We start from the raw sequence: 144,179 nt of genomic DNA, 5'->3' as shown, positions 1-144,179 counted from the left end.
TGATTTTGGTGAGTATACAGTGTATAATATTAACACTATTGACGATTTTTCACAATAAAATTCCCCAAAAATATGCAAACTTTTTTTCCCCCTGAAATCACTGTTGTAGTATGATTATCAGGTGACCATTGTTGTGTAGCATGATTTTGGTGAGTATACAGTGTATAATATTAACGCTATTGACGATTTTTCACAATAAAATTCCCCAAAAATATGCAAAAAGTTTTTTTTCCCCCTGAAATCACTGTTGTAGTATGATTATCACGTGACCCTTTTTTGTGTATCATGATTTTGGTCATCCTACAGTGTATAATATTAACGCTATTGATGATTTTTCACAATAAAATTCCCCAAAAATATGCAAAAAGATATTTTTTTCTGAAATCACTGTTGTAGTATGATTATCAGGTGACCATTGTTATGTAGCATGATTTTGGTCATCCTACAGTGTATAATATTAACGCTATTGACGATATTTCACAATAAAATTCCCCAAAAATATGCAAAAAGATATTTTTTCTGAAATGACTGTTGTAGTATGATTATCAGGTGACCATTGTTGTGTATCATGATTTTGGTCATCCTACAGTGTATAATATTAACGCTATTGACGATTTTTCACAATAAAATTCCCCAAAAATATGCAAACTTTTTTTCCCCCTGAAATCACTGTTGTAGTATGATTATCAGGTGACCATTGTTGTGTAGCATGATTTTGGTGAGTATACAGTGTATAATATTAACGCTATTGACGATTTTTCACAATAAAATTACCCAAAAATATGCAAAAAGTTTTTTTTCTGAAATGACTGTTGTAGTATGATTATCACGTGACCCTTTTTTGTGTATCATGATTTTGGTCATCCTACAGTGTATAATATTAACGCTATTGATGATTTTTCACAATAAAATTCCCCAAAAATATGCAAAAAGATATTTTTTTCTGAAATGACTGTTGTAGTATGATTATCAGGTGACCATTGTTATGTAGCATGATTTTGGTCATCCTACAGTGTATAATATTAACGCTATTGACGATATTTCACAATAAAATTCCCCAAAAATATGCAAAAAGATATTTTTTCTGAAAAGACTGTTGTAGTATGATTATCAGGTGACCATTGTTGTGTATCATGATTTTGGTCATCCTACAGTGTATAATATTAACGCTATTGACGATTTTTCACAATAAAATTCCCCAAAAATATGCAAAAAGATATTTTTTCTGAAATGACTGTTGTAGTATGATTATCAGGTGACCATTGTTGTGTATCATGATTTTGGTCATCCTACAGTGTATAATATTAACGCTATTGACGATTTTTCACAATAAAATTCCCCAAAAATATGCAAACTTTTTTTCCCCCTGAAATCACTGTTGTAGTATGATTATCAGGTGACCATTGTTGTGTAGCATGATTTTGGTGAGTATACAGTGTATAATATTAACGCTATTGACGATTTTTCACAATAAAATTACCCAAAAATATGCAAAAAGTTTTTTTTCTGAAATGACTGTTGTAGTATGATTATCACGTGACCCTTTTTTGTGTATCATGATTTTGGTCATCCTACAGTGTATAATATTAACGCTATTGATGATTTTTCACAATAAAATTCCCCAAAAATATGCAAAAAGATATTTTTTTCTGAAATGACTGTTGTAGTATGATTATCAGGTGACCATTGTTATGTAGCATGATTTTGGTCATCCTACAGTGTATAATATTAACGCTATTGACGATATTTCACAATAAAATTCCCCAAAAATATGCAAAAAGATATTTTTTCTGAAAAGACTGTTGTAGTATGATTATCAGGTGACCATTGTTGTGTATCATGATTTTGGTCATCCTACAGTGTATAATATTAACGCTATTGACGATTTTTCACAATAAAATTCCCCAAAAATATGCAAACTTTTTTTCCCCCTGAAATCACTGTTGTAGTATGATTATCAGGTGACCATTGTTGTGTAGCATGATTTTGGTGAGTATACAGTGTATAATATTAACGCTATTGACGATTTTTCACAATAATATTCCCCAAAAATATGCAAAAAGATTTTTTTTTTTTATGAAATGACTGTTGTAGTATGATTATCAGGTGACCATTGTTGTGTAGCATGATTTTGGTGAGTATACAGTGTATAATATTAACACTATTGATGATTTTTCACAATAAAATTCCCCAAAAATATGCAAAAAGGTTTTTTTCTGAAATGACTGTTGTAGTATGATTATCAGGTGACCCTTGTTGTGTATCATAATTTTGGTCATCCTACAGTGTATAATATTAACGCTATTGACGATATTTCAAAAAAAAATTCCCCAAAAATATACAAACTTTTTTCCCCCCTGAATTCACTGTTGTAGTATGATTATCAGGTGACCCTTGTTGTGTATCATGATTTTGGTCATCCTACAGTGTATAATATTAACGCTATTGATGATTTTTCACAATAAAATTCCCCAAAAATATGTAAACTTTTTTTCCCCCTGAAATCACTGTTGTAGTATGATTATCAGGTGACCATTGTTGTGTAGCATGATTTTGGTGAGTATACAGTGTATAATATTAACGCTATTGACGATTTTTCACAATAAAATTCCCCAAAAATATGCAAACTTTTTTTCCCCCTGAAATCACTGTTGTAGTATGATTATCAGGTGACCATTGTTGTGTAGCATGATTTTGGTGAGTATACAGTGTATAATATTAACGCTATTGACGATTTTTCACAATAATATTCCCCACTAATATGCAAAAAGATTTTTTTTTTTTATGAAATGACTGTTGTAGTATGATTATCAGGTGACCATTGTTGTGTAGCATGATTTTGGTGAGTATACAGTGTATAATATTAACACTATTGACGATTTTTCACAATAAAATTCCCCAAAAATATGCAAAAAGTTTTTTTTCTGAAATGACTGTTGTAGTATGATTATCAGGTGACCCTTGTTGTGTATCATAATTTTGGTCATCCTACAGTGTATAATATTAACGCTATTGACGATATTTCAAAAAGAAATTCCCCAAAAATATACAAACTTTTTTCCCCCCTGAATTCACTGTTGTAGTATGATTATCAGGTGACCCTTGTTGTGTATCATGATTTTGGTCATCCTACAGTGTATAATATTAACGCTATTGATGATTTTTCACAATAAAATTCCCCAAAAATATGTAAACTTTTTTTCCCCCTGAAATCACTGTTGTAGTATGATTATCAGGTGACCATTGTTGTGTAGCATGATTTTGGTGAGTATACAGTGTATAATATTAACGCTATTGACGATTTTTCACAATAAAATTCCCCAAAAATATGCAAACTTTTTTTCCCCCTGAAATGACTGTTGTAGTATGATTATCAGGTGACCATTGTTGTGTAGCATGATTTTGGTGAGTACAGTGTATAATATTAACGCTATTGATGATTTTTCACAATAATATTCCCCAAAAATATGCAAAAAGATTTATTTTTTTAATGAAATGACTGTTGTAGTATTATTATCGGGTGACCATTGTTGTGTAGCATGATTTTGGTGAGTATACAGTGTAATATATTAACACTATTGACGATTTTTCACAATAAAATTCCCCAAAAATATGCAAAAAGTTTTTATTCTGAAATGACTGTTGTAGTATGATTATCAGGTGACCCTTGTTGTGTATCATAATTTTGGTCATCCTACAGTGTATAATATTAACGCTATTGACGATATTTCAAAAAAAAATTCCCCAAAAATATACAAACTTTTTTCCCCCCTGAATTCACTGTTGTAGTATGATTATCAGGTGACCCTTGTTGTGTATCATGATTTTGGTCATCCTACAATGTATAATATTAACGCTATTGATGATTTTTCACAATAAAATTCCCCAAAAATATGCAAACTTTTTTTCCCCCTGAAATCACTGTTGTAGTATGATTATCAGGTGACCATTGTTGTGTAGCATGATTTTGGTGAGTATACAGTATATAATATTAACGCTATTGACGATTTTTCAAAATAAAATTCCCCAAAAATATGCAATTTCTTTTTATTCCTGAAATAACTGTTGTAGTATGATTATCAGGTGACCATTGTTGTGTAGCATGATTTTGGTGAGTATACAGTGTATAATATTAACGCTATTGACGATTTTTCACAATAAAATTCCCCAAAAATATGCAAAAAGATATTTTTTTTTTATGAAATGACTGTTGTAGTATGATTATCAGGTGACCTTTGTTGTGTATCATGATTTTGGTCATCCTACAGTGTATAATATTAACGCTATTAATGATTTTTCACAATAAAATTCCCAAAAATATGCAAACTTTTTTTCCCCCTGAAATCACTGTTGTAGTATGATTATCAGGTGACCATTGTTGTGTATCATGATTTTGGTCATCCTACAGTGTATAATATTAACGCTATTGACGATTTTTCACAATAAAATTCCCCAAAAATATGCAAAAAGATATTTTTTCTGAAATGACTGTTGTAGTATGATTATCAGGTGACCCTTGTTGTGTATCATGATTTTGGTCATCCTACAGTGTATAATATTAACGCTATTGATGATTTTTCACAATAAAATTCCCCAAAAATATGCAATTTTTTTTTCCTGAAATAACTGTTGTAGTATGATTATCAGGTGACCATTGTTGTGTAGCATGATTTTGGTGAGTATACAGTATATAATATTAACGCTATTGACGATTTTTCACAATAATATTCCCCACTAATATGCAAAGAGATTTATTTTTTTTTATGAAATGACTGTTGTCGTATGATTATCAGGTGACCATTGTTGTGTAGCATGATTTTGGTGAGTATGCAGTGTATAATATTAACGCTATTGGCGATTTTTCACAATAATATTCCCCAAAAATATGCAAAAAGATTTATTTTTTTTATGAAATGACTGTTGTAGTATGATTATCAGGTGACCATTGTTGTGTAGCATGATTTTGGTGAGTATACAGTGTATAATATTAACGCTATTGACGATTTTTCACAATAAAATTCCCCAAAAATATGCAAAAACTTTTTTTTTTTTTTAAATGACTGTTGTAGTATGATTATCACGTGACCCTTGTTGTGTATCATGATTTTGGTCATCCTACAGTGTATAATATTAACGCTATTGACGATTTTTCACAATAAAATTCCCCAAAAATATGCAAAAAGATTTTTTTTTCTGAAATGACTGTTGTAGTATGATTATCAGGTGACCCTTGTTGTGTATCATGATTTTGGTCATCCTACAGTGTATAATATTAACGCTATTGACAACTTTTCAAAATAAAATTCCCCAAAAATATGCAAACTTTTTTTCCCCCTGAAATCACTGTTGTAGTATGATTATCAGGTGACCATTGTTGTGTAGCATGATTTTGGTGAGTATACAGTGTATAATATTAACGCTATTGACGATTTTTCACAATAATATTCCCCACAAATATGCAAAGAGATTTTTTTTTTTTAATGAAATGACTGTTGTAGTATGATTATCAGGTGACCATTGTTGTGTAGCATGATTTTGGTGAGTATACAGTGTATAATATTAACGCTATTGGCGATTTTTCACAATAATATTCCCCAAAAATATGCAAAAAGATTTATTTTTTTTATGAAATGACTGTTGTAGTATGATTATCAGGTGACCATTGTTGTGTAGCATGATTTTGGTGAGTATACAGTGTATAATATTAACGCTATTGATGATTTTTCACAATAATATTCCCCAAAAATATGCAAAAAGATTTATTTTTTTAATGAAATGACTGTTGTAGTATGATTATCGGGTGACCATTGTTGTGTAGCATGATTTTGGTGAGTATACAGTGTATAATATTAACACTATTGACGATTTTTCACAATAAAATTCCCCAAAAATATGCAAAACGTTTTTATTCTGAAATGACTGTTGTAGTATGATTATCAGGTGACCCTTGTTGTGTATCATAATTTTGGTCATCCTACAGTGTATAATATTAACGCTATTGACGATATTTCAAAAAAAAATTCCCCAAAAATATACAAACTTTTTTCCCCCCTGAATTCACTGTTGTAGTATGATTATCAGGTGACCCTTGTTGTGTATCATGATTTTGGTCATCCTACAATGTATAATATTAACGCTATTGATGATTTTTCACAATAATATTCCCCAAAAATATGCAAACTTTTTTTCCCCCTGAAGTCACTGTTGTAGTATGATTATCAGGTGACCATTGTTGTGTAGCATGATTTTGGTGAGTATACAGTGTATAATATTAACGCTATTGATGATTTTTCACAATAACATTCCCCAAAAATATAAAAAAATATTTATTTTTTTTATGAAATGACTGTTGTAGTATGATTATCAGGTGACCATTGTTGTGTAGCATGATTTTGGTGAGTATACAGTGTATAATATTAACGCTATTGACGATTTTTCACAATAAAATTCCCCAAAAATATGCAAAAATATTATTTTTTCTGAAATGACTGTTGTAGTATGATTATCACGTGACCCTTGTTGTGTATCATGATTTTGGTCATCCTACAGTTTATAATATTAACGCTATTGACGATTTTTCACAATAAAATTCCCCAAAAATATGCAAAAATATTTTATTTTTCTGAAATGACTGTTGTAGTATGATTATCAGGTGACCCTTGTTGTGTATCATGATTTTGGTCATCCTACAGTGTATAATATTAACGCTATTGACAACTTTTCACAATAAAATTCCCCAAAAATATGTAAAAAGTTTTTTTTCTGAAATGACTGTTGTAGTATGATTATCAGGTGACCCTTGTTGTGTATCATAATTTCGGTCATCCTACAGTGTATAATATTAACGCTATTGACGATATTTCAAAATAAAATTCCCCAAAAATATACAAACTTTTTTTCCCCCTGAAATGACTGTTGTAGTATGATTATCAGGTGACCCTTGTTGTGTATCATGATTTTGGTCATCCTACAGTGTATAATATTAACGCTATTGATGATTTTTCACAATAAAATTCCCCAAAAATATGCAATTTTTTTTCCTGAAATAACTGTTGTAGTATGATTATCAGGTGACCATTGTTGTGTAGCATGATTTTGGTGAGTATACAGTGTATAATATTAACGCTATTGACGATTTTTCACAATAAAATTCCCCAAAAATATGCAAACTTTTTTTCCCCCTGAAATCACTGTTGTAGTATGATTATCAGGTGACCCTTGTTGTGTATCATAATTTTGGTCATCCTACAGTGCATAATATTAACGCTATTGACGATATTTCAAAATAAAATTCCCCAAAAATATACAAACTTTTTTTCCCCCTGAAATGACTGTTGTAGTATGATTATCAGGTGACCCTTGTTGTGTATCATGATTTTGGTCATCCTACAGTGTATAATATTAACGCTATTGATGATTTTTCACAATAAAATTCCCCAAAAATATGCAATTTTTTTTCCTGAAATAACTGTTGTAGTATGATTATCAGGTGACCATTGTTGTGTAGCATGATTTTGGTGAGTATACAGTGTATTATATTAACGCTATTTACGATTTTTCACAATAATATTCCCCACTAATATGCAAAGAGATTTATTTTTTTTTATGAAATGACTGTTGTAGTATGATTATCACGTGACCCTTGTTGTGTATCATGATTTTGGTCATCCTACAGTGTATAATATTAACGCTATTGACGATTTTTCACAATAAAATTCCCCAAAAATATGCAAAAATATTTTATTTTCTGAAATGACTGTTGTAGTATGATTATCGGGTGACCCTTGTTGTGTATCATGATTTTGGTCATCCTACAGTGTATAATATTAACGCTATTGACAACTTTTCACAATAAAATTCCCCAAAAATATGCAAACTATTTTTCCCCCTGAAATGACTGTTGTAGTATGATTATCAGGTGACCCTTGTTGTGTATCATAATTTTGGTCATCCTACAGTGTATAATATTAACGCTATTGACGATATTTCAAAATAAAATTCCCCAAAAATATACAAACTTTTTTTCCCCCTGAAATGACTGTTGTAGTATGATTATCAGGTGACCCTTGTTGTGTATCATGATTTTGGTCATCCTACAGTGTATAATATTAACGCTATTGATGATTTTTCACAATAAAATTCCCAAAAATATGCAAACTTTTTTTCCCCCTGAAATCACTGTTGTAGTATGATTATCAGGTGACCCTTGTTGTGTATCATGATTTTGGTCATCCTACAGTGTATAATATTAACGCTATTGACAACTTCTCACAATAAAATTCCCCAAAAATATGCAAACTTTTTTTCCCCCTGAAATCACTGTTGTAGTATGATTATCAGCTGACCATTGTTGTGTAGCATGATTTTGGTCATCCTACAGTGTATAATATTAACGCTATTGACGATTTTTCACAATAAAATTCCCCAAAAATATGCAAAAAGTTTTTTTTCTGAAATGACTGTTGTAGTATGATTATCAGGTGACCCTTGTTGTGTATCATAATTTTGGTCATCCTACAGTGTATAATATTAACGCTATTGACGATATTTCAAAATAAAATTCCCCAAAAATATACAAACTTTTTTTCTCCCTGAAATGACTGTTGTAGTATGATTATCAGGTGACCCTTGTTGTGTATCATGATTTTGGTCATCCTACAGTGTATAATATTAACGCTATTGATGATTTTTCACAATAAAATTCCCCAAAAATATGCAATTTTTTTTCCTGAAATAACTGTTGTAGTATGATTATCAGGTGACCATTGTTGTGTAGCATGATTTTGGTGAGTATACAGTGTATAATATTAACGCTATTGACGATTTTTCACAATAAAATTCCCCAAAAATATGCAAACTTTTTTTCCCCCTGAAATCACTGTTGTAGTATGATTATCAGGTGACCATTGTTGTGTAGCATGATTTTGGTGAGTATACAGTGTATAATATTAACGCTATTTACGATTTTTCACAATAATATTCCCCACTAATATGCAAAGAGATTTATTTTTTTTTATGAAATGACTGTTGTAGTATGATTATCAGGTGACCATTGTTGTGTAGCATGATTTTGGTGAGTATGCAGTGTATAATATTAACGCTATTGGCGATTTTTCACAATAATATTCCCCAAAAATATGCAAAAAGATTTATTTTTTTTATGAAATGACTGTTGTAGTATGATTATCAGGTAACCATTGTTGTGTAGCATGATTTTGGTGAGTATACAGTGTATAATATTAACACTATTGACGATTTTTCACAATAAAATTCCCCAAAAATATGCAAAAAGTTTTTTTTCTGAAATGACTGTTGTAGTATGATTATCAGGTGACCCTTGTTGTGTATCATAATTTTGGTCATCCTACAGTGTATAATATTAACGCTATTGACGATATTTCAAAAAAAAATTCCCCAAAAATATACAAACTTTTTTCCCCCCTGAATTCACTGTTGTAGTATGATTATCAGGTGACCATTGTTGTGTAGCATGATTTTGGTCATCCTACAGTGTATAATATTAACGCTATTGATGATTTTTCACAATAAAATTCCCCAAAAATATGCAAAAAGATATTTTTTTCTGAAATGACTGTTGTAGTATGATTATCAGGTGACCATTGTTGTGTATCATGATTTTGGTCATCCTACAGTGCATAATATTAACGCTATTGACGATTTTTCACAATAAAATTCCCCAAAAATATGCAAACTTTTTTTCCCCCCTGAAATCACTGTTGTAGTATGATTATCAGGTGACCATTGTTGTGTAGCATGATTTTGGTGAGTATACAGTGTATAATATTAACGCTATTGACGATTTTTCACAATAAAATTCCCCAAAAATATGCAAAAAGATATTTTTTTCTGAAATGACTGTTGTAGTATGATTATCAGGTGACCATTGTTGTGTATCATGATTTTGGTCATCCTACAGTGCATAATATTAACGCTATTGATGATTTTTCACAATAAAATTCCCCAAAAATATGCAAACTTTTTTTTCCCCCTGAAATCACTGTTGTAGTATGATTATCAGGTGACCATTGTTGTGTAGCATGATTTTGGTGAGTATACAGTGTATAATATTAACGCTATTGATGATTTTTCACAATAAAATTCCCCAAAAATATGCAAAAATATATTTTTTTTCTGAAATGACTGTTGTAGTATGATTATCACGTGACCCTTGTTGTGTATCATGATTTTGGTCATCCTACAGTGTATAATATTAACGCTATTTACGATTTTTCACAATAAAATTCCCCAAAAATATGCAAAAAGATTTTTTTTTCTGAAATGACTGTTGTAGTATGATTATCAGGTGACCCTTGTTGTGTATCATGATTTTGGTCATCCTACAGTGTATAATATTAACGCTATTGACAACTTTTCACAATAAAATTCCCCAAAAATATGCAAACTTTTTTTCCCCCTGAAATCACTGTTGTAGTATGATTATCAGGTGACCATTGTTGTGTAGCATGATTTTGGTGAGTATACAGTGTATAATATTAACGCTATTGATGATTTTTCACAATAATATTCCCCAAAAATATGCAAAAAGATTTATTTTTTTAATGAAATGACTGTTGTAGTATGATTATCGGGTGACCATTGTTGTGTAGCATGATTTTGGTGAGTATACAGTGTATAATATTAACACTATTGACGATTTTTCACAATAAAATTCCCCAAAAATATGCAAAAAGTTTTTATTCTGAAATGACTGTTGTAGTATGATTATCAGGTGACCCTTGTTGTGTAGCATGATTTTGGTGAGTATACAGTGTATAATATTAACGCTATTGATGATTTTTCACAATAATATTCCCCAAAAATATGAAAAAATATTTATTTTTTTAATGAAATGACTGTTGTAGTATGATTATCAGGTGACCATTGTTGTGTAGCATGATTTTGGTGAGTATACAGTGTATAATATTAACGCTATTGACGATTTTTCACAATAAAATTCCCCAAAAATATGCAAAAATATTATTTTTTCTGAAATGACTGTTGTAGTATGATTATCACGTGACCCTTGTTGTGTATCATGATTTTGGTCATCCTACAGTGTATAATATTAACGCTATTGACGATTTTTCACAATAAAATTCCCCAAAAATATGCAAAAAGATTTTATTTTCTGAAATGACTGTTGTAGTATGATTATCAGGTGACCCTTGTTGTGTATCATGATTTTGGTCATCCTACAGTGTATAATATTAACGCTATACACAACTTTTCACAATAAAATTCCCCAAAAATATGCAAACTTTTTTTCCCCCTGAAATGACTGTTGTAGTATGATTATCAGGTGACCCTTGTTGTGTATCATGATTTTGGTCATCCTACAGTGTATAATATTAACGCTATTGACGATATTTCAAAATAAAATTCCCCAAAAATATACAAACTTTTTTTCCCCCTGAAATGACTGTTGTAGTATGATTATCAGGTGACCTTTGTTGTGTATCATGATTTTGGTCATCCTACAGTGTATAATATTAACGCTATTGACGATTTTTCACAATAAAATTCCCCAAAAATATGCAAAAAGTTTTTTTTCTGAAATGACTGTTGTAGTATGATTATCAGGTGACCCTTGTTGTGTATCATAATTTTGGTCATCCTACAGTGTATAATATTAACGCTATTGACGATATTTCAAAATAAAATTCCCCAAAAATATACAAACTTTTTTTCCCCCTGAAATGACTGTTGTAGTATGATTATCAGGTGACCCTTGTTGTGTAGCATGATTTTGGTGAGTATACAGTGTATAATATTAACGCTATTGACGATTTTTCACAATAAAATTCCCCAAAAATATGCAAACTTTTTTTCCCCCTGAAATCACTGTTGTAGTATGATTATCAGGTGACCATTGTTGTGTAGCATGATTTTGGTGAGTATACAGTGTATAATATTAACGCTATTTACGATTTTTCACAATAATATTCCCCACTAATATGCAAAGAGATTTATTTTTTTTTATGAAATGACTGTTGTAGTATGATTATCAGGTGACCATTGTTGTGTAGCATGATTTTGGTGAGTATGCAGTGTATAATATTAACGCTATTGGCGATTTTTCACAATAATATTCCCCAAAAATATGCAAAAAGATTTATTTTTTTTATGAAATGACTGTTGTAGTATGATTATCAGGTAACCATTGTTGTGTAGCATGATTTTGGTGAGTATACAGTGTATAATATTAACACTATTGACGATTTTTCACAATAAAATTCCCCAAAAATATGCAAAAAGTTTTTTTTCTGAAATGACTGTTGTAGTATGATTATCAGGTGACCCTTGTTGTGTATCATAATTTTGGTCATCCTACAGTGTATAATATTAACGCTATTGACAACTTTTCACAATAAAATTCCCCAAAAATATGCAAACTTTTTTTCCCCCTGAAATCACTGTTGTAGTATGATTATCAGGTGACCATTGTTGTGTAGCATGATTTTGGTGAGTATACAGTGTATAATATTAACGCTATTGATGATTTTTCACAATAATATTCCCCAAAAATATGCAAAAAGATTTATTTTTTTAATGAAATGACTGTTGTAGTATGATTATCGGGTGACCATTGTTGTGTAGCATGATTTTGGTGAGTATACAGTGTATAATATTAACACTATTGACGATTTTTCACAATAAAATTCCCCAAAAATATGCAAAAAGTTTTTATTCTGAAATGACTGTTGTAGTATGATTATCAGGTGACCCTTGTTGTGTAGCATGATTTTGGTGAGTATACAGTGTATAATATTAACGCTATTGATGATTTTTCACAATAATATTCCCCAAAAATATGAAAAAATATTTATTTTTTTAATGAAATGACTGTTGTAGTATGATTATCAGGTGACCATTGTTGTGTAGCATGATTTTGGTGAGTATACAGTGTATAATATTAACGCTATTGACGATTTTTCACAATAAAATTCCCCAAAAATATGCAAAAATATTATTTTTTCTGAAATGACTGTTGTAGTATGATTATCACGTGACCCTTGTTGTGTATCATGATTTTGGTCATCCTACAGTGTATAATATTAACGCTATTGACGATTTTTCACAATAAAATTCCCCAAAAATATGCAAAAAGATTTTATTTTCTGAAATGACTGTTGTAGTATGATTATCAGGTGACCCTTGTTGTGTATCATGATTTTGGTCATCCTACAGTGTATAATATTAACGCTATACACAACTTTTCACAATAAAATTCCCCAAAAATATGCAAACTTTTTTTCCCCCTGAAATGACTGTTGTAGTATGATTATCAGGTGACCCTTGTTGTGTATCATGATTTTGGTCATCCTACAGTGTATAATATTAACGCTATTGACGATATTTCAAAATAAAATTCCCCAAAAATATACAAACTTTTTTTCCCCCTGAAATCACTGTTGTAGTATGATTATCAGGTGACCCTTGTTGTGTATCATGATTTTGGTCATCCTACAGTGTATAATATTAACGCTATTGACGATTTTTCACAATAAAATTCCCCAAAAATATGCAAAAAGTTTTTTTTCTGAAATGACTGTTGTAGTATGATTATCAGGTGACCCTTGTTGTGTATCATAATTTTGGTCATCCTACAGTGTATAATATTAACGCTATTGACGATATTTCAAAATAAAATTCCCCAAAAATATACAAACTTTTTTTCCCCCTGAAATGACTGTTGTAGTATGATTATCAGGTGACCCTTGTTGTGTAGCATGATTTTGGTGAGTATACAGTGTATAATATTAACGCTATTGACGATTTTTCACAATAAAATTCCCCAAAAATATGCAAACTTTTTTTCCCCCTGAAATCACTGTTGTAGTATGATTATCAGGTGACCATTGTTGTGTAGCATGATTTTGGTGAGTATACAGTGTATAATATTAACGCTATTTACGATTTTTCACAATAATATTCCCCACTAATATGCAAAGAGATTTATTTTTTTTTATGAAATGACTGTTGTAGTATGATTATCAGGTGACCATTGTTGTGTAGCATGATTTTGGTGAGTATGCAGTGTATAATATTAACGCTATTGGCGATTTTTCACAATAATATTCCCCAAAAATATGCAAAAAGATTTATTTTTTTTATGAAATGACTGTTGTAGTATGATTATCAGGTAACCATTGTTGTGTAGCATGATTTTGGTGAGTATACAGTGTATAATATTAACACTATTGACGATTTTTCACAATAAAATTCCCCAAAAATATGCAAAAAGTTTTTTTTCTGAAATGACTGTTGTAGTATGATTATCAGGTGACCCTTGTTGTGTATCATAATTTTGGTCATCCTACAGTGTATAATATTAACGCTATTGACGATATTTCAAAAAAAAATTCCCCAAAAATATACAAACTTTTTTCCCCCCTGAATTCACTGTTGTAGTATGATTATCAGGTGACCCTTGTTGTGTATCATGATTTTGGTCATCCTACAGTGTATAATATTAACGCTATTGATGATTTTTCACAATAAAATTCCCCAAAAATATGCAAACTTTTTTTCACCCTGAAATCACTGTTGTAGTATGATTATCAGGTGACCATTGTTGTGTAGCATGATTTTGGTGAGTATACAGTGTATAATATTAACGCTATTGACGATTTTTCACAATAAAATTCCCCAAAAATATGCAAACTTTTTTTCCCCCTGAAATCACTGTTGTAGTATGATTATCAGGTGACCCTTGTTGTGTATCATGATTTTGGTCATCCTACAGTGTATAATATTAACGCTATTGATGATTTTTCACAATAAAATTCCCAAAAATATGCAAACTTTTTTTCCCCCTGAAATCACTGTTGTAGTATGATTATCAGGTGACCCTTGTTGTGTATCATGATTTTGGTCATCCTACAGTGTATAATATTAACGCTATTGACAACTTTTCACAATAAAATTCCCCAAAAATATGCAAACTTTTTCCCCCCTGAAATCACTGTTGTAGTATGATTATCAGGTGACCATTGTTGTGTAGCATGATTTTGGTCATCCTACAGTGTATAATATTAACGCTATTGACGATTTTTCACAATAAAATTCCCCAAAAATATGCAAAAAGTTTTTTTTCTGAAATGACTGTTGTAGTATGATTATCAGGTGACCCTTGTTGTGTATCATAATTTCGGTCATCCTACAGTGTATAATATTAACGCTATTGACGATATTTCAAAATAAAATTCCCCAAAAATATACAAACTTTTTTTCCCCCTGAAATGACTGTTGTAGTATGATTATCAGGTGACCCTTGTTGTGTATCATGATTTTGGTCATCCTACAGTGTATAATATTAACGCTATTGATGATTTTTCACAATAAAATTCCCCAAAAATATGCAATTTTTTTTCCTGAAATAACTGTTGTAGTATGATTATCAGGTGACCATTGTTGTGTAGCATGATTTTGGTGAGTATACAGTGTATAATATTAACGCTATTGACGATTTTTCACAATAAAATTCCCCAAAAATATGCAAACTTTTTTTCCCCCTGAAATCACTGTTGTAGTATGATTATCAGGTGACCATTGTTGTGTAGCATGATTTTGGTGAGTATACAGTGTATAATATTAACGCTATTGACGATTTTTCACAATAATATTCCCCACTAATATGCAAAGAGATTTATTTTTTTTTATGAAATGACTGTTGTAGTATGATTATCAGGTGACCATTGTTGTGTAGCATGATTTTGGTGAGTATGCAGTGTATAATATTAACGCTATTGGCGATTTTTCACAATAATATTCCCCAAAAATATGCAAAAAGATTTATTTTTTTTATGAAATGACTGTTGTAGTATGATTATCAGGTAACCATTGTTGTGTAGCATGATTTTGGTGAGTATACAGTGTATAATATTAACACTATTGACGATTTTTCACAATAAAATTCCCCAAAAATATGCAAAAGGTTTTTTTTCTGAAATGACTGTTGTAGTATGATTATCAGGTGACCCTTGTTGTGTATCATAATTTTGGTCATCCTACAGTGTATAATATTAACGCTATTGACGATATTTCAAAAAAAATTCCCCAAAAATATACAAACGTTTTTCCCCCCTGAATTCACTGTTGTAGTATGATTATCAGGTGACCCTTGTTGTGTATCATGATTTTGGTCATCCTACAGTGTATAATATTAACGCTATTGATGATTTTTCACAATAAAATTCCCCAAAAATATGCAAACTTTTTTTCCCCCTGAAATCACTGTTGTAGTATGATTATCAGGTGACCATTGTTGTGTAGCATGATTTTGGTGAGTATACAGTGTATAATATTAACGCTATTGACGATTTTTCACAATAAAATTCCCCAAAAATATGCAAAAAGATATTTTTTTCTGAAATGACTGTTGTAGTATGATTATCAGGTGACCATTGTTGTGTATCATGATTTTGGTCATCCTACAGTGCACAATATTAACGCTATTGACGATTTTTCACAATAAAATTCCCCAAAAATATGCAAACTTTTTTTTCCCCCTGAAATCACTGTTGTAGTATGATTATCAGGTGACCATTGTTGTGTAGCATGATTTTGGTGAGTATACAGTGTGTAATATAAACCTTATTGACGATTTTTCACAATAAAATTCCCCAAAAATATGCAAAAATATATTTTTTTTCTGAAATGACTGTTGTAGTATGATTATCACGTGACCCTTGTTGTGTATCATGATTTTGGTCATCCTACAGTGTATAATATTAACGCTATTGACGATTTTTCACAATAAAATTCCCCAAAAATATGCAAAAAGATTTTTTTTTCTGAAATGACTGTTGTAGTATGATTATCAGGTGACCCTTGTTGTGTATCATGATTTTGGTCATCCTACAGTGTATAATATTAACGCTATTGACAACTTTTCACAATAAAATTCCCCAAAAATATGCAAACTTTTTTTCCCCCTGAAATCACTGTTGTAGTATGATTATCAGGTGACCATTGTTGTGTAGCATGATTTTGGTGAGTATACAGTGTATAATATTAACGCTATTGACGATTTTTCACATTAATATTCCCCACAAATATGCAAAGAGATTTATTTTTTTTAATGAAATGACTGTTGTAGTATGATTATCAGGTGACCATTGTTGTGTAGCATAATTTTGGTGAGTATACAGTGTATAATATTAACGCTATTGGCGATTTTTCACAATAATATTCCCCAAAAATATGCAAAAAGATTTATTTTTTTTATGAAATGACTGTTGTAGTATGATTATCAGGTGACCATTGTTGTGTAGCATGATTTTGGTGAGTATACAGTGTATAATATTAACGCTATTGATGATTTTTCACAATAATATTCCCCAAAAATATGCAAAAAGATTTATTTTTTTAATGAAATGACTGTTGTAGTATGATTATCGGGTGACCATTGTTGTGTAGCATGATTTTGGTGAGTATACAGTGTATAATATTAACACTATTGACGATTTTTCACAATAAAATTCCCCAAAAATATGCAAAAAGTTTTTATTCTGAAATGACTGTTGTAGTATGATTATCAGATGACCCTTGTTGTGTATCATAATTTTGGTCATCCTACAGTGTATAATATTAACGCTATTGACGATATTTAAAAAAAAAATTCCCCAAAAATATACAAACTTTTTTCCCCCCTGAATTCACTGTTGTAGTATGATTATCAGGTGACCCTTGTTGTGTATCATGATTTTGGTCATCCTACAATGTATAATATTAACGCTATTGATGATTTTTCACAATAAAATTCCCCAAAAATATGCAAACTTTTTTTCCCCCTGAAATCACTGTTGTAGTATGATTATCAGGTGACCATTGTTGTGTAGCATGATTTTGGTGAGTATACAGTGTATAATATTAACGCTATTGATGATTTTTCACAATAAAATTCCCCAAAAATATGCAAAAAGATATTTTTTTCTGAAATGACTGTTGTAGTATGATTATCAGGTGACCCTTGTTGTGTATCATGATTTTGGTCATCCTACAGTGCATAATATTAACGCTATTGACGATATTTCAAAATAAAATTCCCCAAAAATATACAAACTTTTTTTCCCCCTGAAATGACTGTTGTAGTATGATTATCAGGTGACCCTTGTTGTGTATCATGATTCTGGTCATCCTACAGTGTATAATATTAACGCTATTGATGATTTTTCACAATAAAATTCCACAAAAATATGCAAAAAGATATTTTTCTGAAATGACTGTTGTAGTATGATTATCAGGTGACCTTTGTTGTGTATCATGATTTTGGTCATCCTACAGTGTATAATATTAACGCTATTAATGATTTTTCACAATAAAATTCCCAAAAATATGCAAACTTTTTTTCCCCCTGAAATCACTGTTGTAGTATGATTATCAGGTGACCCTTGTTGTGTATCATGATTTTGGTCATCCTACAGTGTATAATATTAACGCTATTGACAACTTTTCACAATAAAATTCCCCAAAAATATGCAAACTTTTTTTCCCCCTGAAATCACTGTTGTAGTATGATTATCAGGTGACCATTGTTGTGTAGCATGATTTTGGTCATCCTACAGTGTATAATATTAAAACTATTGACGATTTTTCACAATAAAATTCCCCAAAAATATGCAAAAAGTTTTTTTTCTGAAATGACTGTTGTAGTATGATTATCAGGTGACCCTTGTTGTGTATCATAATTTTGGTCATCCTACAGTGTATAATATTAACGCTATTGACGATATTTCAAAATAAAATTCCCCAAAAATATACAAACTTTTTTTCCCCCTGAAATGACTGTTGTAGTATGATTATCAGGTGACCCTTGTTGTGTATCATGATTTTGGTCATCCTACATTGTATAATATTAACGCTATTGATGATTTTTCACAAGAAAATTCCCCAAAAATATGCAAAAAGATATTTTTCTGAAATGACTGTTGTAGTATGATTATCAGGTGACCTTTGTTGTGTATCATGATTTTGGTTATCCTACAGTGTATAATATTAACGCTATTAATGATTTTTCACAATAAAATTCCCAAATATATGCAAACTTTTTTTCCCCCTGAAATCACTGTTGTAGTATGATTATCAGGTGACCATTGTTGTGTAGCATGATTTTGGTGAGTATACAGTGTATAATATTAACGCTATTGACGATTTTTCACAATAAAATTCCCCAAAAATATGCAAAAAGTTTTTTTTCTGAAATGACTGTTGTAGTATGATTATCAGGTGACCCTTGTTGTGTATCATGATTTTGGTCATCCTACAGTGCATAATATTAACGCTATTGATGATTTTTCACAATAAAATTCCCCAAAAATATGCAATTTTTTTTTCCTGAAATAACTGTTGTAGTATGATTATCAGGTGACCATTGTTGTGTAGCATGATTTTGGTGAGTATACAGTGTATAATATTAACGCTATTGACGATTTTTCACAATAAAATTCCCCAAAAATATGCAAACTTTTTTTCCCCCTGAAATCACTGTTGTAGTATGATTATCAGGTGACCATTGTTGTGTAGCATGATTTTGGTGAGTATACAGTGTATAATATTAACGCTATTGATGATTTTTCACAATAAAATTCCCCAAAAATATGCAAAAAGATATTTTTTTCTTAAATGACTGTTGTAGTATGATTATCAGGTGACCCTTGTTGTGTAGCATGATTTTTGTGAGTATACAGTGTATAATATTAACGCTATTGACGATTTTTCACAATAATATTCCCCAAAAATATGAAAAATTTTTTTTTTTTTTAATGAAATGACTGTTGTAGTATGATTATCAGGTGACCATTGTTGTGTAGCATGATTTTGGTGAGTATACAGTGTATAATATTAACGCTATTGACGATTTTTCACAATAATATTCCCCAAAAATATGAAAAAATATTTATTTTTTTAAAGAAATTACTGTTGTAGTATGATTATCAGGTGACCATTGTTGTGTAGCATGATTTTGGTGAGTATACAGTGTATAATATTAACGCTATTGATGATTTTTCACAATAAAATTCCCCAAAAATATGCAAAAATATTTCTTTTTCTGAAATGACTGTTGTAGTATGATTATCAGGTGACCCTTGTTGTGTATCATGATTTTGGTCATCCTACAGTGTATAATATTAACGCTATTGATGATTTTTCACAATAAAATTCCCCAAAAATATGCAATTTTTTTTTCCTGAAATAACTGTTGTAGTATGATTATCAGGTGACCATTGTTGTGTAGCATGATTTTGGTGAGTATACAGTGTATAATATTAACGCTATTGATGATTTTTCACAATAAAATTCCCCAAAAATATGCAAAAAGATATTTTTTTCTTAAATGACTGTTGTAGTATGATTATCAGGTGACCCTTGTTGTGTAGCATGATTTTTGTGAGTATACAGTGTATAATATTAACGCTTTTGACGATTTTTCACAATAATATTCCCCAAAAATATGAAAAAATATTTATTTTTTTAATGAAATGACTGTTGTAGTATGATTATCAGGTGACCATTGTTGTGTAGCATGATTTTGGTGAGTATACAGTGTATAATATTAACGCTATTAACGATTTTTCACAATAAAATTCCCCAAAAATATGCAAAAAGATATTTTTTTCTGAAATGACTGTTGTAGTAAGATTATCGGGTGACCCTTGTTGTGTATCATGATTTTGGTCATCCTACAGTGCATAATATTAACGCTATTGACGATTTTTCACAATAAAATTCCCCAAAAATATGCAAACTTTTTTTCCCCCTGAAATCACTGTTGTAGTACGATTATCAGGTGACCATTGTTGTGTAGCATGATTTTGGTGAGTATACAGTGTATAATATTAACGCTATTGACGATTTTTCACAATAATATTCCCCAAAAATATGAAAAAATATTTATTTTTTTAAAGAAATGACTGTTGTAGTATGATTATCAGGTGACCCTTGTTGTGTAGCATGATTTTTGTGAGTATACAGTGTATAATATTAACGCTATTGATGATTTTTCACAATAAAATTCCCCAAAAATATGCAAAAATATTTCTTTTTCTGAAATGACTGTTGTAGTATGAATATCAGGTGACCCTTGTTGTGTATCATGATTTTGGTCATCCTACAGTGTATAATATTAACGCTATTGACGATTTTTCACAATAAAATTCCCCAAAAATATGCAAAAAGATTTTTTTTTCTGAAATGACTGTTGTAGTATGATTATCAGGTGACCCTTGTTGTGTATCATGATTTTGGTCATCCTACAGTGTATAATATTAACGCTATTGACGATTTTTCAAAATAAAATTCCCCAAAAATATGCAATTTCTTTTTTTTCCTGAAATAACTGTTGTAGTATGATTATCAGGTGACCATTGTTGTGTAGCATGATTTTGGTGAGTATACAGTGTATAATATTAACGCTATTGACGATTTTTCACAATAAAATTCCCCAAAAATGTGCAAAAAGATATTTTTTTCTGAAATGACTGTTGTAGTATGATTATCAGGTGACCCTTGTTGTGTATCATGATTTTGGTCATCCTACAGTGTATAATATTAACGCTATTGACGATTTTTCAAAATAAAATTCCCCAAAAATATGCAATTTCTTTTTTTTCCTGAAATAACTGTTGTAGTATGATTATCTGGTGACCATTGTTGTGTAGCATGATTTTGGTGAGTATACAGTGTATAATATTAACGCTATTGATGATTTTTCACAATAAAATTCCCCAAAAATATGCAAAAAGTTTTTTTTCTGAAATGACTGTTGTAGTATGATTATCAGGTGACCCTTGTTGTGTATCATGATTTTGGTCATCCTACAGTGTATAATATTAATGCTATTGACATTATTTCAAAATAAAATTCCCCAAAAATATACAAACTTTTTTTCCCGCTGAAATCACTGTTGTAGTATGATTATCAGGTGACCCTTGTTGTGTATCATGATTTTGGTCATCCTACAGTGTATAATATTAAGGCTATTGACGATTTTTCACAATAAAATTCCCCAAAAATATGCAAACTTTTTTTCCCCCTGAAATCACTGTTGTAGTATGATTATCAGGTGACCATTGTTGTGTAGCATGATTTTGGTGAGTATACAGTGTATAATATTAACGCTATTGACGATTTTTCACAATAAAATTCCCCAAAAATATGCAAAAAGATATTTTTTTCTGAAATGACTGTTGTAGTATGATTATCGGGTGACCCTTGTTGTGTATCATGATTTTGGTCATCCTACAGTGCATAATATTAACGCCATTGACGATTTTTCACAATAAAATTCCCCAAAAATATGCAAACTTTTTTTTCCCCCTGAAATCACTGTTGTAGTATGATTATCAGGTGACCATTGTTGTGTAGCATGATTTTGGTGAGTATACAGTGTATAATATTAACGCTATTGACGATTTTTCACAATAAAATTCCCCAAAAATATGCAAACTTTTTTTCCCCCTGAAATGACTGTTGTAGTATGATTATCAGGTGACCATTGTTGTGTAGCATGATTTTGGTGAGTATACAGTGTATAATATTAACGCTATTGACGATTTTTCACAATAATATTCCCCAAAAATATGAAAAAATATTTATTTTTTTAAAGAAATGACTGTTGTAGTATGATTATCAGGTGACCATTGTTGTGTAGCATGATTTTGGTGAGTATACAGTGCATAATATTAACGCTATTGACGATTTTTCACAATAAAATTCCCCAAAAATATGCAAACTTTTTTCCCCCCTGAAATCACTGTTGTAGTATGATTATCAGGTGACCATTGTTGTGTAGCATGATTTTGGTGAGTATACAGTGTATAATATTAACGCTATTGACGATTTTTCAAAATAAAATTCCCCAAAAATATGCAATTTCTTTTTATTCCTGAAATAACTGTTGTAGTATGATTATCAGGTGACCATTGTTGTGTAGCATGATTTTGGTGAGTATACAGTGTATAATATTAACGCTATTGACGATTTTTCACAAAAATATTCCCCAAAAATATGCAAAAAGATATTTTTTTCTGAAATCACTGTTGTAGTATGATTATCAGGTGACCCTTGTTGTGTATCATGATTTTGGTCATCCTATAGTGTATAATATTAACGCTATTGACGATTTTTCACAAAAATATTCCCCAAAAATATGCAAAAAGATTTATTTTTTTTATGAAATGACTGTTGTAGTATGATTATCAGGTGACCATTGTTGTGTAGCATGATTTTCGTGAGTATACAGTGTATAATATTAACGCTATTGACGATTTTTCACAATAAAATTCCCCAAAAATATGCAAAAAGTTTTTTTTCTGAAATGACTGTTGTAGTATGATTATCAGGTGACCCTTGTTGTGTATCATAATTTTGGTCATCCTACAGTGTATAATATTAATGCTATTGACATTATTTCAAAATAAAATTCCCCAAAAATATACAAACTTTTTTTCCCCCTGAAATCACTGTTGTAGTTTGATTATCAGGTGACCCTTGTTGTGTATCATGATTTTGGTCATCCTACAGTGCATAATATTAACGCTATTGACGATTTTTCACAATAAAATTCCCCAAAAATATGCAAACTTTTTTTCCCCCTGAAATCACTGTTGTAGTATGATTATCAGGTGACCATTGTTGTGTAGCATGATTTTGGTGAGTATACAGTGTATAATATTAACGCTATTGACGATTTTTCACAATAATATTCCCCAAAAATATGAAAAAATATTTATTTTTTTAAAGAAATGACTGTTGTAGTATGATTATCAGGTGACCATTGTTGTGTAGCATGATTTTGGTGAGTATACAGTGCATAATATTAACGCTATTGACGATTTTTCACAATAAAATTCCCCAAAAATATGCAAACTTTTTTCCCCCCTGAAATCACTGTTGTAGTATGATTATCAGGTGACCATTGTTGTGTAGCATGATTTTGGTGAGTATACAGTGTATAATATTAACGCTATTGACGATTTTTCAAAATAAAATTCCCCAAAAATATGCAATTTCTTTTTATTCCTGAAATAACTGTTGTAGTATGATTATCAGGTGACCATTGTTGTGTAGCATGATTTTGGTGAGTATACAGTGTATAATATTAACGCTATTGACGATTTTTCACAAAAATATTCCCCAAAAATATGCAAAAAGATATTTTTTTCTGAAATCACTGTTGTAGTATGATTATCAGGTGACCCTTGTTGTGTATCATGATTTTGGTCATCCTATAGTGTATAATATTAACGCTATTGACGATTTTTCACAAAAATATTCCCCAAAAATATGCAAAAAGATTTATTTTTTTTATGAAATGACTGTTGTAGTATGATTATCAGGTGACCATTGTTGTGTAGCATGATTTTCGTGAGTATACAGTGTATAATATTAACGCTATTGACGATTTTTCACAATAAAATTCCCCAAAAATATGCAAAAAGTTTTTTTTCTGAAATGACTGTTGTAGTATGATTATCAGGTGACCCTTGTTGTGTATCATAATTTTGGTCATCCTACAGTGTATAATATTAATGCTATTGACATTATTTCAAAATAAAATTCCCCAAAAATATGCAAACTTTTTTTCCCCCTGAAATCACTGTTGTAGTATGATTATCAGGTGACCATTGTTGTGTAGCATGATTTTGGTGAGTATACAGTGTATAATATTAACGCTATTGACGATTTTTCACAATAATATTCCCCAAAAATATGAAAAAATATTTATTTTTTTAAAGAAATGACTGTTGTAGTATGATTATCAGGTGACCATTGTTGTGTAGCATGATTTTGGTGAGTATACAGTGCATAATATTAACGCTATTGACGATTTTTCACAATAAAATTCCCCAAAAATATGCAAACTTTTTTCCCCCCTGAAATCACTGTTGTAGTATGATTATCAGGTGACCATTGTTGTGTAGCATGATTTTGGTGAGTATACAGTGTATAATATTAACGCTATTGACGATTTTTCAAAATAAAATTCCCCAAAAATATGCAATTTCTTTTTATTCCTGAAATAACTGTTGTAGTATGATTATCAGGTGACCATTGTTGTGTAGCATGATTTTGGTGAGTATACAGTGTATAATATTAACGCTATTGACGATTTTTCACAAAAATATTCCCCAAAAATATGCAAAAAGATATTTTTTTCTGAAATCACTGTTGTAGTATGATTATCAGGTGACCCTTGTTGTGTATCATGATTTTGGTCATCCTATAGTGTATAATATTAACGCTATTGACGATTTTTCACAAAAATATTCCCCAAAAATATGCAAAAAGATTTATTTTTTTTATGAAATGACTGTTGTAGTATGATTATCAGGTGACCATTGTTGTGTAGCATGATTTTCGTGAGTATACAGTGTATAATATTAACGCTATTGACGATTTTTCACAATAAAATTCCCCAAAAATATGCAAAAAGTTTTTTTTCTGAAATGACTGTTGTAGTATGATTATCAGGTGACCCTTGTTGTGTATCATAATTTTGGTCATCCTACAGTGTATAATATTAATGCTATTGACATTATTTCAAAATAAAATTCCCCAAAAATATACAAACTTTTTTTCCCCCTGAAATCACTGTTGTAGTTTGATTATCAGGTGACCCTTGTTGTGTATCATGATTTTGGTCATCCTACAGTGCATAATATTAACGCTATTGACGATTTTTCACAATAAAATTCCCCAAAAATATGCAAACTTTTTTTCCCCCTGAAATCACTGTTGTAGTATGATTATCAGGTGACCATTGTTGTGTAGCATGATTTTGGTGAGTATACAGTGTATAATATTAACGCTATTGACGATTTTTCACAATAAAATTCCCCAAAAATATGCAAAAAGATTTTTTTCTGAAATGACTGTTGTAGTATGATTATCAGGTGACCCTTGTTGTGTATCATAATTTTGGTCATCCTACAGTGTATAATATTAACGCTATTGACAATATTTCAAAATGAAATTCCCCAAAAATATACAAACTTTTTTTCCCCATGAAATCACTGTTGTAGTATGATTATCAGGTGACCCTTGTTGTGTATCATGATTTTGGTCATCCTACAGTGTATAATATTAACGCTATTGATGATTTTTCACAATAAAATTCCCCAAAAATATGCAAACTTTTTTTCCCTCTGAAATCACTGTTGTGGTATGATTATCAGGTGACCATTGTTGTGTAGCATGATTTTGGTGAGTATACAGTGTATAATATTAACGCTATTGATGATTTTTCACAATAAAATTCCCCAAAAATATGCAAAAAGATATTTATTTCTTAAATGACTGTTGTAGTATGATTATCAGGTGACCCTTGTTGTGTAGCATGATTTTTGTGAGTATACAGTGTATAATATTAACGCTATTGATGATTTTTCACAATAAAATTCCCCAAAAATATGCAAAAAGATATTTTTTTCTGAAATGACTGTTGTAGTATGATTATCAGGTGACCCTTGTTGTGTATCATAATTTTGGTCATCCTACAGTGTATAATATTAATGCTATTGACAATATTTCAAAATAAAATTCCCCAAAAATATACAAACTTTTTTTCCCCCTGAAATCACTGTTGTAGTATGATTATCAGGTGACCCTTGTTGTGTATCATGATTTTGGTCATCCTACAGTGTATAATATTAACGCTATTGACGATATTTCAATATAAAATTCCCCAAAAATATGCAATTTTTTTTTTCCTGAAATAACTGTTGTAGTATGATTATCAGGTGACCCTTGTTGTGTATCGTAATTTTGGTCATCCTACAGTGTATAATATTAACGGTATTGACGATTTTTCACAATAAAATTCCCCAAAAATATGCAAACTTTTTTTCCCCCTGAAATCACTGTTGTAGTATGATTATCAGGTGACCATTGTTGTGTAGCATGATTTTGGTGAGTATACAGTGTATAATATTAACGCTATTGACGATTTTTCACAATAATATTCCCCAAAAATATGAAAAAATATTTATTTTTTTAAAGAAATTACTGTTGTAGTATGATTATCAGGTGACCATTGTTGTGTAGCATGATTTTGGTGAGTATACAGTGTATAATATTAACGCTATTGATGATTTTTCACAATAAAATTCCCCAAAAATATGCAAAAATATTTCTTTTTCTGAAATGACTGTTGTAGTATGATTATCAGGTGACCCTTGTTGTGTATCATGATTTTGGTCATCCTACAGTGTATAATATTAACGCTATTGATGATTTTTCACAATAAAATTCCCCAAAAATATGCAATTTTTTTTTCCTGAAATAACTGTTGTAGTATGATTATCAGGTGACCATTGTTGTGTAGCATGATTTTGGTGAGTATACAGTGTATAATATTAACGCTATTGACGATTTTTCACAATAAAATTCCCCAAAAATATGCAAACTTTTTTTCCCCCTGAAATCACTGTTGTAGTATGATTATCAGGTGACCATTGTTGTGTAGCATGATTTTGGTGAGTATACAGTGTATAATATTAACGCTATTGATGATTTTTCACAATAAAATTCCCCAAAAATATGCAAAAAGATATTTTTTTCTTAAATGACTGTTGTAGTATGATTATCAGGTGACCCTTGTTGTGTAGCATGATTTTTGTGAGTATACAGTGTATAATATTAACGCTTTTGACGATTTTTCACAATAATATTCCCCAAAAATATGAAAAAATATTTATTTTTTTAATGAAATGACTGTTGTAGTATGATTATCAGGTGACCATTGTTGTGTAGCATGATTTTGGTGAGTATACAGTGTATAATATTAACGCTATTAACGATTTTTCACAATAAAATTCCCCAAAAATATGCAAAAAGATATTTTTTTCTGAAATGACTGTTGTAGTAAGATTATCGGGTGACCCTTGTTGTGTATCATGATTTTGGTCATCCTACAGTGCATAATATTAACGCTATTGACGATTTTTCACAATAAAATTCCCCAAAAATATGCAAACTTTTTTTCCCCCTGAAATCACTGTTGTAGTACGATTATCAGGTGACCATTGTTGTGTAGCATGATTTTGGTGAGTATACAGTGTATAATATTAACGCTATTGACGATTTTTCACAATAATATTCCCCAAAAATATGAAAAAATATTTATTTTTTTAAAGAAATGACTGTTGTAGTATGATTATCAGGTGACCCTTGTTGTGTAGCATGATTTTTGTGAGTATACAGTGTATAATATTAACGCTATTGATGATTTTTCACAATAAAATTCCCCAAAAATATGCAAAAATATTTCTTTTTCTGAAATGACTGTTGTAGTATGAATATCAGGTGACCCTTGTTGTGTATCATGATTTTGGTCATCCTACAGTGTATAATATTAACGCTATTGACGATTTTTCACAATAAAATTCCCCAAAAATATGCAAAAAGATTTTTTTTTCTGAAATGACTGTTGTAGTATGATTATCAGGTGACCCTTGTTGTGTATCATGATTTTGGTCATCCTACAGTGTATAATATTAACGCTATTGACGATTTTTCAAAATAAAATTCCCCAAAAATATGCAATTTCTTTTTTTTCCTGAAATAACTGTTGTAGTATGATTATCAGGTGACCATTGTTGTGTAGCATGATTTTGGTGAGTATACAGTGTATAATATTAACGCTATTGACGATTTTTCACAATAAAATTCCCCAAAAATGTGCAAAAAGATATTTTTTTCTGAAATGACTGTTGTAGTATGATTATCAGGTGACCCTTGTTGTGTATCATGATTTTGGTCATCCTACAGTGTATAATATTAACGCTATTGACGATTTTTCAAAATAAAATTCCCCAAAAATATGCAATTTCTTTTTTTTCCTGAAATAACTGTTGTAGTATGATTATCTGGTGACCATTGTTGTGTAGCATGATTTTGGTGAGTATACAGTGTATAATATTAACGCTATTGATGATTTTTCACAATAAAATTCCCCAAAAATATGCAAAAAGTTTTTTTTCTGAAATGACTGTTGTAGTATGATTATCAGGTGACCCTTGTTGTGTATCATGATTTTGGTCATCCTACAGTGTATAATATTAATGCTATTGACATTATTTCAAAATAAAATTCCCCAAAAATATACAAACTTTTTTTCCCGCTGAAATCACTGTTGTAGTATGATTATCAGGTGACCCTTGTTGTGTATCATGATTTTGGTCATCCTACAGTGTATAATATTAAGGCTATTGACGATTTTTCACAATAAAATTCCCCAAAAATATGCAAACTTTTTTTCCCCCTGAAATCACTGTTGTAGTATGATTATCAGGTGACCATTGTTGTGTAGCATGATTTTGGTGAGTATACAGTGTATAATATTAACGCTATTGACGATTTTTCACAATAAAATTCCCCAAAAATATGCAAAAAGATATTTTTTTCTGAAATGACTGTTGTAGTATGATTATCGGGTGACCCTTGTTGTGTATCATGATTTTGGTCATCCTACAGTGCATAATATTAACGCCATTGACGATTTTTCACAATAAAATTCCCCAAAAATATGCAAACTTTTTTTTCCCCCTGAAATCACTGTTGTAGTATGATTATCAGGTGACCATTGTTGTGTAGCATGATTTTGGTGAGTATACAGTGTATAATATTAACGCTATTGACGATTTTTCACAATAAAATTCCCCAAAAATATGCAAACTTTTTTTCCCCCTGAAATGACTGTTGTAGTATGATTATCAGGTGACCATTGTTGTGTAGCATGATTTTGGTGAGTATACAGTGTATAATATTAACGCTATTGACGATTTTTCACAATAATATTCCCCAAAAATATGAAAAAATATTTATTTTTTTAAAGAAATGACTGTTGTAGTATGATTATCAGGTGACCATTGTTGTGTAGCATGATTTTGGTGAGTATACAGTGCATAATATTAACGCTATTGACGATTTTTCACAATAAAATTCCCCAAAAATATGCAAACTTTTTTCCCCCCTGAAATCACTGTTGTAGTATGATTATCAGGTGACCATTGTTGTGTAGCATGATTTTGGTGAGTATACAGTGTATAATATTAACGCTATTGACGATTTTTCAAAATAAAATTCCCCAAAAATATGCAATTTCTTTTTATTCCTGAAATAACTGTTGTAGTATGATTATCAGGTGACCATTGTTGTGTAGCATGATTTTGGTGAGTATACAGTGTATAATATTAACGCTATTGACGATTTTTCACAAAAATATTCCCCAAAAATATGCAAAAAGATATTTTTTTCTGAAATCACTGTTGTAGTATGATTATCAGGTGACCCTTGTTGTGTATCATGATTTTGGTCATCCTATAGTGTATAATATTAACGCTATTGACGATTTTTCACAAAAATATTCCCCAAAAATATGCAAAAAGATTTATTTTTTTTATGAAATGACTGTTGTAGTATGATTATCAGGTGACCATTGTTGTGTAGCATGATTTTCGTGAGTATACAGTGTATAATATTAACGCTATTGACGATTTTTCACAATAAAATTCCCCAAAAATATGCAAAAAGTTTTTTTTCTGAAATGACTGTTGTAGTATGATTATCAGGTGACCCTTGTTGTGTATCATAATTTTGGTCATCCTACAGTGTATAATATTAATGCTATTGACATTATTTCAAAATAAAATTCCCCAAAAATATACAAACTTTTTTTCCCCCTGAAATCACTGTTGTAGTTTGATTATCAGGTGACCCTTGTTGTGTATCATGATTTTGGTCATCCTACAGTGCATAATATTAACGCTATTGACGATTTTTCACAATAAAATTCCCCAAAAATATGCAAACTTTTTTTCCCCCTGAAATCACTGTTGTAGTATGATTATCAGGTGACCATTGTTGTGTAGCATGATTTTGGTGAGTATACAGTGTATAATATTAACGCTATTGACGATTTTTCACAATAATATTCCCCAAAAATATGAAAAAATATTTATTTTTTTAAAGAAATGACTGTTGTAGTATGATTATCAGGTGACCATTGTTGTGTAGCATGATTTTGGTGAGTATACAGTGCATAATATTAACGCTATTGACGATTTTTCACAATAAAATTCCCCAAAAATATGCAAACTTTTTTCCCCCCTGAAATCACTGTTGTAGTATGATTATCAGGTGACCATTGTTGTGTAGCATGATTTTGGTGAGTATACAGTGTATAATATTAACGCTATTGACGATTTTTCAAAATAAAATTCCCCAAAAATATGCAATTTCTTTTTATTCCTGAAATAACTGTTGTAGTATGATTATCAGGTGACCATTGTTGTGTAGCATGATTTTGGTGAGTATACAGTGTATAATATTAACGCTATTGACGATTTTTCACAAAAATATTCCCCAAAAATATGCAAAAAGATATTTTTTTCTGAAATCACTGTTGTAGTATGATTATCAGGTGACCCTTGTTGTGTATCATGATTTTGGTCATCCTATAGTGTATAATATTAACGCTATTGACGATTTTTCACAAAAATATTCCCCAAAAATATGCAAAAAGATTTATTTTTTTTATGAAATGACTGTTGTAGTATGATTATCAGGTGACCATTGTTGTGTAGCATGATTTTCGTGAGTATACAGTGTATAATATTAACGCTATTGACGATTTTTCACAATAAAATTCCCCAAAAATATGCAAAAAGTTTTTTTTCTGAAATGACTGTTGTAGTATGATTATCAGGTGACCCTTGTTGTGTATCATAATTTTGGTCATCCTACAGTGTATAATATTAATGCTATTGACATTATTTCAAAATAAAATTCCCCAAAAATATGCAAACTTTTTTTCCCCCTGAAATCACTGTTGTAGTATGATTATCAGGTGACCATTGTTGTGTAGCATGATTTTGGTGAGTATACAGTGTATAATATTAACGCTATTGACGATTTTTCACAATAATATTCCCCAAAAATATGAAAAAATATTTATTTTTTTAAAGAAATGACTGTTGTAGTATGATTATCAGGTGACCATTGTTGTGTAGCATGATTTTGGTGAGTATACAGTGCATAATATTAACGCTATTGACGATTTTTCACAATAAAATTCCCCAAAAATATGCAAACTTTTTTCCCCCCTGAAATCACTGTTGTAGTATGATTATCAGGTGACCATTGTTGTGTAGCATGATTTTGGTGAGTATACAGTGTATAATATTAACGCTATTGACGATTTTTCAAAATAAAATTCCCCAAAAATATGCAATTTCTTTTTATTCCTGAAATAACTGTTGTAGTATGATTATCAGGTGACCATTGTTGTGTAGCATGATTTTGGTGAGTATACAGTGTATAATATTAACGCTATTGACGATTTTTCACAAAAATATTCCCCAAAAATATGCAAAAAGATATTTTTTTCTGAAATCACTGTTGTAGTATGATTATCAGGTGACCCTTGTTGTGTATCATGATTTTGGTCATCCTATAGTGTATAATATTAACGCTATTGACGATTTTTCACAAAAATATTCCCCAAAAATATGCAAAAAGATTTATTTTTTTTATGAAATGACTGTTGTAGTATGATTATCAGGTGACCATTGTTGTGTAGCATGATTTTCGTGAGTATACAGTGTATAATATTAACGCTATTGACGATTTTTCACAATAAAATTCCCCAAAAATATGCAAAAAGTTTTTTTTCTGAAATGACTGTTGTAGTATGATTATCAGGTGACCCTTGTTGTGTATCATAATTTTGGTCATCCTACAGTGTATAATATTAATGCTATTGACATTATTTCAAAATAAAATTCCCCAAAAATATACAAACTTTTTTTCCCCCTGAAATCACTGTTGTAGTTTGATTATCAGGTGACCCTTGTTGTGTATCATGATTTTGGTCATCCTACAGTGCATAATATTAACGCTATTGACGATTTTTCACAATAAAATTCCCCAAAAATATGCAAACTTTTTTTCCCCCTGAAATCACTGTTGTAGTATGATTATCAGGTGACCATTGTTGTGTAGCATGATTTTGGTGAGTATACAGTGTATAATATTAACGCTATTGACGATTTTTCACAATAAAATTCCCCAAAAATATGCAAAAAGATTTTTTTCTGAAATGACTGTTGTAGTATGATTATCAGGTGACCCTTGTTGTGTATCATAATTTTGGTCATCCTACAGTGTATAATATTAACGCTATTGACAATATTTCAAAATGAAATTCCCCAAAAATATACAAACTTTTTTTCCCCATGAAATCACTGTTGTAGTATGATTATCAGGTGACCCTTGTTGTGTATCATGATTTTGGTCATCCTACAGTGTATAATATTAACGCTATTGATGATTTTTCACAATAAAATTCCCCAAAAATATGCAAACTTTTTTTCCCTCTGAAATCACTGTTGTGGTATGATTATCAGGTGACCATTGTTGTGTAGCATGATTTTGGTGAGTATACAGTGTATAATATTAACGCTATTGATGATTTTTCACAATAAAATTCCCCAAAAATATGCAAAAAGATATTTATTTCTTAAATGACTGTTGTAGTATGATTATCAGGTGACCCTTGTTGTGTAGCATGATTTTTGTGAGTATACAGTGTATAATATTAACGCTATTGATGATTTTTCACAATAAAATTCCCCAAAAATATGCAAAAAGATATTTTTTTCTGAAATGACTGTTGTAGTATGATTATCAGGTGACCCTTGTTGTGTATCATAATTTTGGTCATCCTACAGTGTATAATATTAATGCTATTGACAATATTTCAAAATAAAATTCCCCAAAAATATACAAACTTTTTTTCCCCCTGAAATCACTGTTGTAGTATGATTATCAGGTGACCCTTGTTGTGTATCATGATTTTGGTCATCCTACAGTGTATAATATTAACGCTATTGACGATATTTCAATATAAAATTCCCCAAAAATATGCAATTTTTTTTTTCCTGAAATAACTGTTGTAGTATGATTATCAGGTGACCCTTGTTGTGTATCGTAATTTTGGTCATCCTACAGTGTATAATATTAACGGTATTGACGATTTTTCACAATAAAATTCCCCAAAAATATGCAAAAAGATTTTTTTTTCTGAAATGACTGTGATACTATGATTATCAGGTGACCCTTGTTGTGTATCATGATTTTGGTCATCCTACAGTGTATAATATTAACGCTATTGACGATTTATCACAATAAAATTCCCCAAAAATATGCAAAAAGATTTTTTTTCTGAAATGACTGTTGTAGTATGATTATCAGGTGACCCTTGTTGTGTATCATGATTTTGGTCATCCTACAGTGTATAATATTAACGATATTGACGACTTTTCACAATAAAATTCCCCCAAAAATATGCAAACTTTTTTCCCCCCTGAAATCACTTTTGTAGTATGATTATCAGGTGACCATTGTTGTGTAGCATGATTTTGGTGAGTATACAGTAAATATGCGAACTTTTTTTCTTTTTTGGTCATCCTACAGTGTATAATATTAACGCTATTGACGATTTTTCACAATAATATTCCCCAAAAATATGCAAAAAGATTTATTTTTTTATGAAATGACTGTTGTAGTATGATTATCAGGTGACCATTGTTGTGTAGCATGATTTTGGTGAGTATACAGTGTCTAATATTAACGCTATTTACGATTTTTCACAATAAAATTCCCCAAAAAAATGCAAAAAGTTTTTTTTTCTGAAATGACTGTTGTAGTATGATTATCAGGTGACCATTGTTGTGTAGCATGATTTTGGTGAGTATACAGTGTATAATATTAACACTATTGACGATTTTTCACAATAAAATTCCCCAAAAATATGCAAAAACACATTTTTCTGAAATAACTCATGTAGTACGATTATCAGGTGACCCTTGTTGTGTAGCATGATTTTGGTCATCCTACAGTGTATAATATTAACGCTATTGATGATTTTTCACAATAAAATTCCCCAAAAATATGCAAACTTTTTTTCCCCCTGAAATCACTGTTGTAGTATGATTATCAGGTGACCATTGTTGTGTAGCATGATTTTGGTGAGTATACAGTGTATAATATTAACGCTATTGACGATTTTTCACAATAAAATTCCCCAAAAATATGCAAAAAGATATTTTTTTCTGAAAACACTGTTGTAGTATGATTATCGGGTGACCCTTGTTGTGTATCATGATTTTGGTCATCCTACAGTGCATAATATTAACGCCATTGACGATTTTTCACAATAAAATTCCCCAAAAATATGCAAACTTTTTTCCCCCCTGAAATCACTGTTGTAGTATGATTATCAGGTGACCATTGTTGTGTAGCATGATTTTGGTGAGTATACAGTGTATAATATTAACGCTATTGACGATTTTTCACAATAAAATTCCCCAAAAATATGCAAAAAGTTTTTTTTCTGAAATGACTGTTGTAGTATGATTATCAGGTGACCCTTGTTGTGTATCATAATTTTGGTCATCCTACAGTGTATAATATTAACGCTATTGACAATATTTCAAAATGAAATTCCCCAAAAATATACAAACTTTTTTTCCCCCTGAAATCACTGTTGTAGTATGATTATCAGGTGACCCTTGTTGTGTATCATGATTTTGGTCATCCTACAGTGTATAATATTAACGCTATTGATGATTTTTCACAATAAAATTCCCCAAAAATATGCAAACTTTTTTTCCCCCTGAAATCACTGTTGTAGTATGATTATCAGGTGACCCTTGTTGTGTAGCATGATTTTGGTGAGTATACAGTGTATAATATTAACGCTATTGATGATTTTTCACAATAAAATTCCCCAAAAATATGCAAAAAGATATTTTTTTCTGAAATGACTGTTGTAGTATGATTATCAGGTGACCATTGTTGTGTATCATAATTTTGGTCATCCTACAGTGTATAATATTAATGCTATTGACAATATTTCAAAATAAAATTCCCCAAAAATATACAAACTTTTTTTCCCCCTGAAATGACTGTTGTAGTATGATTATCAGGTGACCCTTGTTGTGTATCATAATTTTGGTCATCCTACAGTGTATAATATTAATGCTATTGACAATATTTCAAAATAAAATTCCCCAAAAATATACAAACTTTTTTTCCCCCTGAAATAACTGTTGTAGTATGATTATCAGGTGACCCTTGTTGTGTATCGTAATTTTGGTCATCCTACAGTGTATAATATTAACGCTATTGACGATTTTTCACAATAAAATTCCCCAAAAATATGCAAAAAGATTTTTTTTTCTGAAATGACTGTTGTAGTATGATTATCAGGTGACCCTTGTTGTGTATCATGATTTTGGTCATCCTACAGTGTATAATATTAACGCTATTGATGATTTTTCACAATAAAATTCCCCAAAAATATGCAAAAAGATTTTTTTTCTGAAATGACTGTTGTAGTATGATTATCAGGTGACCCTTGTTGTGTATCATGATTTTGGTCATCCTACAGTGTATAATATTAACGATATTGACGATTTTTCACAATAAAATTCCCAAAAATATGCAAACTTTTTTTCCCCCTGAAATCACTGTTGTAGTATGATTATCAGGTGACCATTGTTGTGTAGCATGATTTTGGTGAGTATACAGTGTATAATATTAACGCTATTGACGATTTTTCACAATAAAATTCCCCAAAAATATGCAAAAAGATTTTTTTTTCTGAAATGACTGTTGTAGTATGATTATCAGGTGACCCTTGTTGTGTATCATGATTTTGGTCATCCTACAGTGTATAATATTAACGATATTGACGACTTTTCACAATAAAATTCCCTAAAAATATGCAAACTTTTTTTCCCCCTGAAATCACTTTTGTAGTATGATTATCAGGTGACCATTGTTGTGTAGCATGATTTTGGTGAGTATACAGTAAATATGCGAACTTTTTTTCTTTTTTGGTCATCCTACAGTGTATAATATTAACGCTATTGACGATTTTTCACAATAATATTCCCCAAAAATATGCAAAAAGATTTATTTTTTTATGAAATGACTGTTGTAGTATGATTATCAGGTGACCATTGTTGTGTAGCATGATTTTGGTGAGTATACAGTGTCTAATATTAACGCTATTTACGATTTTTCACAATAAAATTCCCCAAAAAAATGCAAAAAGTTTTTTTTTCTGAAATGACTGTTGTAGTATGATTATCAGGTGACCATTGTTGTGTAGCATGATTTTGGTGAGTATACAGTGTATAATATTAACACTATTGACGATTTTTCACAATAAAATTCCCCAAAAATATGCAAAAACACATTTTTCTGAAATAACTCATGTAGTACGATTATCAGGTGACCCTTGTTGTGTAGCATGATTTTGGTCATCCTACAGTGTATAATATTAACGCTATTGATGATTTTTCACAATAAAATTCCCCAAAAATATGCAAACTTTTTTTCCCCCTGAAATCACTGTTGTAGTATGATTATCAGGTGACCATTGTTGTGTAGCATGATTTTGGTGAGTATACAGTGTATAATATTAACGCTATTGACGATTTTTCACAATAAAATTCCCCAAAAATATGCAAAAAGATATTTTTTTCTGAAAACACTGTTGTAGTATGATTATCGGGTGACCCTTGTTGTGTATCATGATTTTGGTCATCCTACAGTGCATAATATTAACGCCATTGACGATTTTTCACAATAAAATTCCCCAAAAATATGCAAACTTTTTTCCCCCCTGAAATCACTGTTGTAGTATGATTATCAGGTGACCATTGTTGTGTAGCATGATTTTGGTGAGTATACAGTGTATAATATTAACGCTATTGACGATTTTTCACAATAAAATTCCCCAAAAATATGCAAAAAGTTTTTTTTCTGAAATGACTGTTGTAGTATGATTATCAGGTGACCCTTGTTGTGTATCATAATTTTGGTCATCCTACAGTGTATAATATTAACGCTATTGACAATATTTCAAAATGAAATTCCCCAAAAATATACAAACTTTTTTTCCCCCTGAAATCACTGTTGTAGTATGATTATCAGGTGACCCTTGTTGTGTATCATGATTTTGGTCATCCTACAGTGTATAATATTAACGCTATTGATGATTTTTCACAATAAAATTCCCCAAAAATATGCAAACTTTTTTTCCCCCTGAAATCACTGTTGTAGTATGATTATCAGGTGACCCTTGTTGTGTAGCATGATTTTGGTGAGTATACAGTGTATAATATTAACGCTATTGATGATTTTTCACAATAAAATTCCCCAAAAATATGCAAAAAGATATTTTTTTCTGAAATGACTGTTGTAGTATGATTATCAGGTGACCCTTGTTGTGTATCATAATTTTGGTCATCCTACAGTGTATAATATTAATGCTATTGACAATATTTCAAAATAAAATTCCCCAAAAATATACAAACTTTTTTTCCCCCTGAAATGACTGTTGTAGTATGATTATCAGGTGACCCTTGTTGTGTATCATAATTTTGGTCATCCTACAGTGTATAATATTAATGCTATTGACAATATTTCAAAATAAAATTCCCCAAAAATATACAAACTTTTTTTCCCCCTGAAATAACTGTTGTAGTATGATTATCAGGTGACCCTTGTTGTGTATCGTAATTTTGGTCATCCTACAGTGTATAATATTAACGCTATTGACGATTTTTCACAATAAAATTCCCCAAAAATATGCAAAAAGATTTTTTTTTCTGAAATGACTGTTGTAGTATGATTATCAGGTGACCCTTGTTGTGTATCATGATTTTGGTCATCCTACAGTGTATAATATTAACGCTATTGACGATTTTTCACAATAAAATTCCCCAAAAATATGCAAAAAGATTTTTTTTCTGAAATGACTGTTGTAGTATGATTATCAGGTGACCCTTGTTGTGTATCATGATTTTGGTCATCCTACAGTGTATAATATTAACGATATTGACGATTTTTCACAATAAAATTCCCCAAAAATATGCAAACTTTTTTTCCCCCTGAAATCACTGTTGTAGTATGATTATCAGGTGACCATTGTTGTGTAGCATGATTTTGGTGAGTATACAGTGTATAATATTAACGCTATTGACGATTTTTCACAATAAAATTCCCCAAAAATATGCAAAAAGATTTTTTTTTCTGAAATGACTGTTGTAGTATGATTATCAGGTGACCCTTGTTGTGTATCATGATTTTGGTCATCCTACAGTGTATAATATTAACGATATTGACGACTTTTCACAATAAAATTCCCCAAAAATATGCAAACTTTTTTCCCCCCTGAAATCACTGTTGTAGTATGATTATCAGGTGACCATTGTTGTGTATCATGATTTTGGTGAGTATACAGTAAATATGCGAACTTTTTTTCTTTTTTGGTCATCCTACAGTGTATAATATTAACGCTATTGACGATTTTTCACAATAATATTCCCCAAAAATATGCAAAAAGATTTATTTTTTTATGAAATGACTGTTGTAGTATAATTATCAGGTGACCATTGTTGTGTAGCATGATTTTGGTGAGTATACAGTGTCTAATATTAACGCTATTTACGATTTTTCACAATAAAATTCCCCAAAAAAATGCAAAAAGTTTTTTTTTCTGAAATGACTGTTGTAGTATGATTATCAGGTGACCATTGTTGTGTAGCATGATTTTGGTGAGTATACAGTGTATAATATTAACACTATTGACGATTTTTCACAATAAAATTCCCCAAAAATATGCAAAAACACATTTTTCTGAAATAACTCATGTAGTACGATTATCAGGTGACCCTTGTTGTGTAGCATGATTTTGGTCATCCTACAATGTATAATATTAACGATATTGAAGATTTTTTAATATAAAAAATCTCAAATTATATCAAAACTAATTTCCCCAAAATAAATGTTGTAGTATGATTATCAGGTGACCCTTGTTGTGTAGCATGATTTTGGTCATCCTACACTGTATAATATTAACGCCATTGACGATATTTCAAAATAAAATTACCCAAAAATATGCAAACTTTTTTTCCCCCTGAAATCACTGTTGTAGTATGATTATCAGGTGACCATTGTTGTGTAGCATGATTTTGGTGAGTATACAGTGTATAATATTAACGCTATTGACGATTTTTCACAATAAAATCCCCCAAAAATATGCAAACTTTTTTTCCCCCTGAAATCACTGTTGTAGTATGATTATCAGGTGACCATTGTTGTGTAGCATGATTGTGGTGAGTATACAGTGTATAATATTAACGCTATTGACGATTTTTCACAATAATATTCCCCAAAAATATGAAAAAATATTTATTTTTTTAAAGAAATGACTGTTGTAGTATGATTATCAGGTGACCATTGTTGTGTAGCATGATTTTGGTGAGTATACAGTGTCTAATATTAACGCTATTTACGATTTTTCACAATAAAATTCCCCAAAAAAATGTTGTGTAGCATGATTTTGGTGAGTATACAGTGTATAATATTAACGCTATTGACGATTCTTCACAATAAAATTCCCCAAAAATATGCAAAAAGTTTTTTTTCTGAAATGACTGTTGTAGTATGATTATCAGGTGACCCTTGTTGTGTATCATAATTTTGGTGAGTATACAGTGTATAATATTAACGCTATTGATGATTTTTCACAATAAAATTCCCCAAAAATATGCAAACTTTTTTCCCCCCTGAAATCACTGTTGTAGTATGATTATCAGGTGACCATTGTTGTGTAGCATGATTTTGGTGAGTATACAGTGTATAATATTGTATATAGTGTATAGTGTATAGTGTTGTATAGTGTATACGCTATTGACGATTTTTCAAAATAAAATTCCCCAAAAATATGCAATTTCTTTTTTTTCCTGAAATAACTGTTGTAGTATGATTATCAGGTGACCATTGTTGTGTAGCATGATTTTGGTGAGTATACAGTGTATAATATTAACGCTATTGACGATTTTTCACAATAAAATTCCCCAAAAATATGCAAAAAGTTTTTTTTCTGAAATGACTGTTGTAGTATGATTATCAGGTGACCCTTGTTGTGTATCATAATTTTGGTGAGTATACAGTGTATAATATTAATGCTATTGACATTATTTCAAAATAAAATTCCCCAAAAATATACAAACTTTTTTCCCCCCTGAAATCACTGTTGTAGTATGATTATCAGGTGACCATTGTTGTGAAGCATGATTTTGGTCATCCTACAGTGTATAATATTAATGCTATTGACATTATGTCAAAATAAAATTCCCCAAAAATATACAAACTTTTTTTCCCCCTGAAATGACTGTTGTAGTATGATTATCAGGTGACCCTTGTTGTGTATCATGATTTTGGTCATCCTACAGTGTATAATATTAACGCTATTGACTTTTTTTTCACAATAAAATTCCCCAAAAATATGCAAAAAGTTTTTTTTCTGAAATGACTGTTGTAGTATGATTATCAGGTGACCCTTGTTGTGTATCATAATTTTGGTCATCCTACAGTGTATAATATTAATGCTATTGACATTATTTCAAAATAAAATTCCCCAAAAATATACAAACTTTTTTTCCCCCTGAAATCACTGTTGTAGTATGATTATCAGGTGACCCTTGTTGTGTATCATGATTTTGGTCATCCTACAGTGTATAATATTAATGCTATTGACATTATTTCAAAATAAAATTCCCCAAAAATATACAAACTTTTTTTCCCCCTGAAATGACTGTTGTAGTATGATTATCAGGTGACCCTTGTTGTGTATCATGATTTTGGTCATCCTACAGTGTATAATATTAACGCTATTGATGATTTTTCACAATAAAATTCCCCAAAAATATATACAAACTTTTTTCCCCCCTGAAATCACTGTTGTAGTATGATTATCAGGTGACCATTGTTGTGTAGCATGATTTTGGTGAGTATACAGTGTATAATATTAACGCTATTGACGATTTTTCACAATAAAATTCCCCAAAAATATGCAAAAAGTTTTTTTTCTGAAATGACTGTTGTAGTATGATTATCAGGTGACCCTTGTTGTGTATCATAATTTTGGTGAGTATACAGTGTATAATATTAACGCTATTGATGATTTTTCACAATAAAATTCCCCAAAAATATGCAAACTTTTTTTCCCCCTGAAATCACTGTTGTGGTATGATTATCAGGTGACCATTGTTGTGTAGCATGATTTTGGTGAGTATACAGTGTATAATATTAACGCTATTGATGATTTTTCACAATAAAATTCCCCAAAAATATGCAAAAAGATATTTATTTCTTAAATGACTGTTGTAGTATGATTATCAGGTGACCCTTGTTGTGTAGCATGATTTTTGTGAGTATACAGTGTATAATATTAACGCTATTGATGATTTTTCACAATAAAATTCCCCAAAAATATGCAAAAAGATATTTTTTTCTGAAATGACTGTTGTAGTATGATTATCAGGTGACCCTTGTTGTGTATCATAATTTTGGTCATCCTACAGTGTATAATATTAATGCTATTGACAATATTTCAAAATAAAATCCCCCAAAAATATACAAACTTTTTTTCCCCCTGAAATCACTGTTGTAGTATGATTATCAGGTGACCCTTGTTGTGTATCATGATTTTGGTCATCCTACAGTGTATAATATTAACGCTATTGACGATATTTCAATATAAAATTCCCCAAAAATATGCAATTTTTTTTTTCCTGAAATAACTGTTGTAGTATGATTATCAGGTGACCCTTGTTGTGTATCGTAATTTTGGTCATCCTACAGTGTATAATATTAACGCTATTGACGATTTTTCACAATAAAATTCCCCAAAAATATGCAAAAAGATTTTTTTTCTGAAATGACTGTTGTAGTATGATTATCAGGTGACCCTTGTTGTGTATCATGATTTTGGTCATCCTACAGTGTATAATATTAACGATATTGACGACTTTTCACAATAATATTCCCCAAAAATATGCAAAAAGATTTATTTTTTTATGAAATGACTGTTGTAGTATGATTATCAGGTGACCATTGTTGTGTAGCATGATTTTGGTGAGTATACAGTGTCTAATATTAACGCTATTTACGATTTTTCACAATAAAATTCCCCAAAAAAATGTTGTGTAGCATGATTTTGGTGAGTATACAGTGTATAATATTAACGCTATTGACGATTCTTCACAATAAAATTCCCCAAAAATATGCAAAAAGTTTTTTTTCTGAAATGACTGTTGTAGTATGATTATCAGGTGACCCTTGTTGTGTATCATAATTTTGGTGAGTATACAGTGTATAATATTAACGCTATTGATGATTTTTCACAATAAAATTCCCCAAAAATATGCAAACTTTTTTTCCCCCTGAAATCACTGTTGTGGTATGATTATCAGGTGACCATTGTTGTGTAGCATGATTTTGGTGAGTATACAGTGTATAATATTAACGCTATTGATGATTTTTCACAATAAAATTCCCCAAAAATATGCAAAAAGATATTTATTTCTTAAATGACTGTTGTAGTATGATTATCAGGTGACCCTTGTTGTGTAGCATGATTTTTGTGAGTATACAGTGTATAATATTAACGCTATTGATGATTTTTCACAATAAAATTCCCCAACAATATGCAAAAAGATATTTTTTTCTGAAATGACTGTTGTAGTATGATTATCAGGTGACCCTTGTTGTGTATCATAATTTTGGTCATCCTACAGTGTATAATATTAATGCTATTGACAATATTTCAAAATAAAATCCCCCAAAAATATACAAACTTTTTTTCCCCCTGAAATCACTGTTGTAGTATGATTATCAGGTGACCCTTGTTGTGTATCATGATTTTGGTCATCCTACAGTGTATAATATTAACGCTATTGACGATATTTCAATATAAAATTCCCCAAAAATATGCAATTTTTTTTTTCCTGAAATAACTGTTGTAGTATGATTATCAGGTGACCCTTGTTGTGTATCGTAATTTTGGTCATCCTACAGTGTATAATATTAACGCTATTGACGATTTTTCACAATAAAATTCCCCAAAAATATGCAAAAAGATTTTTTTTCTGAAATGACTGTTGTAGTATGATTATCAGGTGACCCTTGTTGTGTATCATGATTTTGGTCATCCTACAGTGTATAATATTAACGATATTGACGACTTTTCACAATAATATTCCCCAAAAATATGCAAAAAGATTTATTTTTTTATGAAATGACTGTTGTAGTATGATTATCAGGTGACCATTGTTGTGTAGCATGATTTTGGTGAGTATACAGTGTCTAATATTAACGCTATTTACGATTTTTCACAATAAAATTCCCCAAAAAAATGCAAAAAGTTTTTTTTCTGAAATGACTGTTGTAGTATGATTATCAGGTGACCATTGTTGTGTAGCATGATTTTGGTGAGTATACAGTGTATAATATTAACACTATTGACGATTTTTCACAATAAAATTCCCCAAAAATATACAAAAACACATTTTTCTGAAATAACTCATGTAGTACGATTATCAGGTGACCCTTGTTGTGTAGCATGATTTTGGTCATCCTACACTGTATAATATTAACGATATTGAAGATTTTTTAATATAAAAAATCTCAAATTATATCAAAACTAATTTCCCCAAAATAAATGTTGTAGTATGATTATCAGGTGACCCTTGTTGTGTAGCATGATTTTGGTCATCCTACACTGTATAATATTAACGCCATTGACGATATTTCAAAATAAAATTACCCAAAAATATGCAAACTTTTTTTCCTGAAATAACTGTTGTAGTATGATTATCAGGTGACCATTGTTGTGTAGCATTATTTTGGTGAGTATACAGTGTATAATATTAACGCTATTGATGATTTTTCACAATAAAATTACCCAAAAATATGCAAAAAGTTTTTTCTGAAATGACTGTTGTAGTATGATTATCAGGTGACCCTTGTTGTGTAGCATGATTGTGGTGAGTATACAGTGTATAATATTGACGATATTGAAGATTTTTCACAATAAAATTCCCCAAAAATATGCAAAAATATTTTTTATGAAATAACTGTTGTAGTGTGATTATCAGGTGACCGTTGATGTGTGGAGTGAATTTGGTGAGACTACAGTGAATACAAGTGGAGATATTGAATATTTTTTGCTTTGGTACTGCAATTTGTAAACGGTCCCTAAGCGCTCGCCTCTCCGCCCGCAGTGCATGGAGAGCAATATATTTCCTGCAGCCTGGAGGACGACTCGTTTTGGCGAAAATGAGTTTGTAGTCAATAGTCTACCTTACTACGATAGGAAAGAGACATTTTTTATGTTTTAACAATGTTTCGTTTGTGAGCTATTGATCGCTGAAGTTCGAATCTGCCAATCTCTTTCTAACCTTACCTAAATTGCTGAAATTAAATGTCTGATCAGTCTCTGATCCATCCTGCTCAGACTCTCTGCGCGGGGCAGTTCTCCCGCATCACTCTCTCGGTCACCTGACTGTAGCTGGATTTCTCTCCTCTCTGACGGAGCTACCAAACTCAACTGTTTCTGTCAAAGATAACGTGTTGTGTCAGGCTTTTATACAAGCTAATGGACGTTAACATTAGAGCTGACCTGTTAGGTTACGTTACAAGGCTGCCGGTAAACGTTGGCTGCGCTGTTTCTTACCTTGCTCTACGTTGACTTTACTAGTTCCAGCTTCACCGTCACCACCTTTTTAAAACATATTTGTTTAGAAAATCTCTAAGGCCTCTATTTTCCTCTTAGCTTTTCTTTACTTTTCTGAGCACCGGACTTGGGCTGACCGGACATTTTTAGCGTACTGAACTTCAAATGACAACATCAAATTTTGATCAGTGGCCAAACCATTTTTGTGTTGGGGGTGGGGTGGTTCTTGACCACTATTTCAAGAGCGATTAGGAAGAAAACAATTAAAAGCTTTTATGTAACTCAAATATTACACATCTTTTCCACAGATAGGCCTATTTTGAAAAATGATTCTATAATTTAATGTGGGCCCAGTTCTGCAGTTTTTTTTCTTTCATATCACTCTTTTTGAGCTGCTTTAGTGGTGCATATTCCCCACTGTGGGATTAATAAAAGTTGTATCTTATCTTATCTTTATACTTTACACCACTTTAAACTATTTTCTGGTTGTATTCTAATTAAGAGACTGATATATAGTTATAAATATATGTATAAGAATCACAACCAAGCTAGAAATCGGGCAGAGATGGAATGAAGTTTGTCCAAGTGGAGTTACCATACATACCATACTCCTCCCTGAGCTACTACTCCTCCCTGAGCTACTACCTTATCGTGGTGGAGGGGTTTGCGTGTCCCAATGACCCCAGGAGCTCAGTTGTCGGGGGCTTTATGCCCCTGGTAGGGTCACCCAAGGCAAACAGGTCCGGGGAGAGGGACCAGACAAAGCGTAGCTCACAAGACCCCTTATGACGAGTAAAATGTATGGTCCTCTGTTTCCCTTGCCCGGACGCGGGTCACCGGGGCCCCCCCCTGGAGCCAGGCCTGGGGGTGGGGCTCGATGGCGAGCGCCTGGTGGCCGGGCCTGCACCCATGGGGCCCGGCCGGGCACAGCCCGAAGAGAAAGCATGGGACCCCCTTCAAGTGAACCCACCACCCGCAGGAGGGGCCAAAGGGGTCGGGTGCAAAGTGAGCTGGGCAGCGGCCGAAGGCGGGGACCTTGGCGGTCCGATCCGCGGCTGCAGAAGCTAGCTCTAGGGACGTGGAATGTCACCTCTCTGGTGGGGAAGGAGCCTGAGCTGGTGCGCGAGGTGGAGAAGTTCCGGCTAGATATAGTCGGCCTCACCTCGACGCATAGCAAGGGCTCTGGAACCAGTCTTCTCGAGAGGGGTTGGACTATCGTCCACTCTGGAGTTGCCGCTGGTGAAAGGCGCCGGGCAGGGGTGGCGATACTTATTGCCCCTCGGCTTGGCGCCTGTATGTTGGATTTTACCCCAGTGGATGAAAGGGTAGCCTCCCTCCGCCTTCGGGTGGGGGGACGGATCCTGACTGTTGTTTGTGCCTATGGCCCAAACAGCAGTTCAGAGTATCCACCCTTTCTGGAGGTCCTTGGAGGGGGTGCTGGAGGGTGCTCCCTCTGGGGATTCCATCATTCTGCTGGGGGACTTCAACGCCCACGTCGGCAGCGACGGTGAGACCTGGAAGGGTGTGATTGGGAGGAACGGCCCCCCCGACCTGAACCCGAGCGGTGTTCTGTTATTGGACTTCTGTGCTCGTCACGGATTGTCCATAACGAACACCATGTTCAAACATAAGGGTGTCCATATGTGCACTTGGCACCAGGACACCCTAGGCCGCAGTTCGATGATTGATTTTGTAGTCGTGTCGTCGGACTTGCGGTCGCATGTCTTGGACACTCGGGCGAAGAGAGGGGCGGAGCTGTCAACTGATCACCACCTGGTGGTGAGTTGGCTCCGATGGTGGGGGAGGATGCCGGTCAGACCTGGCAGGCCCAAACGCATTGTGAGGGTCTGCTGGGAACGTCTGGCAGAGTCTCCTGTCAGAGAGAGCTTCAACTCCCACCTCCGGGAGAACATTCATCATGTGCCGGGGGAGGCAGGGGACATTGAGTCCGAGTGGGCCATGTTCCGTGCCTCCATTGTCAAGGCGGCCGACCAGTCTTGTGGCCGCAAGGTGGTCGGTGCCTGTCGTGGCGGCAATATCCGAACCCGCTGGTGGACACCGGCGGTGAGGGATGCCGTCAAGCTGAAGAAGGAGTCCTATAGGGCCTTTTTGGCCTGTGGGACTCCGGAGGCAGCAGGCAGGTACCGGCAGGCCAAGCGGGGGGCGGCTGCGGCGGTCACTGAGGCAAAAACCCGGACATGGGAGGAGTTCGGTGAGGCCGGAGAACGACTTCCGGACGGCTTCGAAGAGGTTCTGGACCACCATCCGGCGTCTCAGGAGGGGGAAGCAGTGCACCGTCAACACTGTGTATGGTGGAGACGGTGTGCTGCTGACCTCGACTCTTGACGTTGTGGATCGGTGGAGGGAATACTTCTAAGACCTCCTCAATCCCACCGACACGCCTTCCGGTAAGGAAGCAGGGTCTGGGGACCCGGGCGAGAGCTCTCCTATCTCTGGGGCCGAGGTCGCCGAGGTAGTCAAAAAGCTCCTTGGTGGCAGGGCCCCGGGGGTGGACGAGATCCGCCCGGAGTTCCTCAAGGCCCTGGATGTTGTGGGGCTGTCATGGTTGACACGACTCTGCAACATCGCGTGGACATCGGGGGCAGTGCCTCTGGATTGGCAGACTGGGGTGGTGGTCCCTCTTTTTAAGAAGGGGGACCGGAGGGTGTGTTCCAACTATAGGGGGATCACACTCCTCAGCCTCCCTGGTAAGGTCTATTCGGGGGTACTGGAGAGGAGGGTCCGTCGGATAGTCGAACCTCGGATTCAGGAGGAGCAATGTGGTTTTCGTCCGGGTCGTGGAACTGTGGACCAGCTCTACACCCTCTGCGGGATCCTTGAGGGTGCATGGGAGTTTGCCCAACCAGTCCACATGTGCTTTGTGGACTTGGAAAAGGCATTCGACCGTGTCCCTCGGGGGGTCCTGTGGGGGGTTCTACGGGAGTACGGGGTATCGGACCCCCTGATACGGGCCGTCCGTTCCCTGTACGACCGTTGTCAGAGCTTGGTCCGCATAGCTGGTAGTAGGTCGGACTCGTTTCCGGTGGGGGTTGGACTCCGCCAGGGCTGCCCTTTGTCACCGATCCTGTTCATAATTTTTATGGACAGGAATTCTAGGCGCAGCCAGGGCGTTGAGGGGTTCCGGTTTCAACCTCCAACTCTCACTGGATCAGTTCGCCGCCGAGTGTGAAGCGGCCGGGATGAGAATCAGCACCTCCAAATCCGAGTCCATGGTCCTCAGCCGGAAAAGGGTGGAGTGCACTCTCCGGGTCGGGGATGAGATCCTGCCCCAAGTGGAGGAGTTCAAGTACCTCGGGATCTTGTTCACGAGTGAGGGAAGGATGGAGCGGGAGATCGACAGGCGGATCGGTGCGGCGTCTGCAGTAATGCGGACTCTGCACAGATCCGTCGTGGTGAAGAGAGAGCTAAGCCGAAAGGCGAAGCTCTCAATTTACCAGTCGATCTTCGTTCCTACCCTCACCTATGGTCATGAGCTTTGGGTAGTGACCGAAAGAACGAGATCGCGGGTACAAGCGGCCGAAATGAGCTTCCTCCGTAGGGTGGCTGGGCTCTCCCTTAGAGATAGGGTGAGAAGCTCGGTCATCCGGGAGGAGCTCGGAGTAGACCCGCTGCTCCTCCGCGTTGAGAAGAGCCAGTTGAGGTGGCTCAGGCATCTAGTTAGGATGCCTCCCGGACGCCTCCCGGGTGAGGTGTTCAGGGCACGTCCCATCAGTAGGAGACCCCGGGGAAGACCCAGGACACGCTGGAGAGACTATGTCTCTCGGCTGGCCTGGGAACGCCTCGGGATCCCCCGGGAAGAGCTGGACGAAGTGGCTGGGGAGAGGGAAGTCTGGGTTTCCCTGCTAAGGCTGCTACCCCCGCGACCCGACCCCGGATAAGCGGAAGAAGATGGATGGATGGATGGATTTACCATACAAGATGGCGGCTCGTTCGCGCATGCGCAGACTGTCCGTACAGCAAATCGGGCAGCTCCGGAAATCGGGCAGTGACACAGGTCTCTAAGCCAATCAGGGAGAGGGGAAAAGCCAATCACAGCACTCTACCACAGCTGCATATCAGTGACAAAAAAATCTTTTAAAAATTGTCTTAAAAGCAGCATCAGGTTTGTTCAAATGTACATGTTGTCTTTCTGTTGGTTTTATGTCATTTCAAAATGACATTTGCACCTTTTTAAAAAACAAAAACAAAAATAAGACTGAATGCTCCTGAAAATGCCAAATGGTGTAACCACAAAAGAATGGTAAATATTAAGTATTTTATCCACCTACAGTGCATTTAAGTGCAGACAAATAATTACTTCATTTTAAAACATCAAATGAAATAAACAATTCGGATTATTTCTATATGTACATTTTAATGCATTTTGTCAACATTGAGCAGGACATATACTAAAAACAACCAATTTATCTAAATAACTTTTGACAAATTATGTAAAATTTGTTTAAAAAAACATAGTGTTACATTGCAAAAGTGGATTATATTTGTTCCACATTTTAGTTCACATTTATTTTCCTTTGTATAATCAGATTTTTATGAAAAAGACTGTTTACACTGGGTTGCACCACGTCAATGGCCCATATATACATTTCTGGTGGTTTTCTCCATCGCAACAAGCTTTTCCCAATGTGTACATCTCTGTTGAAGAAGAAATTCTTACTAAATGTGTAAGAGCTGATGTTTCTCTGAAGAATTACAAACACGGTGTGATGAATCAATCTCTTTACTCTTCACTCATGCAGCATGTGGAGAGGGACCAACTTTTATACTGTATCCTCTGGGGGAAATTTGAAGAAGAGAAGGTAATAAAGTAATGAAATAATAAAGCAATACAGTAATCAAGTAATAAAGTAACAAAGTAATAAAGTAAATAAACCAACCAATGAAAACTGCTCAACATTTGCTGACATTCTAACAAATTACACACAGTCAATTCTGCTACCAGGTGTCTTCTCTGAGTTCACAAAGGTCACTTTACAAATGTCTCTACCAGAGGCTTAGGCATATACAGAAGTTAAAGCACACACATTGAAACAAAGAATTTTGCACAGGTACACTCCTATTTTAATTGGAAAATGAATTTGATGTTAATTGATTATTAATTGATGGGTTTGATTATACTTTGCTGCTGCTATTAGAGACCTGATTCTCTCATAAAACCTTAATAATAACTTAGGCTACTTGCTGAAAAGCAGTGATGTAAAGTAACTAACTACATTTTCTCAAGTTGAAGTATTATTTTGAGGTATTTGGTCAGTCAGGTGTCCAATTGAAAATTAAAACATTTTTTAATTTTTTTCCCTACCATAATCCAGGGGCGGATTTAGGAGTTGACGAGATCTAGGACTAAGCTCAGAGCATCCAAAGCCAGAGCCAATATTTTTTGGATGGTTCACATACGCAGACTGAACTGTATGACTACTGCAAACATCAGTAGTAGAGGTGGTGATTTATTGTGGTCCTTAATAAAAACAAAATCCAAAAAGAAGACACATAGAGATAAATAAACAAACAATAAGGCCTTCAAAAGGGAAACAGAATAAATGGAAATGCTTTTAAATTACACAGATAAAAATTCCCATACAATCTGTAATAGGAAATAAAAGCCAAGCTGAAAGACATTATAACAGCTTGAATCAATGGACTTTATTCACACTTCAGCTATGGTTTAAGGTTTTGAAGAAGTTAAAAATAGAGAAACAGACTAGGGTCTTGAATTGGGTAGCATATGATCCAGAATTTTAACCTGCTAGATTGGACGGGGGCTTTAAACAGTGGGCTATTACAGGTATTACGTCTTTCTGTTCCCTCATCTCAAACAGAACATTTCAGAGTTATGAGTCACTTTCAGACACATTTGCACTGGAAAAGCAGGACTTTTATAGATACCTGCAAGTCAGAGACTATTACAATAAAAAATTACAAATCAAAGAGGTGAAGGAATACAATTTGATTTCTATATTTCATGATGCATACAAAAAGAAAGACAATAAGAAGTTGGTCTCAAGAATATATGGAAGTATACAAGCCTCTAAAAATCATTCTACGATATCCATTAAACAAAAATGGGAGAAGGAGTCAGAAACACAAATATCAGAAGAGATCAGGATGAAAATATGCGAGACACAAGCGACCACTGAAAACTCAAGATCGTTAAGAGAGTTCGGCTGGAAGAATGTAGTGAGATTTTTTATAACTCCTAAAATAACAGCACTGCAAACAGGCACACAGAGCCGAGGCTTCTGTTGGAGACAATGTGGAACCTCTATGGCCAATCACTTTTATGTTTTTTGGGCCTGTCCGAAAATCCAGTCATTCTGGGGGGAGGTGGCTACCGAGATAAATAAAATAATTGGGGTGGATTTAGATTTCTCTTTTGTTACTTTGTATCTCGGTAAAATACCGGAAACAGTCCTACAGAAGGATAAATACTTATTGAAGATACTTTTGGCAAGTAGTAGGAAAGCTATAACTAGGAAATGGTTGCAGCTAGATCCTCCAACATTGGACAAGTGGCGTGGGATCATTCAAGAAATTTACTGTATGGAGAGACTTACTTTTGTTTTAAGACTTCAGTTGGAAAAATGTACTGAACACTGGGAAAAATGGATTGTGTATGCACCTTGAATAGTATGACATTAAACCATGATGTATGAGTAAAAGAATACTTTGATTTGAACTGTAACACCCATGATGATTCTTTGTATATGTAAAAAAAAAAAAAAAAAGTAAAAAAAAAAAGGGAAACAGAAAAATATAACATACATTTTTAATTACAATTCACCCAGTTACACTGCCTAGACTGAAATGTCTTCAGAAGTTTCACTTTAAATCACAATCATTATAAACTCACTCAGATTCATTGAGCAGCTCGTTGGAGTCACTGCTCAGAAAAGCTCACTTCAACCAGATTTTTATTTTTATTTTTTAATAGATTCAGGGTATTTGAGAAAACATTCAGGGCTGCAGCCCCAGAACCTGCTCGGCCCCCTAGCTCGGCCCCTGCCATAATCTTTCCCTCTTTCATGCTAACCATTAGAAGATCCCTTCATAACACACTTACATTGTAAGTGACGTGGGCCAAAATCCACAGCCCTCCTTTTATGCGAAACTGTATTTAAAAGTTTATCTGAAGCTAATATGAAAATTCAGCTATCCAAATTATTCAAATCAAGTAGATATCTTTCAACGTTAACCTTTTTAGTGCCTTAGTTCCTCTTTTTGTTACTAATCTTCCACTGCAGCTCAACAGGGAAACACTGTCCAAGGAAACACAAAGAGGAAATATGATGCTAAAAAGACTGTAAATGTGGCAGATATCCACTTGATATGTCTAACTCAGACTCATATAAGCTTCAGATGAACTATTAAATGCATTTTTGCACAAACTGACTGTGTGGGCACATTGTGGATTTTAGCCCCATTGCTTACATTGAAAGCACATCTTTTAATAGCCAGTATGAACAGAAAACCTCTTTTACTGTTTATATGGGCTGTTATGACTGTTGTTTTACCTCAGGACATTTATTTTATTTCTAACATATGAGTCATTGTTGCAAATTAAACTATCCAACATTAAATGAAGCATTCAAAATGAGCTCCACTTCCACCAGTTACAATGTTTAAAGTGCTCTTTGAATGGTCTTCAAATTGTATAACACTGACACTGATAACATGTCATTAGGATTTTAAAAGCCAGGTCTTGTACTTTTAATAAAATATACAGTATTTATAATATAATATTGCTATGTGTCCTCCACAACCACTGAAAATCAAATGCTTGAATGTCAGTATAATTAGTTAAAAGCATTAAAAAAGCTCCTAACCAGCACCATGCATTTTTTTGTGTCACCACTCCACAATGAGCTCTCGAGGCCTCAAATGGCCCTGTCTACTGGTCCCATTTCAAATGTTTCACCTGAAAAAAAACCAGCAGTGTATCTTTTGATTGAAGACATCTCTTTCATACAGAGTCATGGAGTGAGGGCCCATTGCAGCCAAGTCTCTGCGGTGCCAGACTTTGATGTGAGATTATCAGGGCTCAGCTATGGGACATAAGGTCACCACTCTCTCACCGCCTTGATGCCTCCCCTTCTTCCCCTGCCGTTCAAACTGATCCAGCCTGCCTCTCAGTCAATGCTGAATAAAAGAGGTTCCACCTAGCTGTCTGACACAAGGGTGTCCGACTTGTATTGAGACATCAACCTTTAAATCCTCCTTTTCAGTTCATGTTGAGAGAGGGAGAAACACAAAGTGAAGCCACGTCCCACAGAGTTAACACACATAGTAAGGAGGTTTATTATAATTAATAGTACACGTTTTTCAAAAGAACAAGTATAATTTTTAGTATAAAAAAAGAGTTTCATTATATCCAAAAAAATAATCATCATCATTCAACGTCATTCATTCAACATTTCGATAATGTGCACAAAACTTATCTCCAATGAGTAAATCTAGAGCAGCTGTTCCCATTTTTTGGCTTGTGACCCTTTAATATTTTTTTTTTTACCCCTCATCACAGTTTATGACCTTAGTACTGATATGAGTTGTGAACAATTCAACTAAACAGTGATTTCTCTTTTTGAAAGATTTTTAGGGGCTGAAGAAAGTGAAATATATTTCAGAAAGTCAAAGAATATAACATAATTTAATCATCTGATGATCTTGTGAACCACTGCATCCAGTGTTTATTCAACTTTTATCACAACAGGACACTGAAAAGTTACAAATAATTAATTTTCTCATCACGCTGACATATTCTGTTTTACTTATTTGTTATCTGGCTCTCAGTACATCATCACGCTGACAAGGGTTAATATTCTAACATTCAGTGTTGCTCACAAACAATCTCAATCTCATGAGCCCGCAGGAGGTCACTGTTTAACATTCAAGTGCAGAGGATGCTTGTGCATTTCTTTGTGTAAAGGATCCATTGATATATGTATTGAAACCTTCAGGAAAGTTCATGTGAATGGCGGCACAATGTACCTGAATATTCTCAAAACATCACCAAATATGAGGACCTTTTCCAACAAAGGGGCCTTAAACAGTTCATTGATGAGTGGTCGGTCATTTGCAATTGCAAAGTCAGTCTACAAAATGCACTTAAAAATCCTGTTTCACAAGCCCTTAATGGGACACATTTTCAGAGGAAGGATTTAATGTTGATAATATATCTGTCAATCAATGTTCTCACTTACGTACTGCAGCAATTTTGAAGTTATATGCAGAGAAATATAACTTTATATTACTTAACTGTTATTATGAGTTAAGGATTTATTTCAGATGTATGCATGGATGTATTTCAGGTATCATAACTCATGCTGGCCCTGAAGACTGACTGTGAAACCACCACATGATGAGGTATATTAATGTAAACACTGTTGTGCTTCACTGCTGCACTGAAGACAATGACAGTAGTTTTTTGTTTTTTTTGTAGGAAAAGATAAGAAAACATACAGTACATAGATACATTCTTTCGTGTGCAGAATCAGATTTATATATCATATATTAAAAAATAAATAAAAGCAATCGATTTTAACACATCATACATACATAATCATACATACGCAACTGTCAGAGACAAACAAACAAGTCTTCTAATTGTCTCAGTCGTTCAAGGTGACTATAGACTGACGTCTTAATGCTTGACAGTCATCATCTCGAAAAAGACAGTAAAATGTCTTTTGCAAGAAACCTCACCTCATTATACACATCTCCACAGATGTTCAACATTAGTCAACTCTAAACATCAGCTGATTTCAGGCTCTATTAGTTTTTTCCCCCAACCTAATTTTTATTATAAAACACTCAAAACACAATGAATTGTGCCTTAAAAAAGATAAATTAAAGGTCAGTTATTTAAATTAATGTTGGGTGATCAACGTGAATGTATATGTGACTGTATAAATGACAGGTATAGTCAAATACAAACCTGATTTTATCTATCGATGCAAAATGTTTATCTTGTGTTTCTGTCATTGAATCCTAATTGAATGTATAGGAAACTAATGTATTTTTACTATTATGTTGTAAATGGTCCTTTCATGGAGTTATTCAACAATATTTATCTAGATTTAGTTGTCGTTTAGTTTTGGTGTGTTCATTAAAAGACTATTAGACTACTTTTAAAGGCGGGTCATGCCTTCAGATCACAGATTTTGTTGTTATGGGCATTTTCAAGCCTGCATCATTTAGTCTGGTTGATTCTGAATCTGGTTCACTCTCTTCTGGGTATGTGGCATCAAGGTTCAACCTGGACAATGACTGATAACACCTTCAGGACCTCCTTCCTGTGTTTACGGTCTAACTTTGGTCTGTCGCTTGAATTTCCAAAAGGGGAAATACAACAAATTTACAAACTCATCCACTGATTCAGACCAGAGCAAACAAACTACAGGTCCGGAAACACCCAAAGGTGGTGATGTGTAAGGGTCACTAGGTGAGATTTCTTGGTGGCTTCATGAACTACTGAAGCTGAGTGTACCAGTACAAAATGTCAAATGTCTCTTTAATGTAATTAGCAGCGTTTCTGTGTTTTGGTAGTGCCCTTCAGGACAATGTGAGGAAGCCCAACAGCCCATTTATCACAAGGCCAGTACTGCAGTCCGGGCAGTGAGTAGGGTATCTCGTAGTTGGCATCCAGGTAAGCTATTAGTGTACTGCCATAGGCCACAGCTATCACAATCAGAATGTGCCTGGAGGATAAATAAAATGAAAGATCAATGCACATGGCATGTCCTAGAAAGGCAAGGCAAAGAAAAAGGACAAAAGGTAAGCCAGGACTTACCAGATACCGTGCAGGTAGCAAAAGTTTAGCCTCTGCCAGAAACTGCAGCCAAAACGGTCACTAATCCAGCAGGAGATGGCCAGCACCCACAGAGCCACTGACAGCTTTGCCAAACGCAGAACCTTCTGGTCCGTGCAGCTGAGAAAGAGACAGAATTGGTGATCAAAGGAAATCAAAACTGCCCCAATTACAGCTCATTGAAACACCGGTGTTATCTTACCATCTCATCTCCACAGCCAGAGTATAAAGCAGGTGGAGGCCAAAGCAGTTCAGAGCGTAGGCATTGGCGGTCGGTTTGACAAACGATGACAATGTGGTGATGATAGCAATCACCAGGACGAGCCGCGAAAATGTTGATCTTTGGTCAAAAAGAAAGAGGAAGAATTCATGAGGACCATTACTTTGAAAAACTGGGAAGACAGTGAGAGGGTATCAGGTCAGGGTTATGGGATTCTTTTGAGGTGCTCATCAATATTTAATTAATTTTTTTCCCCCCACCTCCTGGTTAAATATTTACACAGGTTGGGTGGAGCACCATTCTTACAAGCCCCTTTCTCTCACATTAAGGCAAAGACAACAGCACCATATTGTGCCTCTTTGACAATGAGTCCAATTAGAGCTGTCAAGACGGGCCCCTCAGCTTACTCAGGTTAGGTTTCAGAGTGTCGTGCCTCAGAAAAAACGCATTATTTTTGTCTTATTAAAGGATAATTAAGCTTTGTGTGAATGCTTAATCACACAGGAAGATAAAGACAGAAACAAAGAGGTTAGAATAGTCTATGTAAACATAAATCAGTCTGTGGCATTGGGTTGATTGATGTAACATTACCTGTCTTTTATAAAAGAGGGGAAGAGTTTGCGGGGGAACCAGATAGAATATCCCATCGCCAACACCCATAGGATTGACAGCTCATCCAGCATCTGGCCAACGAAACTGAGAGTCATGTGGAAGTAGGCTGAGAAGAGCCCTGCAAAGAAGACAGAGCAAGTTAACATCTAATTTTTAATCAATAGTAACAAAACACATAGGGGCTAAAAAAAAAAGGGAGACATAGAGAGAATGTAAAATCTAAATCTGACTGGTTGAGCACTGTTGGGGTTCATATTTATTATTGTCTGAAGCATTGTTTCCCAGGCTGAGGATCCACAGGGGGTCATGAAATGATTAACAGGAGAAGACAGACAAAAAACATGCTTCAGTTACACAAATTTATGTTCATTTTTATGGACTTTCCTCTTAACGTTTCTTTTTTTCTTGTGGATAATTTTACCTCTTAAAGGATATGGTGGGTGATTTACTACATTTATTAGCAACAGTATGACACTGGGTGATATGTTCGTCCACGACAAAGAATTTGAATTTAGATAGTTTGTTCAGAAATTGCTCAAAAGACTAATAACAGCTATCACATTTGTAGTAGTTCCTTGAGAGGCAGACGCCACTGTGTATGTGCAGAAACGCAGCTATATTTTGACTCTGTACTGCATTGTGAAATTCTTTGCTTTAAAAACTTTAGCATAAAGTCATGGGGGAGTGATATGTAATACATCATCCTGGTGAAACTCTGTAAACGGAACCAAAACAAAAAAATTATCCACTGACCTACAAATATCATCATGATCCAGACTATGTGGATCGCCAGGTTCCTCTCTTTGGCATAAGGGTGCAGCAGGTAGAGCATGATGGGAGATATAATGAAGAAAACAAAGCTGCTTATCTGCAGGGAAAACAATCAGATAATCAATCAATCACTATTTTCTGTGAGGTTATCATTGTTTAATACTTAATTCTTTAATACAACTGTGTGATTTTAGAAACTGTTCTGGCAGTGGTGGAAAGTAACTAAGAACATTTACTCAAGTACTGTACTTAAGTACAATTTGATGATATTTTATACTTCCACTCCACTACATTTCAGAGGAAAATATTGTACTCCACTGCATTTATTTCACAGATTTAGTTACTTGTCAGATGAAGATTTCACACAATTGATAATATAACAAGGTTTTAAAATACAGCACATTGTTAAAGATGATGATTTACAACTTAATTTCAATAAATGTTCAAATGATCCAATATTTCAGCAAAAATCAAAGATTAGAGAAAAAGTCCAAAAACTAAAAACAGATTGGTGTGTCAGAACTGATTTTTTATTCTTTCCTCTTCCATTAATCATCTCACGACCCCTCACATTTATCTGGTGAATAAACTAGCCAACTGTATATAAAGTAGTTCAAACTAGCTCCACCTCCAGCAGCTAAAACAGCTATAACATGCTATATAAACACTGATGCTTCAGTATTAATAATCTAATGTCAATAATATCAGAGGGATGAAATTAGTAATGTCAATACTCTAAGTGCATTTTGTTGCTAATACTTTTGTACTTTTACTCAAGTAGGATTTTTCATGCAGGACTTTTACTTGTAATTGAGTATTTTTACATTGTTGTGTTGGTACTGTTACTTAATTGAAGGAAATTAAATACAGGAAGAAGTAACCAAATACTTTTTGCTGGTAAAATAAATGTTTCATATATCACGTGTTGATATCAACTCTACGTTAGAAGAAGAAGCTCACAGTGTTGAAGTACTCCACCACATGTTCTGAGTGCTTGTAGTTGTCTTCACACCAGTCGATTTCTGAACTCTCGTAGGAGAAAACTCCTGCCATCCTTTCACTGGAGTAGATACCTGAGAGACAGAGGAGAGAAATAATGACCGTTAACCTCTAATCCGTCAGTGACACACAGGGCGCACCTGGAGTTCTACTGATTAAAATGAAAGACGTTAGCTGTCAGTTGTTCTCCCAGCAGGTAAAGTGAGTGAGTAGGTATCTAGGAGGAGAGCTGGAAGGTTGCCATCAAGTGTTTGGGCAGGTGGATCATGCAAATCGGTTTCCACTGCCCACTGAGTGGTATCTATACTAGTATTCAAATGTTGCTTTACACCCTTTCTCGGAGCATTCATGATAGTTATTCAAATGCTTGTTTGAACTTTAGAAAGTGGAAAGTAAACCACAACACTTTCTAACAATTTGCCAAGAGTTACATACATGTCTTACAAATGTAGTTGTACTGGAAATATTCATCTCCTCTACTTCTGATAGTTGAAGGACAGGTTCTCCATTTTTCAAGTCTGTCTAAAACAACATTCATGTGCCTAAACAAACACTGACACATGTTTTTCTTGTTGTAATTATTCCTCCTTTTCATACTGGCTTTTATAAGATCCATTCATAATACACTTACGATGTAAGTGATTGGGGGCAAAATTCACAGTCCTCCTTATGTGCAAAGATGTATTTAAAAGTTTATCTGAAGCGAATATGAAGCATCAGCCATCCAAATTAGTCAAATCAAGTAGATATCTTTCAGTATTATTATTTATTCAGATATTAACATTCAAAAATTAAGCATTATGTTCTCCTTTTTTATGCAACATAGGATCATATTAAAGTGCAATTGTGAATATTTGTGCACTAGCTCTGTTCTCTCAAAGTTTCTTTTAAGGATTAATTGTTCGTTTATGAGGTATTTATGAATGAAAACTAGATTTGTGGTTCAGAAGCTTGGTATAGAGGTTTATTATGAGGAGATACTGTGATGGGTATGTAAGGGCTAAAATGATCTTATATATAATGACAAATTTGAATAACAAGGGATGCTTTGCTTAAAGAGCTTTGTAAAATACATACAAAATAAAAAATTAAGGCACAGCCAGAGATATCCTAACTTTTAGTTACTAGTATGGATCAAACATCCCTTTATGGGAATGAATCTGAAGCATTTTTTATTGTCAATCAAGCCACAGAAGACAGCACACAACAGCATTCACATGCTAAGTAGTGGTACTCCTTATAATGAGTCAACCGATCTTCGTGTGTGATATTGGTGGAGCGATACTTTAATGTTTTACAGCCCTGGTGCTACAGTACTCACTGCTCCATGCAGTCACCAGCCAGGAAGACAACTGTTTTGAAATGTGTAGCTCAGCATGAAATACAGGAATGACAAAAATGAATCATTTTAACAACAGTCATCTGATATTTGATTTGATATTTATCTTACACTTTACTTTAAGTCCTCCTATTTAGCATTCATGAGAAGTATATAAACATTTAGTAATGGTTTATAACACACTATAATGCTGTTGTCAGTAGATATAAAGTAATTTTTAGTATTTATAAATGTGCTGCTTTAATCATCCTTGCACTCTTTGCACATGTAGCCTAGTTTACAGTTTACAAAAACAGCTCTGTATATAGATATATTTTGTCTACCCCACATACATTAGGGGGGCAAAAAGTGATAAACATAAAAATCAAAGTATCACCTTTCTGACAATGTCACCAAGTACTAAAAACGTATTATTTTCACCTTCTTGCTTGTGCATACCAGTGATACAGTGTATTTCTATTATCTTTGTTCAGTTTCATTTAACTGGTTTTGGCTGTGTGCCCAGATGTGTCTCCCTGAACATTGTCTGTTAGTGAGTACATTGAGAGCCACTAGAAACCAAAGTCAAATCACTTGTGTGTGTAAACATACTTGGCCAATAAAGCTGATTCTGATTTTATATTGCCATTAATTATCTGTTTGTACACCAGCATCCAATTATGGTTGCCCACAGAAGGAGTTGTTGACAAATACATTGATAAATGTAACCTAACTACATTACAGTAAGATAAAAACTATTAATTCATTCTTAAATATGGGGATTTCAAGTTAAGTATTAGCCATATTCCATGTAGGATGTGATTAAAAAACAAAACTAAAAAACACTGCAGTTGATTTAAATTCAGGTGTTCAGATTTTACTTTTCACAACACTATGACACATAAAAATATCACCACAAATACCACAATTTAACAACAAATCTTGTACATACAGTATATAATAAAGTAGCCTATAAATACTGACTGTTATATTGTGATTAACACAATTATTATAGTGTTATTGTGTAGATATAACACATGTGAAACATCACAAGGACACTATAAACTTACTCCTAATTACCACATATTCACTCTCAGGCACCAAAGGAATAATAATAGGAATATTCTGGTGACTTCTCTTTACAGGTGTGACAGCTTCACACCTCTTCTAGTACCAAAAAAACAACAACAACACACACAGACACACACAGGCACAAAAACAGTGAATTCTAAACTGGTATCATCTGATCGATGGTCTATATTATAAACAGTCGTGTCTCACCTCCCATGCTGCTGCTACTGTTGTTGTCCCAGCCTCCCGTGCTGCTTTGCCCCAGGTGGCTCAACAGGTGGGTTTTGACTGACTGGGTGGAGCATCGAAACAAAGCCGATCCTGTTGCGCGAGGCAGCGACGTCACTAATTATCACGCTAAAAGTTCACATCGCTGAGCCAAAATGTCATCTATGGGTTGAAAAGTGTTGAAATGGGGATGGTTTCTTTTCTCACTGAGGGTTGACAGGTAGTTTTTTGACTGTAAGGAAGATTATAGTTAAGTTATCATATGATAAATATCCATACAATGCTATGATTTGATGCCAGAAAAATGCGTTAAAGAACACTACGGACACTTTAAACACGCTAATTACCGCCACAGACCTTCACATTTAATATTTAAACACAATAATTAGATTTTGTATAGATAATGTATGTGTCAAAGGGCTGTTGACATGTCTAAAAACATGAGCAGGTGGAACAGGTAGCTGCTGTACCTGTCTGTACTTCTGTAGAAAGGAGGCTCAACTGGTCCATCTGCCTCTGCTGCCTCAAGCCAACACCTGAGCAGGAGCACTGGTTTACTGGGTGAGGAGCCAAGTATGTGTGTGTGTGTGTGTGTGTGTGTGTGTGTGTGTGTGTGTGTGTGTGTGTGTGTGTATCAGGTATTACATATGTTGTGGGGACATTAAAATGTTTAAACAGTCACATTAGGACTCTCCTTCCTTTAGCAGACAAAAAGCCAGACCCACATAGATTATTACATTTTAATATGAAAACTTGGTTTGAGGTTAGTCTCCAGGAATGTAAATCAATATAATGTCTTCTGAAGTGATGGGAACACTTCTAGTGCTAGAAATATGAATCCCTTTTACTTCTTATAGGTCTACTTAAAGGTCAAGTTTGCAGTTTTTAAAGTCGACATTAAGGTGTTATGTTGACAAGGTGGAGCTAAATCTAACAACTTGGCAGCCTGTTGGCATATAAATCTGTACCACTTACTGATAAGTAACCCTTAATTATGTTAATAAATAATTTACTTTTTTTGCTTTATGGTTAATTTATAAGTCATTAAGAAAAAACATTTGGGTTGCCAGGTTGTGGGGAAACCTCCTCCTGCATCAAACTGTCTCTCTTTAATTAATGCGTATGACCCTTTTATTAAGAAAAACTTATCAGAGAGCAGGTACCATTAAGTCTATAACAACACACAATCACATGTTTTATACGTGTAATCTTAACCTGAGAAGTAAATAAACTGTGAAATGAAAAAGTACTATGTTTGATTGGAAATATAGTGAATAAGAAATATAAAATCACTCAAACTTGAATATTAAAGTAGTTCAAACTTGAAGTTACAACTATAGTACATGAGTAAATGCCACTGCTGCATGTGTTGTGTGTTACATTGTGTATCAGATCATGATCACTTTTGGGTACACTGCATAGACTAACATTCATTTCTTCCAGACTTATCCTAACTCTAAACATAAAAACTACTTGTCTAACCCTAAACTTAACCACTGACCCAAATATCAGCTTTTTACAAATTGGGGATACAATCTGTCCCCAATAGTAGCCTACACACACACACACACACACACACACACACACACACACACACACACACACACACACACACACACACACACACACACACACACACACACACACACACACACACACACACACACACCAGAAAAAAACCAGGCGTGTAGCACCAATCATGAGGCTTTGTTCAATCCAATTACTGCAGGCTGCAGAGCTCTAAATGAAGTGTTGGTAACACCTGCACCGTCCTCCACTGACTCTTATTTAACTGAATGCTTTCTTTGCATCATACATTTTAAATGAATGTTGACTGGACAGTTTTTTAAGTTTTATTGATTAGGTGTCATAAATTAAACCCATATGTGTATTATTACTTGTACACATCAATGTTTTTTCATTCAAACTCAAGAAAAAACACACACAAAAAATCACAAAAACAAATAAATTTAGAATTGTGTAGCTCTTTATTTTTCACATACAAAAAAGTCTTTTCAGTCTGGAATCACATTAATTTACAAGAAACAAAAAAACCAAACAAAAAAAAACCAAACAAACAAATAATGTTAAGAAAGAAATAAACTGTTAAAACATACAGGTTAAATTGGTCTTCATCTTTGTGATTATTCCTTCAAACAATCTATGTAACAATCAGTAACATACATGTAACAACTTGCTGCATGCCAACTTTGAGGTAAAAAATATGAAAATATATTTTTATTTGATTTTAATGAGGTGAAAAATGAAAAAATACCATTGACAATATTCGTAATAAGCCATGAATATAAAACTCTAAACGTCCTTTTAAAGTGAAAGAAAAAACTATTATCTGTCAATAACTGATTAAACTGAAGCAGGTGCAAACGTAACAGTTGTGTCTATTCATTCAGTATATTTTCAGATATCTACAACTTGATTTTTTGCTGTTGCCTTAATCACAAATGTTGCTCTGGATAAAAAAGGATCAGGCGAATGTAAACACTGTAGACACCAGAAAGCAAGGCATTATTTTTTATCAGGGCTGTAACTGTAGCTGGAGGTCATTCAGTCAAACGATGGCTGAAAGAAAGGTGTAAAAGAGAACGTCTTTCAGTCCAGAAAACTGACGGTGGTGAAACCTGAGCAGTGGATCTATGTTTTAACTATAATGACCAATACAGCGATGTCTCCCTCCTGAGCTCTGCTTGTACAACACGCTGCCAAACCAGTTATATGTGGCTCAAATGTCAGCAGAGTCCACTTTGAACAGCCCTGCTTTCCATTACGGATGAAGATCTCGAACAATTCACAGGCAGTTTGTTTAGCGAACAGTATGTGCTGCTTAAAACAAATACATCACTTAATAGACAGCATGATCAATCTAGTCCTGATCAAATCTTCTCCACATAGTTACCAGGGAAGAGACCTTCCCTTCCGTTAATCCTGCCCGTCCACCAGCCGGATGTATCTACAGAGGGAAGCAGCAGAGAGAAATATTATTAACCCGGAACAGCACTTTACAGCACAGAAGCTGCCGTATATCTGTCATAGTCAATCCTGGGCCTCATTTCCCAAAAGCATCCTAAAGGACAAGTTCCTATTTTTTCAGGTGTGTCTTAAAACAATAGCCAGGTGTTCATATGAACAGCTGTAATCATTCCTCCTGTTCAAACTGACTATTAAAAGATCCCCTTTAAATGTGCTTTCAATGTAAGTGCTGGGGGACAAGTTTATATGAGGCATGTCAAGTGGATATCTGCCACATTTACAATTTTTTTAGCATCAAATTCCCTTTTTGTGTTTCCTCGGACTTTGTTTTCCTGTTAAGCTGCGGTATATGGAACTATAGTAACAAAAAGAGGGATTTGAGCACTAAAAACACTAACGTTGAAAGATGTTTTCTTGATTTGAATAATTTGGATGGCTGAATTTTCATATTAGCTTCAGATAAACCTTTAAATACATTAATTTAGCACAGACAGAGGCTTGTGGATTTCATCGCTTACATTATAAGTGCATTATGGAGGAATATTCAGCAAAAGCCCAAAAGCATCGTAACTAAAGTTGCTATTAGAAATGATCATAGTTTGTTCTCATCGTCCTCCTTTCCATATTCTTGTATCACTTCTTCCTCTCTCCTGGCTGAGATGCCCCTGTGGTTCATCCCCTCTTTCCATATCTTCTGTTTTCTTTCTATTTATGGTGTGTGTGTGTTTACATACAGCGGGTCTAATACAATTGATGACAGAATGAATGATGAATATGATATTCAGAGTAATGTCTGCATCGAGCAGCAGTCAAAGATTCCTTTTTAAAAACTGGCTTACAAAGACAGTCGACTGTTTACTGCACACTGAGCTTTGGTGTCATATTGAAAGCTGAATTTCGCTTGAATTTGTCATGTACTTTTAATATATGTATTTATCATCACCTTTAGCACAACGGACATCTCTTGAATGTGCTGTACTGCTTTGGGAAATTCATGTAGAAATGTAAGAGTATTTGTAGAAATTCTCTTCGGAAACCGTCTTAACCTCTAAGATTGATCGTTAGGAGGAAACATGGCCCTGATCGTTTATTTTGATCAATATTCACACTCAATCCTGCTTCCTTATCGCCCACACTCACACACCTTCTTTGACGAGTTCTATCACGTCATCGACATCGAAGGTGATCTCGTCCGTGTCCTGGCCCATGTACTGGTATAAAGCCCGGCAGCGGGGGCCCTGGGCACGACCCTGAGGTTTAGGAGCAGGAGGAGGACGATGCTGATGACTGATGCTCCTTTTCCTCTGCTTCCTGTGACAACGAGAGACAAAAAGACAAAGAAATGAAGGAGCTGGAGAAGACAGGAGTGGCCAGATGCTACAGAGACACAAGGAGCTGGGAGATGTGTTTTTTTAGATTCTCTAAGACAACTTTATTGATATTGACTAAACCACTTACTAATGTTTTATTGCTCATTTATAAGCAATTAAAAGGAAAATAAATATGATTGATGTTTATCCTTTATATTTGATAATAATGGAGTTATACATGTTAGCAATTGATTAATAAATGGGTTGATGACTTTTTAATATGCCGTCAACTCCTCAGTTATAAATAAGAGATTAATAATGTGGTTTTTAATCAATCTAATGTGTAGTTGTGGCTGTTAATACATTTTTAAATTGTTTTTTCTTCTAGCAGGTTTCCGGGCATGAAAATGTTGTTTATTTTTGTTGGGTTTTTTTGTTGAGAATTTGCAGTATATGATTACTGTTCATTTTATGTGGTATTGTTTTGTTTTTGGGGGGTTTTACTTACTTACAAACTTACTTTTACTATTTTTTTGCATTGGGGCAACTCATATTAATGTCTTTTATTAATGGTGGATAACTTATCAATAAAGCTTTAGTAAGTGATAATCAATCATTAATAAAGACATCAGTTGAATCTTATAAACCTTTTATAAAGGTGACTTAATAGAAAGTGGTACTAAAAACCTTTTTTTGTCCTCATGTTTTTTTTGGTAAAATTAAACAGGTTTATTTAATGAATTAATCCATTATGTTCATTTGTTCAGTCTCAGTGAGCGTTAAGTCTCAACTTGCTGTTTTTTTTGTTTGTATACATGTTTTTAATGAAGTTGCCTGTCACTTGCCTGTCATTTTTACAAGGCGGCACTGTGCCATTATTTCTTTTAACACACTGGAGGACTTGGATAGACTGTCCCTACTGTGATGGTGAGGCTCTTTCCTGCAGGTTTGAGGGATTAGAAGTGATACTAAAAACCTTTTTAAGCCTTATTGTCCTCATGTTTTGTGTTTTTATTGTAGAACAGGTTTATTCTCCTCGTGTTGACTTTTATGTTTTTGCTCGGTGACAGTTAAGCCTCACCTTGCTGTGCCGCAACAACTAATTCCTGCATTCATCGATTTTTAGTGACTAAGCATCTCCACCCACACATGCTATGACAATCCTTTCTTTTCTTCTTTATATTTCATGAGGTGACTTATATTACCCTGACATTCCCTGGTCAGGCACATTGAGGAAATCCTGGTTCCCCTGGTTATACTGGTTGTGGGCTGGTGCTCTAGATCCCCTCTGGGAACCTAGTTTAGGCAGGGCTGCGCTTGGTGGCCGACCCTGTTTGTTCGGGGTGGAATATGTCATTTCTGATTGTTGTTGATTGTGATGGCCTCTGGAAAACTGGGCCGCTCCATTCTGGTGCGCTGAGGAGAGAAGAGATGGAATAACAGTGAGATTAAAACAACCTAAATAACCTTCAGATTTCAGTTTACTGCTGCTGAATGAAAACCTTAAAGCTCAAAGTACTTCTCATAGCTTACAGCGTGGTTTTGAAGTGATAAAGTGATGTTTTGAATGATTTTATCAAATCTATTCAAGTAAGATATAAAGATAAAGTACTGTTTATGACAATAGACGTAAAAGTATTAAAGTTGAGTTGTGACTTTACCTCTGCTGGCAACGTGATTTCTCCCACCACCACCACCACCACCACCACGACCACCACCACCACGAGACTGTGGCATACTCTTCCTTGTTGGCTCTGATGAGATAAATGTTCAGTTACAACATTTGGATACATAGAAATCAATGTAATGTAAACATTTTCATCCACGTCCACACTGTCCACATTATGATGATTTAAGGGAGTTAATGTTCAAACAAATGGCTCGACTGAGTACTGAAATATGCCATGTCGATTTAATTTTGATGTATTTAAGCTTGCAAGTTTTGTGGCAAAAGCCTGGAAAAGAAGGCAAGATGGATTGTTCCATTAATACTTTGTCTGATTTTATTTTATCTATTTATTTATTCATTCATTTATTTTGTTGTTGTTTTATTTTATTTTTCCACTTTGTGTACCTCTATTTACAATTTATGCTGGACAATGTTGATCTGATTATGAAGGAAGCTTCCGTTACCTAATTTAATTTTTTAAATCTTTAAAATCTTGTTCGTCTTTGTCAATATTTGAAAAAGTGTACACTGTACTTTAACCCTGGCATGTATGAATTTGTGGTGTCCTGTAAGCCCATGTGGGCTGGGCATATTGGTATGGATGACACGATAATAAAAATCTCAATCAATCAACCAATCATTTCATCTTCGTAATGTTTTCTTTCATTTTTCTTCACATGTGTGACATTTTCCATAAAGTTTGTCTTGCCTGTCCCTATTTCAAGGCTGCACTGCTTCATTATTTCTGTTAACTTACTGGAGGATTTGGGTAAACCGCTCCCTACTGTGACTGTGAGGGTCTTTCCTCCAGGCTTAAGCTGGGTCAGATCCCCCTGCCCGTTCTGGAACACCACCACCCTGGAGGTTCCTCCACCCCAGCCCTCCTTCTTCACTCTGAACTCTAGTCTGTGTAGGGAGAAAGTGTGTTAGTGGTTTGTGTGTGAAATTATCTGTGCAAATAAAAACTGTGTGTGTGTGTGTGTGTGTGTGTGTGTGTGTGTGTGTGTGTGTGTGTGTGTGTGTGTGTGTGTGTGTGTGTGTGTGTGTGTGTGACCCTTTACCTGTCAGCGAAGGATATTGTCAGTTTTCTCTTGGTCACTTCTTCGTAGCGTTTCGACAGCAGACTGAGGAACTCTGTCTTAAAGTTGGACTCCAGCAGACTGTCGTACTGAGCCTCGTGCAGGATGAACAAATCGTCCTGTCTCGTACTGAAGACAGAAACACACCATTAAAGGTAAATAAGGCAACAAATTTACACCACTGATGAAACATTAAAACACTTTCACTGTCTTAACGTGTTTTTAATGTTTGTCTCACAGCAGTAAAGCTGACACTAGTGGTAGTACTTTTTTTACTTAAGTACTTTAGTTTTGAGGTACTTTGAGTATTTCCATTTCATGCTACTTTATACTTCCACTCCACTACGTCTAAGAGGAAAAATATTGTACTTTATTTCACAGCTATAGTTACTATCTACTTTTCATATTTTACATATAAACAGTATATCTGTTATTAATTAAGATCACTTTGTTGAGATCTGATTTCACATTCACATTACAGGGTTAAAAAAAAAAATCCACATTAAATCCTGTTTTATTCAATGTTTTAACACAACAAAACAACAACATATTCTAAGAGTGGTTAATACTCCTTAAAGGTGCTGTATATCTGCATACAATATAAATTATATGACAAATATAACACTGAGTGGGGACATTTTGCATAATGAGTACTTTTTGTAGTGAAAGACTTTAACTGCAGTGACATCATGTGACCACTGTGGTGCATCAGCAAGGTAGGGATGTCGGGAGGTGTGTGTGTGTGTGTGTGTGTGTGTGTGTGTGTGTGTGTGTGTGTGTGTGTGTGTGTGTGTGCGTGTGTGTGTTCGTGTGTGTGTGTGTGTTTGTGTGTTGCGGTTTCTCTTTCATCCACCTTCCACCACACTACACCTAAACAGACACAACGGGCAGCACATTCAAGTGTTTGCAGGCAAACTAATAACAAAGGAGCTGATTGGCTGATCGTAATTACTATAACACACAAATGAACACGTCCTTCATCACACTTTCACTTTTAATACTTGAAGTAAAATTTGCAACTAATACTGTTATACGTTAACTTAAGTACATTTTTTAATGCAATAAATGACTTGTGACGAAGTAAGACGAATTATACTATATTATTGCAATCAATACTTCTTCCACAACTGACTGAAAATGCACTTGAAGTTAAGATGGCAGCACTGAAAAGAGTATTGATGTTTCAGTTTAAGCTGACATCTAAGCTTAAGTGAAAATTAGCAGTAGAAGACGTACTGTAATGTGAAGGCCTGCAAAATAATGCTTTATCTATGTATCAATCAATCAAACTTTATTTATATAGCACCTTTCATACAGATTAGTGTAGTTCAAAGTGCTTTACAGTTGCATATAGTGCTAATACAAGTAAAACTAAAGTCCAGTACTCAATTAAATGTACTGTGTTAACCTCTGATACTTCTGAAAGATGTTAATCCTGAAATGAGACTGTGTAGGTTTCAGTGTAAAAACTGTTAAGTGTCAGTCAAAGTGTCTTAAGTATTTAAAGCAGCTGTAACACTTGAAGTCTTAGTGCTAAAAGAAGTTTGAAATACCAGTTAAAGGATGTATATTTAAAGAAGCTGGATGTCAGCTCACATGTAACAGCATTACTAGCAGTAGCACGTGCAACACAGCTTGTACCACTGATTAATCAACACGTCAAGCTTGATTTGTTTACACTTCAGATAGGCGTTCTCAGCCATGCAATAAAGTGTTAAAAAACTTCATAAAAGTTACTGGAGTGCAAAGTGTTTATGGTAGCAATCGCAAATGTATTAATTTTGAAATGTATGTAATCAAGCATGCTCAATCTTGCTTTTATCATCTGAGGAATATTGCAAAAATCTGAATAAATAAATAAATCAGAAAACAATTCGTAAACTCTGAATTGTACAGAATGCAGCAGCCAGACAAACAAATACCAAAAAAATAGTTCATATTACTCTCGTCTTAATGTTTCTACACGTGGCTACCAGTTTATCACAGAATTAATATTAAAATTTCAGTCGTGACTTTAAAGCACTTCTATCTCCACTATACTATATCTCTGAGTTAATTTCCCCTTACCAACCTGCACATCTTGTCTTCACACAGACTTGTTTGCATTCCTGTGTCAAGATGAAAGACTAAAGGCTGTTAGGCAACAACCTGCCCGACAAACTTGCAAAATCAGTATTATTTCAAATCTCCTTTGAAGTGTATCAAAAGGCTTCTGAATCTCTTTTTAAATACCCTTTTCTGTTAAAGAAATATTGCTGCTGAAAATTTATTTTTACCATTTTTCCTCATTCAGTTTGGGTAAATTTATCCACGTGTGTATTTATGTTTCTTTTTCATTTTGTCCCTGTAAATATATATTGTATTAGTAGCAGTATCGATCAGTAAGTATCTGCGCCTCCCTATTCATTTAGGTATGAAGTAGTCACTCAGACATATTTATCTACAATTATAAGAACTGTTATGATTGTAGACGGCACTTCTATCTCATGTTAAATGTTAAGATAGCTCTGAATAAAAGTGTGAAATACGTGTCTTTAGATAGCTCTGAACATAAGCGTGAGAAATGACATTGTTTGCTTGAGCAATTTAATTTAAAATCATGCTTGTGAAACTGGTTCCAGGAATGTCAAGTTGTTAACTGGTAAAACAAGTTTTAAAAAGTTCATATTCTATGACCTCTCAGTTCAGTACAACATGTTCACTGGGTTATAATTACTGTGAGCAGTCACTTCTCATAATGCGGTTATTGACTGACAAAGCTGCATTCTAGTTCTTGTAATTTCACCACAGCACCAGCCACAAATGTTACTCTTAGCAACTGCGGTAGTCTAACTTTGGTTTTCCTACCTAAGAGAGACGCCACCGATGTTTCCAAACTCCAGTTTTCGTTTCAGCACCTCCTTTATCTGTCCTTTCTCAGGTCCCTTCTTCACCTTCTCCCGACCAATCAGATATATGCCTTTGGGGGTCAGGATCAAATCTCTCTTGATGGGCTATGTGGTGACAAAAAAAAAAAAAAAAAGAAGTGAGAAATGTCAGAAAGGAAAACAAGGCTTGTGGGGAAGAGGTCTGGTGCAAAGAGCAATCTAACTTGTCACGTATTTTAAAGGAGGAAGACGAAATGTGTGATCTTACATCTCTAACACAATTCATTAGAACTAAGCATGTCTTTTTCTGTCATTCTTTGAAGGACAAAAGCACAAAGCTTCACCTTGAACCTGCGGTCATACTTAGTGACGGAATCAGCAAAATCAACACGCTCCCTCTTGGTCAGAAACTGTCTGAGCTCAGGCTTCTGCTCCAGACCGAGGTAATCTCCGACAAAGTTCCTGTTGATGCTGTTCTTCCTCCGCTCTTTGGAGTTGTACAGGATGTCAGAAGCTGTGTTTCAAAGATGGACAAATATTTAAGAATCACGATCTGAAATATGCACTCAGGTAAGAACAGTATACAGAGTCTTTGTAACTCACCCTCCTCTCTCATCTGTTCATACTTCCTCCTGGCAATGTATCTTCTCCAGGCCTTCTGGATGGTCCTGGCAAAAGTGTCAAACTTCCTCTCCCTCATCTCCTCGAGCAGAAACAGCTGAGGAGTTCACATATATGATTAACTTCTCTTTACACTCCAAAAATGACCTTTCTAAGTAAGTGACGTAACCTTACATTTATATTTAAAATCAAGTCTGACATGTTCTGCATATAGATCGTACTGACTATGCAAGGCTGTTTGACTTAATTCAAGTAAATGTCACTTGCCTTGTCTTAATTAGCAGTTTCATCTTATTTGGGGTTATGTTTAGCAAGATACAAGGGAAATATCTGATTACAGATCCTCCATGATGTTCTGAAGTTTCAAGTCAAATACATCAACATTTTTGTCTTTTGGCTTTTGTGATAGTATATTCTCCACTTCATCTTGTTACAAAATGTCAAATTTCAGGTTTTAGCTTAGCAAACTGGACAACTCCAAGTTCCTTTTCCCCACATAATAACACCAGTGCTTCAGATAATGTACACCTCTTTTAATACAATGAAAAACTATGGTCTAAGAATATTCTAATTATTTTTCTTTTTAAGTATTTTACCAGTTTTCTGTCTGTTAAGTGCGATGTTTCATTGTGCAATGTTAGGAGCTGAATTTTTAATTTTATCGTTGTATACATTTGTTTTTTTTTTCATATCACTATCTTTTTGAGCTATTGTAGCAATGAATTTTCCCCACTGTGGGATCAATAAAATGTTATCTTATCTCATCTTATGTCATCCAAACAGCTTTAAACTGTCATATTACAATAGTTAAAGATAAATACAGTCAAAGTGAAACACAGCTGTTTACCGATTCAGGGTTTTTGACGAAGACTTTAGTGCGTCCCATCTGGTACTGGTCGGTATCCATGTTGACAGACCGGAGTAGGTGAAGGACCCCCTGCTGCTCTGGACCCCCCCAACGTGGCCACGTCTCAGCTGTCAGAATGGCGTACCTGGATACAACAAGTTTCAGCAGACATTATTTTATCAGCACACACAAACACAGAATAATGGAAGAAATACAGACATATACAGTACTGTGAAAAAGTTTTAGACACTTTAAATTTCTTCTTTCTTCTGTTGATTTAGGCTGTTTTTTGCATTATAAATAACTGTGTGCAGGTGTACTGAAGAGAAGTGGTGGTGTTTTAAAGGTATGTCACACCAAATATTGATTTGATTTAGGGTTCTAGTGTTTACTGAACTTTGTATGAAACTTTACCTTTACTGCCTTCAAGTTTTTTGCACAGTACTAAACATTTACAAAACTGTACATTAATAACTCACCGTTGCAGAAATTTACTGAACAGTCTGCGATACGCAAATCCAGCTCTTCGCACACGTATATTTTCCCGCAGTCCCAGGTATTCGACCTGATGCTTAGCCCTGAAAACAGATGCGAGACCACTCTTCATAAGGACCTCTTGACCATGTGTTTGATGTGAATATGTGTCGAGGTGCTGATGCTGACCTGCTCTCCTCCCAGTCTTTAGGTCTTTTTGTCTCATTAGGTTTGATACAGCGGATATAGTGAGGAGTACACTTCATCAGTGTGTTCACCAGCTCATTAGCTTGTCTCTGTTGGAGAAATGAGTGTGAAATTTAAGGCATTGTTAGAAGTTAAAAATAGAAGGAAAAAGAAACTATCCTCACCTTGATCTTGGAGCTGGCTGTGCTCGGCCTGCCTTTCTTATCCATGCTGAGGTTATCAGGGAACAAGCTACGAATGAAGCCACTGTAGAGGCAAATTCAGGAGAAACAATTTTTCACAGCTGATCTGTAGTAAACATAAGTAAAAATGTGTGATAAATAGAGGAGACTCACTATTCACTGCTTTGCATGAGCTCAATGAGGTCAGGGAAAAGCACATCCCGGTTTCTTTCACAGAAGCCGTTGATATCATACGACACCTGAGATGACAAAAGAGATTATAACTGCTGTTCAAAGTTTACATAACCAGCAGAAAGAAAAAACATTGTGAAGTTATTTGCTTTGTGTGCTAATGCCAACAAGCAACAATGCCTACTTCCTCTTTGTGTGGCTAAATCACGCACACGGCAATCACGCCAAAAATCTCTCAACAAGAGTCATCAAACAAAAATAACTAATAAGCACATTGGTGACAGAGACAGAGGGTAGTATTTCTGCTACAGGAGAGTCATTCTGACTAATTATTTCAAGTCCAGGGTAGCTTCCTACCTTGCCAGCATAATGATGTATGACGAAGCCAGAGTTCCAGCTGTTGAAATGTTCGTGTGTCCCCACAGCAGCCTGCAGTTTCTGCAGTAGAGTGCCATCTGCACCCTCTCCTTTGGCATGCATGGTGGCACACACATCATCCAGCACGCTCATTACACCAGGAGGGTTCTGCAGACAGAGAGAGCATGGTTTTAATTTTACTGCAATACAGTTAAGCTGCAACAATAAGTCAATTCATTGCTAATTGCTAACTATTAATTTAATTGCCAACTATTTTGATAATCAATTGATCATTTGGAGTCACTTTTTAAGACATAAATCCTGATTCCAGCTTCTCAACTGAATGAGTTGAGACAAAAGAAGACATTTGAGAATGTCACCTTGGGCTTTGGGAGACACATTTTCACCATTGTCTGCCATTTTGTAGACCAAACTAATTGATTAATTGAAAAAATAATTGACAAATCAATGAAGATAATCGTTAGTTGTAGCCGTATGATACAGAATATTGCCAAATAAGCTGATACTACACGTTTTTGTGTCTGGAAAAACAATTTTCAGTCAATTTCACAGCAAACATTCAGAGGATATCCTGCTTTTCTTATACTTATGTGATAGTACACTGAATCTATTTGGGTGCTGGTTAGGCAAAACAAGCATACATTTGTGATTGTGATTTTGTAGACCAAACAATTAATCAGGAGAATAATCTGTAGATTAATTGATAATTAAAATAATTACTAATTGCAGACCTAAGGTGGAAAAAAACTGAAAGACACTGACAAAGAGCCATTCAGCATGAAATGAAAAAAATAAAGAAAAAAAATAAGGTCAAGCAAGTCAGTTTGAATAAATTCCTAAAAAACACATATTCATTTTTGGTATATTGATTAAGGTGATGTCATTTTGAGCTTACCAATTTATTTTCAATAAGGTCACACACAATCTTGTTATTGAAGTACTCAATGGGTGTCCACTTGATGCCCTCCTGAACATACTCTTCCTGGGATAAAATTAAAAGACATAGAAAGAAAATATCTCAGAGGAAACCTGATGGAAATAAGTGTTACGACAGTGGGTTTTAAATGTTTGCAGAATGGAAAAGAGGTTCGCTCTCCCATTTACTTTAATAATGCTGACAGAAACAAGGAGAGCAAATTAAAAAAATATGAATTAACAAAAGTAATAAATGCTGTGTAGCTACCTGCTCAGCCTTCAGAGTCAGTTCAATAAAGATCTGTTGCAGTTTCTCGTTGACAAAGTTGATACAGAACTGCTCAAAGCCATTTCTCTGCCGAGGAGAAAATAATCCAGTCAATGACTATCACCACACAGTAAAACAAACCCTGCTGTATCGTATGTAACACTAACATCTGTTATTTTACGGGCTGCCTATAAATATTATGTAACTGCTAGTTGTAAGAGGGCTTACCTGGAATATCTCAAACCCATAAATGTCAAGTACGCCGATGCTGAACTCTTCATGTGGTTTCTGGATGGCTTTATTTATAGACTGCAGAAGACAGACAGAGAGAGAGCAGAAAGAGAATATAAAGTATGAATGATCTCGATTAATGTAGGTAGAAAAAAACAGGAAGTTTAATTTAATTTAATTTAATTTAATTTAATTTGCATTTGTTTCTACTGTATCATAAAGTTTGACTACCTCCACCAGGTAGTCAAAGAGTCTTGCATAGAGGGCTTTGGCCAGCGCGTCTCGTGTGTAGGTGGCCTGCTCCTGGTTCAATGTCACGTTAATGGACTCACACTTCCCTGCCCACTTTGACTCCATCTTCCGGCTTGTCAGCTTGTCCTGCAGACGGTTTGGGTCGATGCCCAGCAGATAAGCAGGGAAGGCGAGCACTGGAGCAAACAAAGGCCAAGTTAGGTTTGAAATTAACAACCAATATATTAACAGTGTAAAAATGAGGCTTACAGTGAAGATTCAGACATGTCTGGCTGCCAGACTGAAATGGAGAAGACTGCCTGAAAATGTAAATGAGGATGCGACTAAAGGTTTTTTGAAATCGTAGACAGTGACTGTGAGGGGGGGGGGGGGGGTAAAATGACCATATTGGATGTAAAACACCAATTATCTGTTGAGAAAAGAATCGCTAGGCAACGACCACAGGAGACGATAAACTAGACCACTAATGTGCACAGATTTTATCAATTAGCAGAGTCTCTGCTATGGGACCACTTTGTCATGGTAAGCTCTAATTTGCTCAAATCCCTGAGGGGTGCACACAAAAAAAGAACAATTTTATACTCCAAGTGGGAATATGTGTGCACAATACATGCATGAGTGAACCCGTGTGAGATATGTGAAGGTGTGTCAGGCTGCATGTGTGTTTGTCTCACTCACAGTCTGTGCTCTCCACCTGCCCATAGTTGCCTGCCTCTATGAAACTGATATTTCCAAGGTGGAGGATGCCTCCGATGATCTGCAGCACCTGAGTCTGGATATCGCCGGTGATCCCAATCACTTGCATGGCTTCCTGGGGACCACAAGACAACAGCGGACATTGAGGGCAACAGTCAGAGGCATTACTAATGAACATGGGCAGGATTCATTGGAAGTATTTGTTCAACAAAACCTATTTTTACATTTTAAAGATCGTGGTTGGCTGATATTAAGTGACAGTAGACGAAAAGGTGACTTCCTGAGTAATTTATTTTCTATATCAGAACCCCTGGGAGAGAATATAGCATCTACAGTATATGCTAATGATACACAAATCTGTTGTCAGATTTTTTTTCTCCTTGATTTTTGGTGAAATATTGGAAATGTGATAATTTTATGATTTTTTTGTCTTCTGTGATAGTAACTGAATGTATTTGGCTGTTGCTGACTGTTGGTTGGACAAAATAAAACATGTGAAGACACTGACTTGGGCTGTGGGAAATTATAATGGGAACTGCAAAACAAAATCTTCAACTAGATCTTGATTTAAAAAACTATTCATTAATTAATAAGAAGCAAATGTTTGAGAAAAGGCAAAAAAAAGCAACATAATCACTATAACTTATCCCCAGATTTTATACCATAGTCTCCTGAAAGTCTTTGCTGTCATTGGTTCCATCCACCTTGTAGGTCCCGGACTGGTTGAGGTAGTAATAGTAATCTGGGGTCATGAGTCCCAGGGCCTCCTTTTGCTGAGCGGTGGCACCCTCTATCATCTGGAAGACAACAGTGCAAGTAACGAGAAGTTAAAGATGAACCTCAAGAATGTGTTTCTCAACGTAAGCACAAGAAGAAAAAAAAGGAAGAATAATTTAATTTCAAATGTGTAAAACCGAAAAAGAGATCGTTTTTCCACATTTCTGTGACATTTAGCATGATCTTTCAGTTCATGTGTCTGATCTGTGGCTGCAACATGTCGCTCGTCAGCCTCTGACCTGATAGTAAATGTGGAAGTTCCTCTCGTTCTCATTCTGGCTCACCACCCTCGACTTCTCCAGCAGGAAGTTTGAGATTTTTCCGCCGTCTGGCTCTCCTCCTCTACTGAACTGAATCTCAAAGTATTTCCCCTGGTAGATGCAAAAATCAAAGTCAACCCTCAGATGTGACAAACAGGCTGTTGGCTTGATTAATCTCCCAAATCTGGTTAACTTGGCAGGTGTCAAGGACAAAGAAAGCAGAGGAAATCCCCCCATTATGCACATAAAATTGACGCTTTACTGCAGCATCACTGAGGCATACAGGTACAATTGAATAATGAGAACATAACAGTCATCCTGTAATGTTGAAACAGTAGAGAAGAAGAAACCGTGACTTCCGTGATTGCTGCATCTGTCTGACCTAGAAAAAAAATATTCAGTGTGCATCTTGCTACATCAGCCCACAAATAGGGTCCCAACCAGACACTTTATTTACAGGAAATTTTAAATTTGAGATGTCATGCTCTCACTAAAGCTGCAGCACATGCAGCGTTAATGTGGTGCATAGGTGTGAAATTACAGCATCTCGACCCTGATGAGAAATGACAACGGTGAGCACAAAACTAACACTGTTAACTGAAACACAGCATTTATGATGCATTTTAATCCGACAATTAATATTTCCTCAATTTCTGGTTGAAATGGTTGATCAATTATCTCATTATTTAACAATAATGTTATTATTAATTGTTAGATACTGCCTGAGTTTCCACAGAAAGAATTATAAGAAATCAGCTTTATATTTATTCTTTTTTATTACATTATTATTTGCATCCTCTCATTGAGAATGAAAGCTCATTCTAATCTTTGCAACAGCAGCTGAAAAACAACCTTACAGCAAAGTCCATGTACGAGCTGTTATGGAGGTTTTAATCGTATCACACAGCCTTCCTCTGCAAATGGAGTTTAACCAGCTGCAGTTTCCAATGTTAAGAAATTTTAAGCCAACATGGACCTAAAAATTCCAAAGAATGTGTTAACTTGGCTCTAATAGGTTTTATTTTAGCTGCCAGAATCTTACTTTGCATGCAGAAAAGTCAAGTTAAAAATAAAATTAAAAATTAAAATGTGTTAAGAACAGAAAATCCAACATTTTAATTGATGATTACAAACCTTCATAACTGTAAGGAGAACAGTTTATTGTTATAATTTTGTTATCTTGTTCTGTAATTTGTCTTTCTTGTTCTATTCTGTACTCACAACATTTATTGCACATCTGTCCGTCCTTCCTATGTTGCTCTTCCAGAGATTTCTTCCTGTTTCTTTTCCTGTGTTAAAGTTTTTTAAGGGAATCTTTCCTTATTTAAATCAAGGGTCTAAGGACAGAGGATGTAGTATTTCTATAGACTTTAAAGCATTTATGATTTGTGACATTGGGCTGTACAGATAAAACTGACGTGACTTGACTTAGAGTGTTATACATGAGGGAAATGTGTGCAGTGACTCATCTGGTGGAGGGGGCTGGACTCAGCTGCACTTGTGGTTTAACATCAATGGGTACACCTCAAAAAATGTTTGCACGATGAACTATGGGTTGATTATGATATTATTAGTACGGTATTATAGTACGGTACATTTTCTGTGTAGCCTCAGAGCTGTGAAAAGCCTATCATTTATTAATATAGGGGTGTCTTTCTTTTCTGTTTATTTATGGGTGAACTTTATCTGTGTTGTCAGGTTTTATGAGGTTTTTTTAAAAAAGTAATAAAAGTAGAAATTCAAACATCTACATGACTCAAGATTACTACTACAAATCTACCTTCAAATCTCCTAATACATTAAAACCCTGGTGCATAAATAAACTCCATGAAAGTAACAGAGCAGGCAAAATAAAAATAAGGCACTGAAGAGAAAATCTTACTCACAAAACGACTAGAATTGTTGTTGCGGACGGTCTTGGCGTTACCAAAAGCTTCAAGCAGAGGATTTGACTGCAGGATAATGTCTTTCACATGCTGCAAGATACACACACACAGTGACACAGAATGAGACACAGAAAAATCTATATACCACACCACAGGAAGTTTAAAGGTGTCTTGAGTCATTTTAGCGGCACGGCTGCGTGCTGTCTATACCTGAACTTTTGATCCTCCTCCAGATACTTTGGAGATGTAGCCCATGATGTATTTGGCAGCCACAGTCTTTCCAGCACCACTCTCACCGCTACCACAACCATGCCGTGAAAAAGTAGGAGACACCACAAAACAATATAATGTTACTCCCCTAGAAGACCTCAACATGTTATAGACTGTGAAGAAAAATGCGTTACGGCTGCTGATGATCACCTAATGATGACACACTGATTCTCAGCATCAATCATCATGTTTCTGTACATGTTGTCAGACAAGGCGTAAATGTGGGGTGGGTTCTCATACTGGGCCTACAGAGAGAAAGAGATCTGCTGTCAGTCCAGGTGAAGGGAATATACCACATCGAACACATTTACAGGTGATAAAGTAATGAAGTTTACTCACAGCTCCTTGGTAAAGTTCAATTTCCCTGTCAGTGAAATAGGGCATCTGTTTAAACGGGTTGACTGATATCAACACTGGGCCGATGTAAGTCTGTGCAGAATGGTTAAGGAGTTTCACAGGAGCAATAAACAAGATGTTTAGTGTTTCTAAACATGATCCTCCCTGCATGTGTTCCTGCTTTAACAAACCTCTCATTACGAAACAAACTAACAAACATACTTCTCACTTTTTTTACATAATGAAATTACACAAGAAACAAAATAATCTATTCAACTAAATTAAAAGTTTGGTCGTAACTGTGTGTAGAAAGTGCAAATTTGAGTTTACGGTGCTGGAAGTGGGAGCAGGTCAAAAAGTCAGAGCCTGAGATTAAAGAGGAACTGCCTCGGGAACAAAATGTCTTTCTCCTTCAAAATGTCCAGCATTTAATGCTTTGAAGACTTCTTCGAGAGGGAAGCCATTTAAACAAGGAATGGAGGATGTGTGGATGACTTTTTGTACAGTGGGATTTGGTGAAATGAACAAATGCTTCTTAGAAAAAGTTCACCTGGAAGAGGGTAAGTCATGGTTAATTTAAACATGAAGTAGTAAGCTATTACTTGGACCATATAGCCAAAACTAGGGTCACTAATGCAATTATCGAGTATTTCTAGCTAAAATGTGAAGGTTTAAATCCTATGAAGTGCATTTTGTCTTTAAAGTCCATGTAAAGTAAGAATAAATATGTGTTCTGAGTTTGACATACCACAGAAAAGTGTGTTGTTAACCACCCTGACAAATTTGAATGATTAAAAAAATCGCCAAATATATGAAATTAGGCTTCAGATTTGTGTAAAAATCAACCTCTTTCTCTTCTCCCAAACCCTGTGGGAGTGCCCGCCGAGTTCGCTGAAACCCCGCCCCCTACCAAGTGTCACCTGTCAATCAAAGTCACCACCTCTACCAGAAACATGGATGCTACTTCTGAGAGCGTTCTGTTGCTAACTCAGCTGCTAGCTCGGCGGCTAACTCAGCTAACTGGCTAACTGTAGACTGTAGTAGTAGTAGTGTGCGCTGAATGTATTAATACCTCTAAAGCAGACGTGGCGGTGATTTTCAGACCCGCCCACTAAATCCTGAACACAGAAATCTTGAAACACAGTTTGTGAAGCCTAGCGCCACAATTCAAATCTAAATGGTTGAATTGCTTTTTACACCTTTTTTAGAAATACATTTATGACCTATTTAATGTGTTTGGGAGAAAATGTCTGAATTCACTTTACACGGTCTTTAATAAATGGCAGTTACATAGTTTGAGTTTCTCAAAGTTCACAATTCAGTTTTATCTCTTGTCCGAACATCATTTTTGAGTGTTTTTATATTCTCTTTTATGTACTCTTGTCTCTTCATTTAAAATGTTTTGATGACTTGCCTTGAATGTATAAATACATTTATTTAATCAAATATTTTTTTACTGATTAGCTAAAAACCGACCATCATATAAAACTGGTTTTGACTTGCTTGTGGGTCGTAATAGCTAGCAGAGCAGTATGTCAGAGAGAGAGAGACATGTGATTTGATCTCAGCTGCCCTAAAAAGTTCTGTTTAAATTTGAAAACAGTGTGGCTGAAGAGTAAATTATTGAAACTCTTCTTCCACCTCATATGAGAGGAGGTGACCAACAGCCATCTACTGCACATACCGTTTCACTTTCTGACTGTGGCTTCACTGAAACTTAAGTTTGGACTATTTTTAGCACAAGAACAACAAAACCATTGAGAAACCCTTTTTTTTTTTTGGGTGTTTCTGGTCAAAATGATCTGTGTATGGACGGTACTGGTAGGGGGTGGTACCATTGGACTCGTGACCATTGGTCAGTATATTGGGGTTAAAGTCTTGTGATATTCTTTATTTTTCTTAATGTCCACAAAAGCTATGAGACAAAAAAACAACCATTAATTGATCCAACTAAGATGTATCTCATCTGTGCCATAGAGATCTACTGTTGTCCAAAAACTACTAGAAACATGTCAGTGAGCCACACTGTTGTTCTTGTTGACATATTTCTTCATTAACATAATTGTTCACTCAAAATAAATGTAGTTTAATTACAAAAATACTCAATAGAGCACCATGCATTAATCCACTGCTGAGTTCTCAAAAATGCGCTATTTACTTGTTTTTGAGTAAAATTTACAACCAAAATGAAGAATATCACCAGTCTTAATGTCCGTTCTTGGTCTAATAAAAGAACTAGCAAAGTATTCTATGTCATCAAAGGAGCAACAACACTAACCAAAGAGATCCTTCACCTAAATGTACCATCTGGCAACCCAGAAGCTGTTTTATGCACTAAAATGGCTCATACATATTAATAGTCATTATCAAGCTGATGAATTTAAGTCAACACATAAATCCCTTATAATCATGTCAGTGTAGTTTTAATTCAGGTGAAATGTTGGAAGTTCTGCTGTGCTTGAAGAAGACAGAAGTGAACTGTTGAGTCAGTCACACGCTGAATGCAGAAGTGGAAGAGTGAATTTCTTGTGTTCATGACCATATATGTGTGTTTGATTGTTAATTGGGTATTGACATATTTGTGGTATGGGGATGGACGCAAGAGTACAGCATGAAACTTTAAGTACGCTTAGAGGGTCATAGCCTATGAATAGTTTGTGAAAGGAAATGTGTTTGATTTAGATGGATGACAGTAATGCCTTTTTTTAACTTTAAATTTCTGGTGCATTTCTAAGATTAAAAAAAAGAAGTTAAACATCTGCTGACGGATAGCCATGTTACTGAACTTCCTTTTATCAGTCATAATAACTTCCTGCCTTCAGACTAAAACAAGAATATAGTTTATCTAGTTAATCTGGTATAGTTTATTTTTGACGCTCATCATCTTAAATACAGTGAAACAGTTAAAATACAAAATGATCTATGAGAAACAGTAAAATGACATAACTGACCAGAATGACAAAAGAAAAGTCTTAATCAGACACTGAAGGATACAAAGATGAAGTCGTCCAGGTATCTTTTCTTGAGGTTTTCCACAATGGCGTCCTCAGAGATCTTGGACAGCAGGACCATGTCGTCCACTCCGCTCTGCTTGACATTTTGACTCTGCCAGTGGTACTTAGCCTGAATCACACACCACAGAGATGGAGAAGGACAGTGGAAGATGAAAAAGAAGTTGAAAATTCATCATTTCTGGAAGTCTTAACTTCTTTATAATAAAAAAAATCATGAAATGGAAATATTACCATGTCTTAAATGATTAAATGTGGCACAACACTGATTTTACAAAGTTTAGTTTAATAGTCACGAAGAGTAAAAACTGTATAGTTTGAAAGACTACATGCTTATGATATATTACCAGGCAGGAATGGTCTAGTAAAAAATACTATTGAGTGGCAATATGGGAAATGTACGATTCAGTGTTTTTATGACTTGGCTCATACTTGATGTCAGTATATCGCAAACTCTGCTGATCCAGTTTTTATGATTTATTTATTTAATTAGAAGTGTTATTCTGCATGTTTATGTTCAAGTTCAAACTATTTGAACTGAGAAAGAAAGAAAAAAAGAATGAAAGAAAAACAAACAAAGCAAGAAACTTAAGGGATGTGCAATACGAGGATGACGCTTTACTGTAGATTCAAGTTTATGCTCTTTAACCTGAACTGTGACAGATGAACACATATAACAAGCAACTAAGAAATAAAGAAACGACAGAACGAGCAAATGAAAAAAAGAAACAAATTAAACAAAATTAAGGAAATAAACCAGAAAAAACTAACAACTGACAAGCAAATAAGGAAACAAAACTTACTGGACATACAATACTAAATTTAGGCTCACTCTAGCTGAAACTTAACAACAACCCTATTTTTATTTTTCAAGCAAATAAACAGTAAGAAAGAAAGAAAGAAAGAAAGAAATGGAGCAGTGGAGGCATGCGGCAGTGTAGGCATCAGTGCAGAGTTCTAAGAATGACATCCACTGTGGTGTTTTTAGTATGTTACAGGAAGCTGGGGCTAGTTGCCAGGCAACAGGTCACCGATGAGGTGAGTTCATTTTCAAATTTGGACATTTTAGAGAAGTACAACCAATTCTGTTCTTCAATTTGCCTAACATGTATATACATGGTCATAACATGGTGACGAAACAACAACTGCTTTGACTTTGGCTTTTTGAGTTGTGCAATGACTTCTGTGACTAAAAGTTTCCCAGATGACACAATCCATATAGTTTTTCTCGTTCAAGATGCCGTAAATGTGAGAACTCTGAAGTGAACTTGTCTCCTTGGTTTTCCTTAAAAGAAGCTGGTCTCTTTGATGTGTGAAGTTGAACAGGTCTTTGTATTGACACAGTGTATATGGTTGTGGTCTGGGCCCTCATTTACTGCTTCACAGGTGCTCAGTGACAACACTACAACTTTACAACAAATTGTAAGACAACAAATATCTTTATAACATAAATATCTTTTTTTAGTTTGAAACACAGAAAAAGAAACAATCAATATAACCGGAGTGCTTTCTTGTATTTTTCTGGACAACATGAAATTGAGTCTGGTTTGTTTTCCAAAGATGCCAAACGTGTCAGGAAATGTGATATAATCATATAAACATTCAATTAAAAGGCATCTTGGCTATTAAGCCCCCTCCCAAAAAATTAATAAATGATAATGTCAACATGGTTTTTGTTAATAGTTTTGTAACAGATACTGCAACTAGATTCAGCGTTCCCCTCAAACAGGCTAACGTTTACGATGATTCATTTCAGAATAATAAGTATGAAAGCTTCCTGCTGGCATTTAATTTATATAATGTCAAATATATACTGTACTAAACATTACATTTAAGAGAAGTTAAAGATTTTATGTGTTCTGTTTTTCTGGCATAAAATAGGGTTGTGTTTACCATGTTAATGAGAGTAATGTTCTTATTAACGCCTCTCTCTTGTGGTATGTGTGACTTATAAATAAGTGTAAAGAGTGTGACATGTTGTTGATGTTTTCAGAAATGGCGGAAGTCATAGGTTTATTTTTAGGTGGATGGTAAGTTAATACATCATACTTTTAATCAAATAGAGTTTCTCCATGGCCTCATCTTCTTCCTATGTCATTGTGAGTAATGGTTAAATTATATATATATATATATATATATATATATATACATAAGAAGAATGACAAGGGAGCAAGGAGTCCTTTGGCGCCCATGTTGCCTAGCAGTGTTGTTCACACGACCACTTAAGCATATTGTGTACACGACTTCCAACATCTTGAGTTTTATTTGAGGGCAACATTTGTGTTTTCAACAGCTGTCACTATTACAACCATGAACACATTCTGCTGAAAGTAGCCAGTCAACACGGTCACTCAATACACCCAAACACCTTTCCTACACCTGAAGCTACAAGTCATGGACAGACTGTGTGTTGCTAACAAGGATTTTGAAGAACCAGCCTGGATGCTATCAGGCTCAGTGTGACCGTCTACAATAGAACGCAATGTTATGACTTAATTCAAGATTTGAACAGTATTTAACTGAAATAATGTGGAGGTAGGGGGCATAATTATGAAAACAAATAATACGGTAGTTTTAACAAAGAGTTAGATTAAGCAGGTGTCACATATACACTGAAGTGCTGTATATGTGATACGTGATGAGAATTCAGTGTGAATTTATTTCTAAGAGCTTAAATACCCTCAAGGGGAAATTCTGTCGGAAGTCTAATACTAAATTAAACTCCTGAAACCGCAAGCAATGATATACTGTCTCAGTTTTCAGCTGTCTGTAAATTAGAGCAAATGTATGTCAAAACAACACATCATTTTAATTTTGACATTTGGTCAGACAGAAAGTAGAGCAGGATGAAAACAGCCTTCTTTCAGGTAAAAACAAACCCCTGCTGCTCATATTCAGATAGAGGAGCACTGTAAACGCTTGACTAATTTTCTTTATTGTTCAAAGCCCTTATTTGTAATGTCCCAATCATTTCTCCTGTGATGCACCAACTTGACAAGTAAATATTGTTATTATTATAATTAATTGTATACACTTTTTATTGCAGGGACTCAAAAATGAACTGTAGACTGTGATATTTCTGGAAAAAGCAGCTAATATCCAAGACCTTTTTATTTGTGATGCTCCAAGAATAAAAAAATACTTTCAAAGAACTCAACAGCATTGGACGAAATGTTCTTGATGTTGTGTTGAAACACAGATGTGAAACCCACTGTTGCCAGTTTTCATTGAGAAGCACCTCTAGTCTTTAGACACTGAGCTGTTGCTAGAGAGTAGACATTGGTATGCAGTTAAAAAATGCAGATTTATCTTGAGAACCACAAACAAATGCCAGTTACCTCTGCTATGTGGTTTTAGCAGAAGTCTCAACATTGCTGAGATCTCAAAACCTCCAAAGCGGAAGTTACTGAACAGTGTTGAAAAAAGAGTGAGCTTGCCCTTTAACGCCTCTCACGTCACTTCTGTAAGAGACTTTCAGTGTGTCAATTACAAATAAGTGGACTAAAATTACCCCCTTTGAACCATCACACTTAACACCTTTTGAAAGTATGATTATTAAGTCAAAACACTACATATTTTTTATTTTCACACTGTCAGAGATACATTTCTCTGCACATTTTGGAGATCTTCAACCTTAAATCTACCTGTTTAGTGAAATGTAAGCAATTTGAAGCATAGTTTTGCCTGTAACAATGAGGCTGCGTCCCTGTGCGGTCTACTGTGCGAAGACTGTTCTAATTCTCAGAGAGGAAGTTTGTGGCAGAAACTTTAGGCCCTCCAAAGTCCACTTCCCCCTCTCACACCTCAGCGCTATTGTGAAACTCTGTAAACTTTGTACATGCTACTGGTTCTCTTCCTGCAACTGTCTGCTCTGTAGATTGCTAGGTTGCCCCTCTGAGTGCAGCAAACGCTCATAGATGCAAATCTTGCACACTGAACTTACTGTATAGTTCAGTCCATTCAATATCTGATTAACATAGTGTTTTTTGTCCTTAGTTTACGAATATCAATTCTTTATCATTTTTCCTGTCAATTTCTTGTTCTGTATACAATGTAAGTCTATGTTTTCATAATTAGTCCAGATCAAAATTTTTTCATTCATTTTCCAATTTGTGATCAAATTGGATGCACGAATTACAGTAACATTATGCTGTATTGATCTAATCGAAATACAAGGGCTTGTCCTGGAAAAGAGGAAACTCTCTGCAGCATTTGAAGATGATTCACATCCTTTATCATGTCAAAACAAACTGAGCATGAATACTCTCTTATGGCTTTTCAAGTGGAAACAACTAAGATGAAATGGGCTTTTATCGCTTTTACAAATAGAAAGCTGCCTCAGAAGTCACATTTATGCCAGAAAGACAGCTAATTCTGTGGAAGACTGAGTGAAAATGTCACAGTGAGAATGAAAAAATGTCATTGTAAGATATATAAGCTTCAATTATGCACAGGAGTATGCACACACGATAGAGCTTTCACAAGGTGTGAGATAGAATCAATGAAGGTGTGGTACAGTACCATCGTTCCAGTTGGCCTCTCCTCCCCCGATCCCGCCTCAGGTTTCCTCTGTCCAGAGGGTGTATGCGGTTCTGCCTGTGTGTCTGAGTGTTGTAAAAGTCCACAGATTGAGCTCCTCAGACTTCAGCCATTACAGAGCTGGACAGTCGGAGCCAGCAGCAGCCACCGACCTACAAGACAATCCACTGCAACATTCAAACCTACTTCCTCAAACTCCCAGATGTAGTGTGTGAAACAAGAACTGTTCTAAGATAACGCACACGCACACCCACACACATGCACACTGATGCACAAACTCACAACGCCAAGTTAAGCTCTTACTTCTCTATTTCTGTCATATACAAAGTCATTGGACTGAGGAAGAAATAATGACCTAACGTGTTGATGTCAGTGTTAGTGTCAGCATAACCCAAAGGTTCAGGACACAATTAGTCAATTCAAATCATTTTGCAAACAGCAGACGAGTGTTGATGGAAACCTCAAAGCTTACAGACTGACAATTATCTTCAATCTGTTGCTAAATGATGGTGTTACTGTTGTTTGCTGCCTGCTCCACCCAGGCTGTGGTTACTTCATGGTGTTTTCGTGTTGTCAGATGGTGCTGCTTCCAACGCCCATAATAACTGATGCAGGTTCATACAGAGGTAGCAAGCACAGTTATGCTGGGTGGAGTGTGAGTAGTAGAGGCGTCTGAACGTTCGCTTTGTTGTGCTGTAGATTATTTTTTGAGTGAGACTGCTGAAGAAGCAAAAGATTGTTAACAAGAAAGTAGTTTTATTACTACAGGCCTGTAATAAGTGTAAGTATATGAAATGATATGAAATAAACAACTAGGTTCTGCAACGTTTCCTGCAGACTTTCATTCTCAGTGTCCCCAGGTTAGATCTGTGGTGGTGATCAAAGGACAACACAGATGAGCTACAGATAAGCTAGTAGTAGACAGGATGCTCTCCTCTTAGGATGTAACATTAAGCAACCCACTCATGCAGTTACAGCCTCTATAGGTGAACAAGACCATTACAGTTTCATCATACAACGATTTGAAGAGCTGCTGACAGAAAGTGGAGCTCTTAACACACACTCTCCCTCCCGGTTAGCATATAGGCTAACAGTTACTGCACAGACACTTCTCTCCTCTCCTTACCTCCTCACCTTTCTGAACATCTTCATTTTGACTTGGGGTTCAAATTGGAAAGGCTGAACAGAAAACATGGTTATCTCACTGTAGTGTAAACAGACTGGGACTGAAAACCGCTGCAACTATTTGACATCACTACCTAGAATCCATAAACAATGGTGACCTACAGGTTAAAGCATTTTTTTTCCAATTTAATGAAAAATTAAGACACAAATAGTGTTTTTATATCACATTTAAACAGTTGATGACAGTGTTAATGTAATTAGGCCTACAAGTCTTAATACCTTTTAAAAGACTGGTTTTGGTTGTATGTAGGTTACTCTGCCACCAGCAGGTGGTTTCAGGTAAACTTTCCGTTAGCAATCCCATAGCAACCACCACTGTCACAGTTCCACAGCCATTTAAAGTCCATGTAAAGTAAGAATAAATATGTGTCTCTACCAGAAACATGGACGCTAGGTCTGAGAGCTTTCTGCTGCTAACTCGGCGGCTAACTCAGCTAACTGGCTACCTGTATACTGTAGTAGCAGTGTGCGCTGAATGTATTTACCTCTACAGCAGCAGGGGCGGCTCTGAAAATCACCCATTAAATCCAGACACAGAAATCTTGAAACACAGTTTGTGAAGCCTAGCTCCACAATTCAAATCTAAATGGTTGAAATGCTTTTTACACATTTTTTAGAAATACATTTATGACCTATTTAATGTGTTTAGAAGAAAATGTCTGAATTCACTTTACACGGTCTTTAATGTTATCTTAAATTAAATTGTTGGTCAACTTTGTCTGATCTGTCACCAAATAAATACTTACAATTCCTTCTCCAAAAAAAGTGTGTTTGAGCGTTACTACTTTTTCATGATAGCTGTTTTTATTTTAATTTGTTAATTTAGTTTATCTATTATTGGATTACTGGACATAAGACTGGCTGCTTGAGGCTAATGCATTGCTAACTGCTAATACAACTGCTCACTGCTGGACTTACTGTTATATATTATTTAGTCTTTTTACTTTTAATCCTATGGACTTATCTGTATGTTTACTAGGTTATTCATTATGCTGTACCTTCTATTAGGACTTCATTTTGATATACTGATGATGGCATATGGGACAGTGTAAAATAGATTAACAGGATGATCAAAGGGCAGATGAATGTCTCAGCCTCATTCAGACAAAAGGAAGAAGTCCTTGCTTCATCTTTTCCATGAAAGCTGGCAAATCCAGAAATAGACAACCATCACTGATGATCTCATTTTCTGTCTGCATGATAAAGTTTCTATTTTAGCAACCAAGTCTGTCGTTGTGCTGACACATTTATACATGTACCCACTGAATGAGGGATGACTTTCCAGATTTGAGGATGGAAATCTCCAATGACCAAACTCCATTTTTAAATCAACAATGCACCATGTTTAATCAGTTTAATATTTCCTTTTAAAAAGATGTACATGGCGGACAAATGGATTCATCTTCTATAGTATAGAACAACATACAGTACATGTCATGTTATAATTAGCATGTGAAAACAAAACAATAATTACCCGGTACTGTCCCTCTTATTTACTCAGATAAAATAGGCTCACTACTCAGTGTGAACGTTTACGAGAGGCCCAGGTAGATACAGAGAATTGACAACAGAGGAAAAAAAATGCCATTGAGACACTGAACAGGACAACTGATCTTTAGAAAAATCTTCTGAAACTTTGACCGTTATACAGTATGTGCAAATGAAAGTGTTACAAATCGTTTTTCCACTTATTCAGTCCTGAATCATTACAGGGAGGCGTTAACTGTACACTGGCATTAAACTGAACTGTACTACTTTTTTTTTTAATGAAATATCCTTTATGTATCTGTGTAATCCACATGGATGGATTAGGAAATGATGATTAAGGAAATTTTGGAACCTTAAGCATGATTTGATAACCCAAAAAATGCTTTAGTTCCCTCAAAAGGGTATTATAAAAACAAAAACTTTCTCCAAAATTGGTTGTTTTTTTATAAATCACAAATTGTTCCTGTGATTTTGCCACTTTGCCACTAACCTAAACATGGAGTGTAACTTAAATACTGAAAATATGATAAGATATGAATAGAGGAACCCAAAGGGGGGGCCCCTCAGCAGCTGCGCACTTAGGCCTCAGGTCGGCCTTGCAGATTGGTTTTGAGAGAGTACAACATACCCTAATTGACTTCTAAATAATTAAGGCACAACTGTTAAAATGATAACTCAGAAACCTCGACAAACAACTGTGAACTAATAGCACCATAACAAACCAAAGCACCACGAGGAAAAATAAAAAGGAACATTGCAGCTAAATCCCATGAAGACACAGCTTCCTCTCTTTACATTGACATTATGTGACATTTAGTGTGACACAGAGCTGCTTTGAGTGGTGATCAGTGTGAACCTTATTGAAGAATTGGACCACAGCAGATTTCAGAGCACAGTGGATGACGCAGTGTTGCTGTCAGACCTGATGACCGCTCTCTCAGCCTCTTATGTGGCATTTCCAAAAACAGGATGGAAAGACAGCTGAGACAACATTTTGAAAAATGTGTCAATGAAATCAGTACTACAGTTTTGCTGTACAGTCAGCGGGTCAACTGAGGCTTCTTATTCAACCACTGCTGTCTTTAAAATAAAAAAGATGACATGGATTCAGATGTACACAGGTGAGCCGAGTGTAGTAATTCATTATTGTCATTATCACTCTGGGAAATGCGTTTAAATTAGCTGTAATTTTGAACAGTTTATGGCAGAAATCTTCTCACAGCAGTCTTAATGATGGTTTCAGACAGCCATGAATACACCAGATGTGTGCCACAAAGAAATCAGACATTTTACAAGCGTGTAAATCCATCCCCAGATTAACACTCCTACAATAAAATGCTCTTTGAATGCAGAGCAGTCAGAGGTCTTCATTCCTCCTCACTTGGCTTGTTTCTGCTGGCAGAGCCAACTCACAGCGGCTCACTGTGCTCTGAATTTCCACTCACAGTAAAAGTTACTAGCACTATCAAGTGAGTGGTAACATGTGGCAAAAATAAACCTCCCTCCCCCTCATCAGAAATTAACTGCAAGGCCAGTGCTGAAGGATTTTCAGATAATGACACTGAGTTGAGCTGTTAAAGTGTCTTTTGGAAGATTTAATGCACAAGCTGCCACAGTCTGCAGCCACAACGCAAAATAACATGATGAAAAATGTCCTAGTGAGTCAGCGCTGGCTATACTCACATTGCTAAGACTGTGTCTCTGCGTACCTGTGCGCAGCGTTAAGCACCGTTTTTGTTTTTTAATGGAGAGGTGATAACATTTAAGCAAACTAACCGGTGACCAGACGACATCCAGCGACATGGCAAGACTATGGCAGGTTCACTGCATTGACACATTTATAGCTTCCACAGAGACATCAAGTCAAATCACATCAAAAACAAAACACAAAATACATAAAAGTCCTTTGACTGCTGACACTTTGTGCAACTCAACCTCTGCTCATGATTCAGCTGAACAGCGAGGACCAATGAATACAAAGCAATAGCATAAAACAATGTGGTCAAGTAACTATCAGATAACATAGACACAAATCTTTCATTTCATAATATACGATATTCCTTTTCATGGGCAAAAGATATCTGGAGGATCATTTTTCTTTACAAAGTGGATTTCTTTAAAAAAAATAAAAATAAAAAAAATAAATCATAACTAAACAAATACTACCTGTTAACAGGTTTAAGAAATCAGGCTTAACTTTTAGGCCACTCAAGCAAAGATAAGTGGAACTCAGAGTACTGCGACCAGTCCTGCGGCCAAAGAGAAAATATAGTAGCACCAAAATATTACAACAGAGGGATAGTTTAGACAGGCAGAGAGAGAGAGAGTGGGAGGGGGGGGGGGACAGATGAACTGATGATTGGTTTATCCTAAAAGACGATGGAGGAAAGATACTCTCCCCCGCTCTGTCTCTCCAGGTTTCAGCAGCCCTCCCTCCAGTGGAATGTATAACTCAGCTCGGCCTGGAGAGGCGTCTGATCTGCGCTGAATTGTGTCTGGAAAAAAAAGGGGGTCCCTCTGAAACAGTTATGGGACCAGGTGTCTGTCTGACAGTGTCCCAGGTAGGTCTCACACTCCTCTAATAGAGGTAGTGTGAGGGATGCTGTCACAAGGCTCAGTGGGAGAGTTTCAGGTTTACTGTGTGTGTGTGTGTGTGTGTGTTTGTGTGTACAGGACCCAAAGATGGATGCTGTGAGGTCCATGGTGTCTAGGTCAGTGTCCCTGGCAGGTTTTGCAGCACATTTGTCTAAAATATGGCCGGCTGCAGAACTTGAACCTGAGCACCAGGGGGCAGTAGGCCACAGTGTTCACATCTTTACACTCTGCAGGGGAGACAGACAAAGAAAAGATGAATTACTACATTATAATAACATATTTCTACAGCAGCGTCTGTATTATGTTTTAATAGTATCTCATTCCCCTCCTCTCTCACTAGAGGACTTAAAATTTGTAATGTATAAGATGCAAAATCTTTTAAATAGACTTTTTAAAATATGAGAAAATCAAATATGCCACAAGGAGCAATGCATGCCTGGTTTCACACAACATGGCAATTGGTTATAATGTATTTAGATGATAATATACAGGTTAATATAGGACAATGTACTATTGTAATGTTGCTGAATGTGTGTATTCTGTATATACGAGTATTTATGTACAGGCAGGTGCATGGATGTATAATGTGTGTAAATAGTAATAGACTCATTTAGCTAACGTGTGTTATTGAAAGGAAGATTCAGTGCAGCTTGTTTAGGACCACGTGTGAGTTCATCCACATTCATTTGTATATAAACATTACAATTTTACAGCTGCAAACAATAAAAAAGCATTAGTCATTAAAATCTGTTAATGACATCTTTCATGAGTTATACTGGCAGCTCAAACTCAAAAACCTCAACATACGTGTTAAAAATAATTTAACTAACTTTAAAATTTGGAATTTCAAATAAAACTTCAAATAAAAATGTAAAATAATGTTCAACAAATCAAATCCTTTCAGCATTTCAGAATGACAATTTTATAGCTTGAATACAATCTCTCTCTGTTATTTCAGTGAAACATGAGACTGCAGGGAGTGAACTTTGACCTCTGACCTTCAGGGTTGTCTGTACTGATGGGCAGACTGAGGTCACATTTGCTCTTGCACTGCTGCATGGCTGATGGCCGCTGATGCTCCAGACACTCATTGGACGGCTGGCCGGTGTGAGTCAGACACTGCACCGAACGCATCTCCTGACCCAGACCGCATTTGGCAGAGCACTGCAACAAAATAACACATTTAACATACAGATGTGCATTAAAAAAAAGTCAGAATATGAACTAAATGAAGAGTACAAGAATAAAGCAGAAGTGAATGGCAGTTAAGGTGTACAGTTTCATACCTCTCCCCAGGGACCCGTCACCCACTGAGGCGGAGGGCAGCGCTGCAGGTTACAGCGCACTCTGGAGGTGGGCCGGCCATGCTTGGGGCACTTGGACTCTGGCAGCGTGTCGCCACTCTCCCCGCTCTTGCACAAGACCACACGGTGCCTGTAGCCAGGACCACAGCCGGGCGTACACTGCAGACAAGAGAGGGAAATGAAGAAAGAAGTAGAAAAGAGGAAACATGAGGTGGCAAGGCAGGGAGATGGAGGCGATGGGAGGGTGCAGCAGGGGGTCACTGCGGTCACAAGCATGGAAAAAGAAATCCCCAACTTAAACCACTCAGCAGAGGGCAGCAGCTGTATGAAAAACAGAGTCGAGAGTCTCCTTAATTCCTGTAAATCAGCTGGACGTAATCCCTCTCCTGCATGTGCCATCACTACGTTACATAAGACGTCAGAGAAAATTTGAACACTGCTGCACTTCTGACACCATTAAAATTTGGTTTGAATTCATTCTTGAACTGTGAGAACAAAGTTTAGCTCCAGGAACAAAGTGGAGGATGTTGTTGTTAAGGAACACGAGACAAGATGTGTCTTAACAGTAAATTCTTTACAGAATTACAGCTAAATTAGAGGACAGAGAAACTTAATATACTTAAAGTCAACAATACGGCTCAGACTAAGGGTCAGAATTACAAATAGGTCAGGGGATTCCCACATGACAAGTAAAACAACTGCAGAAACATGTTCCGTATGATCTATTGGTCTGCTTCGTGCTTCTGTTGTGTATTTCATGGTTAAGGTGTTCTTCCTTTCTACTGGCAGATGTTTGGGTTTCTTTGGTTCAACTGGAAAAGAAACTATTGCTTCATCTGAGAGGAAAAAACCCTGAAATATTAGTTCAAATTCAGCTATGAATCGGGGGAATTTCCCACTGGACCTGCATGACATAATGATGGGAGGCCTTTGATGTCTGCCTACCTCTGACCAGTCCAGGGCCAGCCATTCAGGGGGGCAGCTGTGGTTGCTGCAGGGCTCAGTGAGTGAGGGGCGTGTGGTGGTGCAGGCTGAGTCGTCCAGGACCTTCTCCTCTGACGCAGAGATCCTCCTTTTACATAACACCTCCCGTGTACGCACACCTCCGTTACAGCTGCGGCTGCACTCCGACCACTCTCCTGTCCACCAGCTAGGGCAAAGAGGAGCCGGACACTCAGTTTGTTTTTCTCTCCTCACTCGCATCGTATAGTGTAGAGTGGACACACTACAGTGGAAGATTATACTTTACAAACAGGTAGGGAAGCAAGGCAAGCACAGTATAAAAATGATGACCTAAAGATGAAATGTATGTGATTACTACTATAGTGTGAGTGTAGAATGAAACCTGAACATTGGCTGCATTGAAGCTCCTATATGATCACTTACAAGCTGCATGTTGCCAAACAGGGACTACAAACAAGCTAAAGTTAATCCTACTCTAAAACCAGAAACTAAAACTAATATATCTACAAACAGGAAAATACTAAAGATCTATCTAGAAGAGAAAGATTGAGGCAAAGTTCACCAAAATTTGTCGGATATGGAGATGGAGTGTATGATGGGAGGTATAAGTCTGACAAAACAATGAAAGACAACGTAAAGAAATGAACTTAAAATAAAAACGTGCATTAAGAAAATGTTTCAACAAACAAGAAATCATCAATAAATATATCTTACCTTCAAGAAAATACTAAAGTGCCAAATACTCACCTTGGGGAGCATGGCTCAGTATTGCAGGATCTTCTCTTCTCTTTGGGTTTGTTCTTCTTATCACAGAAGTGGTTGTAGACGACTGTATAATCTCCCTGCTTCTTACACACCACCTGTTGGGTCTGTACACCTGACAACACCAGACAAATTTCCAAGTGGACATTATTGATACGCACTGACTGTCAATGGTAGTTGTTTTGAAGCCTGTGCCTGCCACATCACTGTGATTAATTATCACTAAAAGTGTCTGTGTTGGGGCGTTCTGGTGTTATAAGGGTTTAAGACGCCAGCTATGAACCGCAATGTCCCTGGTTTGAGTGCAGTCAGAGATACTTGAGCATGTTATTCCCTATTTCTCTATTAAATAATGTCCTGTTATGCCTTTACTGTCAAGTTAAGCCGAGTTAAAGTTTATTTAAAGTGCAAAATCACACCAGGGTGTCTTAATACACTTTACAAGAGTAATATTAATAACAATAACATTATTATAAAGCTGTTGCCTTTATAATGTAGGCATAAAAATTCCTAAAAAGCTATAAAAATTCTCCTTTGAATCCGCTGAGAACAGCAAAACACTGATGTAAGGTCTCACACAGGTCACCTAAATTATGTAGTTAGCAGTTGACTTGGCTGCAAAAATGTTTATCATTACAGATGAACTACCAACAGATCAAAGGACAGGTTCACAATTTTTTAAGACTGTAACAACAGTAAGTTGCCAAAATGACCACTGAAACTTTTCTTCTTGCCATCATCATTCCTCCTGTTCATACTGACCATTAGAGGATCCCTTCATAATCCACTTACAATGTAAGTGAATGGGGCCAAAATCCACAGTCCTCCTTCTGTGCAAAAATGCATTTAAAAGTTTATCTGAAGCTAAAATGAAGCCTCAGACATCCAAATTAGTCAAATCAAACAGAAATCTTTCAACGTTACAGTCTTTTTAGTGCCAAAATCTCTCTTTTTGTTACTATACTTCCACCGCAACTCAACAGGGAAACGCTGTGGGAGGAAACACAAAGAGGGAATTTGATGCTAAACAGACTGAAAATGTGGCAGATATCCACTTGATATGACTAACTCAGACTGCTGAGACCTGAAATACAGAGTGTGATGTCTGTTGGCTGATATTTCCTGTATAGTTTTCAACAACACCCTAATTCCAGCGAATTGCCACAGATAGGGATGCGTTTAAAGAGAACTTAAAACTCACAACCAGATCATAGCGTTGTATCTACTTTACCAGGGACTGACAAGCCCCTGCAAGACTGCAGTGAAACATTTATGAAAAAGAGATCCTGAGCAGCTTAACCGCTTCTGCATCTTAAACGCAAAAAAAGCAAAAAATTATCAGCTCAGCCTCATTGAAGTTCATGAATCACTGTTTCTGAAATTATTTAATCAAAGAACAAAAGTATCCCCTCTTAAAAAAATGTCAATGCCGGTACCACCCTGGTTAATGTTCACCCTCCACGTTCACATCCTTCACTCCACATTACATAAGTGAAAGGATTTATTTCTCAGAGAGGAAAATGAGCTCTTATCAGGTACAGCAACATGGATCATTAACTTACAAAGGCCTGAGAGAGGAAAAAAGGAGATTGACTATGTGTGATATCTCCAAAGCCTCTGAGCTTGTGAACTGGACTCAAATGCTCTCACTGCCATGGTGGTTTCCCTGGGTCAGCGTTAGTCTACAGCAGGGATTTTTACTGTGTTTTTAGGGGCCTCTGTATGTGTGTGTAAGTGCAACTGTGTGTTTGTACATCCACGTGAGAGAGAGAGAAAGACAGGAGGAGAGACGCGGAGATGAAAGGAGTGGGAATGTCTCAAACTTTCATGTTTAATTTAATTTCCTCCCTGATGAAATGCAGACATGCCAACATGAGTCCACAGAGCTAAAACCGCTTTTTTAAACAGTGTGTTATTTTGTTATATAAAAACAAAAAATGTGGAGGGTGTGGCTCAAAATACATTCATGACTAAATTAAAACCTTAAACAAATTTAAATGAATCCAGTATTAACTGAAATAATTTACCTTACAAAACTGGCCCCAGATAACAACCTCTAATAACCTCCAATTTGGCAACAAAAACCTTTACGAAATGTCACAAAATTTTATCAGTGCAGCGTTATGATCCTACTCAGATCTTCCAAGTAGGATCAAAATATTGTCCTGAACACACTTTGTGGCATTGATGCTGCTTTCTAATAGCCATGTGATGTGTATAATTATTCCCTTAAATCAACAACTTTGTTCCCACAGAGTATATCATTCAGTTTTTCAGGTTTAGACTTGTTTTCCGCTCAGTGTGAGGGTTAGGCATTTAGCTGTTTTGGTTAAAGTTAGGATAAGTCACTGTTTACCTCCAGCACAGAGAGCCGAGCAGCGTGACCAGGATGTGTAGTGCCAGGCAAAGCCGCTCAGTAGATCCCTGTTGAGTGGGGGGTTGAAACGATAGTGGATCCCCGGGTTCTCCTCCCTCACCAGCACCTACACACACACACACACACACACACACACACACACACACACACACACACACACACACACACACACACACACACACACACACACACACACACACACACACACACACACACACACACACACACACACACACACACACACACCAAATATTGATTTCTCATCCCCTGTCACCAAATTGTTGGAGGATCTTCTTGTAAGAGATCTTTGGTTTGGATGCCTTCTGTTCTTACCATGACGATGAGGGTCATATTTGTTGGCCCCAGAGCCTCAAGAGTTTCTGGTGCATCAGTGGGTCTCCTATAGTGGAAGGTTGTTCCAGCGATTTCAAACCTGCGTGGCGTGTCAATTGTCAGCTTCCCATTGATAAAGTACTGATCGCCTTTACTCTTCAGCACTGGCACACAAAAGAAAGGGAGGAAGACAATGAAGAAAGACAGTAAAGTATGGGGGGAAATGCCGGGGGATTTGTTTATCTGTTGTCTTACCAAGATAAGGAGATCATTATCATTGTTTATCTTTTAGAGTTCAATAAAGAGGAAATGCTAGCTCTGTGAAGTATTTAGCTTTGCTAGCAGACACTAGAAGCAGAATAAACAGTTATACTGCCATCAGAAGTGAAATTATACACCATCCAACAGCTCAAAAACTGTCTCAGTTACCTGCTGTTAGCTTGCAAACTAGTCCTGGATACAGGCAAAAATAATCTCGGTAAGTTGCAGAATTACAAAACGTTGTAAGACAGCAACTTCTCTGTTGACGAGCCCTAAAAAAGGGCTTTGTGCAGCCATTGGTTCTGGCTGTTTTTGGCTAAGAATCGCCTGTGGTGCTGAGTTTGCAGCCATTTGCCACAAGCTTGTAGACACTTCTATGGTTTTTTTAAGCTAGTGGGAGATATTGTAGCTGTTATAAATTCCTGATACCTCGTAATAATTTTGTCTGGGAGGTTGATACGAACTGTTTTTGTGACTCAGCTGTTCATAATTATCCTTTGAACAATGTGACATGAGTGCGGCATACGCTAGGTTACAAAAGTCATGAGCTCCCTCTGTGTTTTTACAGCAGACATTTTAACAGGTGGAGAACAGGTGCCGTTAAAAACATTATTGATATAAACTGCTGTATACCATTCAGGTGTTCCAGTTTTAGGGCCCTTGTATGCTCCACATTTGCACATTAATTTAATTGGATCCATAAATGAGACACTGTGCTTTTCCTGCTACAAGTCCAAAAATCTGGTGTGATGATCTCCTTTATCAGTTTAATATCTGTGCGTTCAATAGGCCTTCTTACATGCACAGAAAGGACACTGTTAAGTGCCTTTTACACAACTGACATTTAAAGTCGTTATTGTAGGAAGCGCACGTGTTACTAACATTAACGATCGCCAAGTAAGCAAGCATTGACAACAAAATGAACCTGAAACTGTAATAGCTAAATCAAATTCAGCCATTATTCATTTGTATTATTTACACACCTTTGCACCATGAAAGTACATTTCCCCAAGTGTTGGCGTATTCTTGAAGAGATAAGACATTCACACAGGCATGTCCTATTGCTTTAAACCTCATAAAAAGTTTGGCTTTGTGATTCATGTCATTGAAAGCCAATTTTGTATTTCCAGTGAAAGTAAAGATTATACCACAAACTTGTATACAGTCTTACCAAGGTAGTTTAGGGAGATGTTGAGCTCTTGTATGTGGATGAACACGGATCCTTTAGGAATTCTGACAACCTCTTCATAACCTGAGACACACACACACACACACACACACACACACACACACACACACACACACACACACACACACACACACACACACACACACACACACACACACACACACACACACACACACACACACACACACACACACACACACACACACACACACACACACAAAGTTTAAAAAAAAAAAGAGAGTAAGGTGAAGGAGGTTTATTCACTGGGGATCGGGGGAGTGATGTATAAGTAGTGTTTAGCTCTGTGGGATGCCGATGGACTAAGCAGAGGCTTCAGATTCCAGCTGCATTCCTGGGCAGCCGGCCTCAGCTGCTCTGCTCGGCTCTTTGCTAGAGAGCAAAAACTATGCCAAGAGCCGGCTTCTCCTCTCTACCCTCCATCTGTTTTGGTCTCTTGTCCCTTTCTTATTTATGCTCATCTCACCTCTGCTTTGCTTTTCTCGGCTCTGCTCTGCTGTCGAGCCAACAAGCCCGCCGCTGCGGCCCTGCAAATAACTTCAGCCTCACTAGAGGAAGAAGGAATAAAAAAATAAAAAATTCCTTCCAGTGCTTTGACCACAAGAGGAAAGGAGAGGCTTGGCCCGTGACCTCTCCGTGGAGCTCTGAGAGGTGGGACTGACCCTGCTCTGGGTTTTTAGATGGAGGCGTGGAAGATTAGAGGGAATAGAGAGTCTGAGGTTTTTGGCTGCTTGGCCTGGCCTCAGAGACAGACACGGAGGGAGCAAAAGTGCAAGAAATAAGTTCCTCTGTTAACAATCAGGGACCTGTGTGGTAAACAGAGAGCAAAGGAGCTGTAAACCCCCCTGGCCCTTGACATTTCAGTAACCCCTTACCGCCTACTAGAGCCAAAAGCCGGACAGATGGAAAGGGACTTAAAGGGACATTACATCTTAATACACCTTTTAAAACCCTCTTTACTGGAATGAGGGAACTCTGTTTTTTATTTTCATATTTTAAGGTGTAGCTTCAACATTTTGGCTCAATCTCAGGGTCATAAAACACTCTCTGTATACTGTGGACAGTGTTATTACTCCCTTATAGTAACAGAACATCAGGGGTGAAGATAAAAGGATTCATATAATTATTTTTGTGACTTGAGTTACTCTGAGCTGCACACGTTTTTATTCACTTTTGCCCTTCTACCTTGTGTGTCAGCAGACATATTCGAATCACAGAAGCAGAAAGGAGAAGTGCTGGCTAAAAGCTTTATCAGTTCAGAGCTTGCTGTAGACATGACTGAGAGATTCTGCAAGTCATAAATCTGCCAGTACTCAGAATACCCTCCAATCCTACAGTTTGTGCTGGAGCTGAAGCTAAAGGCTAGGAGAATAGGCTATTCTGTAGATGTTTTTAGATCTACTGAATATGGCCTTTAGGGTTATGTACATTTTGACCTCAACTGCACTAATTTTGCTTAACTTTTTATGGACAAAAAGAACATGGTTTACATTTAAGAAATGTACGACCAAAAAATACGCTATGATCCTTGTCCACATACCCTGACACAGAATGTTAACCCAACATTCAACACCTTTTGAATGGATTGGAGCACCCACTGCGAGCCAGGTCTTATTGCCTAAACATCACTATTGTGGCTGAATGGGAGCAAATCCCTGAAGATAGCTTCTAAAATCTTATGGAAAGCCTTCCCAGAGGGGTTCAGGCTGTTACAGATGCAGATTAAAGGACAGGCTTAAAGATTTTCAAATCTGTCTGTTTTGGGTGTTGTGGATGTCTTGATAACCACACCAAACTGATTGTTGTTGTATGATGGGATGTACTGCACTGTAATATTCAACTGTCAGTCTGTCAGTACTTTCCCTACTTTGTCAGTAGGCAGTCAGCCTAAAGCCCATTGGTTCCTAATGAAGATCTTTAAAAATGGTGCATGGATAAATGCTTATATTTTAGCAAACGTTACTGAAACACAAGTAAATACTGTATTTGTTGGGGATTTTTGTCAGCTGAGGATGACATGCAATTCTGAGTTTTTTCAGCAGTAGGATAATGTACTGTATGTAGGATAAATGCACAATGAACAGGCTGAAGCTCATTAACGCTAACAGTGACCGTAGATACCTTCCATAAATCACAGAACAAAGGACTACACAACCTTCAGTTTGACTTCAGCCTTACTAACTAATTTTTAAGGCGATAATTACAGATATTCTGAGGGTAGTTGAGACCTCAGCTGGGGTTGAAAGACTGGCCTGGTCACTGTGGTCCAGGGCCTTGGTTGCCTGCTCAGGGTGTGTCCACTCTGAGGAATCCTGGATGGGGGTGAGTGGTGTTGACAGTTGGGTGAGACACTCTGGAGTTGGTGTTGTGGGGAGAATGTAACCCAGAATAGATCCAACAGCAGCCGGACCTCAAGCCACACTGGTTGGACCTCACCTAAATCTGTCTGCCACGTGTTCCTGGGTGGCTGGTGGATAAATATATGTATGTACTTATATACAGTGTATGGTATGTATATTTACTTTGTGTATTTATGCTTCCTTAGAGACTGTGTGTTGCCTCAGGAACCCTTAGTGTATGTTTGCATGTAAGTATTTAGATCTAAAGTTGTTTAATCTTTATTTGTAGATCTACATATACAGGTCCACACTCAAATTATTGACAGATTTCTTGTTCTTTTTATTTTAAGCATGCCTACATGCACCTACTTCTTAAAAAGCCTTGATCCTTCCGTTCTATAGTAACTTTCGGCTTATCTCAAAATTCCCTTTTCTGTAAAAGGTCTTAAAGAAGTGCTTTAGATCCAACTGATCAAATGTTAGAACTGTTTGAAAAAGTAGTTTTAGATTTGGTCATTGTATGTCAAACAACCTCCATTTAGCAGATGATGCAGGCCTTTGCACCATCACATCTTGTTTGACTTTACAGCTGCATTCAGCACTACTGATTGTAACATCTTTCTCAGACAACACAACATTCATCAGAGGTCTTGAGGGGTTTAAATCTCTCACTGAGAGGGATTTTTCTGTTGAACTTGGAAAGTTAATTTCCTCATCTACAAAACTTAATTTGTTTGTACCTCTGGGTTCAATTCTGGGGCTTGTTCTTTTCTCTATTTGCACGCTTCCCCTTGGTCACATAATAAGTAAACATAAAACATTGGTGCCTTTATATGCAGATGACACACATTTATATATTCCTGTCAATCTAATATAAAGCCTATATTGATGGACAAATAAACTGAAAAGATCTTCAATAATGGACAATAAAAGGACTATTCAGGAATCCACTGCCATAAAATAGTAATAAAAATGTGTCCCCTCCTTTCAGGTTTCACAGTGATAGTCAAAACTAGTTACTGGCAACATAAGATCTTGGCTGAATAAACACTCAACTACTCCCATTATTTATCTCTTTGGATTATCAGAAACACCCAAAAAGCAGGTGCTGAAAGAAATGATTGTTCTGCAGCAATGTGCAGTCTTGTTGGCTTTATCAAATAAATAACTGTAACAGTATGTTGCTATGAACAGAGTTTGCATGTGAACAGACAATTATATGATTCTGAATGTCTGAGGTATGCTCACTCACATTTCAAGGCAGATTTCCAAGGTGCATCCACAATCCAGGATCCAATATCAGAATCCAAAGGTAGTATATGCACGTTTTTTTGGGACAGCAAAGCAATTACTTTGCATCACTTCTCATGATAAATGCTTCATGTTCACCTGATCTGAATCTCAGAAGAGTAGAGATTGTTCCAATGCTGAAGTCAGAAACTAAACCCTTCTTCTAACCTGCCAATTATATTAGTGCAGATCGCAATCTTCCTCTTTATGTGCAGAAACCTATGTGGAAGCAGCTCCCAAAGGAAAACTGATGAGATAACTAGTAGAGTGTTTAAATTGTATACCTCCTTCGGGCAGTGAGTCGTTGAAGACTCCCTCCACAGATGCGCAGCTGCTCCCATCACCTCCACAGATCCGACAGCGGTCCTCACGAACGTCTGAGCCGAGGATTCGATCGCAGCCTACGTGCTGCAAGAAGGGAGAAACAAGTGAGCTGCAGGGTCAGTCTGGGTCATGGGTGAAGGGGCACAGTCAGTAAGTCGAGAGGTGTCAGAGGCCGGGCTGAGGGATTACCTCTAATGTCTTCCAGACCACTTTTCTAAAACAGAAATATCAGATGGTAAGTCCAGATGTGTTTTCTGAACCTGTGCAGACATAATGCTCTTAGGTTGCTAAACTCATAGCTGTCGACATAAATAAGTTTCATGATGAGCGGAGCAGGTGGTTTTACTCAAACTCTTTAACAGTGAACCAAACCTAAACAAAAGTGTAGAGAATGAATAGCAACTGCTCTCATTCTCATATATCCAAGTGACAGTTGCTTATTGTAGAGAGGGATAATGAGGCTTAAGTTTATTATTACTTTTACATTGATTAGATCACAGTTCAAAACTAAATCCAGAGTTAAGACGGTGATTCACGCCACAGTTACCAGGGTTATCCGGTGGCTTTATAATGTGGACAGTGGAGACTTAAAACTGTTTAAAATGAGAAAGGTCTCAAGTAGTAGGAGGCCAGAATTTCCCAGAGATCACTGAGGACCTTATCATGTTCATTTGATCCGAATGGTGTGTCAGCATCGGTATAGTAGTAGTAGAGTACTTAGAGCACTTACAGGCTAACAAAAACACCAAAATCAACTTGCATTCCACCTTAAATGAGTCCCATAATACATAAATTCATATACAAGATGAAAACAATGCCCTGAAAAGTGCAAATACCTGCAGCAACTCAATGGGCAGATATAAGCAAATTAATGTTGGAATTAATTTGAAAGGTTTTGTTTAATAGAGAGAAATCAGGAATGTTTGTCAGTGGAAACTCAAAATTAAGCAAACCAGCAAGTGTTATGATGTCTGCCTAACCTGCTGCCAATCTCCAAGTGGCTCTCCGTCTCTCCCTCTCCCTGTGTATGTGTGTGTGTATGTGTGTTACTGTATGAGTGGAGACAGGTGTGCTGGAGTCAGAGCAGAGCCACACCAGCTGCATCTCATCACTGTTATCAAGCTCTCTACAAATACCCAGCTCTGCTACTACCACCCTGCCAGATCGTAGACTCTCCTTACCGTCAGTGGAGGAGAGTCCTACATTTCAAGCTGCTTTACCTGTATTCATTCTGTTTTCCTGGTGTTGCCTGTATTCCCTGGCCTAACCCTGTATCCTGTTCCCTACAGTTCAGTCTGCTCTGGCTCCGTCCCGTCTCCAGCCCCTCGTCCCGTCATGTCAGCCCTGCCTCCCGGCCCTGGATCCCTTCTCTTCCAAACTTCCATCCCAAGTCTCAGCACAAGCTTCCCTTTCCCCAGCCTTTAAAATAAATACCTTATTTCTATTATATCCCTGTTTCCTCACCTTTGAGTATCTTGGGTTCAGCTGCTCGGTCCCACATGTCATTTATATCCATGATCACCAGCATATTGAGCCACAGACACCATGAGTTACAGTATATTGGAAATAACTGATGCATGCTCCAATAATTTAGAGTAATACCATGAATTTGTACAGAGTTCCTCCCAGTAAAGTCTAAACTTTAACTATCTAGTCTTTAAAACTACAGTAGGAGTTTGTTGTGATCTGTCTTTTGCACAGTCTGAAGAAAATCAACAGGTGGATAGTCTTCACCTGGATTTACCTGGTCTATTAATTTCATGGAAGAACAGGTATTGCAAATGTTTTGTACATGCTATATTTTGTCCGACAGATCCAGGGAAAAAGGGGCTCCAGCAGGACATGCCTTTCATCTGCAGCGGCATGTTGTGTTCAACTGGACCATCTGTTCCCGGGGCCTTTTTCCTCTCCCACCTCTCCCTCTCTCCTTCTGTTTCTCCCTTCTCCTAATTGTCAGACCACAACTTTGGAAGTGAAGCCAGCATGAGGCTGCAGGCAAGAGATAGAGATTTCTCCACACCGTGTTTTGAAATTTTATGTGTGCATAAAAAACACAAGAGGTGACAACAGTGCAGAAGGAGAGGGAGAAAGAGGTTCTGACTGGACTCATGCAGACAGAAAACTCGCAAGAGGAAAGGGAAAGAAAGGAATGGAGAGATGTAGAGAGTCAGAAAGGGAAAGAGAGAGATAATAAGACCGCAGTGAATGAAAGCCAGCCTGCAGTGCAGACAGACTAACAGCTGAGCTGGAGGGTCACTGAGTTCCTACAGAGTAGAACAGAGCAGAGTACCGAGAAAAAGAGAGAAGGGGGGAGGAGGAGGAGGAGCGGGAGGAGAGACCAGAAAGTCGATGTTGATAAACAAAATCCTCTCTTTGGATGAGTTTAGAGACTCCAGCCTTCCTCAGCTCCCTGGTCTACCTTTGACACTTCAAATAAAGCAAGATCATGTGGGGTGAGTGCCAGCAGAAGGGGAGCTGCTCAGCTGAAAATCTTTTGGCATCCCTCAAAACTCCAAGAAACCACAAAGCAACACACTGGATGTGCTGAGGTTTAGAGCCTCTCTAAGCCTTTTTTCTGTTCACATCATTTCCTCCATGTCTAAACCTTCTACTTATTTGTTGGAGTAGAGCTACATCCAACATAAACAAGAGGTGGAACTAACAATAGATTCAGCAGAACACTATTACTATCTATTTTTTGGTCTGCATCCTTAAACAAATGGGCCATGTGGGTGTCAAAACGGGTTCCAGGAGCTCCAGGTGGTCTCCACATCAGGAAAATGAACAGCAGTTTGATGTTTTGTTTTTATTAACAACGGGGATTAAGAGAGAGCATTGATAATGGGAATATGTGATTGCTGCCAAAGTTAAGATTTAGTTAAATTCAGCAGCTGATCGTGATGATCGTCGGCAGTCACTGTGTAAACTAGACAGTGGCGGCTTTCCAGTCCAGAGAGTGATTATAAACAATATTATCTCAGTTTAGTGTCGATCCTCCTGTGTGCTCACATGTAGCAGCTTGTATTTCAATCAAACACTTGCACGGATGTGTACAAAGACACACACAGAAAGGTCTTATCTCACCTTACACTCTCCGTTTACACACACGTCCAGAGAGTCATCTCGGCAAGGTGTGCCGTCCACCACAGCTGGAGCCCGCTCTGTGTAGAAGTTGTATCCTTCAGCGAGGCAGTTGAGAGAGCAAGGCTTCACCCCACCTGAACACAGATACAAATACACACACACACATGCATACAGACAGGGAGCAGGGCATAAAGTATCAATACACCAACTCTATACACATAATAGCAAAGATAATAGCAAACACTGACAAGCACATACAAATGTAACTGCAGTACAAGTATACACATAGGATACTGTATGTCTGCACACATTATACATTAAATACATAGATTCGCATTCGCAGAATAGAGCCAATGAAAAGACATGTTTTTTAAACTATTCACAAGACATTTGGCACACATAAGTCCTTTAACAAAAACCTTTAATTCAACTTTATTTTTTTATGTTTGTTTTTTTGATTTTACAGAATTTTTTTCCACTTTAAATCATCTAAATTGTTCCATTGATGCTTTTGACTCCGGTGACATTGCACTCTGTAGCATTGGCATGGTCAGATTTGCGTTTCTGTTTGTGTGTGTGTGTGTGTGTGTGCGTGTGTGTGTGTGTGTATGCACAACCGAATTTGGTGCAAACAGCTGTTGTGGTTCTTGTTCTCTGATCTAATAAAACATCATGAAGATCATAATTGAAATTTCCAGAGCACCTGCTAAATAGACCTTGAGGTAAGATGGTTTTGTCAACTGCTGTTACAGAGGTCATGACTGAACTTTGAACCTCAACTTTCAAAATCTCAGAATAAATGTAATAATAATAAAACGTAATTTTCATGATGATAGGCAATTTCCATCTGCTAAATTCAAGTCAAGTCAATTCTTATTTATACAGCCCAATACCACAAATCACAATTTTGCCTCAGGGGGTTTTACAATCAGTATAGCACAACATTCTCTATCAACGTTAGACCCTCGATTCAAATAAGTAAAAGCTTCTCCAAAAAAACATTTAACTGGCTAAAAAATGGAAAAAACCTCAGAAAGAGCAACAGACGGGGGATCCCTCTTCTAGGACAAATAGACATGCAATAGATGTGTATACCCAAATAGGCTAAGATAGCAAAATTACAGTGTGGAAAAACAAGATGACAAAATTATGGATAAATTGATAACATACATGAAGAATCTTGAGGGGAGACTGTTTTGTCTAAAACATCAGTAATGGGGGTTTATTTCCCTGATGTTCCTTCTTCCCAGTTTACAAAGGCTCAAAGTTGAGTGAATGTCATGGAAAAAGGCTAAAGATGCTTTTAAAACTCGCTCCAGGAAAGAAAATTTCATTAGCTTTCTAGTTTCTGGCCGGTATTCTGCAGTCTGAGCTAATGCAAATGTCCCCAAACATGCAGAATTTGAATGCGGGCTAATGAAATAGTCACTGAAGCAGCAGCCAAACCTCCTGCGGGGCAACTTCCTAAAAGCTGCATTCCTGCACCAAACCACAGGCTTCTCTAGCAGCTCTGCACCTCATGCTGTGCGTTTAATTTGGTCTTTACATCTCCTTGAACACCTGGTCGAGGAATGAAGGACCACTCACACCAGACTGACTGTTTTTCAGCAAAGATTTGTAACACAATCTGTGATGCTGTTCAATGAAGCCAGAGTTCAAAAGTGATAAATGTCATATTGACATATGTAACACGTTGCAAGTCTTTCATCACATCTTTATGAAGGGTGTAGAGACAAAAAGGAAGCTGAAACAGTCTGCAGGGGAGTAGGAAATGTTTGTCAGTGCTGACATCCCGAGAACAAGCAGCTGAATTTGATTATGTCCTCGCTTCCCTTGAATACTCGCACACTGAGACAAAACTACTGAGCACTACCTCAAGTAATGCATACACGCATACACATGATGTTCTATACAAAGACAAAGAACTGTGAACGGGTACACCAGGGCAATGATACCACCAAAGTAAGCGGCTTGATTTCCATTTCCCCACAAGTAACAACAAATGTAGAGTATAAGCACATGATAAAACTTTTATAACCATTATAGAAGAAATGTGTTTTTTTTACTACATATTCAATCTTGCAACACAGGAAAACCATTCTACTGCTCTGCACCAAACATACCTTGTGAAGTAGAATTTAGTAATTTTATTTTTTGCCCTAAACCAAAGGGCACGAGAGGTCACTGAAGGGTTTCATAAGTATGAATGCTACAACACAGTCGTCATCTCAACCCAACAGAACACCTATGGGAGATTTAGGACAATGCTTTCCACCACCATCTTCACCGTCCAGTAGAGTTCAGAGACTTATAGCATCAAAGCTGAGGCACATTGAAGCTGTTCTGGCAGCATGGGATGACCCAACACCTTACTGAGACACTTCATGTTGGTTTTTCCTTTAATTTTTCACTTGTCTGTACATATGAAGCTTTGGTGAAAGTTCAGTGCCCCTCATGTTCTACCTTCGCATCTCTATAGATAAATGTCTGCTATTTCCTCCTGTTTTATGTCACTCTGTCATTTCCTCTTTCCCACACTGTCAAAGTCCCTTAATTCCAAAATCCAAAGTTTTCATACCTGACCAGTGATCTTTCTGCCATCGTTCCTCAAGCCAATAGCAATTCTACCATTCTGTCGTTCAGACCTACTATTGTGCAACACCCCCCTTTCTCCCCAACACCACCATGACCTTCATGATATCCAGGGAGACTCGACTGAAGGTTCCCATCAACCACCTGCTGACTCCACTCCGCCACCACCAGCAGCATCTAGACTACCTGTCCTACCTCCTATTATCATATGGGCCAATGCAAGTCTAATCACAAAACATCTTTCTCTGTTGCTAACCTCTTACTTTTATACAATACTCTTCTTATTGAAATATACACTCAGTCATGTATAGACATGTGCACATGCATGACTATATACCCTTTTCATCTTCTCCATTTTCACACTATTTATTCCTCCTGCCATGACACCCACACACACGCACACACACACACACACACACACACACACACACACACACACACACACACACACACACACACACACACACACACACACACACACACACACACACACACACACACACACACACACACACACACACACACACACACACACACACACACACACACACACACACACACATTTGCACACTGCTGTTAGAGGGTATTCTCCAGCCAAATGGTATATATCCTTCATTCATCTCTGCAGCTTGCCAATGGCTCCACTATTTGAGTGGCTGTTGACATCAGTCTGGGCTGTGTTTGTTTGTGCTGGCAGTGCTGAAGCAGGTACAGTATGTACTGGGAAGGAGAGAGAAAGAGAGAGAGAGTATGTACTGGCAGGCTTGCAGACGATTAAAGTGGTCAGACCATGGAAAACTACAATTCCCATGGTGCCTAGCTTTGGCAGGGCAACCAGGGCTTGCAGCAGGGTGTGTGTGTGTGTGTGTGTGTGTGTGTGTGTGTGTGTGTATTATAACTTGCAGGCTGTTCTATGGAGGGTGAAGGTTAAATGTGAAGGCTGTTGGACTAAGAACAGCAATGTGGAGCGGCTTGTTCGAAAAAAAAAGAAGAAAAAAAGAAAGAAGCAGCTTAAACGACAGACCTTTTTTAATGAACTGTCCTTGGCTGTCTGAGCTGAGAGAGAAAGGCTGTCTCTGTTTTCACTGTCTGAGGACAGACACGAAGAGGGAGAGAGACGGAGGGAGAGAGAGATTGCATAATGGTGAACTAAATAAAGAGAAGAGAAGGAAAGGGAGGACAACGACAAAGAAGAAGAGGAGAGGGAACGTCTTCTTTGAGTGAAAGCGGACAAAAAAGTGAAAGGAAGAAAGCTGAAATGAGAATTTGGGGAGAGCAAGAGGGCTGAAGAGGACAGGGAAGGGGCTTGGCGGCGTGATCTGGCCTTAACGCAGGGCAGAGTCTATGGCACTGTTCCTATTTTAACAGCTGCAAGGGATTTCTATTGTAAAATCAGCTGACTTGATGAAAGGAGCACTTGTTGCCTGAAGTTGGAATTGGCTGGCCGGCCATCTCTGTAAGCCATTATGTTATTGGAGGGCTAGATTAAAGGCAGTTATGTCGTTGAAACTATTTATCTTTCACGTCCAGTGTAGTGCTCATCAGGAGCGAGGAATTTCTTGCAAGGCATTGTGGGATGCATGGTTCTCTGCAGCCAGCATCTGCAGGCCAGACAGGAGACAGTCTGCAGCTTCAATTCACTTTCTCCTCCACGCACACACACACGCACACACACACACACACACACACACACACACACACACACACACACACACACACACACACACACACACACACACACACACACACACACACACACACACACACACACACACACACACAGTCTCCTGACTTCTGTTTGTCTCCCATCATCAATTCCTGGCTCTCGTCGTTCTGTCCATCGTCGTCTGTTCACCTTTCATTTTCTGTTCTTCCTTCCTAATTTCACTCATCTACTCTTTCTCTGCATCCAACTTCTAGTCTCGTCTTTTCTTTCCAGGCAATTCTGACAAACAAGTGGACGAACATGTGAAACTTGAATTTGTCTTCAGCGTGATAACACTTTATTTTAACTCGTTGTGTGCAGTTTATCTACCTGGAAACCTGCAGGTGCGCTGATGGTCCTGATGATAAAAGTGGTGATCCTTTACTCAATGAGTAAAAGTAGCAGTATTGTCAAAGGTTTAATTATAAATGAAAATCTTACCCTCAACATTTTACTTAAGTTAAATTAAAATATGAAGTTTTTCACAAAAATGTGCATTATTAAAGCAAGCATCTAAAGAGTTTTATACTATATATTGTATGTACTGTAACACATTAAGTTATACCTGAAAGTGTAGGCAGCATTTTAAAGTTATAGCTGGCCCAGTTAGGGGTTATTTAACTACTATATATAATTGACTTTATTAATCAACAAATCTGATGTAGTACATAGCTTGCGTAGTATAAGACGGCCATATGTTTTGGCCATATAATTTGGGTTTTTATTCCCAATACCTTGCATAGTATAATTGGGTAAAGATAATATAATGTATAGATGGATATTTTTATGTAAAATCTAAATCTAGTAAGTTGTTAGCTGTTTGATAAAGGTAGGGGAGTAAAGAAGGAGTAGAATATAATGATGCATACGATGAAAAATACTCAAGTGAAGTATACGTTCCTTACAACTGTACTTAAACCTGCATTGATAGATTCTGGGCCACTTGAGGGGATCGCAACAAGCTGTAAACACAACACTGACAGACAGGATTATAATTTTATAAAGTTAATAATAATAATAATAATAATAATAATGACTTCGATTTATATAGCGCCTTTCAAGGTACCCAAGGTCGCTTTACAAGAGTGGGAGTAGGGGGGTAGGGGCAGGGTGGGGGTTTAGGGAGGGTAGGCAAGAGAGAAGAGGTGTGTTTTGAGGTGCTTTTGGAACTGTGACAGAGAAGTAGCGGAACGGATAGGAGGGGGCAGGGTGTTCCAAAGGGTAGGGGCAATTGCACAGAAAGCCCTGTCACCAAAGGTCTTGAGTCTGGTGCGGGGAGTGCAGAGTAAGTCCTTGCTGGTGGAGCGCAGGGACCGTGACTGGGTGTACGGGTGGAGGAGGTCGGTGATGTACTTGGGTGCCAGTGAGTGAAGTGATTTGTAGGTGAGGAGGAGGATTTTGTAGCTGATGCGTTGTTTGATTGGCAGCCAGTGGAGTTTCTTGAGGATGGGGGTGATGTGCTGCCAGGGCTTGGTGTGGGTTAACACCCTGGCAGCTGAGTTCTGGACATACTGCAATCTGTCTAGGGCTTTGTTGGGCAGCCCAGACAGGACACCATTGCAGTAGTCCAGACGGGAGGTGACGAATGCATGAATGAGGGTTTCGGTGACTGAGTCGGTGAGTGACGGCCGGAGTCTTGAAATGTTACGGAGGTGAAAGAAGGCAGATTTGGAGATGCTCTGGATGTGGAAACTGAATGAGAGTGTGGGGTCCAGGGTGACGCCCAGGTTCCGCACTTTGGGAGATGGGGAGGTGGGACAGCCGTCGATGACCAGGGTGAGGTCTCCAACCTTCCTGAGCAGTGGTGCTGGGGCCACCACCATGAGCTCTGTCTTGTTGGTGTTGAGTTTCAGAAGGTTGTTGGTCATCCAGGTTTTAATATCGTGCAGACAGTTGTTGAGTTGTATTGGTGGGAGTTGTGAGGAGGGCTTGGTGCTGACATACAGTTGGGTGTCGTCTGCGTAACAGTGGAAACTGAGTCCATGGTTGCGGATGATCTGACCGAGGGGGAGCAAGTAGATGGTAAAGAGGAGGGGGCCAAGGACAGATCCCTGGGGGACACCATGGTTAACTGTTGCAGTGGTGGAGTAGGAGCTTTGCAGAGTGATGTATTGTTTACGGTTGGAGAGGTAAGACTGGAACCAGGAGAGAGCAGTGCCGGTGAGGCCAATGAGCTCAGAGACACGGGAGAGCAGGATGGAGTGGGAGATGGTATCGAAGGCAGCAGAGAGGTCAAGGAGGATGAGGATGGAAACAAGGCCGTTGTCTGCAGCAATCAGGAGGTCGTTTGTTATTTTGATGAGGGCGGTTTCGGTGCTATGATGGGGTCTGAAGCCCGATTGGAGAGGTTCAAAGAGCTCATGGTGGGACATGTGATGTTGTAGCTGGGCAGCCACTGCTCTTTCCAAGATCTTGCTCAGGAACGGAAGGTTGGAGATCGGACGGTAGTTGTTGGGGTCATCTGGGTCCAGGCCTGTCTTTTTGAGTGTTGGGGTCACGGCTGCCAACTTAAAGCTGGAGGGTACCACACCAGAGCCAAGTGAGGCGTTGATGATGTCAACCACCGGGGGGCAGATGGTGGGGAGACAGGCCTTCACCAGGGTCGTGGGTAGTGGATCCAGACTGCAGGATGAAGTCCTGGCTTTGGTCAAGAGGTCGAGGACTTGATCAGCATCCAGCAGGGAGAAGGTGGAGAGGCGGCGCTGTGGTGGGCAGGCAGAAGGATGGTACATGTCCTGCCGAGGTAGTGTGGCCGGCGGGGAGGGTGTAGATGCCTGGAGCTGCTGGTGGATGGTGGCCACTTTCTGGTGGAAAAAGTCCAGGAACCTGGAGCAGAGGTCAGCGGCGTCGGAGGGTTGTGGAGCGTCGGGAGGGTCAAGAAGGCGGTTGATGGTGGAGAAAAGCATTTTCGGATGCTTTTGTTGGCTGTTAATAAGTGTGGAGTAATGGACTGTTTTTGCCTGGGTGAGAGCCTCTTTGTAGCACTGGATGTGGTCTCTGTAGGCTTCGAGGTGGACAGTGAGGCCGGATCTTTTGTGAAGCCTCTCAAGCCGGCGCCCCGTGGACTTAAGCCTCCGCAGCTCTGGGGTGAACCAGGGAGCGGGGCGGGTGTAGGAGACCAGTTTGGTGGTGAGTGGAGCAACAGAGTCCAGGCTGAGGGCGAGGGCGCTGTTATAGTGTTCCACCAAGCCGTCAGCAGTGCAGTTAGAGGGGTGGATAGCGAGGTTGGCAGCTAGGGTGTTAGCCAGCGTAGGTATACACACACGCTTTGTGTTCCTGTATGTGATATACCTTTTTGTAGGCTGCTTAGGGAGGGACACTGGGACAGAGAACAGGATGGCTTGGTGGTCGGAGACAGCTGGATCCGTGCAGTAGAGATGGGAGGGGCTTAAGCCAACACAGCACACCAGGTCCAGGGTGTGCCCCTTGGCATGTGTAGGGCCCTGTACATGTTGTTTAATGTCAAAGCAGTCCAACAGTGAGAGGAAATCCACAGCGACGTGAACATGCTGGCAACCCGTTAATTGTTCACATGCAGGTAAGTAAGATCAATTTAAGTCTGATATTTACTCTCCTTTAAGCTCTGTTAATGTCACCACCAACTTCTGAGGGGAGTGCTGTGGTAAATTCTCCAACTGTGTCCACAAGCTAGTCGTGGACACAAATTTGTTGGTTTCTTTTAAGCTGGCTAGGTTTGAGCTTTTTTGCTGAAAACAGCTGTTTGCTGCATCTGGAAACAATGCTGATGAGAGTGGTGAGAGTGAACCAAATCTGAGAGCTGTGAAACTCAAATGAAGAGCTCAAAGATGCTGAAACCGATTTGAAATACGTGAGTGGACAATGCGAACATGGAACAATCTTAGCAACAAAGGCTACAGAATGGACAGTCGTCTGTGGGCATTTGCGAACAATATGACGACACCATGAGTTCAGAGCAGGCTGAAGCCCTGGTTTGACTTGCAAGGATCCTTTATACATACCTTACCTCAAGTTTTGGACATTTGACCTAATTTAATAAAGATATCTGACACCGTGACAGTATAAAAATAACTGACCATCATAAAAAAAGCCTGATATGTCCCTTTTAATATAAAAATACTGATTAGAGCGGTGTACTTGAGCATGGTGCTTGAGTAAATGGAACTTTTCTCCACTGGGTAATGTAAAGGTCAAAGAGTTTGTCTGCAGTAAAGATTACTATGGTGCAAATAAACACACAGATACCCCCCACACAGAAGGTTATTCACTCACCTCCTCTGTATGGCTTCCAGGTGTAAAATTTCCCCCGGAAAGGAACGCTGTCGAAGTCAGAGCACTGCATCTCCCGGAAATCCCGTGAGCCTGCGGGGCACTCCTGTAACACAAGCACAGAAAACAAGTATAAACAAATTACATTTAGGGTTTACATTACTGTTTGTTCACTAATTGAATGACGTCTGTAGCGGTAATGATGATGATGAAGAGAAGCGATACTCACATCAATATTGCAGGACCTGAAGCGCTTTCTCTCCCCCAGACAATACTTTCCACCAATGGTTGGCCTTCAACCAAACACAGAGAGAATCAGGCCAGTCAGTCACATCTGAGTACAATTTAACAAGCTCTAACCTCCATCATCACATCACAACACAACGCTGGCTCCTGATCTCTGCTTTGTCTGCCTTCATCAGTGTGTTTCCAGTCTGCCTCTTTTATTGCTTTATTGTCTATCACGGACCGTCACAACAACACCTCTGTATACATATTATACTGAGAAGGAAGCCAGAGGCAGCCACCATCAAATGGTTGCCTCTGCTAAACTTTCAACAAATTTAAACAGCATGGAGCCAAAATAAATGTGCAAACGATGCTCAGAAATGATACCAGAGAGCACCCTTGGCCTCAAATTTTGGTCAATTCATCCTCTGTTCAATAAATTCAAGATGAGGGATCTGGTGACTGCTATTCAAAAGCATTCTGGTAGCAGTTTGGTGAGGATTCAGACTATCTGAATTATTTAATACACAATAAGAAAAAAACAGTGGCACTGCTGTACTGGATCTAAATCCTAGCATTAATGTTATCTGCATGCAATTTGCATCTTCTTCTCTGTGTTTATGTGGGTTTTATCTCCAAAAGATAAAACTGACAAGAAATGTACTCAGGATGAACCAATCTAACTTTTTCTGATTTGTTGATACTGATTCAGATTCCTAAAGTTAGGGTACAGGTTGATATCAGTCAAATCTTTTCAAGGTGGTGTTTTTTTCAGTTTTATACTGCATGTATAACATAGCATTAAGTTTGAACTACACATGCAACTCTATCTCTTTCTCATTTTAGTCTTACTGTATGTAAAGTTTAATTATCTACAGCATGTACAAAGTTTATACAATTTTGTTTTTACAGATTCATAACAACATTCACTGAGAAACAGTATATTGTGAGCATGTTCCAAGAATATGAAAAGGTTGCACATCTGAAATTACCCAGTCAATGAGGGCAACATACTAACTTTGAACTTGTTTATTTGGCTCACATCACAGCATTTTTCTGTTGTGATGTGAGCCAAATAAACAAGTTCAATGTTAGTATTTTGTCCTTGTTGACTTGGAAATTTGATATGTGTAAACCTTTCATATTTTTGGGACATGCTCACTGGATTTTTAGGTTTAGCACTCCAATGAGAATCCCATTGTTAAAGCACTACCTCCTTCTCCAATTCAGTATATAGTGTGGATCAGTCACTTATGTCCAATATCTAATCCATTAAAAGCTGATCCTATATAATGGATTGATGCATCAAAAAGCCACAAACCAGCATCTTCTATCACTAAACAGTTAAAATCAGTGAGCCAAAAATAAGTTTGGGGTTGTAGAGAAATTTGCTTATTGATCCGCTCCATGTAGACACAAATTTACAGTAACCAGGTTACTACAATGCATGTAAACGCCTTCCACATAACCTTTCCCTTAGTGACCTGCTTACTTAAGTCCATGTAAATACACTGACTATAATATTCTATGTCAATAGTTTGCCAAAGGACAAAGAACTTATTCCCATTTGGCTATTTCTAGTGATGTCCTTCTGTCCTACTAGAAAAACAATTTCACAGTCTATTGAAAAAGGAATTAGAAAACAAAGGGGGACTAAGACTACGAAGGGAGGGAAGTTCACATTTTATAGAATATACTGTATTTTGCACAATGCCACAACTGTAATCTAGTCTAGTAGGAAGCAAACTAGAAGGTAACCAGTTGGGTAATTTGGTGGTTTACATGCACTGCAGTGACCCAGTTATTGTAAATCCACATAAAACAAATCAGTCATCAGATTTCCCCCAACCTTATTTTGGTTGCATGGCTGCAAGTTGAGTGGAAACGTATTTGTTAACTTCCCTGTCTGAAGTATTTGGTACATGCACACATGTAAAAAGCTCCTCCTATAAAAACTTTTTTCAGGGGAACTCTGATTCGGTTAAAAACAAATTTCAACAGACAGTCAACTAACTCAGTTGCTACCATAGACTGTATATAAAACACCTATTCTACAGTATCAGCTGGTAAAATCAGGTAAATCTCACCTTCTCACTTATATGCTGAGCTAACGTGAATTATACTGTACAGGTGAATCTGCCTGGTAGAGTCTCACACTACAAAACTGATGGATTTCAGACTGGCCGGACATTTAGCTGAGATCTGTACCTGGGGCTGTCGCAGTGTCTGATAGAGGATGAGACTCCACCTCCACAAGTCCTGCTGCACTCCTCCCAGGGTGACCACAGTCCCCAGCCCCCGTCCACGCCCTCTGGACGCGTCCCATAGGCCACGCACACCCTCTTGTAGCACCACTGTAACACGTATAACATACATATTAATACACATATGGATAATAAATAAATATATAGAATAAAGCGAAGATTATACAACAAACCAACAATACAAGATGTTCTGCAACCCATGATCAGTTCTTTATGTGTTTCAGGATGACTTTTTTCTTTATAAAATGGCTCATAAAACTTTTTTTTTATTGGAAAACATGTTATCCAAACAAATCATCGGCCAAATTATGTCAACGTAAGGACATGTACTGCTTTTTGGCTCTGTCGGCCAGGGAGCAGCTCGATAATACCGAATGTGTGACTGACTGATTTGCTGAGTGATGAAGTTACACAATTGGTTGGCTGGTCCAGTGCTGAAGTTTCCCCATTGGCCTTTGCTCTTTCAGAATTTAATCGACATGAACAGTTTCAATTACGTCCTCAGGGGGTATTTACAGCACAGCAATTAGAATAGTTATAATCAAAATTAAATCCCAAGATATAAGTGTGATATCCTACTGCTATTCACATTATAGACACTACTACTGACACAAGCTGTAGTGACCATGCACAGTCCAGCCATATATTAGGTTTTGACCAAGTCTTGTTTAAAAAGCAGGCAACTGATCCCAGATGAACAAAATCTACCTCCAACATCTACCTTACTTGCACAGGCCACATATAACCTTTCTGTTCACATTATTCTCTAATAATAAAAAAAAGAAAAGATTAATTTTAATTTCATTATTCACCCCTTTCTCTATGGTGTTGGTCTGACAGATGGTTCCCTCTGCAGCGGGAATGCTGCTGGTGATGCAACGGTTGCTCTTGCTCATGCACCAAAGTTCACTGCAAACTTCCTGTGTGTGAGTGACAAAAAGCAACGGGGATAGTGAGGCAGCGGGGAAAAAGGAAAAGAAGAGTGACAACCTGTCAGAGTGGTTTTATATCATTATAGAGACACAAGAGCAGACACACTCTCATTCACCTTCCTCTTTGTTCCCTCTACAGCAATGCCTATAACACATGGGGCTACGTTTTATTGTGTACATATGCTCCGACCACATCGTATCGATAATAATGAGTCTATAAAGCAGTTTGCTGTTCCAGATGTCCATTTACTCCGAACCTGGCCCCATAAAAGTTGACCATGCAATAAAGTGGATGCTATTCACTGTAGGTACTGCAAGATGTTTCACATTCTTACAGAGAGAGTCCGACTTGAATAAGAAAGCCAAAGGAACACAAATCAAGGGCAAGCAGTGAGATAAATTACTCAGATTGAGATTTAAGTCGTCTAAAGGAAAGATTCATTTAGTATTGCTGCGTCACAATGGACAGAAAAAGATAAACTGATTCATAAACAATCATCTGACGAGATTGCATATCAGCATTGTGCAACATTAAATAAGCTTCATCAGCTCTGCTATATAATATACAGTTATTAATGACTTAGGACTTTAAGATATTCCATGACCTAGACGGATAAAGATTGTTGAAGTCAAAAGTAAGCTTAAAAAATACAATTATTTCTCAAATAAATCCATTCAGTGTGAAAATAAACACCATAAATTCATATAACAGCTCTGTAATTGCTGGAGTCATCATGACAGTTTTAAGACTTTAGTCACTCTTATCCAGAACCACAAAGTGATTGAAAAAATAAGGAGAAAGAGATTTATGTCATCAAAAGAAAAACAAAGTAAGAAAAACAAAATATTAGCAGAGATGAGGGTTAAGCAAAATAACAATATTTACAGTACCATGAGATGATATAAATAAGGCAACTGTCATAGATTTTCCCAAATTGATTCCAGGTGGAGGCTGACATCTTTAAAGTTTCTGGTTGTATTAGACTGTTGTGGACAATATTGCAAAGTAATGAGTACTGCAATTCAAGCATGACTTCATTTTCATTTGTATGAATGGGATGAAGTACCTACATTTGTCAGGTATTAAACTTATTGTATTAGCCTGGCCATTGTATCATCTGTCTGTCCGTAAGATTTTATTTCATGATATCACAATAAAAAAATTATAAACACACAAGTCCAACTGCTCTTTAGCCTTTCCATGGATGTATCACTCATTCCTACGAGAGAAGCCGAAAGACAAGATGGGATAGAAGGAAAACTGAGGTTAAAGATGAAACAAAAAAGAGGAAAAGTTTACACAGATTACTCACCGCATATTTACACTGTCGAGATCTGACGCCATACTGGAAACGGCACTGTTCGTCTGCATCGTAGGCCTGACCCGGGGCTGTAGTGGGGTACACAAACTCCTGCTTGGCGGGGATGTTGTTCAGACAGGAGCCCATACCTGAACTAAGGCAGGAAAGAAGAGAAGAAAGAGTGAGATTGAACAATAACTGGAAATATTTAGATTATTCAGAGGATACTCGAGAAAAAGCATAGTTACTGGTCTGGTCTGAATAATTCTTGGAGCAATTCACATGAATGAATCATCTGTGTTTAAAGTACAACTACAATTGGTTAAATGAGTAGAATAAAAACATAAAAAAGGTTTAAGATATTGTAAAATTGTTTAAAGAGCCTACTATCTAGATCTGTAACTTGTTTTCCTGCTCATAAAAAATGTTTTATTGACATTTAAGTGGATTTTTTTTTTTTTGGCCAACCCCTCATTACTCAATTATTTGAGGTGTTGCAGATATCTGATAGACTGACTCACTCCAGGAAGCTGGTGATGTAATCTCGGCTACAGGCCGACCAGATGAACGGGTTTGTCTTCATGGTGATGTGGTCGGCCATCAGCTTGGCGGTCTCCTGGCTGCGGGGCCCACAGGCGTTTCCCATCCCGTCATGGTTCATCCCAAACCTAAAACCCATGATGATACAGTGACAAACGGTTTGAGGCAGTGTGGACGGGTCGCTGCAGCAGGGACGGGGACAGTGGAAAATAGATCACTTTGGATAACAAAGTGAGATCTACAGAACAGACATGAAGTTAAAAAAAAGAAAAAGATGATTGCCCACAGCTGTCAAAAGTGCTCACCTACTTCTATCAAAATCCTGTGACCAAATGTATCATTATCATCATTACAGCCAAAACAGTGGACAGCGGTCTCCAATAAACCGCAGTTGTGTTTCTGTTTTTCTTCGAGACAGCTGCTCAGGCACTGATGTACACCTTGTGGTAGCCTTTAACAACTTAGAATGGGCTTCTCTCCTTGATATGATAGTGTCCAAATATATTTAGACTTTTAACAACCAAAAAAGGGAGAGCTGCAGAACTATATAACCTGAGCCTGAGTTCTTTACATTCTTTACTGATATGATAATATAATATATGAAAATATTTGGATTTAACACAAGACCAGCACTGTAACTACTGATTGTAACTACTTATTTTCATTATATATTAATCTGCCATTTCTTGATGCATGGATCAATTGTTTAGCCAATAAAATGCCTGTTTTCTTTGCAAGAGCCCAGCATAACTTATTAAAAATGATTATTTTACTGCATCTGACCAATAATCCCTTACCCCAATGATATTCAATTTATATTATACAAACAGCATCAAATCCTCACATTTGAGAACCAGAAAACAGAAAATGTTTTGGATTTGTTGCCTGAGAAAAGACTGAAACAATGAATTGACTACCAACATAGCTGCAGATAAATTTCCTGTTGATTGACGATTAATCGCTACCACTGAAACACAAATGCCATAAAAAAGCCTGCAAGATAGAAAACTAGCAGAGCCCAGAGTCAGCACCAACACCACTGGTCCGCGACAAACCCTGCTATGGAAAGTCTTATTCAGAAGAGTATGAATTGTTATATAATGGTCCATTGTCCATATATAAGGGGCTTTATGAATGACATGACATGTCACACTATACAACTATACTCTAGTAAAAGATACAGTGTTATGAACCATTTGCTGTTTAAGCATGAATGAAAGACAGTGATGACGCTCACAGTAGCTTTGTTGGAGCCTGAAACATAAACATGCTGAAAGCTTTTCATCCCCCAACTGATTCATTTCTGTCATGGTCTCTCTTGTGGTTTCATGTGGGTCCCATCCACCACAGACAGGCCTGCATTGCATCTGAACGACGGCAATTAAAAACAACTGCTAATCATGTTAAAGCCAGGGAAACAGATTTGATATACACACACATGCATAAATAAGCACACTCTGTTGGGTCGTGTTGGTCGTGAAGCCTCGGAGTACTCGAAAGCTACCTATATTGACCATTAAGGAGGTAGGACCCCAATAGGTCTACCATCTGTCTTAATACTTCTCAGTGCTGTGTGCATACACAACTTAACTGGAGTCTGAATTACTCTGCAAGGACACTCCACAAAAATCAACAAACTTGATGGTTTTCTCAAGAAGAATGGAGGATCAAATCAATAACGTCTCTTGATTTATAGTGTTCACAGCTAAAATAAATCACATAGGCAGATATAATCACTAGTTATTTAGTGATGCAGATCAGCTATGCAAGTCAAATGAGCACAATACAGTTTACAAATCATCCAGGGGATCCAGATGGCATATCCAGGTGCTGTACCAGCCCCACATGGAACTAATCCCAAAAGCATAAAAATAGTGTTACTGAAAGAAAAAAAAATCAACTATTAACACAATCTTAACTGATGGAAATGACAGGTGCTGCTGGAGATCACATTAGCTCTGGAGTTGTGGAGATGTAATCTGAGGACAATCTCTCTGTGGGGGGAGGGGGATCATCCCGGACCAGACCACAAGAAAACATACATGAGACACCTCTGTTATCCCTAAAAACAGCAGCTATGAATGAGGCAGGGAGTCAGTGTTTTTCCTCTTCAGTAGTCTACAGTCTGTACAGTACATGCATTATTGTAGTATTTAAACCTGTCATTACAGATTTGAAACATGTCATCTGTATATATAGTTTTACAAGACTTATACCATTTCCAGATAGCAGACACGTGTACGATGCAGGTCTATTAAAAACATGTTCAACCTGTACTGGATCTATTTATATCTCCCTTTTTTTGGGAAAGAAATTGATTAAATGATGTTCAAATACCAAGTGGATAAAAGAATAGTTTTTTCACGTCTGTCTTGAAACAACAGTCAGGTATCCAAAAGATGATATGTCTAACTCAGACTGCTGAAGCATCATATTATGAACCTATCTTTTAAGTTAATTTACTGTACACCCTTAGGTACATGGTCACCAAAGGCGACCCATGTTCAACCCTGGTTGGGAGGAGGTCATGATGGAGGGTAAGCTGACGGGTAATGACCAATTCAGATGCTGATCCATCCAATATTTGTTGAAATATTTTACTCTCAACCAAAAAGGTGAACCAACCAACCATCTGAACTACCATCTGACTTACCAACACACTGACGAAGCTATAGGCTAAAAATTCTGCTGTCTGATACTTACAGCTAACCATCGCATCTGCCTGCTGGAAAAATCCTGGTATGAAGATAAACTCGAAGAACAAACTCAGCCTGCCAACTTTCGACTCAGCTATTCATTCATCACAATTCCATTAAAGTGTTAAGTATGTGACTTTAAATTGATTTGTGGTGTGTTCATAAAAAACAGATCAATGAGCAATAAAGAGAAAAATATGAACAAAAGGTCATCGTTTAACATAATTTCAGAACTGTAGGGAAATGAAAAATGGCTGTGCGTGTGTGTGTGTGTGTGTGTGTGTGTTACTCACGTGTGTCCAATCTCATGGGCGATGGTGAAAGCTGTTCCAAGGCCGATGTCCTCATTGATGCTACAGCTTCTCTCTGGCTCACACATCCCTCCAACAGGAGCCAGACCTGCGACATACACACACACACACACACATATATGTAGATCCACTATCTCATTGCAACAAGAAACACTCAAACTGATTTACAGAGCTTTGCTAATCTTACCTTCTGGCTGAAAACATCCAAACTGAATTATGCTGGCTGTCAACACACAACTCTATTCTGAAATATCGTTACGTTTTCTACATTTTCTACACATTTCTTGCTGTGAGTGGAGCAGCGGTTCAGTTCAGTTCGCTATGTGATTATTTAAACAGCACAACAAGCATGCCAGTGACGCACCTTCCTGTAAAGTCAAGTCACGCTTGATTTGTATCGCATTTGTTTGTGTAAATAAGAGTGTGTATTTGTGTTTGGGCACTCTGTTGTATATCTTTGTGAGGACCAGTTTCAGTTTTAGATCATGAAAGGACTTTTTTTTGTAAAGTAAGAACATTTTGGACAGCCCTCACTTCAAACTGGGCAGGTGTTAGGCATTCAGTTTGGTAGGGATTTACTTGGTTAGGGGCGAAATGATGCATTATGTCAATGAGGGTGATTACAAGTGTAGTTATACAATGTGTTTGTGTCTGTTTGTGTTACCTAGGGTTTCACAGGGCTTGTTTTTTTGGATGCAGATGTCGTATCTGTAAGGAAATAAACCAAGCTGTTTATGACTGTTACACACACTCACACAAACAGGGCCATTCAGCAGATGAAATCCAGCATGTAATCACACTCACGTATACGAACAAACAAACACTAAACTACTAGACGTGGACATGCCGTACTCTCACGGACCGACAGACACAAACTTAAACACGCACACTCGTTACAAGCAGACAGCGGACAGCAGTGATAGCAGACAGATATAGTTTTAAAAGAACAATAGCAGGAAATCATGGACGGTCACTGCGGTGTCATCTGTCTGGACTGCTTCCATCCTCTGCTTGATAAATGCTGTCGTAAAACCAAACCGTTCTCACAAAAATCACATCTCAAAAAGAAAAAAAAAGAAGTTATGACTCTTTTTACACCCCCCTCTATTTGACTTTTTTGCCTTTATTGTGCGGTTGACAGTGAAGTAACAGGTAGGAAACAAAGGGAGAGAGATGGGTATGGCATGCAACAAGGGTCTTTGGCTGGGATCCCTCAATTTGACTATTTACCTCCTGCAAGTTGAGCTTTAGCACATTGTGTTTGAGAGAAGAGTTAAATATTTGTGGTCAATCACATTCAGATGACTCTGACCAAACTGGGGTTGTGTTGTTTGCTGTTTCACATTCCTCTGTCAACAGCATAAGTGTCTTATCTGTTTAATATGCGTCTACCACTGTCTGTCTCTGTTTTCCTCCGGCAATGTCAGTAACAGAAGGCGCACTTAGAGAAATTGGAAGAAAATTAAAAGAAAGCAGCGTTGTCAGATTCAATGCTGCACTGCTTTGATTTCTCAGTGTCTCTCCATTTTCTCTGGCCTGCTTTCTTTTTCTTCTTCTTCTTCTTTAAAAAAAAAAGAAATCTGTCATTGTCTCTCGTTCCCTCCTTGTATCTCTCTTTTACGTTTTCTCTCCAGATGCTGAGCCGGGCAGAGCGGCCCCAGCTATCGTCACCCCAGACAGGACAAGATACAGCCCAACTCTCTTGGACTTGGCTTAATGAAAACCTATGAGGAGAGGGGCTGGGAATGTAAGACTTCAGCACGGAAGAAACACTGCTTTAACCCTTATATGAACAGGAAAACAGGCTAAATATATGTGTTGTTGCAGTAAAAAGGTGTGAGTGAATCTAAATATAGGCTTAATTGCTTGTTTCTGTGAGAAGGGTTTGTCTGTTTGTATTTCTGACCTGGTGATAAGCACAGCGGTGTCGTGGTGAGCGATGCCGTTGTCGGGTATAGCGTTCCCATAGCTGCTCCGGTGCTGGATGGTTTTCTGCCACTTACAGAAGCTGTCTAAAGACTTCCCTGCATGATGGTTGATCTCTAGTGTTGGCTGTCGGCGGAGAGACAAGACAGAAAATATGCACCCAAAAAGCAAATTAGGAAACAACTTCAGCCTTTTCACATGTTTGCAAACAGAAAACAGAAACATACCAAAGCGCTTACACAGCCAACAAACAGCAAATCAATGTCAGAGGGTTTATTGCAAAAGGTTTAGGATAGATTATTACGCCTACACTTCTAACAATGCAAACATTTTAACATTTATGAACAAGCTAAATAGTCCAAATCAACTATCAGAGGATACTCCACAATGCTATCATAATCAAGCCTCAGACTTCCTGTATTGCTTCCTGTATTCAGCCTTGTTTTCTACTTGACTCACACTACTATAACAAATGTTCATTAGACTGTATGTCAACAAGAGACTACATTCCTAAAATTTGGCTGTGTGGCTTAAAAATCTGAAGAACCCTCGCTCCACTGAAGCTAGGCAAGACTCTAGTGAAGGCGCTTTCTAGTATTGTGTGAGTGCAGAGAGGAGAAGGAGAGCAGGGAGTGCTCTGCTGGCCACAGCTGGCGAGAACTCGTAACCCAGGAATGCATGTGGTGACATAACTAGTAATTGTCTCATCCCACAATCCCTCATTTCTGGGTCCACTGCTGGCCTGATTTTCCTTTCCAGGGGCAGCTTGCCTTTTTCAGACCTGGAAACCAGTAACAGAACCACTCGCCGAGACTACTTTCAATCCTGTCCCGACCTCAACCTCAGTGGTCCATGGAGTAAGAATAACAACACTAATACTGCCTACCGCTAATGATCCTAACATTTATTTCTTTACTCTGTTGGATGACAAACACATCCGAGCGGTAAATTATGGGGCTAATTTTTAGGCAGTATGAACAGCATGAATCATAAATGTTCCCTAATAGGACAGCTATGGAGGAAACCTCAAAGCCACACTGTAATGCCCTTTTTATTCATCTGTCAGATCGCTAGAAGGTCAATATTACGATGGAGGCGGCCGCACCGTCTCGCCACATGCTGTTAACGGTAGGCTAATAAGGTCAGTTACAAGGTAGTTAGATGGCTCAGTAGTCTCCTGTGCTACACTGGTAAGCACATTTTATAAGCTGAACTCCTGCCTTGTGGTCGGGTGTGGATCAGTCTCAGCCTGCATCCTTTCTGACCTCCGTTTCATCACTTATATCATGCAAAAATAGGAACAAAACAAGATGATGAAAATGACAGATTCGGTTCCTGATGGTGTTCTTTTGTGCCTTGAATGCGTCACATTTGGCTTTGTCCATCTCTAATGGTAAAGCAGGTTTAGATGTTTTTTTCATCAGCGTCTAAATCTAACTTTGAGCTTTTCTAAGCCCTGAACTTGCGTCACAGCAATCGTCAGAGAGGTGACTGTTCACCAGAGTAACAAGCAGGACAGCCACAAAGCAGCTCTGTCTGACAGGTACAAAACTCACCCAATTATACACTCAACTTCCACCTGGATGGTTGGAGGAAAAGACACTTAAGCCAATAATTTGTTATAAACAAGGAGCTCATAGACGCCAATGAGGGAAGAATTTTGTCCAACCTGGATGGAGAGAAAAGGAGAGAGGAGAGGAGATTATTTATTTACCTGGTCCTCCATGAGCAGGATGAGTCGAGTCACCACAATGTTGACTGCATTCCCGAGGCTAGAATCCTGGAACAGTTTGGCAACCTGACCTCCAGGGAAACAAGAAAAGACCAGTCTTAAAAACAGCTGATACATCAGCGGAGCACGTCACACTGAGCTGAGACAAAACTAGAAAAAGATAAAGGAGGAATCCAAAGAAATTATAGATTTGCAAGAAAATTCAAAACCAAAGGCTGATTCATAGCAGCACTAATGCATTGTCCATGTATATAAAAATGTATCCATAGACCTAAGCTATAACAGAAACACGTGTCTTGGAGACCAACTGGTCTGTGAGTATTACAGGGGCTGTAAAGTCAGTGCATCACAGCTGTAGATTATTATTAAAGAATTACACCTGGGACACACTGCCTACCTCTACCTGTACATCACTAAAGTGCTGCAGCTTGCACACAGACTATCGCTGCCCTATCATCCTATATAGAGTTTGACTTGGCCATCAATAGTAATCAATAATAGAATGTTTTGTATTATTTTAATATAAATTTGATTTGGGGGGGAAAAAAACATAATACGTAGAATGAAAGCAGCTTTCTTTTTGATAGCATGGCAGGTCTGGTTGGGGCGACTTCAGCATGAGCCAGATACACTCCTCACACAGGACGGACAACACCAACGTCCTCAAACGAGCCAAACGCACTCAGACCAAAACACCTCCAAAGTAACAGTCAGGACGGTAGGTGACAACAAATAAGAAGTGTCAGTTTGAACTAATATGACATAAAATGAGCTGGAGTCAAGAAAAGAAGCTCCACAGACTTTATATTTTTTCCCCATTTCTGTGACATATATAGACATTGAAACTACAATGAAAGGTGTAGTGTTGTCGGTATGATGACAACAGATGATTTTCACTGTCTGTGCAGCTGCTCTAACCTGTTAACATGGGCGACGAAATGAAAAGGAAGAGGCTCTGCAACGCACACGTGTTGCTCATGCCTTAAAGCACCAACAGTAATAAAAAGACCAGCATTAAAACCACTGCTAGCACTTAAGCTGCACTCAGACACTTGTCATTACTGTTGTCTGGTGTAATTTGGCCCACTTTGCTCAACACCACTTACAGTAAGAGACTCTGTAAGTTTCTGTGATTCTACAAGTCTGGATACAACCTGCTTTGTAACAATCGCCACCGACCAACCCGTCATTAAATACATTCCTAACATGTGTGTGTAGGTTTAAGTGATTAACTGTGTGTGAAGTGATTCCCAGTGACAGAAATAGTGGTGTTGATGACATACAACCTAAGCCTGTCTGCCTAACACATGTAGCAAAAAAAAGGTCTACACATGTTTTTATTTCCGTCTCTAAACAATATTCAGGCCAATAAATCAGAAATTTGCTTTTATTTTTCAATTTTACATTTCTGTTCTCCCCAACTGAGATTTCGAATTGTCTAAAATGTTTATAAGTTGTCAGTAAGCGGTACGTTTAGTTGGATGCCAAAAACCAAACCACGATTGGCTGTTGGATCGCTGCTGAGAGTTTAGAAAACTGGACAAAAACAAAACATCATCTTCACCACATTTTGTTAGTCTGAATCTGCTTCAGTGTGAAACTTGGCATGCAGTCTTTAATCTGTGAAAACAAAGTCATCATACAGTCTTCTTCCAGCTGCTAAGGACAGGAAATTTCCCTCTTTTTATCAACACGACCATCATTTTCTCAATCAATGGGCAGATAAATCTTTTGTGTTGTGAAACTTACAATATTCATGACAGCCAGGATGTACTGCTCGATGTCCCTGCGACCGTGGTAACCCACCATCATCTTGTCAGCTACCACCAGCGTCTCAACGTAGCGCTCCCGGCTCACCGAGCGCTTTAGTGGCAGCTGGCCGCGGCCGACGTGATGAGGAGGCGTCTTCAGAGTCCGCTGCCACCATGACGCCCCCTTCATCGGCTTCTCATCTGAGGCAGAGGAGACACACTAATTGAGCCCATTGAGTGAGAGGAAACCCACAATCCCACTATTTATTCACAACATAAGTATTCAGTGCAAACACATTAAGCATTTTACTCTTAATTTGAGATTAATGACAATCAACTGAAACACTTTAACCAAGCAACCAGAACGATGTCTGAAACATTCTCCATGAATACAGAGGAGGATAAATGCAAACCATTACAAAGTTGGATGCTTTAAAAAAAACTTTTATTAGTCGAAAGATGAACTCTTTTTCAGCAACGCCCTGTACCACAGACTCGGTCACACCCAATCACAACTGGGAACTCAGACACGACCACAATCCTCCGCTGCTGGCTGCTATGCAAATCAGCCCGAGGTAGTTAAACTTTACTTATTTCCAGCGTGGACCTTACCGCTGCTACTAAAAAGACGAGAATATCTCCCACTCTTACCAATGACTCCACAAGATTGGCCCTTGTACTGATGGCGGAGAGATGACCGCTTGTAAACCACATGGGGGCGCCCCTCTGCTCTCTCCCCCTTCTCTGTCCTGGTCTGGTTATCTGGTGAGACAAGGGGTTCAATCAGGTACTCCTCTCCCCCTGCAACAATCACCCCCTGCTGCAGAGAGACAGATACGTAGAATAGAAAATAGAATAAAATAGAATAACAGGGACAGTTGCCATCATGATACAAACATCACAAATTTTACAGTGCAAATCTTTACTCATCCACTGACGTTTACTGCCAAATATGGATAGTAAAGGTTAATACAGCGATTAAAATAGATAATTCAATCAATGGAAGGGCTAAAATCAATGTTCAATCATCTATACTGACATTGAAGAGTGGGCAATAAAGCAGCAGGGTAAGTTAAGGCCTTCTGAGGGATCCCGGTGCTCAGAAAACTGACAGCCGGAGACAGAGGAGACTTCATAACAAACTGAGCTTTTAATGAAGCAGATCCTGAGCTCAGCATTTAGCGTAGTTGGAGTTGTTGGCCTCCATTTATGATTACTGCTTATCTTGTTTATTTTAGAGGCAGCACTTGTCTGTATTGATTAGGGAGCGTCACAAGATTTTTCATCGGTGTCCATTTGTGACAAAAAGCCTTTTCTTCCTTTGAGTCTTACCTCTGATTTTTTTCCCCCTGCAATAACTTAGAATTAAAGTAACAAATCCATAATACAAACGCCTAGGAAGAAACATAGACAGACAGTCCAGCACCTGACATTAAATCTGTGGCATCATGCATCTGCTTGACGCTAAGGATGCACCAGCCAAACTCTCCCAATACTTTTCTGATACTTCAGCTCAAATCTGCCGATAATGATCTAATACCACGGTTCTCCTCTGCGCAAATGTAAAATCCATATTACTATATATATATATTACTACGCCATCATTTTTATATAAGGTAACATAAGGTCAGGGATTAATGTGGTGCTAAAAACTGTGATTGAATGGATGTAACGGACTGAATTTAAAGTCACTATTTATATTAATTGATTTCCAGTCCAGCTAATAAAGTCAGTATCAGTGTTGATTCCAATCTGCTGAATCAGATCAGTAGATACCAACTTTAGAGGTGAGTGGTGAACATTGCAGACTGTTAAAAACTAGATTTTGGCTTGAAATAATATAGTCTTTATCTGGTTTTCTCTTCACCTCCAACCAATTTTATTACCAGCAATTTATTATTCTTTTATTGGAAAAAAAAACCCTTTTACAGTCACATTTAAATTAAATATTTAAGTTATATTGTTCTGACTGTTATTGCAATTTTAGCAGCAAGTTAATAAGATATTTCATTCAAGTCTTTCGCAACGACATGTCAGATTTCATTATTACTCAGTGTAAGTTTCTTATATCTTGTAAATATTAAAGATATGACTTCATCATCATATCGCTTTTTGGTCACACTGTCCCACTCATAAGGTCCTTTGTTGGCTAACTGTGGACCCACACCCCACACACACACACACACACACACACACACACACACACACACACACACACACACACAAACACGCGTGAGAGCATGAAAGAGGGAAAGAGAGCGAGAAAAATGAGAGGGTGAGACAGAGAGCGATACACTAACACTCGCTTTGATTCTGCTCAGATGTGTTGGAGCCGGTCAGAACGAGTGTCTCCCCTCGACTCACCGCGGCAGCTTTCAAAGAGCATCTAATCCCATAATAAAGTTAGTAATGCTCCCCTGGACACACCGCCCGCTCGCTGTTGAATGTGTTCATGCTGGTCTGACCAACAGTAATTACGTGTGTGGCTTATTAACGCTTTGTGAACACATCTAATCCTCAACTGTGTATACAACTGTTATTGTGGGGCCTGCTGTTTGCAGTGAGAGGATACACAGATACACTGTGCTTTGACTGCAGGAAAAAAAAAAAAAAAAATGATGCATCGCAATTCAGAATATCCACTCAAGTGATTCAGTGGAGGGGGTTTAACTCTGATCTCTTAGTGTGGGGCACCAACAAGCCGATGCCAGTCCTTTGTGGTGGTTGCACTGAGTTGACTTCATGAGAATAGGAGGCAAATGAAGTAGAACTGATGCTTTACAAACTGATAAACAAGCACACTTTGAAAAGCTCTTAAAACTCCCAGAAGGGTAAAACCAGGTTCTTATTTTTGACTTCTGTAACCTGCCTTGAGTTAATGATCTCCTACATTTCCAAGACGGCCTTTGAACACAAGAGAACATGCCAGAATTGCTGCATTTTGGGTTACAGGTAGACGTTAAAGGCTTCAATATGCTTCAAAAAAAGTACTTGTTGGATCCTTGCTGAACACCTTTATCCACTGTCAGTATTTCATCCTGCAATTTTCATAACTTCTAGAAGCCGAAGCACGCCCCACTTTAAAGAGACTGGCAAAGTGTGACTTCAGTTCTTTCACTCGCTCTCTATTTTCATTCTTCAAACAACAGTTTTCATGTGATGCAGCTGAGTGCAAAACCATGAATGCCTTCAAGGAAAGACTGTCCCAAACTGTGAAAATGTGCGCAGTTATTATCATTTATTTGTACAATCTATCGCGCCTCACCCGTCTTTCAGAAGACCATTTAGAACAGGCTTGAGTTTTTAGATGTGGATGAACAAAACATCATACGTTTGTTACAAGTACACAGATGCCAGTTAATGTGATCATATCTGCCTAATCGCAATCACTAGGAAGTAGACTTAAATAGTGCTCGCATCGTCGAAGTCGTAATTTAAATTGGGAAACTAAGATTGTGTCGAAAGCTACGATATACCCGACTTGACCTAATTTGATGGATATACAACTATATTGTCAACAGTCAGATATGAACATGAACTCTTTCCCATCTCAGCAATCCGTCACATATGATGTGAATGAGTTATGAATCCATATGACAGCAATGGTATAAGTACAGATTTCTTTAAGTTGACTTCTAGTCTACCACTACAACTACTGTTGGTGGGGAACATTAGCATCCCTGCTTCTTCTAGGAATAGGAATAGTTCAATTTGCTTTCTTGCCTAGAGTTCGATGAGAAGATTGATACCAATTTCATGTCTGTGTTGTAAAGCAGCTGATCCGAATCTCGATCATCACACCTCCTCCTGCATGCTTCATGGTGGGAACCACACATGTTCCCCTTCTCTACGGCTTACAAAGACATGGCAGACCAACTGATCAGACCAAAGTTCAGGTTTCCATTGGTCTAATGTCCATTCACTGTGTTTCTTGACCCAAGTTATTATCTTCTCATTGGTCTCAGTAGTGGTTTCTTTACATCAATTAAATCATTAATTTACATTTCCTCCCAACAGTTGATGTTGAGATGTTGCTGCTACTTGAACTCTGGGAACAATAACGTGGGCTCTAATCTGAGGTGATGATTTCCGAGGCTGGTGTTAATTTATGAGCTTCAGAGGTCGTGGTACATGGACTTTTTTAACATTTGGACAGAGCAAAGTTTGAGCCAAACTGTTTCCCACTACTTCTGGTCTTTATGCTACATTAAGCTAACTGTCTCTTTGCTGTAGCTTCACATTGAATGGACAGATATGAGAGTGGGATCAATCTTCTCATGTAAGTCTTGGCAATAAATCGAATATGCATATTTCCCAAAATGTCAAACGATTCCTTTAAGCACAGGTGCACATTTTTAACAAGAAATACCACACATCTTTTCTTTGATAAATTTAATTCCAGGTCATTTCAGTTTCGGAGGACCACACCTGTGGACTTGGCGAGAGATAAAGGCAGGCTTTAGGACTCAAGGTTTGTTAAAATTTCATCCTTTGATGTTGGAATCAAGCATTTCTGACCCATTAGTCGCTGAGCCAGCAATGCTGCTGTTGCTGCTGCCGCTGACCTCACTCAGTATATTAGCAGTGGATTAAACTTGAAGTCTTACCAGGCCGTTACAGTTGCTGAGGGCCACTTTGCTGGAGTGAGGCTGGTCTTGGAGGTGTCCTACATAATGGCAGTGGGGAGAGTATGGGTGACTCCAGGCTAATCGACCTCTTTTCCAGTACTCCACCCTGAACTGCCGGGAAAGCAGACCTCCCTGCAGGGTCAGGTTCAGCAGGAAGTTGTTACGTGATGTGGAGAGCTGGTAGAAGAGCTAAGAGCAGAAAGAGAGAGAGTTCAGTTTATAAATGCTCTAGGTTCAGAATGTTAAAGGACAGCTTCACATTTTTTCAAGTAAGTCTTAAAACAAGAGTCAGGTGTCCATATGAATATTGATATACAGTGTAAGAGATGGGGGGCAAAATATACAGTCCTCCTTCTGTGCATAAAAGTATTTAAAAGTTGATCTGAAGCTAAAATGAAGCTTCACCCATCCAATTTAGTCAAATCAAGTACATATCTTTCAATGTTACAATCTTTTTAGTACCAAAGTCCCTCTTTTTGTTACTATACCTCCACCACAGCTCAACAGGGAAACACAGTCCAAGGAAACATAAAGAGGGAATTTGATGCTAAAAAGACTGAAAATGTGGCAGATATCCACTTGCCTCACATAAGCTTCAAATCAACTTTTAGATGCATTTTTACACAAAATGACTGTGTGGACACACTGTGGATTTTGGCCCTCATCACTGACATTGAAAGCACATTTGAAGGAGATCTTTTGATAGTCAGTATGAACAGAAGGAATGATTACAGCAAGGAAAACCTCTTTCACTGAAAGACTGAAAAGCTTAATACAGAGTCTGGCGGCTTGTCTTCAGTGCTGCGTCTTCTTCTGTGGTGGTGTTGAGACATTGCTGTGTCCAGCGTCTCACCATCTGGTCCTACACGTACTGGGATGGCAATCTCATACTGGCCTAGACTGGACAGGAAGGCAGCTAGAGAGGGAGAAATAAAGAAGGCATAAAACAAACCACAATTAGAGTTTAACTTAACAAGGCCAGAATTCAGCTAAATCTAATTGACTCTAATTAAAAACAGTTCAGGATTTTGGAGTTGCTTATTTTGAACAGCGCTGTGGGGCTTTTTTGTTGAGAGAATAACCCAGTTGGCAAAAAGTAACTTGCAGACTTTTTGGCCGATTGCTGACAAGGCAGCTCCACTCCAAGTGCCCCCTCCTGTATGAGGCCAAAGGGATGTTGCCATAGTTACCCTGAAACTGTATACTTCCTGTCTGTCCCAGTCTGTGCTGGGGCCTGGTGGAGATTTATTGTCCAAACACACACACAGCTCCAAACAGCCAACGTCAGCTAACTAACGGAGAAGGGTCACCGGCAAATGAGCCCAGTTTTCATCAAACCTTTGGCCTCAGTTAGTAGAGAAGTAGCCCCTTCCCACACAGAGTAAATACCTAGAGATCAGAGTTCCCTGGTACAGACTTGGAGAGCCCTGTACCGGGGAAAAAAACACTGAAGGCGAGGGATAGGCCTGGCTTGGATAAACAGCAAGCACAATTACTAATGCTGCCTTCAAATAGGACTCGTGAGGTTGTACAGTATTTTCGACATGGGAAGCTGAATACAAAATATGCACAACGTTCAAATGGTTTAAGTCATGAGAAGACAGTTACTTGGCATCTTAACAACCAAAAATAAACGGTGCCTTGATCCTTTTTCAAAAATGATGAATGGGTTAACGTTTGTTTGTTTTTTTATTTTAATATCATGTTTAATTTTCTTCCCGTACTATGTAGGTGCACAGCTCTGCAGTAAGCTAAACACACTTTCCAGTAAGGTCTCAGAAAGGTGGGATGTCCTGTGTTTACTGTAAGCGACTGTTAATATAATATTAGAGAAAAGAAATCAATGATATTCTTATAAACTGAAAACTGAAAGAAGCAATACAGCGAATGAGATTGACACTAAAAGCTATTGTTCATTTGTTCCTGCCATTACCCGACCTCCAAACCCACCTGCACACATGCTCCCAATTCACTTATCAGCTCTCCACTACCTGCCCGTAAGTCATACTACTCAACTAGATCGTCTCCCAGCCACAAATTTCCTGCCTATTTTTGTCTGATCGTCCTGCCTGCCTTGTTTTTTGACCCTTGTCTGCATCTTCTTGCTTTTATATTACTTATTCTGTCTGTTGCTTTTGAGTCCTCACCTTGTTTCACGGAGTCACTGTTACACAGAACAAAAACAAAAATTCGCTATCAAATATCGATAGTATTATTGGTATTGTACTGGTCTATATGTTGTCAGATCGTCATATAGGCAGCATTTTATGTATATTTTATATGAAAATACCATGCCTCCATTACATATCTTTGTCACAAGTGTTTGATAATCATGTTTGAGGGATCACTGAAAAAAGCGCATCCATGTAAATATTCTTCTATAAGATTATCGGCCGATATGTAGACATTTTTTTTTTTCCTCGTAATATTGGCATCCGCTCCAAAAGTCCAGTACTGGTGAGGCCCTATGTCAGTCCTAGTCTGGCTAAAACAGCTGCCTTTTGTATTACACACATTCATTTGGTTAATTGTTTTAGCTTTGAGAAAACTGACGAGTAGAAACATTGGTGAAAACATTTTGGAAACGTTGGGCTGACATTTTTAAAAATGTGAATGGGCCACATCTCGACCTGTGAACTCAGTCTATTTGAAACATTTCACTCGTACAGTATTGAAATCGCACCAGTGGGCGAATCAAATTGTCTCAAGCGGACAAAAGAAAGGCACCGAAACACCATCAGCTCTGTTCCCCACACTGTTTCCCACAACACATTAATCCTGTTCTCACAAACCACAGCAAGTAACCAAGCAGGTGGTATTACCATAACATTTAAAGCACAGGAAAAGCTCCTGGAGACAATGAAAGGTGGGTGTTAATAAAGTAGATATAACTAAGCTCCATGGAAGAAATAATGAGACCTCACACAGAATAAATTCTACACTAATGAAAAATAGGAAAACAAATTAGTCTGTCTTTTGAACTAAAGGTGAGTTGAGCTAAGAAAAAAACCCCACTTAAGCCTCTTCACAGGATTTCCTACCAATCCCTCTCACTCCAACAGAAAATCTGCCTGTTTCAATCCACAGGGGAACGAATACAGATGTCGATCTAATGATTTAATCTGAAGATTAAAAACTGTAAAATAAGCCACCTTTAGAAGGTGTGAACTCAAAACAAGCTTCATAAACAGCTTTAACAGTAAAAAAAAAAAAAATCTGCCTCAGGCGATGGGAACTAAAAGTAGATCAAATCATTCTTGCGTCCCTGTTTCTTTGATAGATGATTGTTTCCCATAGCAACAGATACAAACCAGATGTTGGACCATTAGTCTTCAGAACAACAGTGTTGGTGTTGCTGTTTACAGAACAAAACCACAACATGTAAAACAGCATCTTTAATCACATTCGGACGCTTATAATTTACAAGAAGACAAGACGCTAACACGCATGGTTAAACACAGTGATAATAGCCTCCCTTGTTATTCTCTTGTGTGAAAGATTTCATCCCACAGAGATGCTGACCTACACCTGCTGACCGACTGATCACTGTAAACAGATGCCAAACCTACTGCAGTTAGCCGTCTAGTTGAAAGACTTGGATTAGAAGAGGATGAGAGAAGCTTTTAGAGTTTTTACAACTGCATTTATCAAAATACTCGTTTGTCTCGCTTGTGTTACTCCAGCTTTTAATTTATTTAATGATCAAATCCTTCCTTCGTTCCTTAGAGAAGTTCAGTCTGACAACTCGATATGTTCGTGCAGAGATATTGGGGAGCGATGAGTAAATCTCCCCCTTAGCCGAAGCCTGCAGGTGGATGCTGGGTTGGTAGCGGGACTGAATGAGCAGGCTGCAATGCTGTGGTGCAGAGCAGCAGTTACTAGTGGTATGGCAGAGGGAGAGATGGGAAATTCTGCAGCTTACATAGACCGCCAAATTGGTAGGGGTGCATTTGGTAGATGACATGAGGGGTGAGGAATGTCATGTGAGCTGAACGCCTGAATTTGTCTTTGATAAACAAAATTGTGGACATACTTTCATACTTCTCTTTGGTAGCCTTTTATCTTATATTTAGAAAATGCAAAATGCAAAATAAAGAGTAGATGTTTTGTTATAAGAACTATTGTTTAATAGACTTTTTGTAAAGACATGCAGTACATTTGGCTTATTGTATATATTTGAAGGGCTTTTTTGTCCGTTTGTGGCCTGAGGGGAATGATGAAATGTGTGGGCTGCATTGTTTGTAGTATCTACAATTTGATGAAATGGAAAATAATTTTACATGCAATCCATTACTTTCCGAACCTGTCTGGGATCTTGCAGTAATTCAGGGCCAGCTGTCTGATAAACCTGGTGGACCACTACAAATATAAAATACATCTGCTAAGGGTTAGGGTTGATGCTGTTCATCACATCCCACTGTATGTCCTATCTTACCTGCCATTTACACCTGCACACAATTATATCTGTTCTGACTTCTCTAGTCACCCCTGACAGTGTAAACTAGATCACATTTCTATGAAACTGAGCTCATTACAAAAACAGCTGGAATGACTAATCGATTAGTAGAATGAAAGAAAACTAATTGGCAACAATTTTAATAATAAATTCATCTTATCAGACAAAAAACACAAGAAAATCCCCTGGTTCCAACTTTACAAATGAGATAATTTTCTGCTTTTCTCTGTCTTAGATCATTATAAACTGCATACCTTTGGGTTTTGGACTGCTGGTCTGGGAAATTAATGGAGAGTCTTTCATTACGCTTTCAACATTTTACAGATTATAAACGATTTATCAAAAGCTGCAGTCCTGATAACAATCTCACAAGAGCCAATAGCACAGATAAATGTTCATCGACTGATTCAGTATTTCAAAGCGTTGAGTAGACATCAAAGCAAAACCCAATCAGAGACTGACAGTGGAAACATGTTTGCTAAATTTAACACTAGACACTCCCTGGCCAACAGGGTCACATACAGAAGCCGCTGTGCTGATAAATACACCCATCCACCCCTGAGCAGGGCATCTCCCTGGTTTCTGCTATCACCAAATGAAAATAGTGAGAGGAAATACTCTGGATGGAAAAGTGTCCCTCCCTCCATCCCAGGTCAACTTTCACAGCACCTCAAACCAAATGCTGCTCTGCCTCTTTTGAAACTGTTATAAAAAAACAGAGAGGGGACTCTTTAATGATTTACAATAAACTATGAGAGTGAGATATAGAGGAGGGAGTGCTCACCTTTTAGATAGTAATCCCAATAACACTTGCTGTAGTTATTCAGAAGAAAGTAACATTTATAAAGAGTCACTAACAGCTGCTACCTCACTCTCACTCTGTCTGTCTTTCGATTCCCCTCCTGTCAGCAGTCTGGGTGGCACATACTGGGACCTGATATATGAATGTATATATGAGTGTACTGTATATGTCCACATACGTGTGTACTTCTTATCAAGAGCTGATTTTCTTCTTTTCTTACTGCTGCAGTATTTGCAGTGATATTTTCGTTTGGACAATAGTGTGCCTCCAACTTCGTGGCAACAATTTGGGAAAGGCCCTTTCCTGTTTCAGCATAACAATACCACAAGTGCACAAAGCCAGGTCCATAAAGACGTTTTTCTTTTCTTTGCCAGTCCAGTGTGCAGGAATTTGACTGGCCTGCTCAGAGCCCTGATATCAATCCCAACCAAGCCCTTTCTGTTGCTCTCAAATACATCATTATATATGCTGGGTGTAATGTTCAGTGTGCCCACAAACTTTTTGTATCGCAGTGTACATGGATATAAGAACGATGTAGGAGCTGCGAGAGCTCATAAACTGCTGGCTGAAGCCTTCCGACCCTCGACACAGGAACAAAAAGAGACTGAATCATTGTCTTTCCCTTTGTCTGTATCCATCCAAACTGAGATGAATGAATGAATGAAGTAATATGTTAAATCAACTAAACAATGGGTTAAATGTGTATACATGTGTATAAATAGTGTATATTCTGAAGCAGAAATTACTCAACACCATGAGCATGCATTCCTACTTAATTTGTGGGCTATTTCAAAGCACAAAAAAAGTTTAAAGGTCTCAAACCTCGAGCTGCAGCCTGTCTGCATATTTGTCCTCTCACTCCTTCTACATAAACACACAGACACTAACAAAATATACTGCACACAGCTGGACACACAAGTGACCAAGCAAACACAGGAGAGACATTTTTATGTCTCTAGTAATTTTCCCATTATTTCATTTGGTGTTGGAAGAGGTTTAATCAAGAGTGACTTAAAGGGGTTATCATCTGTGTTAAGTTATCAGCAAAGAGCTGGACAGGACTCAAGTTCAAAGGGGAGAGAAAAAGAAAAAGAAAGAGGGAGATATCAAGTATCAAAAAAAGGTTTTTCCTATTTGGGAATTTAGAACAAATGTGTTGTATGTTGTTTATGACAGAATCAAATCAAATCACAGTTTCTGCTATACATTCGCAATAACTTTGCAATCATTTTGTGTCTTTACGGTTTTCTGCTTAACATTGCACATCCAATTAGGCAACAGCACCCAGTCCAACACAGCTGTGCTTGTCATGGAGCATAAATATACTAAACTCTACAAAGTGATGACGCATTAGACAGAAGAAAAACATGATAAATTTAGTTTTGTGCTGAATAAGATACAAAAAAGTTTTTTTGGCACAAATCTGACGTTTTCATTGCTGTTTTGAAAACGAGAAACATCTAATTTACCCTGACGACTCCTCGTTAACGCTTTTTGGTCACATTGGGGAAACGTAGCAAGCTAAAACCACAGCTTTGATGTATTATTGCCTTATATACGCATAAATATGTGAATTTGAATAAATTAATGAATTTTAGCAAACCTCTTAACACATCCAGCGAAGACAGGGCAACATTAGCATTCATTTGGAGTCGAGTGTTTGTCCATCCCTCACAATATATCTTTTTAGCTCAGTTTTTAATTTCCACCAACTTCTGAGACCTACAGGTAGTGTATGCACATTCCCAAAATGACAACAGGTGCGATATCTCGATCTTTGGCTGCTAAATGCTCCACAGTGTTCACCACCACTAAACGCTAACTTTGTCTATTTGTCGTTTGGTGCTGACAGGTAGCATACAGTTGGTTTAAAAGAGCTTTTTTGCTGAAAGCTGAAAACTCTGTTTAACTCGAGAAGGACCTAAAAGACACTAAAACCTACCAACCTAATAACTAACCTAAATAATTCTCTGTGGGTTAATAACTACTAGCAACCCCTCTTACATTACACATAATTCGATCCATTGTTAGTATAAAAATATTGATTAGCGCAGCTTTAAAAACCAAACTGTCTGTACCTGTCTAAAAGATGACTATGAAGTAGGGAGCTGTGTCAGGGTTCGAGAGGTGGGCTTCTTAAAGGAAGCAGCATGGCAGACTACTGGAGACAGATGACTGTGAGGGGTCAAAGGTTAAGTTTAGGAAATACAAAATCACAGCCTTGTTCTGGGTGACGAGACGCGGGCGCTCAGGGAATTTATGTCTTTGCCTTTAGGGGATTTCAGTTACTCTAGTTTCAGTGTGTATATGAGAGGCCGAGAAATGGTGCGGTGAGAGGTGTGTGTGTGTGTGTGTGTGTGTGTGTGTGGGTGGGTGGGGGGGCTGCACCACAGCTACATGATTGGTGGAAGCAGAGTTCAAGTTCAGCAGTCGAGACCTGCAGGTCTGGAGTGTGCCTCAGCCATCAGACAGCCGGGTCAGGCATGAGTCGTTTGCTACGGCCCATTTGACTCAACTCTTTCTCATCTGAGAACCACGCACATGAATTATAAATAAAGCAATTACAGTGAACTGTAATGGGTTAGGGTGCACATGGTGATCGTTAAATTACAATAAAACTGAAATTAAAGAGAAATTAAAATGGGTCGTTATTCTGAATTTCTGCACATGGGTAACATTGAGAGCTTAGGTTGTTGTTTTTTTTTTTACCGAAATGAAAAACAGATTTCACTCTCGACTATAAAATGTATTAAAGTAATCCGCAGCATAAAGTCAAGATCACAGACAATAAACCAATCATGCTTTCCCACTATTTATAAAGACCTGAAACAATAAAGTCTGCGCTTTTAATAGTGTGATCAAACACCTCTGAAGCTCTTTTTTGACTGACACAACGGTAAACATGCATTTTTTTTATTCATCTCAGTGGTCAACCCATAAACTGTATGTAAATATACTTATATTTATCTATACATTATCAAACCTGGACTGCTCCGGACTGTGGAAACAATACTTTGGCGGGAAAAGTTGAACATATGTTTCTATAATAACTGAAGAACATTAGACAGCCATGAAGATGCTAGCACTAGTCGTGGTCACAATAGCTAAGAGAGTCTTTATTTTTTCTCTGTGCTTTGTTGTTTACTTATAGACATTTTGTTCTCAGGAGTCAGGATGCAATAAAAGGAAGAAACAAAGCTCTCAGAGACAGTGAGTGAGTGAACTGTCAGTTAGCTCCGTCACTAACAGGACAATAAGGCCATAAAGACGTATTTGTAACAATAGTCCTGTCTCCTAATACCTGTCTGAAAACCGCTCCTCTTTTGAGGAGTAGGTTGTACTACAACAAAGGAGGGTTAAATAAATATGAAAGCTGCTAATTGGACTTTCCAGCTCTGTTCAGTCAAAAGTTTTTGGCAATCGGTAAATGGTGCAAACGTGCTTGTCAAAATTCACCAAAGTTGTATTTGAAGCAAAATATTGCACTGATTTACTTTACTGTCGATTCTATTGAAATGAATCAATTGCGCAGCAAAGCGTGTTAACACTTTGTTTAAACAAAGTTCTTGTTTGGCTGCTAGTGTTAAGCAAGAATTAACAACTTTAGCTCTTTTTAAAATGAAAAACAATTTGTGTGAACAAATTGTTGTAATTCTCAAACTCGTGTACTGAAAAAGCACCAATTTCATATAAATAATGACACCCAACCTCAGGTATCGTATAAAAGAAAATCAATGTTATGTTGTTGTTGTTTTGTCTTAGGTGAATGATGACAACTAATGAGGCCCGTTTGATTATCCCGTGTAACACAGTGACGTGTGTGTGTGTGTGTGTGTGTGTGTGTGTGTGTGTGTGTGTGTGTGTGTGTGTGTGTGTGTGTGTGTGTGTGTGTGTGTGTGTGAAACTCTCAGGGTTGACGTTCTGGTTTACGGCTAGAAGCTAAATCGTAAATCTCCTCCTCTCACCTTGTGACTGAGCGAACTCATCTCTGTGACCTCCTGCGACCTCGGTGGCAACCAGGACGACGATGACAGTGCAGACCAGACCAGTCCTCCATAGCGTTTCCATGGTTACTACAGTAGTAGCTATAGTAACAGAATTCAGTGCAGTAGTCCCCGGGCCTCTGTCCCAACATGTCTCCAGCCCTCTCGGATGCCCCCTCGCCTAGCAGTGGGACAGCTCAGCGCTCTGTTGGGCCATGGCTGCAGGATCAGTGGACAGTTCAGACAGACATAGCAGCCTCTACAGTGTGTCGGTCAGTGAGTGGTGGTGAATCCTCACAGACGTAGAAGAGGCCCGGATGGATCCTCAAAGGGGGCTCAGCAGTGATGGTAGGTTTAGACTCGTCTCTGCAGCCCTGTAGACAAGAAATTGTTCAGTGTCTTTAAGAGGAAAGGCAGAGAGGGCAGTGAAAGGGAGGGGAGAGGCAGATTCAGGCTTCATCTCAAAGAGGAGGGAGGAACAAGGCCGACATAGTGAAACCCAGACTAAGAGAGAGAGAGAAAGCATGAGATCCCGTTGACCCATGCATTTCCCAGTCTAATAAGACACATCTACCCAGTTCATACACAGCATCCAGTGAGGGACCGCCCATTCTTGCATTGTTCTTTCAGCTAATCAATCTTGGCTTTGGCAAAGGGCAAACACCCTGTCTT

The 144,179-nt window shown here is 37.1% G+C and overlaps 3 protein-coding genes across 3 annotated transcripts; all 3 read right to left on the bottom strand.

Moving 5' to 3' along the window:
• Positions 1 to 56,159: 56,159 nt before the first annotated feature.
• On the bottom strand, positions 56,160 to 59,124 carry acer1 (alkaline ceramidase 1). The gene is made up of 6 exons (XM_062424739.1): positions 59,011 to 59,124; positions 58,033 to 58,147; positions 57,259 to 57,397; positions 56,650 to 56,787; positions 56,430 to 56,567; positions 56,160 to 56,337 (listed from the first exon to the last, which is right to left on the bottom strand). The coding sequence occupies exons 1-6, from the start codon at positions 59,101 to 59,103 to the stop codon at positions 56,160 to 56,162; spliced, it is 801 nt and encodes a 266-aa protein (XP_062280723.1). The 5' UTR covers positions 59,104 to 59,124.
• Positions 59,125 to 63,641: 4,517 nt separating this feature from the next.
• Positions 63,642 to 88,086, bottom strand: myo1f (myosin IF). Its single transcript, XM_062423892.1, has 28 exons — positions 87,883 to 88,086; positions 83,345 to 83,473; positions 80,354 to 80,443; positions 80,165 to 80,259; positions 79,955 to 80,042; positions 79,745 to 79,834; positions 77,838 to 77,969; positions 77,484 to 77,618; positions 76,804 to 76,936; positions 76,105 to 76,301; positions 75,871 to 75,951; positions 75,643 to 75,729; positions 75,355 to 75,441; positions 74,439 to 74,606; positions 74,064 to 74,149; positions 73,893 to 73,974; positions 73,711 to 73,817; positions 73,527 to 73,625; positions 73,048 to 73,192; positions 72,183 to 72,297; positions 71,924 to 72,093; positions 71,560 to 71,705; positions 68,695 to 68,841; positions 68,391 to 68,539; positions 67,626 to 67,718; positions 67,170 to 67,380; positions 65,799 to 65,965; positions 63,642 to 64,634 (listed from the first exon to the last, which is right to left on the bottom strand). The coding sequence occupies exons 1-28, from the start codon at positions 87,883 to 87,885 to the stop codon at positions 64,558 to 64,560; spliced, it is 3,309 nt and encodes a 1,102-aa protein (XP_062279876.1). The 5' UTR covers positions 87,886 to 88,086; the 3' UTR covers positions 63,642 to 64,557.
• A 5,199-nt stretch (positions 88,087 to 93,285) lies between these two features.
• adamts10 (ADAM metallopeptidase with thrombospondin type 1 motif, 10) lies at positions 93,286 to 143,592 on the bottom strand. Its single transcript, XM_062423631.1, has 25 exons — positions 143,490 to 143,592; positions 135,043 to 135,182; positions 134,246 to 134,455; positions 130,290 to 130,458; positions 129,637 to 129,839; positions 127,870 to 127,953; positions 126,136 to 126,281; positions 124,894 to 124,937; positions 124,212 to 124,317; positions 121,204 to 121,350; positions 120,695 to 120,836; positions 119,262 to 119,369; positions 118,394 to 118,539; positions 116,187 to 116,250; positions 115,961 to 116,063; positions 107,413 to 107,546; positions 104,289 to 104,412; positions 100,340 to 100,420; positions 98,908 to 99,071; positions 98,554 to 98,680; positions 96,183 to 96,312; positions 95,418 to 95,622; positions 94,455 to 94,631; positions 94,167 to 94,332; positions 93,286 to 93,395 (listed from the first exon to the last, which is right to left on the bottom strand). The coding sequence occupies exons 1-25, from the start codon at positions 143,590 to 143,592 to the stop codon at positions 93,286 to 93,288; spliced, it is 3,333 nt and encodes a 1,110-aa protein (XP_062279615.1).
• Between the last annotated feature and the right edge of the window lie 587 nt (positions 143,593 to 144,179).

Source organism: Scomber scombrus, chromosome 8, assembly GCF_963691925.1.
Source record: "Scomber scombrus chromosome 8, fScoSco1.1, whole genome shotgun sequence".
Classification (NCBI taxonomy): domain Eukaryota; kingdom Metazoa; phylum Chordata; class Actinopteri; order Scombriformes; family Scombridae; genus Scomber; species Scomber scombrus.
The sequence above is the reverse complement of the archived record's forward strand: the minus strand, read 5'-3'. Positions and strand labels throughout refer to the sequence as shown.

Coding starts and splice junctions, on each gene's coding strand:
- acer1 (XM_062424739.1), bottom strand. CDS start 59,103: ATGGCAGGAGTTTTCTCCTACGAGAGTTCAGAAATCGACTGGTGTGAA. Junction 58,148..59,010: donor TGGTGGAGTACTTCAACACT/GTGAGCTTCTTC, acceptor TTTTCCCTGCAG/ATAAGCAGCTTTGTTTTCTT. Junction 56,568..56,649: donor CTGGCTGTGGAGATGAGATG/GTAAGATAACAC, acceptor TCTCTTTCTCAG/CTGCACGGACCAGAAGGTTC.
- adamts10 (XM_062423631.1), bottom strand. CDS start 143,592: ATGGAAACGCTATGGAGGACTGGTCTGGTCTGCACTGTCATCGTCGTC. Junction 121,351..124,211: donor GCCCATGAGATTGGACACAC/GTGAGTAACACA, acceptor CATGGGTTTTAG/GTTTGGGATGAACCATGACG. Junction 107,547..115,960: donor CTGGAAGCCATACAGAGGAG/GTGAGTGAATAA, acceptor ATCTGTGTTCAG/GTGGGGTGAAGCCTTGCTCT.
- myo1f (XM_062423892.1), bottom strand. Junction 73,818..73,892: donor CAGCCAGCTCCAAGATCAAG/GTGAGGATAGTT, acceptor TTTCTCCAACAG/AGACAAGCTAATGAGCTGGT. Junction 72,094..72,182: donor TGAACAGATGAGAGAGGAGG/GTGAGTTACAAA, acceptor TTTGAAACACAG/CTTCTGACATCCTGTACAAC.